The 144,179-nt window shown below is 35.9% G+C and overlaps 2 protein-coding genes and 1 pseudogene across 3 annotated transcripts; all 3 read right to left on the bottom strand.

Annotated features, from left to right (window-relative positions):
- Positions 1 to 24,690: 24,690 nt before the first annotated feature.
- Snapc1 (small nuclear RNA activating complex polypeptide 1) lies at positions 24,691 to 54,544 on the bottom strand. The gene is made up of 10 exons (XM_076848337.2): positions 54,373 to 54,544; positions 51,236 to 51,395; positions 50,941 to 51,081; positions 50,432 to 50,536; positions 47,275 to 47,433; positions 45,883 to 45,951; positions 44,848 to 44,910; positions 40,788 to 40,938; positions 28,961 to 29,059; positions 24,691 to 28,003 (listed from the first exon to the last, which is right to left on the bottom strand). The coding sequence occupies exons 1-10, from the start codon at positions 54,498 to 54,500 to the stop codon at positions 27,969 to 27,971; spliced, it is 1,110 nt and encodes a 369-aa protein (XP_076704452.2). The 5' UTR covers positions 54,501 to 54,544; the 3' UTR covers positions 24,691 to 27,968.
- A 7,788-nt stretch (positions 54,545 to 62,332) lies between these two features.
- On the bottom strand, positions 62,333 to 62,428 carry LOC143396015 (U6 spliceosomal RNA; annotated as a pseudogene).
- A 5,332-nt stretch (positions 62,429 to 67,760) lies between these two features.
- On the bottom strand, positions 67,761 to 113,293 carry Hif1a (hypoxia inducible factor 1 subunit alpha). Of its 2 annotated transcripts, none has more exons than XM_076850393.2 (15): positions 112,960 to 113,293; positions 89,579 to 89,769; positions 88,861 to 89,006; positions 88,693 to 88,777; positions 84,776 to 84,888; positions 83,932 to 84,134; positions 79,641 to 79,747; positions 78,187 to 78,334; positions 76,455 to 76,675; positions 75,513 to 75,799; positions 73,867 to 73,989; positions 73,328 to 73,746; positions 70,333 to 70,441; positions 69,747 to 69,873; positions 67,761 to 69,113 (listed from the first exon to the last, which is right to left on the bottom strand). In XM_076850393.2, exons 1-15 carry the CDS (start codon positions 112,992 to 112,994, stop codon positions 68,962 to 68,964), a joined length of 2,466 nt encoding a protein of 821 aa, XP_076706508.1. In that variant the 5' UTR covers positions 112,995 to 113,293; the 3' UTR covers positions 67,761 to 68,961. The 2 variants fall into 2 exon arrangements, with proteins under 2 accessions (XP_076706508.1, XP_076706507.1); XM_076850392.2 differs by having other exon boundaries at positions 89,579 to 89,772.
- Positions 113,294 to 144,179: the final 30,886 nt, after the last annotated feature.

The raw sequence follows: 144,179 nt of genomic DNA on the forward strand, positions 1-144,179 counted from the left end.
CAATACAGTGTTCTCAAATTTATGGTCTTAGTTAGGACCTTATATATTTCAAAAATGTAAAGACCCCAAAGCACTTTAGAATTTTGAATTTTATTTATTAATCTGTACCATATTTCAAATGTAAACTGTGATATGTTTAAAACAGAAGAACACATAAGCATACATTCTATTGACTGCAGGGTGTTATTATAGCCCCTCATGTGCCTTCTGCAAACTTTTATGTACACTTAAGAAAATGAGATTAAAAAGATAAACATAATCTTATTATTATGGAAACCGTTTTGGCCTCACAGACCATGTAAAAAGTATCAGGGACCACCAGCCTCTGGGTTCATAGGGTCCCCAAGATCCAAAGAGCCACATCTTGAGGATCACTGAAAAACAACAATGAGATCCAGGGTGGAAAGGTGCCTCAGAGCAGATAAACAGAACTTGCTGAACATTTGTGCTGTTACTGTATCTATACCACCATGCTGCTGCAACAGACAACAAAATAGAGGAAATATCACTAAAAAGTAGATCTTCCTCTCAAGGTGCATATAAATTAAATAATTAAGAGGTATGGATAAAATGAGTGATAGATAAACTGATTGAGAGAGTTGATAATAATTTCAAAAAGAAATAAAAGGATGCTTTTAATGAAATAATTTCAGTAGCCTTCCTATACATTTTTATGTAAGCTAATTTTATCGATAAAAATGAAAATTTTTGTCTCCAGGATTCTACAAGAGTAGGATAGTCTTACCTTGATTATAAGCAGCTGATGATATTGGTTATGCCTCTTACCATAGAATAGCTCTTGGGTGACAAGTATCAACCAAAAATCAGTGCTCAAAATTTCAAGACAGAGACATACAATAAAAATCAGTATTTTCCATTAAGCAAACTCTTAAAACTGGTTTCATATTCTAAACTCTAAATCAATAATTTATAAAAAGGAGAATTTATCAGTAATTCGTTGTCACTCAGAACAATATTATGAGACAGTCAGGAACTGTCCAGTTTCCAGATATCTGTCACTTTCTTAATAAGAAAATAGTCATAACTGGATTAAATCATTAATAGTATATGATGCAAGCATACAGAGCCTTAAAACTACAACTAATATCCTATCCCTATAAACTGCCTCACACATTAGCAGTGTACCTTAAAAAATCCATTTGCTTCCATAAAAAATATAAAAGAAAAATAATTTCCTTTCTGACCTAAGCAAGGATTTCAGGCTTTACTATCCCAATGTCATCTAAAATCAAGAGTCATAACTATGACTTGCTTCTAACCAACAAAACACAGCAAAGATGATGGAATCATGGAGGGCTGTGATTTAAATCATGGCCTCTAACCCTCTTATGGCTGCCTTGTGCTAGGAGATGCCTGTGCAAAAGTGCAGATCAAGATGGCCCAATTGCTATGGTGATGCCAGCACAGAGAGGGTATGTAGCATTTATCAGTCAAGGCCTTGAGTTCAGACACCAACTCTCAAAAATAGAGAATTCTGAGCAAAACAAGATGACATTAATGTCTCTCCAGTCCTTCATCCTTCAGATTGCCTGCTTTGCTGAAATTTTCCCACAAATAACCTTTTGATGAAAACTATATGATAAATGTGCCGAGCTAGCTCTTGGTCAGTCAGTCAAACTCCATCAGAGTTTGTCTCTTCTTCATCCCCCATCTCCCCCTGTCTGGTTTCTGAATTAACAGCCCAGGTATGAATCTTTGGCACTCACTTCCATGATTTTTATCATTTATGAGCTTCCTAGAAGATGACCCTGCTGACTTTGATGAAGCAAATGACCATACTGGGGAGGTTCACATAGAAAGGAATTGAGGGAGGCCACTAGCCAATAGCCAGTATAAAATTGAAGCCCTCAGTTTATCAGTCCACAAAGACCTGAATCTTACCAACCCCTTGTGGGAGTGGAAGTAGATCTCCAGTTGAACCTTCAGATGAGAACACAGTCCTTGCTGACACCCTGTTTGACACCCTGACCCCCAGAAGTCAAGACCTCAGATGTATAGAGCTATGAGATAACAAACTGTGTTGTTTTAAGCTTCTATGCACTTAGTGATTTGTTTTGCAACAAGAGATAACAAATACAGAGGAGTAAAAAAAAAATAGCACTGTAGGAAAAAACATGACTTCATTATGATTGGAATTGTTACCACTAAAATCTTAAGAATTGATTTTATTCTAATGGACCAGTTAGGAAAGACACTGCAATATACTTTTAAAAAATCTAAGGAGAAAGATGGTAGGAGATCGGGTGAAGAGTTATAGTCTCCCTCCTCCCTGTTGGAGAATCAGGAGTAAGCTGGCTGAAGGCAGCTAAGCTGCTGAGGATGCTACAAATCTTAGATTAATAAAGTCCATGTGTCTCAGCCAAAACTCCAAGAAATAGTAAAACTAAAGGAGAAATCAGATTGGCAGATACAGAGAGGTAGCACATTGAAAAGAAGAGAAATGGGGAATGTCGAGACAGGCAACAGCAGGCCCCCAACAGAGCCACAGTCTAAAAGATGGGCTACTCTCAGAAATAAAGTCAAGGTGACTGAGGTCAGGACCAGTGGGGACACCAGGCAGGCAATGTGGGCATTACTAGAAGATTAAGGTCTTTTAAAACACAATAATGGAACAACTATCAATACCCTCAAGCTTTCCAAGGTCACTGAAGGGGCAACACACCTATCCAGTGTAACACCTATCCATGAGTCACATCCAAGAGAAGGCTAGGCCACAAAGTCTAAAGAAATCACCAAATGCAAATTAGCAAAGAAATCTTCAGAATCCTCTTGGATCTTCAATAAAGAGGCAGCTGTGCTAGTCCCTCAAAAGCCTATGACTGAATTCTCCCAAGGTCACTAAATAAAAGTTAAGTGTGCACACATGTACCACAAATTCATATGCTTATGATAGATGCTGCAAACACACTTGCCCAAAACAATTAGCACTGGGGATAAAAACATCATGATTAATACTTCTATTTAAAATCTGAGTTCTGCACCTTTGGGTGATTTGTCCTAGATTCTCTTCCCTAGAGTCTTACATTTTTAACAGAACATGTGTACTTAATTTTATATTCTTCACACAGAAAAATGTCAGTGACTGGGCACCCTGTTTCTGAAGGTCAGATTGTTCTTGTGATATGAGCTATAAATTACAGAAAGCATCAGGTGAAGAGACAGACATTTATTGAATACCTATTCTGTGGAGAGCAGTGACTTGAACCATGGTTTCTGATTGCCACATGGCAGCATTTGCACTGGGAACTTCCTGTGCAAAGGTGCAGGTCAAGATGGCCCAGTTGCTATGGTGATGCCTGACTGAGGAGGCTCTGTACAATTTATCAGTAAGGAATTTGAGCTCAGGCACCAACTCCTGGGCATAAAGATTTCTGAACATAACATGATAATTCTAATGTCTTGCCAGTCCTGCATCCTTCAGATTGCCTGTTTTGCTAAAACTTTCCCACAAATAACCTTTTGATTAAATCTATATAATAAATGTGCAGAGCTAGCTCTGGGTCATTCATCTTCCATAAATGTGCAGAGCTAGCTCTGGGTCATTCATCTTCCATCAGGAGATGATGTCCCACTTGGCCCCAGCTTTTTCTCTATATATGTCTGTCTGTCTTTTCTTCATCCCCCATTGCCCCTCACCAGTTTTCTGAATTAATGGCTGTGTTCTTCGTAGCATTACTCTGTACCATCTCATTTGCTTCTTGCAATTACTCAAAATGGAATAAGCCAAAGCCAAAGCCTCACTTAAGTCAATCTACCTGATCCCATCACCCAACCACTGAGTAGTAATGCCAGACATCAAAACTCAGGCACCTCTGAAACCAAGCCTGAACTTCATTCTATCATATCACACTGTTAACCAGTCTTCTGAAATGTCTGAGCTAAGGCAATTGAATACCTAATTGAGACTGATAATAGATTATGCTTATGGTGTAATAAACAAGGGGAATTTTCATGTTAAGGTAGGTAAAATCATTGTATATCTCTTAACCTCCACTCCATTGTGAGTCAAACTATAAATGTGACTTACTGCATTTCTAAAATTAGAATCCAGAAGGATCTTTTAGTCTGGTAATAAAAGAAAATATATTCTAAAGGAATGGTATTCATCCATAAATGTAAACTACCCAAAATCAGATGTGTTACCCAAAGGACTTAAGAACAACATACAGAATTTAATTCTTGTCACATCAATGTTTATAGCAACACAATTCACAATAGCTAAACTATGGAACCAACCTAGATGACCTTCAATAGATGAATGGATAAAGAAAATGTGATGTATATATACATAATGGAATATTATTCAGAGTATTAAAAGAGCATAAAATCATGGCATTTTCAGGTAAATTGATGGAGCCGGTGAGTATAATGCTAAGTGAAATTAGCCAATCCAAAAAAAAACAAAATGCCGAATGATTTCTCTGATTTAAGGATGCCGATTCATAATATGCTGGGGGTGGGAGGATTAAATGAACTCTAGATAGGGCAAAGGGGAAAAGGGAAGAGAGTGAAAGGGAAGAGCATAGGGGCAGGAAAGATGGTGGAATGCAATGGTCATCACTACCCTAAGTACATGTGTGAAGACATGAAGGATGTGACTCCACTTTGTGTGCAACCAGAGATATGAAAAATTGTGCCCTATATGTGTAATATGAATTGTAATGTATTTCTGTTGTCACACATAACAAATTAAAATTTTTTAAAAATTAAAGAAATAAATTAAAAATATAAAAAAGTCAGGTGTGGATAATCCTTAATGAAAGACAACTGCACTTAAGAATTTTATTTGTAATATGTACTTCAGGTATCTCCCTAATACACTAGAAATACCTGTTAATGGATTTTACCATCATTTGCATCCCTTTAATCAATCCATAATCCTAAATCATGGTAATGACTAAATGATAGCCTAGTGACCTAAAACAACAAATGTCATCCAAATCTACTCCTCCCAAGAGATCTAACCCATTGCTAGGTAGACCAAATTATACATACAATTAGAAAGTCAAGTCAGTTGAGAAAAAGTTTCACCAATTCAGAGATGCCAATCAGAAAATTCATAAAGTGGAATTCTACTCAAATAGTATGAAAGTGTTTATTCTGGCATACTTCCAGAATGTTTCAATAGGATAATCCCAACTGAGTAAATCAGTCCAGAATACTGTCCCCAGACACATCTTTATGTTTTTCTCCAGAATTTAATTTTTGGTTTAAAAAAACAGGAGGAAGAATTTGGAAAACAAAACGAGAACAAGCAGCTTCTCTTTTCTTCTACACCGTTTATAATTTCCCAGGCTGAGTCAGCTTTTCAAACTTAAAGCAAGAGTATAACCCATATGTATCAAATCAATACACTTCTCAGAACACTGATTGGTAGTCAACGACACTAATAATATCTGAATTCTATCATCTCTTCTTGTAGGGTCCTTTTCTTCAGTGGGATAACAGCCTAGCAGTTATGGGGGTAAGTGTGCACAAGACATGCTGAAGAGACAGTGGTTAATATAATGTGATAAAGACACTTTCAAAATACATTCTCCAGAAAATTAGGAGGGTGCTGGAGAGAGATGCAACAAGAGTGGTGAAATGCTGACACCTCTTACAGTTGAGCAGATTCTGGTACTTCAGGGTTCATTAGACTGTTTTCTTTTGTGTCCATATGACATTTTCATAAAGCTTTGTGAATATTATCATCCCAAACCAGAATGAGGAATCTACAAATGGGGGTCCTTCAACAATATTCTTCCAAAAAGTCAACTCAATAATATTAGACCATAACGCCTAGAATACTGGCTTACATCTCAATTCTGTCATTTATAAGCATTTTTTCCTCCAAAAAAAATTTTTTTTGCAGAGGAGTTGCAAGAATAGTACAAGGAACTCCTAGATTCACCAAATGTTAACATTTGGCCACATTTTCTTTATCTCTTTTTCATATGACATACAGACGTGCATATGTCTTTTCCTAACGCATTTGAGATTTAGTTGCAGACATATGCCCCCTCATCCTGACCATACCCGTTTCCCCTAAGAAGAAAGGCATTCCCTTTCAAATTTATGAAATCTGACCTTGACACAATGCTAATGTCCAAACAGAACACATATTCAAATATCCTTGGTAGCATTTTTCACCTGATATTTCTGATATTTTCTCAAGGTTAGAACCAGGCTATACATTTTTGGTATAAGTGGTATTGTATTCACAGTGCTCCATGGATGATTATTTCTCGACTCAATACTATTGTTATGGTTATAAGGACATAAGGATATTTTCTGTGAATTATATCACTTCTTTGTGAGTAATGTCATTTTAATGTAAATTATCATTTTCTAACTTTCTTTTCTGTATATTTTACTTAGCATCATTTGTAAACTTTTTAAATAATTACTAGAAAAAATTTCAAGAATTTCAGTCCATTTTTGCTCAAATTCAAGCAATTTTCCTTCAATCAATCCATAATCCTAAATCATGGTAATGACTAAATTACAGCCTTCAGGTGATTTGTGTGCCTGTAAAAGTCTGAGACATCCTACATCCTGAATATCTCAAGCAAATATTTGGCAGTGGGTCCCCATCATTTCCTGCCGAGGTTCTACATTTGATTTTTCCCTCCTTGGCTCTCTTCCTTCCATTCTCCAGGATCAAGTACAAAGATTGCTGATGAAGTAGGGAGGATGGGGAAAAAAGAAACTTCGGGTTGTCAACTAGAAAATAGGAGGGATAGAATGGCTACTAGTGGATACTGCCTGTGGGGTAGCAACAATCCATTTGTGGATGGATCAGGCAAAAAAAAAAAAAAAAAAAAATGACACAAGATCAACCAGTAGACTAGGAACAACCATAGGCAACCAGATGTCTCCCTGGTAATACCAAATGTTCATCAGCAACAGCCCCAAGACACAACCACTCAAGAATTGCTCAAGATTTCTGAGACATAATATAGTTAGTTATTTCCAACATTGCCTAACATCCCTGACTGTTCCTGAGAATTTAATTCTTACAAGCAGACTCAAGTGATTTAAAAAACAAAGACCCATAAAAAGGAGTATTAATAATTCAACAAATGCCATAAATGGAAGAAAAAGAGAAAAATTCTTCACTACTATCTGGAAACAAAGACTTATCTGGAACACTTGCTACTAAGGAAATCATAAAGCATAGTTCAAATACCTAAGTACTACCACAACACATTACACATTGGAACAAAGTTGCTTAACACCTCATGGTGACTTACTGAAAACCACACTAAGCCTCCGGAGTTCATTTCTCTTCTGGAACCTGCCCTTAGACATCCTGCTGTCCAGACATAAAGACATTTTCTGTAGACAACATTCTTCTTTGTGAACATTATAAGTTTATAGGAAACTATTTTTTACAAAATCTCTGTGTTTGATATACACTTACAGAACACCTTCATAAAGAAAGTCCTTCTGGATTCCATCAGGAAAGGAATGGAATAGAGAATTTGAATTTGCCTGGCTTTAAGCCAATTTTTCCCTCAAGGGGAAATTTGGGGAGAGAGAAGAAAATAGAAAAAAAAAAAAGCAATCAGTTGTAGTCCTTAGGCAATACTGAACCCAGGTTTGATTTATCATAAAAAGGCCATATATACACACCGTCTGATGACAAGACTTCAGAAGAAATTATCACCTCTCTGTATACCCCTACCTACCTGTCATCTACTATTCCCTCACCTGCAGAGGTAAGAAGCACTAGGAGCACTGTAGCTTCATATCACTGGAAGCTATTAGAAATATAAACTATCAGACCATAACTCAGACTTACTGAATCAGGAATTCTCGGGGTGGGGTACAGCAAGTTCTTTTAACAAGCCCTTCAGGTGATTTGCATGCCTGTGAAAGTCTGAGACTATTTAAAAAAAATACTGATGTCCATGTATATTTTAAAGCTCTTAGGGAATATGTCTAATGTGCAGCCAGGGCTGGAAAACAAAGCTAACTTTCTTTTTATTTTATTTTTTTATTTCTCCCTGTGCTGGGGATAGAACACAGACCTCACACATGCCAGGCAACTATTCTACCACTGAGTTACTTCACCAGCCATAGAGCTAACTAAAAAAACTCTGTATCTAGAAGGAATCATAGGCTCTACACTATAGAATCACCTCTATTCTAACTATAGAAGGTTGTGGAACTTTAAACTGAAGATACATTCAAGATTTGGGGGATATTTTTAAAAATACTCGCTGAAAATACTTGCCTTCTCTTCATTTCCACAGGGACAAATGGTAAGTCTTTCCTATTACTTATAAATAAGAACAAATATTAACTATTCTCTAAACTCTGGAAATCTATCTGATTTCTAATTCCATTTCAGCTGAGAGTAAACATAATATTGGCCCCAAATCACCTCAAGAGCTAAGCTGATCAAATATCATAATTTTTTCATAAGCAAAAATTAATGGCATAAAGTTTGATTCTTTCGTAGAGTTGAACATACCATATAAGGAAGTAGAAGTAACATTTATCTCAATAAATTGAGAAAAAAGCATGGCAAATTTTTTTCTAGGATACCAAATGCATCATCTTTACCCAAAACTTAAAAAAAAAAAAAAAAAAAAAAAAAAAAACTGTCCATTGCATTCATGGAATGCATGAACTGCCTGTTTGAGTCCCTTTACCACTTATTGTTTCTAAGAAATATATGAATAAGGCCACGTTTAATTATCTACTTGTTTGTTGTGTTTTAATTAGTTAATAAAAGTTCAAATCCAAAATTTCTTTTCCTAGGAAAAAAATGCCAGACCACTCTTTCTATACATGAGCAGAACTGAGAAAAAGGGAAGCTTGGCCATATTAGCTGATTATATTGTAAAAACCTGTTATATACTTTTAAACCTGAAAGTGGAGAGAGCATGTTGGCGTCTTCACACAAGAAACATGATGGCAAATGGGGAGAGGGAGAGCAACTGCTAGGTAGGGAGAGCCCATTGTGTTACCATCACCTGAGATATGACAGCTGTCAGGGTTTTCAGTAGAGAAATTGTGGACAGTGCCATGATCCCATCGCTAGTGTATTCTGGATATAAAATACATACGTTTCAACTACAAAACCCATGCTCTTTGCACTATGTTCTTGGCTGATTAATAATTTTAAAGAAAAATAATTAACTGCAGAAATTTTGACCCTCATCTTCCCATCTCTGCTCCATCTCATGTCTCAAAACACCTTTCAAATGGTCTCTCATGCGCCCTTAAAATGTGATAGGCCTGAGCTGGGTATGGGACAGGTGTGACTCAATGGTTTTCCCCTGAACTTCCTTTGAGGCTTTACTAACACATCTAGCTTCAGCTACATCTAACTTAATCAGTTTTCATAGACGTGAACCTAACCTAAAGCATAAGCCAAAAAAGCAGTGGTTCCAAGAAGCCAAAGACAGGCCGACCAGCTCCTTCCAACACTTCCATTCTGATTTTCAACCTGAAGTCTCCGCGAGCTTCTCATTCACTGTCCATGGTAGCCAGACATGGTCTCTAGCTGGCCCTCCGCTGCCCAGAGGGGAACATAACCCTGGAGGGGTTGCGGCATTGCAAGCCATCCTGATCCCCAGAAGGCGGGTGCACAAACCCAACCCAGAACTCAAGGCGAACCTTGAACTCACAGCTCCAAAAACTCGCAGTGTCTTCGTGGCAGGGATCCCTGAAGACTGGCTCCGGGCCTGGGGGCAGTGCCCCCGAATGGCTGAGATGGCAGGCCCCGCTACCCCATGGCATCGAGTGTCCCCTCCGCCTTGGCGCCTGGCGCACGCCCTTCCACCACATCCCTCCCGCCCTCTCTAGTCCTGCCTGGGAGCAAAGGGTGATGAGCGCGGGGGCAAGGGCCCGCCGGGAGGAGAGGAGTACCCGGCTGCTGCTCCCGCGAGCCCGGCACAAAGGCAGGCGTCTGAAAGACAACTTCCCACCCTGGCCGCGGCCTCCCACGGCCTCTGAGGCCGGAACGCACTTACTGTCAGTCGCCATGGTTGGGCGAGGGGCTGCCCGGCGGCCGCCAGCGGCTGGGGTACCAGGCGCGGAGCCTGGCCGGCGCGCGCTCCTCGGCAGGCCCCGCGCGCTCGGGGGCCGCGCAGCGCACAGCCCCTCCCGCCGCGCGCCCCCGCCGCGCCGCCCCGCGCCCAGCAGCTGCCGCCTGCCACACCGCCCGCGCCCCGAGAGCCCAGCCCTGGGGGTAAAATCCGCCCAGCCCCGGCTCCAGCGGCTGGACCTACCCCTCCCAGCCTCGCAGCATCTGCCCTTCCTTTCCTTCCCTACCCCCAAAACAATGAAGGCACCAACTTGGAAAAGCTCTGGCTAGGATCGCCTCATCTGGCTACCTTTCCCACTATATTCCCCTGCTACATACTTGTTTTCTTGTCTCCGTTTTCTGCCTGGCCCATATCTTGAGCTTCTTACCAGCGGGGCTGAAATCCAAGAGTCAATGCTCAGCCCGGACTGAAAGGAGCAAAGCAGGAAACAAGTTGGGGGTGGGAGACAAGGTTCACCCAGGTGCAGGACACTAACCCTCCAGGGCAACAGAACGCTTGAAAAACCGCTCACCACCATCCTGGTAGGCTGCAAGGGTGCAGTGCTCCTCGTGTCACCCTGTGTTTTAAGTCCCAAGTGAAAATAATACCTGACACATGGTAGGCTCTCAAGATATCTAGAAGGTGGGTGAATGGTTGGCTTTATAACTGGCTACCCGCATGAATTAATGAGTGAATATATGACTGACTAACTGATTGGCTCACAAATAGTGAACCACCTGATTGTTGGATAATCATGGGCCAGAACCCAGCCCTGCCAGCTGACTAGTGTAAGAGGGCCATCTTGAAGGGGTGGGGGGGGGAGAAAGCAGACTCTGTAGTGCTTCACAGGCCATCCTGGTTCAGAAGGACTCTGAACTGAAGCTACCTGTAAAACCTGTATCCTGTACATCTTCGTGAAGGCCAAAAACCAATTTCTGATGGATTTTTAGTATATTAGGAGACATTAGTACATAAGAAGCCCCATCACCATATCCCTACACAAAGCATCAAATGGCTCAAACGCATATCCCAAAGTACATGGAGTGCTACTTATTTCTTACAAACACAATCCGCTTGATGCATTCAGAGATGGACATTCAACCCAATCTGCAAGGATCCTGGTAGGCATCATCCCAGCTCTGGGCTAGACACAGAGAAGATTCGGGGGTAAAGCAAAGTCAGAAGTAGCTGCTGTTTGACTAAGGAGACTCAGGAAGCTACCAGAGAGCTACCCAGGAGTCCTTCCTGATCAATCCACAGAGCTCAGATGAGGAAGACAATATTCTGACTAGGCTCCATAAATTCATTGCACCTGCAATGGGACTTCCATCATGTTTTAATCAGTTTTAACACAGCTAAATCTTAAGCTCACTTCTAGGTTAAGAACCAGAGAGTTCTGGGTTTTGTTTCCTGTAACCTTCTGTGGTAGGCCCCTAAAAGGCAAAAAACTTGAAATGGGCTGGAGGAAAGCATTATGTAGGATCTCAGAATTTTGAACCTATTTGAATCTCACAAAGCAAGAAATTAAAGTGGTTTAAAGGGGGACAATTGAGTTCAGGCTCATTCAAAGGATCAGTGAAACACTTGTGAAGTTTTGTTTGTTTGTTTTGGGTACTGGGGATTGAACTCAGGGTCACTTAACCACTGAGCCACATCCCCAAACCTATTTTGTATTTTATTTAGAGACAGGGTTTCACTGAGTTGCTTAGCGCCTCACTTTTTCTGAGGCTGGCTTTGAATTCATGATCCTCCTAGCCTCAGCCTCTGGAGCCTGGGATTACAGGCATGCACCACCACGCTGGGCTACTTGTGAAGCTCTTTATTCATTAATTGAAACTACTTTTCCATATTAGAAAAAGAAGAACACCTCAAGAATATATACTTAGTAATAAGTTTTCTGAATGGTTACCTATTGGATAGCAGGTTTATTCCTGTGGAACCAGATGTCACATGGGGTTAAAAAAAAAAAAAAAAGTAGATTTCAAAGAGGTGGAGGCCCCAAGTACAAATAATTCTCTAAAAAAAATTAAAAAAAAAATATATATATATATACATATATACATATGGCAGTGAAGAATGAAAGGGGAGAGAACTTTGAGAAGGAAGAACAGGATTGAAGTGAGATGGGTTGTTGGGTTTCTTTGTTTTGTTGTTTCCCCTCTAAGAAAGAGGACTGTTCAGCAAGAAAGCTATTTCTGTTCAAATATTCAAGTATACAAAAGAAAAAATTTTCACTTTTCTATAACCAAATTAACTTTCCGACTTAAGTGTCCCCGTTGCACCTATTGTTAGGAAGCTTGATTTTATTCACTTTAGGGGTTTTCTCAGGTAATTCAGTTTTCCCCTCTCCACTTTTTTTGGGGTCACATCCAAGTTTGGAGGAAAGAATAGGTAGCCTCAAGGATGATAATAGGTATCAGGCACCATCTGTTCTCACTGGAATGTAACTTTATGTCTGGACATTGGAGCCCCTCTGTCCTGGATGTTCTCAAGTTATCACTGCTCTGCCCTGTCATTTACACCAAAGTCCCTCCAGGTTTCACTTATTTTCCTTAATATTCCCACTGCTCTTGAGGAGAAATATTTTACTATTTGCCCATTCCATTCTGAGGAAACAAGGGAACTGTGAAGAAGCCTCAAGTGTTCTCTGCTTCATAAACCATGCAACCATTTCTCTCTTATTCTTCTACCATGTTGTGAAGGGGACCTCTGCATGGTTGGTCAATAAGATGTATAATATGATATAAGAAAAGAGTCCTCTTAAGTCTCAATTTCCCCAAAACTATCTGGAAGTTCCATTATCTCCCTTGTTCCTAGAAATTCCTAGGAAGAGGTATAAGATGCTTTCAGCTACCTGTATCTGCACAACAGTGGCAGAATTCATTATTATCTCACATAATAAAAAATCCAAAATTAAGTAGTCCCATAGTTGGTTTAGTATTTCAACAATGTCAGTGGGAACTCATACTCTTCCTGTCTTTCTGCACCATCTTCTTGTCAGCAGCGTATCTCCTCATGATCACAACAAGGCAGCAGTAGCACAAGACCTCATCTTTGTTTTTAAGTTTGTGTGCATTATAATTATTCATAATAGTGGGATTAATTGTTACATATTGGTACATGCACATAATTTGGTCCCTAATACTACCCCCTTCTCTCTTTTCCTCCTGCTTCTTGGTCCCCCCTTCTTTGATCTACTAGTCTATATTCTATTTTCATGAGACTCGTAAACATCCAAACCTCTTTTCCCCTCCTTTTTTCTAGCTTCCATATATGAAAGAAAACATATGACCCCTAGACTTTCTAAGTTTTATTTCAGTTAACATAATTCTCTCAGGTTTCATCCATTTTCCTGCAAATGATATAATTTCATTCTTCTATATCACATTTTCTTTCTCCACTCATCTGTTGATGGACACCTAGACTGGTTCCATAATTTAACTATTGTTGGATGCTCCCTCAATGTCTACTGTAAACACGAGTATACATGTATCACTATCATATGTTGACTTTAATTTTTTTGGATAGATACTAAGAAGTGATATAACTGGGTCATATGGTGGCTCCATTCTTAGTCTCTGAGGAACCTCCATACTGATTTTTATAGTGGTTGTGTCTGCAATCCCATCACAGTGAAATTTCACATGACAACATTCCAAAAGCATGCTGGGAGTGGGGGAAATAAGGATATCCCTCCTAGTCCTCCTCAATTTATCAAAGAAGAAAATCTTTGTAAAAGCACTCAATGACACCTACCTTCCCCTCCCGCCCCTCTCCAATGGGAAGCAAGTTTCAGCTTTGATGACACAGGGTGGATTCTGCCAGCACAGAAGTGGGTAGGAATGGCTGTTGGATGCTCCCTCAATGTCTGCCATTGTCTTCTCACAACCCAAGAGAAGCTCAACTGGTTTTGCTCCTTTATGACTGTGACAATCCCTCCATAGCTAAGGAAATCCATATCCTAAGGGACTGGAAAACAGACTCTAAAAAAAAACATCTTGTATTTCATTTCTGCAAATCTATATGGCTTGTACTTGAATCTCAGCTTTTGAAATCAAAAAGCCAAGATTTGGGGGTCTTTTGTTTCTTCAAACAACCTAAGCCCTTAAACATTAAAATCTAGTTAGACAGGAATTGCACCTGGTAAATTAAATTACATAACAAGAATTAAAAAAACATGTCAATATCAAGCTAGAATGCTAGTACACTTACACAGGGAAAAAGAAAGAGACATTGGAAAGGAAAGATCTAAAATATAAAGAAAGGTGGGAATAGGTATTGGGTAATAGTAACTAACATAGCTCACACAGGCAAGAGTTTCACGTTGGGAAAAATGAGCTGTTTTCAGGAAAGAGAATGATATGAAAAGACTTCATGGTTGGAAGAGGGAGTCTGATGGTGGTTATGGTTTGAATGTGAGGTATCCTGCAAAAGCTCAAATGTGAGACAATGCAAGGAGGTTTGAAGGAGAAATGATTGGGCTATAGCCTTAATCTAATCTGTGAATTAATCCCTTATGGGATTAACTGAGTGGTAACTGGAGCAAGATGGGGTATGGCTGGAGGAAATGGTTCATTGGGGGGCATGATTTGGGGGTATATATCTGTATCTGGCAAGTGGAGACCTCGTTCTCTGCTTCTGATCACCATGTGAGCTGCTTTCCTTCTGCCACACTCTTTTGCCATGTTTTCCTTACCTTGAGCCCCAAGGAATGGGGCCGGCTTTCTATGGACTAACGCCTGTGAACCTCTGAGCTCTCAAATAAACTTTTCCTGCTCTACAATTGTTCTGGTCAGGTCTTTTACTCACAGCAGTGAAAAAGCTGACTAAAACAGAGGGTGTACAGAAATGAGGCTGAGACCTTAGGAAACTTAGACCTTAGAACTTAGAACTCAGATTGCCTATTAAGATGAGAGAGAATGAAAAGGATCAGTAGATGAAAAGAAATTCTAGTCAATAGTGAGGGATTAGGCCCCAGGCACAGAGGATACAAGGCAACCATTTGAGAGCCAGTAATGGATTCAAATAGGACTTGAAAATTCCAAGTCACTATATCCCCAAATAGCCAGCCACAGGGCTCAAGAGGGCTTGATGGATGGGAAAAGCCACAGTGGGAATGAGGAGGGACAGGGAGAATGCTGAGGGGCCCAGAGCCTGGAGACCTTTACAAGTAGGACATGCTCAGATGATCTGGGAGAATGTTCTCTCTCAGGGCTGTATACATAATGGGAGGCAGGACAGAGGAAGAACAGGACCAAGCAATTGCATTTCGAACGTTTTCCCTAATGTTATTTGATTATTACAAGGCTCTTTTGAGTCCTTATTGGCCATAATTGTAATTTAGATGTCATCATCCATCTTGCTTGAGTTCACTTCCAGAATAAGGCACATACTCTCACATACACTGCATGGAAGTCACCATGTCAGCTCTCTTGCCTTTGACCTATGACCACATCCGGTTGACTCTGTCAACATTCTGGCTATAAACATAATATGAGAGCAAGAGAGGGTAAAGGGCTGCAGCTCAGTGGGTCTACGTCACTGTGGGAACTATTTCTGGTCAAAATAGTTATTGCCTGTCTCTTTGTTACAGTAGATGAAAATAAAGAAGTTATTTTAATAATGATTTGTGTGTGAGTTACTGAGCCTTTTATCTGCCACTGAAGCAGGAGTTTTGATTGATTGTTTTATAAAATTTATCTTTGATTTTCATTAGGTGTTTGCATTTCTTTGCAATGGTGTCTGTGTATATGTCCCAAGCCTCTGGATTCATATATTTGTATTCATATATGACATAAATTATGGCAATAAAGACATATGGGTTTTAAAAATAGCCAGAAGAAAATAAATAATATTATATTCTGGTTTAACCCTTGCAAATCACATGGGGAATGGACAGAAGTAGGACAGGACTAATCAGGTGAAATTCTAGTGTAGAAGGTGGAAGGCAGGGTCTGGGTCCTGACCCTGCAGTAACATTCCAAGATACTGCAGAGACTCTGTGGCCTAAACCCAGAAAACTAAGAATTCATGGTTGTCTGTCTCCTCATGCAGGATGCCCTTAAATGATCTATACATGTACAGATAGGACATGTCTTTAAGAGATATAAGTGGGAATTTATTTATTTATTTATTTATTTATTTTTAGAGAGAGTGAGAGAGAGAGAATTTTAACATTTATTTTTTAGTATTTGGCAGAGACAACATCTTTGTTTGTATGTGGTGTTGAGGATGGAACCTGGGCTGCACGCATGCCAGGCGAGCGCTCTACCGCTTGAGCACATCCCCAGCCCATAAGCGGGAATTTAAATGAGGAAAAGGGGGAACTAGTTTTAGGGAAGAGTCGGGAGATGAGAAAGACAAATAACAGGTCATAGTGATGTTCCTGCTGTTCAGAACTCGTATGTGTGAATAATGCATTGATTTTTTTTCCTTAATAGTGAGTTAAGTGCAGCCTTTAAAAAAATAAAATAAAAAGCACATTTTAGCAGTCATTCAAAAAATAGTCCTCATTTAAACACACACACACACACACACACACACACGCGAGCGAGCTAAGGAGGTAGTTCAGTAGTAGAACACTTGCCTAGCATGCATGAGGTCCTGGGTTTGAGTCCCAGTACACCCCCAATACACACACACACACACACACAAACACATAAAGCCATACAGTTAGAGGCTGGGGGTGTATCTCAATAGTAGAGCACTTGTCAAGCATGCTCAAAGGCCTGGGTTCAATCCCCAGCACTGAAAGAATAAAAGGGAGGGAAGCTAGGAGTACAGCCCTGTGGTAGAGGGTAGAACACTTGTCTAGCATATGTAAGGCTCCAGATTTGATCCCCAGTTCTATAAACAAAACCACCCCTCAAAAAGACCAATAATTTTAGAAATAATAGTTAAAAATCTCAAGCAAGATATTTACCCTGCGGTCAAGTATTCTTGAAGGAGGGAATATGCAGGGACAAAGAAATGCAATATAGGAGGTTTTTGCTACTTTTGAAAAGGCAAGCCTAGGCCAATTTTAACCACATATTGGCCTCAGACCACTTAGTCCAGAATCACCTCCAGAACTTGTTAGAAATGAGATTTTTAGACCTTAACAACTATATACTGGCTTGGAAGCTGGTAATAGGACTCTAAATCTGCATATTAAACATGCTCCCAGGTGTTCTAAGAGATGCTAATATTGGAAAACCTCTGGCCCTGGTAAGAGCAGTGGGTTACAGGATAACAACAGCACCTGGAATTTCAGACTTAGGAGTTCCTGTTTCAGTCTTCTCGACCATGGACAGAAACACTGAGGATTCAACTTCTAGGAAGCAAATTTAGTATTAACAGTTTTTTTTTTTTTTTTTCAATATTAAAGGCAGCCATTTAAAAATCAAAGTCCAACAGTAATTGGGCTCCAAAACTCAGTGGTCAGAGCACTGGTCTTATAAAAATGAAAGTCCATTTCGTCTTTTTTTTAAAACATATTTTTAGTTGTCAATAAACCTTTATATTATTTATATATTATTTACATACGGTGCTGAGAATCGAACCCAGGGCCTCACACATGCCAGGCAAGTGTTCTACCACTGAGCCACAACACAACCCCCCCCCCTCCCGCCCATTTTATCTTTTTATCCTTCATAAAGATAAAGGACTATATTCTGTTTTCACAATTCCATAATTAAGTCCTGTAAAATACTTGACTTAGTTCATTCAGATTGCTATAATAAAATGCCATAAACAGGGTGATTATAAACAATAGAATCCAAGAGCAATGGCCTATTCCTCCCTGTAAATTTGCATGGTAGGAATGGTGAAAGATCTCCCTGGGGTCTCTTTCACAAGGCACTAATCCCATTCATGAAGGCTCCACCCTCCCTCATGATCTAATCAGCTCAGAAGTCTCCATCTCTTAAACTATTATCTTAGCAATTAGGTTGTAACACATGAATTTGGGGGATACAAACATTCAGACCACAGCACTAATAAGAAGCTCCAAGAATTAGGGGACCACATAACTACTTTCTTTTTTCCAGGCTAAGTAATTTCAATTCTTTGGCAAAGATTGGATTTTTCTTAGCTAAAATAACAGGATACAATTTTTTCAAAGCCACATTTTATTTAAAGAATAACTCCTACTAGTTAGGGAAGGATTTATGGCTGTCAGAAAATAAAACATCTACTTTACCTCTGAGGATTTTTTCCATTTGACACAAGAGAATAGCACTGGATAAGAGTGAGGGAACATGCAAATAGGTTTTAAAACGCTAGTTTGTGATATTAATGTAAGTTAGAAAAAAAAATTGTGGCTTTCGTAACTCATTTCTTGTATCAATCTCTGTGATTCTATGTTCTAAATGTTGAAACATCTTGACCTCTTGATCTCATGTTCCACCTCTCAATGGACCATTCCATTTCTCTGTTCTTCATTATGCTTAAAAAGAACAATCAGGCTAGGAATGTGGCTTGGTGGTGGGGTATTTGCCTAGTATGCACACAAGACAATGAATTCAATCCCCAGCACCACAAAAAAATTACTGCAAAAATTATTTTCAGTGCATTTGTATGCTCACTAGAAAATATAAGAATTTCCAAGGAGAAAAAGAAAACAATGAGATGAAACCAGAGCAAGAGACAGTAAGTTGTAAACAAGAAGAGTGGAGACCAGAGAAGTAGAGCTGACCTGATTACTCCTGCAATCAAGAGACCAATCTTGGAGCTTAACCTGAGAACCCAGGACTTGAAGGTTTTCAGAAATGCCAGCACAACAGTATTCTGGGATCACCGCAGAAGCAATCATAAATTTCCTCTAAAGGAAAAACATCCCAAATGAGGCCCACAGGACTCAGTTCAAGGAAATTTGAACTCTCAATAAAAATTACTAAATTCACCAAGGACACGAATTACCAGAAGTTAAGGTTAAGAACAACAAATAAAAGATTGACCTACTGAACTTCAAAACTGAAATGGTCAGGTAGAGAATATAAACTGATTGTGCCTGAAATACTAATAATGAAGTTGAAAAACTGATCAAAGACAAGAAAACATAAAAAAAAAAATAGGTGGACATATGAAATTAAAAACCAAGTGGATGGAGCCATGTTCTAGCCCATCACCCTTCTTGGTACCAAAATTTCAGGGCCTAAGGAGACCTTCCTAAAAGACTGTAGCCACTCAGGCTACATTTCCTGTAGCCACTCAGACCATAGAAGTTGCTAGAGCTACTTTCTTCATTTTATTGAAAGTTGACATCAGAAAAAATATATAAATCTACAAAGAACAATGAGATTCTGACTTTACAGCCCTTGAGGAGTCATTCTCATTTCTCATTTTCTTCTTTGAAGCAATTAAGTCCCAATTATGGAGATCTAGAAACATTATAAAAAGATTTAGTCCTAAGTCTGTAGAGTATAGTTTGTGAACACATCACATTGGCAAATTTAAGGTATTTTTTAGAAAGAAGGGTAACAGAATTATTTACTGGTCCAACATGTATATGGGTGATTTTCTTAGCAATGTAATATTTTATTATATGTCTATGGTAACTAACATAAACAAACTGTACCTTTTGATTGGTTGGTTCATATTTAATTACAAACAGGATGTCTTTCCTAACATAGTCTCTCATAAAGGACAGGGTATTTGGTTTTTAAAAGCAACACAAAAGTCACTACAAAAGTAAATTTTATGGGCAACTAGTTAAGGTTCATAAAAAGAACACATTCAGTTAACAAAAGGCAATAAAAATTATGTGTACAGTTGGTAAAAGAGGCAATTTACTAATCATTCAATGCAAAACTAGAGATAAACCAACCATTCAAACATTTATCAACAGTAGAAGAGTTAACAGTTTATGAAACTTTAGCAAAATTCCTTTCTTTAAAATCACGTATACCACAAGCAGTTCAGGTTCAACAGCTCTGATGAGCAGTTCTTTTCTAAAAGTAGTCATCTAATGTTAGCATGGCCCAATTAATTACTACAGCAATACAGTATTTAACGTCAGCCTATGGAAAATATAATTATATAAAGGCTTTAATTAACTTTTAAAAAAATTATTTTAGCTGTAGATGGACAGAATACCTTTATTTATTTTTATGTGGTGCTGAGGATTGAACCCAGTGCCTCATGTGTGCTAGGAGAACACTCTACCACTGAGCAATAACCTCAGCTCTGCCACACACTCTTATCATGACTGCCATGATATGTCACAGAGGCACAAAACAATAGGTCCAACTGATAATGGAATGAAATGTCTAAAACTGTCAGTCAAAATAAACCTTTTTTACTTCATAAATTAGTTATCTCAGGTGTCTATTATCATGATAACAAAATCTACAGTATCTATAGTACAAATCTGTAGTATCTATACTATGATCTATGGTATAAATACATATAATATATAGAAAAATGGATAGACTAGGTAAGTAAATGAGCCACTTCGACAAAGATATTAAAAGGAACTAGGAGGAAATCTTAGAACTGAAAATTGGTATGTGTCAGAGAAATGTAAAATTATGCTCCATTTGTATCCTATGAATTGAAATTGGTATTAGTCAGCTTTTCATTGATGTGCCCAAAAGAACTGATGAGAGTAACTTAGAGGAAGAAGTTTTTTTAGGCTCATGGTTTCAAAGGTTCAGTCCATGGTTAGCCAACTTTGTTGCTCTAGTCCTGAGATGAGGCAGAACATCATGGTGGAAGAGTGTGGCAGAGGAAAGCTGCTCAGTTCATGGTAATTGTGAAACAGAGGGCGGGGGAGCCAGGGACAAGATATAATCCCTGGTGGCATGGCCCCAGTAACCTACTTCTAGCCATGCCCCACAGTTACAACTCAGGTAGTCCATTTGAATTCTTAATACAACAGATAGATTAATCTACTGATTACAGTTCCCACAATCTAATAATTTTGTCATTAAGTATTTCTGTATTGCCTCACACATAAGCTTTTGGAGGATACCTCATATCCAAAACATTACATGATTCATCTAAAATTAAAAGCTATAGGATGGGATTAACAGAGATTAAATATAGAAGAAAAGGATCATCAACTTGAAGATTTTAAACTTGAAGATAAATTATGAGAAATCATCCAATCTAGCCCTTCAATAGATGAATGGATAAAGAAAACTTTGGTATATATACACAATGGAATATTAGTCAGCATTAAAAGAGAATAAAATCATGGCATTTGAAGGTAAATGGATGGAGTTAAAGAATGTCATGCTAAGTGAAGTTAGCCAATTCCAAAAAAACAAAGGCTGAATGTTTTCTGTGACAAGTGGAGGCTGATCCATAATGGGGGGGCAGGGAACATGGGAGGAATGGAGGAACTCTGGAGAGGGAAAATGGGAGGGAAGGGAATGGCGGGGGCATGGAGGTAGGAAAGATGGTGGAATGAGATGGATATCATTACCCTAAGTACATATATGAAGACATAAATGATATGATTCTTCTTTGTGTACAACCATAGAAATGAAAAATTATGCTCCATTTGTATACTATAAATTGAAATGCATTCTGTTGTCATATATAAAAAATTAGAATAAATAAATAAATAAAATAAATCATCCAGTCTAAGGCCCAAAGAGAAAAATTATTGGGGGTGGGTGACAATCCCTGGGACAGTACTAAGAGTTAACAGACATGTAATTGCAGTCCTAGGAAGAGAACTGTGACCAGTGTAGAAAAACACATATGATACACTGGAAAGATAAAGCATAGTAAGCACATCATATCAAAATGCTAAAAAACAAAAAAACAAAAAAAAAAACTTAAAATCACCCAGAGAAGTATAGCTCATGCACCAGGCTCCAGGTTCAATATCTAACACCCCCATCCCAAAAAATAGCCATCAGAGAAAAAGGGCACATATATAGGAAACTATACACTACATGGATAAGAACTAACTTCTCATCAGAAACAATGAAGGCTTAAGACAATGAAACAATCTTTAATATGTTAGGGGGGAAAAAGCTGTCTACCTAGAATTCTAAATCCAGAAAAAAAATCATTAAAAAATGGTGAAGTAGACATTTGGAGACAAACAAAATCTGAACAAAATGGTATCTACAGAGCTGAGTTTAAAGAGATTAATAATAAAAGAATTTTTTTCAGGTTAAAAGAAAATTTTTCCAGATGAAAGCACAGGTTTGCACAAAGGAATAAAGGGAGTAAATTAGGTTATAAGTGGAGATTCTTATATATTATTAAAGAATAAGACTATATGATGGGGTTTATAATATTGAGGTACTATATGACAACATCTGAAAGGATGGAAAGAGATAAAATGTAACTATAGTTAAGGTTATAGATCCCTAACTTATTACAGATAATTTTATTAAATCACAGATGCACATTGTGATTTAATAAAAAGTAATATGGCTCCAAACTCGATGTTCTTTACCACCATGCAATGTTGCTATTTGTCAAGTGAATATTTTTGCCACTACCTGATTAAACATGAAGTTGCAATATTGACAATAAGGTATAACATCAGTATGATTTTAGTCAAATCCATGATTGCACTGAGAAATCCCTGAGATTCTAAGTTCTGTCCTGTTCACAACCTCTTCTAAGTTGCCAGAGATGGGTCCTTCCATATAATTTGTGGTACCCTGTGGTACATAGGCCACAACTTATTGTACCAGGGATATATGCCCTAGTTAAGGGAAGCCAACCATTTGACTAGACATAAGGGAGGCCAGTAGCAGAATGACCCAGTAGAATAATCTCTGCCCACCTAGGTGGCTCTGTTTGGGATTATAATGAACAGAATCAATCAGACCCTCTTTCGGGGACAGTAGAGGATAGCGGAAGTAGCAGAGCAGGAAGTAAGCAGAGAAGTTGGAGAACACATGAATAAGGTACATATTGTGACCACACAACACTGCACAACCACTTTGAAAATGAGGACACAGCTCAGTCATGTAGTTCTAGTTCTCACTAGATGATGAAATTATTTTCCAACTCTCCAAGAAGCCATGACTTTGAAGAGGCCATTTCCTTACTTGACTCTGTATTCTTACAATAAGCCTCCAACACTTAAGGTAATGTGAGTGTGCGTTTGTTCCTTGCAACCTGAAAGAGCTTGTTCAAATTTGTCTTAAAAAAATAAAAATCCAGACTTGCAATATACAGCACATTAGAATAAATAATTCAGGCATAGATAGTGCCACATAAAAAGGGATTATACAACCTGAAGTCTAGGCTTTGACATTTACTTTAATATGGGGAATAAGAAAAACGCAATGAAAATTACTACACAATTGTTCCATTTATCAAAAGATAAATGGAAATGTGAATAGTTAAGCACCCACAGAGTTCTCTCAATGCCATTTAAAAAGCAAGCATTCTTCAAATTGTACTTTAATTCAAGAATCAAGGCTAAGTGAGGAAGGCATTTAGTAAGGATGCTTATTTTTTCAGGTTCTTTATATCAAAATGAAAGTAATTTTCACCCCAGTTCATTTTTGAAGACAACACAAAGATTTTCTCTCTCTCCCTCTGTGTGTGTGTGTGTTATCTTTTCATCATAACCAAAGTAGATTTTTGGGAAGAGGATATATACTGTACCTAATGACTTGGAAAAGGAAACCGGGGTCTCTTCCAGCTGTCAATCAAACCATAGGAATTTGGTTTCTCATCAACTTGAGGATCTGTGTAAATATATATAAGCTTTCAATTATTATGACTTAAGAAAATTGCCTCAACAGTCTTGTTAAGCACTAATAATGGTTTAACTGACATCCGACTACTTTTTTAAAGCTTATATTCCAGCTGTAATTGTTTTGAAGGTTGGCATTCACATCTGCATTTTCAGTGCACCTACACCGTTCTTAATATTCCTAAATAAGCCAGCAAAATCGTTCTGTACCATTTAAAGCTTTTAATGCTATCATAATGCCTATTATAGCACTATTCTGGAAGATCTCTGAAAAAGACAGTCTTTTTGCCCAGTTATTTCATTATCTTCCCTTTGGCTCACAAATGGCACAACTGTGTCTGTCCCGGGGGACAAACTCTTTAAACTAGGAATTGTCCCTCACTGAATATATCCATTTACAGTCAGAAAACCTTTAAGGTACTAAGAGGGATGGGTTATAAACTCATATGGGATTATAGAACTCATAATAGTACTATAAAAGAAAACAAAGACAACACACTATGAATTTTCATGGAGTACTGAAATTTCCAAGAGTTTTTTTCAAGAAACTATTTTTTTTTTTTTTTAATATTGAGTCCAACCCAGGTCCTTGTGCATAGTAGGAAAGAGATCAACCACTGAGCTACATACCCAGCCCCACATATTGGGATTTCTGAAAGTACAGTGGTATATAGTTTTAAAATAAAAATTATGATGACATATACTGCCACAAACCTCTCCCCCCACAAACCCTAACTCAATAAATATTTAATGTTGAGCTGGATACAATGGCACACACCTGTAAGCTTAATGGTTCAGGAGGATAAGGTAGGAAGATCAAAAGTTCAAGGACAATTTCATCAATTAAGTGAGGCCTAAGCAACTTAGTCAGACCCTGTCTCAAATTAAAAAAAATTTAAAGGGCTGGAGATGTGGCTCAGTGGTTAAGCACTCCTAGTTCAATCACTGATACCAATAAATAAACAAATAAATAATACTGAGATCATGTACTTATGACTTAATGCACTTACTTTATTATAATCAAGTTCGTAATTTAAAAATAGCTTAATAGGTAAGCAATATTTGAATATCACCTTTTAATTTTGATAACATTGTTATATAAATGTCTTATTTACTGTTCAATAAACTCCACTTTCATTCACACTTAAAGTAAATCTATCAAGTGAATCATACCTTATCTTCAAAGTATACACAACAAAATTCTTTAGCTTAACCACTGCACTGTTGGATATACCATGTAATAACTTAACACAATTTTGTTACTCTTACCTATAGTTCTGCTAAGCTTCAAAGTGTATTCAATTGACAATCATAAAAATTGAAAATGGGGGTATGGAGTAATTTGCAAATACTATAGGAATGCAGACTGACCGTTCTTTTAGAGAAAAATTTGGCAATTAACAAAATTTTATATGTACAGTTTAACCCTGCAGATTCATCCAACAGAAATACCAATACAGTGCCGGGCATGGTGGTGCATGCCTGTAATCCCAGCAGCTTGGGAGACTGAGACAGGAGGATGGCGAGTTCAAAGCCAGCTTCAGCAAAAAATGAGGCATTAAGCAACTCAATGAGACCTGTTTCTAAATAAAATACAAAACAGGGCTGGGGATGTGGCTCAGTGGTTGAATGCCCCTGAGTTCAATCCCTGGTACCCCATCCCCCAATAAAAAAGAAAACCAATACAGGTGAAATGAGATATAAACAGGTAAATGAAACATTGTTGGAAACAGTGACAAATAAACCTGTAAATAAAGTTCACACAGCAGGCCTAAGATTTCCGTCCTTAGAAGGCCTTAGATTTCCGTCGACTTCCAAGGCTGGCCCTTGACTAGCATCTGGGATGTTGGCTGGTGAAATTGTTCCATACTCTTACATGCAGCTTTCCTTAAAAATCTAAACCCAGAGACTGAGGTTGTGGCTCAGTGATAGAGCACTTGCCTCACACGTGAGGCACTGAGTTCCGAGACTCAGCACCACATTTAAAAAAATAAACAAGTAAATAAAGGTATTGTGTCCACCTACAGCTAAAAATATTCTTTAAAAAAAAAAAAAAAAAAATATATATATATATATATAAAAACCTGGATATACACTATCATGGAAATGACGAGGCAACAATATAAGCAAAGCCACCTAGTATTAGGACTCAATAGTCTTAAACTTTCCTTACTGTTTAAGACATTTTTTAGTTTTACTACTTAAGAGTCAAAAGCACTCCTCTGGATTTCCATTTCTGTTGGCTTATATAAAAAGATAAGAAATTATAGGACTCAACTCTAGGTTTATATCCAACACATTACTTACTAACTTCATAAATGTGAGCAAAGCACATCCCATCCTAAAGTTTCTTTGTTGTACAAGTGAAATGACATCCTGTATTTTATAAGTACTACTGTAAAAGAGATTGCAACTCAGTGCATTAGCTGGACAATACTGGTAAATGACAAGAATGGGAGCCTAACTAGGAAAGGATATATTCCATGTTTGTGTAATTATATCAAAATGGATGTACATTTAAAAAATATTTATGATCAGACAAGTTCTAGCAAATAACCAGGTATAAAGTGCCCAATAGTACAACCACACTGGATGTTCCAATCTTAAGAATCCCAGAAGCTCTGCCCATGTCCAGATCATGAAAACAGCCCCAACTATTACCAGACACATCTGATGTCAGTTAAGGGAAACACCTGCTTTTAGTAACTAATATGATAACATAAATTTTTTGATTATTTTTTTTAAAGAAGAGAGAGAGAGAGAGAGAGAGAGAGAGAGAGAGAGAGAGAGAATTTTTTAATATTTATTTTTTAGTTTTCAGAGGACACAACATCTTTGTTTGTATGTGGTGCTGAGGATCGAACCCAGGCCACATGCATGCCAGGCAAGTGCTCTATCGCTTGAGCCACATCCCCAGCCCCAATAGCATGAACTTTAATAATAAACACAAGTTTTATTAGGGTCAGCATTAGTATGTTAATGCAAAAAGATTATATAATATAAGATATACATTTTCACTCCACAGAACACTCACAGATTTGGATTTATTCTTCAACCAAGACTTTAATTCCTAACTTACAATGTGGAAAACATGAAGCATAATCAACAGAAGTCAGGTTGAACCAATCACATGGTATGGAAATGATCTGCTACTGGCAGCAATCAAATATCATAGCTCAAGCAATCTCTATTTAAATGTCTGCAATAAGAAATTAAGAGTGGTCCATTCATGAAGCTATAGAAACATTTTCTGTGATTACCAAATATTCTGTACCAGAGATACATTCTGAACTTTATATGACTCCTAAAGGTTTTATTAGAAATAATACTTAAGTATTATGATTAAATAGTTTATTGACTACTCTTTATATCTATATGGACACAAATGTACATATATACCACATATACACAAACATAGATGAATGCATACACGTATTTATTAGACTAAGGAGGGCTTTAAAACAAGCACTAAAGAATATGTAATTAGGTCTGTAATCCCAGCAATTTGGGAGGCTGAGACAGGAAGATTGAGAGTTCAAAGCCAGCTTCAGTAAATTAGCAAGGAACTTAGTAACTCAGTGAGACCCACCTCTAAATAAAATATTTAAAAAGCTTGGGGATGTGGCTCAGTTGTTCAGCCCCCTGGATTCAATAATCTCCAGTACACCCCAACCAAAAAAAATTAATTGTAGAATTAGAAAATGAGTTGTGAACTTAAGTTATTAAATCACATAAGCTATTGAGCTTCATATTTTATACTGAACTTCATAAGTGTTGTGTTAAAAATAAAGCAAATAAGGCAAAATTTTTATTGAACTTAACCATACAATAGAAAAACTAGTAAATATACATCACATACAAATCTATTACCATATAATAGATACAAAATTCACTTATATGTAATAAATATTCATATTCCAATAAAAAATTCAAATAAGTTAATATTATCAGAATTGTGAGACAGTAGGCTATCACAAAAAGTTATAGGAAATGGCAATAATCTGCAAATAACAGGATTATTTCTATTATATTCTAAATGCAAGTTTTATCTCTACTTATATAGATTTTATAACAGAACATTAAAAATTAAATTTCAAAGTAAATTCCTAGTCCAACTCTTAAACTGTGATAAGATATTCCCATTTCAAAGGAATTACTGCTTCCCAGAAGAATTATTTTCAATACTGGTAGTCTTCCTGTTCACAAAATATAAACCTTTTCTTCTGTCAGAAAGCTCAAAATGTAAAACTTTACATCAGGCTCTTCATTCAGTGTTTTCTTTTCCTCTTGGGTACAGTGAACTCTAAAGACATAAAGTTAAGAAGTTAGTCAGTTCTAAAGAAAAAAACTGACACTTAAATGATAGTAATTAATAATATACACTTAAACTATATGGCCATTTAACTGGTAGAATGCAAGAATGCCCTCACAGCAGAGATGCAAAAATCTGAAGTCTGACATGCACATGAATTTTCTTCTTCAAAGTAATACTGCAGTTTAAAACTCACTGACTCCATTGAGACAGTAATATCTCAATCTCATTGAGATGCCAATCTATTGAGATAATGGATCTTAGTCATCCTAAATGCTACTTAATATTTAGTAGGTTACTTTGAAGATGTTTCATAGAGGTTTGCCCTCCCTATAATTAGCGTTGACCTAGGGTGCCATATTTGAAACATGTCTAGGCCAATGCTATGAGGGATTAAATGTCTAAGGCTTAAATTTCATTTCAATTACACCTGAAAATATAACCCAAAACACTAGCATCATACGTCTTTCTGGCTACTATAGCAGACGTCATAATCAATAGCTTTAAAGTATCACCCATCTTTAATAGAAGACAGAAAAACATGAAAATTAGGAAAGACTGTGTATTCCACCAAGGAAAAACACAAAAGGAATGGCAGGGAAAGGAAAAAAAATTAGGACAAAAAAGAAACAGTTTCCTAGAAGAGAGTGGAACGAGGATGAAAAGTACAGCAAGCCAAGAAAACTCTGTCCAGATGACAGAGCAGAGGTCTGGCACAGTTTTCTCTAACAAGATGAAACTGATGGATCCTAACAGATATCTGTGTTCATTCATTTACTATATTTCAAAGTGTCATATTAATGGAATGATTAATACTGAAATTCCTCAAGAGCCAAGACAGAAGAATCACAAGAACACACAGCCAACTGTCATGTTTTCCAAGAATTCTAAACCTTGATGATCTGTGAGCATATTTCCTTCATTAGTTTGACAAAATTTCATCTGTACCTGTTTCACTAAAATCTTCTGTCTCCTCTTCCTCTTCTGTAATTACAGGCATACTCAGACTTAAAGACTTTTCTTCCTTATGTACATTCTTCACATTACCTGTAAACATTTAGAAATATTTGGAAAAATGATTTTATATGAAAACAAAGAACATTAATCTGTAAGAAAATTGTACACAAATAATGTTATTCCAGGAACATAAATACTAGAATGGTTTCAGTTTTGGTCTGAACCCAAAACTGAAATTATAATGGTAAACAGAAATATGCATTCTAGAATACATATTTTTTAAAGAATGACCATATCCATATATATGCTTTAAAAATAGTCTATAATTCTTCCACTAAAGAGAACAGAGAAAAAGAGAAGAAACAAAATTAGCCAAAAACAGATGACTCATTTGATCTTTATCACAAACAAACATGTGCACGCATCAAAGAATTACCACATAGGTCACGTGGTAATTCTTTGATGTGTGCATCCATTTTTTGATGGGTCACATCAATTTTATTTAATTTGTTAATCACAAATTAATGTTAAAGTTGAACAGCCTTCTGTTGTTAGTTTTGCAGGTTGTGTGTGTTCAAGACTGAACCCAAGGCCTTGTGCACAATGAGCATGCATTCTACCACTGAGCTACATCCCCAGCTAGCCTTATTTATTTATTTTTGGTGGTGCTGGGGACTGAACCCAGGGCCTTGTGCATGCAAGACCAGCACTCTACCAACTGAGCTATATCCTCAGCCCCTAGCCTTATTTTTGAAGACACATTTTCTTCTTCCAATACATATGTTCTGCAAGATATATTTCTCCAGTCATAATTTACCATTGACTTTCCATTTTTTTTAAAAAAACTAGATATTTTCTACATAAACTTTTGTGCTTAAAGATTTTAACAGCCTAATTAATCAAATACTACTGTCATATCAGGTGCCATTTAACACCCAATTTTCATGTCTCTGAAGCAACCCCCAAACACATTTTTGCCAGTTGTTTTCCACAAAACCTGGACCACTTCATACATTGTTTATTAATCCATTTCGTCACAGTCTGCAGTGTCCCACTAGAATGTAAGTACCACAGGATAGATTCTGTTTTGCTTACATGATGTATTTATTATTGATGTTTGCCCAATATCACGGCATATGGAAGTACCTGGCATAGTAGGGCCTCAATAAACATTTACTGAATGAGTAAATAAGGATACAGTATGATATTTCATACTACAGATATGTTAATACCTGTTAATCCAGGAGGCAAGAAATTTAGAAACATGAGTTTAAGCTTTCCACTCTGACGCATATAAAAAGGGCTGGGTTTTAGGTTTTTTTCTAATTTTTTTTTTTTTTTAGTTGTAGGTAAACACAAAGTATCTTTATTTATTTTTATGTGGTGCTGAGGATTAAACCCAGGACCTCACACATGTGAGGCAGGCGCTTTACCACTGAGCTACAGCCCCAGCCCAGGGCTGGGATTTTAATGGGGTATAGATTTTGTGAAATGGAGACTGCTCCAAGGTAAAGTTGAGTAACCTATAGTAATATGCTTCCATTTTGTTTTTGTTTTGTACTGGGGATGGAATCCAGGGGCTCTCTGTCATTGAGCTACATCCCTAGCCCTTTTGTTTTTTATTTTGAGACAGGGTCACACTTAAGACTCCACTTAAGACCATAGGTTGCTTAAACTGCTGAGGCTGGCCTTGAACTTTCAATCCTCCTGCCTCAGCCACCCAAGTTGCTGGGATTACAGATATGCACCAACACACAGAGCTAATATGCTTCCATTTTAAAACATGATTCAAACTTAATGAAATCTCAATTTATCACTAAGTCATTAAAATAGGATTTACCCTTTATTTGAAAGTACTAAGTATTGGGGGGTTTTTGTTGTTTGTTTGTTTTGTGGTGCTAGGGATTGAAACCAAGGCCTTGTGCATACGAGTCAAGCACTCTACTAACTGAGCTATAATTTCAGCCCTGCAAGTATTAAGTATTATACAAAATGACTTTTTATTTGGTCATTAAGCTGACAGATAAATTTCTAGGAAACCTCTTTCCACAGCTTATATCTTTTTTTTAAGAATTTGAACCCATAAATTTTTTCAGTTGTTCACAAAACAATAATTAGTACTACCTGCCCAAAATTACTAATATTGTTCTTCACAATCTTTTAGCCATCTTCATTTATATTGTCAATGTTTTTAAAAATCCATATTTACCTAAAAGAATCTATCCAACAATGTCAAGGGAAGGATTTCAAGTTAAAAATGACAGCTGAGAAGCAAAGCATCACCTTGTCAGTGGAGGATTAATAAGGTTTTAGAGATCTATCTCTGTTAAATCAATCAGTGTTCTCTAAAAAACTCATAACAAATACAGTGTTTTACCTACCTAGAGGGCAGCCAGAAACCAAGAATCATACAAAACTTCAGGATGTTTACCTCAAGGTTCACCTACTCACAAGTGTATTCCTCAGACCTTTACTTAGAACTCATTACATTTATTGGATTAAAACTGAAATGAATGGTTAACCAGTTTCCTAGGCCATTAAAAGTATAGAGGCAGCAAAAAATTGCTTTATGGCTGCACACTGAGAATAAAAAGAGACCCAGTTATAGTATAGGTCACAGAAAACCATTTAATAAAAATAAGGCCTAAGTATGAAATACTGCAGCATTAAGCCATTTAGTATAAAATACATTGCCCCACATAGTTAAAATACTTCTTGATAGAATTACTGTATTATAAAACTCAGAAAAATAATATGTTCATGATAATAACCACAAACCATCAGGAGAAATTAAATTATGTTCAGGACATAGTGACCTAGAAATGAGAGCATAAAATACATTTTTGATTATTTTCCTACATACGAAAATGATAAATGAACCCTAGGAAACAAGAAATATCAAAAGAAAACAATATATTTTACAAAGGTATCAAAAATAACTTTTTAAAGTAATTAAAATTTTTTAAAATATTTTTTAAGTTGTAGACGAACACAATATCTTTATTTTTGTTTGTTTGTTTTTAGTGGTGGAGAAACCGAACCCAGGGCCTCATACATGCGAGGCAAGCGCTCTACCTTTGAGCTACAACCCTAGCTCTTAAAATTTTTAAAGTAACTTTTGACATTTAAATTATTAACCTCCAGTATCCACAAAACTAATTCCCCAGAAAGTGTCAGATAGATAGTTTTATACCATGATCAAAGCTACTCTCTGTGGAATGCAACCATCAGTTATAGATCAAATGGCTATTGGACATGCAGCTAGAATACAACTAAGAATGAACTTAATTTAAGAGAATGTCTAATTTGAGTTGCAGATCCACATATTCAATTACCTGAGAGGTAGCACAATTAACAACTCAGGTCTGGATTCAGGTAGACTCATACAAGTCTCGGTTTTGCTAGTTATTAGCCGTGTGACCCTGAACCTGTGAGAAAAATGTTAGTAGGGGGCAAGAGTTACATAATCACGGTTGTCATCATCTTTACCATCCTATCATTACTATTACTGATGTCCTCAGACAACACACATGTTACATTCTAGGAATGATGAACAAGTACAATTGAAACTGAAATAATACAAATAAATTCAATCAATATAGTAGGCACCTATTTATGTGCCAGACAGCTATTACAGGAACCAAATCTGGCAAGACAGCCTGAGGCAAATTCTCCTCAAAATGAAATGCTCATCATACTATCCATGTTTCTCCAACTTTCTCCCAACTGCTTAGGCATGCAGCATTCTTGTCTCATCCCTTTCCTTCAGCCCTCATGTTTGCTCTAACAGCTATTAGCCTCTCTGCAAATTCCTACAACCACCTGGTTAGATAGTCATTATTCCCAAACCTGAACTATTATGTCAGCCTTCTACACATTCCTTTTTTCAGCCTGTTATCTCCTACCTACCATACTACTCCCAGATTGATCTTTTTTAAGGAAAACCCCTTCTGGCTCCACTTTCTTTCAAAAGTTTTAGAAGACCCTTCAGCTACAAAATTAATTTTAAACTTCTTCATTGCACACTTAAGGCCAAGTCACAATACAATCCAACACATTTTTCCAGCATTATTAATAGTGAAGACATCTTTTTTATCCAACCAAAATGAAACCCTCACTCTATGTCCCAGGTGCTTTGTCTTTTTTTTTTCATGCTGATCCCTCTGCTTGTCTTAATCTATGCACTTTCTCTACCTTTTTAATAACTGTGAAGTACTCCTATATAGGATTGACAATAATTTTATCTACCCAAATTTTTAAATATTATACATTTGAGTTGTTTATAGTCTTTGCCATTTCAAATAATCCTACAATGAATGTCTTTATGCATTTGCCATTTGAACAGAATGAATTCCTAGAAATTGAATTTCTTAGTTAAATGGCATGCACAATGACAGATGATTTCAAATTGCTGTCTTAAAAGGATGTGCCAATTTACTCTCCCACTTAAATTCAGTAATTTTTATGTCCTCACACCTTCATTATCATGGGTATTCAGTTATCTTAAATCTTTGCTGACCTATCAAATAATATCAAAATCATGTTTTAATTTATACTTCAATGATTAACAAAATTAAATATCTGTGTTAGTCAGCTTTGTGTCATTATGACTAAAATACCTGACAAGAATAACTTAGAGGAGGGAAAGTTTATTTTAGCTCACAGTTCCAGAGGTTTAGTTTATGGTCAGCCTAGTCCAGCTCCAGGCCCAATGTGAAACAGAATATCAAGGGAGAAGTGGGTGTGGTAGAGGAGCACTGCTCCATTCATGGCAACAAGGAAGCCGAAAAAGGAGAGGTAGGAAGGAGCTGCGGGGAGGATGAACTCTTCCAGGGCAAATCCCCACTGACCTACCTCTTCTAGCCATGCCCCACCTACCTACAGTCACCACCCACTAGTCCATCCAAACTAGGATAGACTGACTATATCACAGTTCTCACAATCTAATTATTTTACCTCTGAATATTCCTGTATTAACACAGGAGCTTTTTGGAGGACATGTCATATGCAAACAATAACACTCTTCATGTATACAATTACATTTCATTTTGTTTCTGAATTGCCTATTCATGTCCTAAGCCCATTTTTCTACCGGGTCTTATTCTTATCAATTTCTAAGAGCTCTTCTAAAATTAGAAATTTTATTTATTTTTTAAATTTTTATATTTTTAGTTGTAGATAAACACAATATCTTTATTTATTTATTTTTATGTGGTGCTGAGGATCGAACCCAGTGCCTCACACATGTGAGGTAAGCACTCAACCCCTAGCCCCTAAAATTAGAAAATTAAAATTATCAAACATGCTGCAAATAGTTTTAAATATCTTTTGCTTTTTATGGAATATAAAGCTCTTCTTTTTGAAATAACTCTGAAATCAAAAACAGATTTTCCACTGGGTATGATAATGCATATCTATAATCTCTGATGTTCTGTTTCACATTGAGCCTAGAGCTGGACTAGGCTGACCATAAACTAATGCATATCTATAATCTCGGCTACTTGGGAGGCTGAAGCAAGAGGGTCACAAGCTCAAGGCCAGGCTGGGCAACTTAGCCAGACCTACTTAAAAATAAATTTAAAAGGACTGAGAGGTAGCTTAATGGTAGAGTACTTGCCCAGCACGAGCAAGGTATGGGTTTAAAAAAAAAATTTTTTTTCTACTTTAAAGAGAAACTTTGACACATTTAGATCTTTATCCAGGTATTTACCTTTCCTTTTCTTCAGAGTTTTTACAAGAGCTACAAAGCATATTAGCTGGAATACGTAAGCTACAATCAAACATCTGAATTCAGGTCACATTTAATTATACTTTCATTCTTTCTCATGGGTTAAATTCTTGCTGACACCCTAAATAAATTCAATTAAAAATTTTCAGATGTGTTACAGAATCTATATGTATGCTAATTTCAGAGTTTATAAAACCATGTTTTCAGTAACTACATTAAGCAATAAAATATGGTTAGCTGGTAAAGTAACTGATATTTCATAGATTATACCTGTCAAAGGAACTTTCATTTAAATTTCTTTCCCATCTTGCACTTGTTCCTCAGCAACAGAAAAAAAAAAAAAAGTTTTTCAGGTGTTTAAGAAGCAATTTGGGGCTGGGGATGTGGCTCAAGCGGTAGCGCGCTCGCCTGCCATGCGTGCGGCCCGGGTTTGATCCTCAGCACCACGTACAAACAGAGATGTTGTGTCCGCCGAATACTAAAAAATAAATATTAAAAAATTCTCTCTCTCTCTCTCTCTCTCCCTCTCTCATTCTCTCTTTAAAAAAAAAAAAAAAAAGAAGCAATTTGATAAGCAGCTCACATCCCTGCTGTGCTTGTACTAAGGTTCACTGCTAGTAAAAAGTGCTTATGCAGGTTTTTAAACCTAAGTATCTTTGATTTTAGGAAAAAAAAATGTTAATATACAAGAAATTCATTTTTCAAAATATAATAAAAAAAATTTTCCTTGCCTCTGGGTTTGTTTTGTTTGTTGGTCCAGGTTTATTAAAGTATCAACGTACAATATATTTCATGATTTTAACATACAGATGTAGGAGTTTAGATAACTGTAATTGTGCAACCACTACATCCATCAAAGTACAGAACACTTCCATCATTCCAACAAATTCCCTTGTGACCTATTTCCCTAGTCCCTAGCAACCACTGACCTATTTTCTGTCTTTATAGATTTACCTTTTCCAGACTGTCATACAAATAGAATTATAGAATATGTACTCTTTTGACTGGCTTCTTTCACTTAACAAATGCATACAACACTCATCCATATTGTTAAAAACAATAGTAGTCCTTGTGCTGCTGAGTAGTATTTCATTGTATAGATGGACATACCACAGTTTATTCAACTCCTAGCAGAAGGGTATTTAACCTACTTGCAGTTTTTGCCATTATGAATAAAGCCAAAGTAAACTTTTGTGAACACATTTTTGTGCAAACAAAAACATTCATTTCAACTGGGTAAATACTAAGGGATGGGTAAATATGTTTAACTTTATTAAAAATTGGCAGTTTTCTAAAGCAACTATACCATTCTGGATTCTTACAAGAATTGTGCGAAGATTCCACTTGTTTGGAACCCTCCCCAGCTATTATGATTGCTTTATGTTTTGTTTTGTAGGAATGTCATTGTGGTTTTAGTTTACATTTCCCTACTAACTAAAGATGTGGAGCATCTTTTCATGTGCTTATATGCCATACACATAAATTTTCTTTAATGAAATATTTTACAAATTTAAGTGGATAGTTATTTATTATTGAGTTTGAGAGTTCTTTATGCATTCTGGATGTAAGACTTAGGGCTGTATTTTGCAAATATCTTCTTCCAGTGACTTGCCTCTTCATTTTCTTAATGACTTATAAAGACAAGAATTTTAATTTTGAGGAAGTTATCAATATTTTCTCTTATGCCTTGTGGGTTTGTTGAGTGTGTGTTACTGGGGAATTAAACCCAGGGCCTCACATATGCTAGGCAAGTGCTCTGAGCTACATCCCCAGACCTTTTGAGACAGGATCTGGCTAAGTTGCCCAGGCTGGCCTCAAACTTGCAATCCTTCTGCCTCAGTCTCCCAGTAGCTGGGATTACAAGAATGCAACGCCATGCCCAGTTATGCCTTGTTTTTCATGTCAAATATAAAAAAACTCTTTGTCTAATCTGAGAACACAAACTTTTTTTTCTCCTATATTTTCTTCCACAAGTTATGTAATTTTGACTTTTACATTTAGGTCTATGATCCATTTTGAATTACTTTTTATATATGAGACGAGTCAAGGACTTTTTTTGGATATAGGTATAAACTATTCTATACCTCTGTTCCACTGACCTATGTGCATATATTTGTCTCAGAGGTAGTATACTATCTCACTTTCCAAAGACTTACAGTTATTTTTCAAACTGTTTTGACTGCTCTAATTCCTCTTCATTATAATATATAATTAAAAATCAGCTTGTTAATTTATACAAAATAACTATTGGAATTTTTCATAGGGATTTTATTGACTGTACAGAAAAACTGAGGATTAGCTCACATCCTAATATTGTGTCTGCAATTCATAAAGACCACAAATGTCTCCATTCAATTTAGGTCTTCTTTAATTTCATTCATCAATAATTTTGTAGTTTTCAGCATACATATTCTACACATATTTTATCACCTATATACCAAAGTAATTTGTATTTCAGATGCTATTACACTTTTTTCAAAAAATTTCAATTTTTAATGATACATTTGTTATCACAGAGAAATATTAACAAGGTTACCTTATAACCTTGCTAAATTCAATTATTCAGGGTTAGGGGTATAGCTTAGTGTTAGAACCCTTGTTTCACATGCACAAGGCCCTAGGTTCAGGCCCTAGGTTCAAGCCCCAGCACTGAAAAAATAATTAATTCACTGATTATTAGTTCTTATAGCTATTTTATAGATTTTAGGGTTTTCTATGGAAAAGTTAATTTTATTTGAAAACAAGCATAGTATTTCTTCCTTTCCAATCTGAATGGCCATAATTTTTTGTTTCTTACCTTACTACACTGGTTAGGACTTCCAGCATAATGTTTAATAGCAATACTAAAAGCAGGCATCCTTGCTTATTCTAAGAATTTTGGGGGAAAACCATTGTTTTACCAATAAGTATGATGTTATTAGCCAGAGGTTTTCAAAGAAGTCCTTAATCAGACCAAGTAAGTGTTCTTCTAGTTCTAATTCGCTCAGGGTTATCTTGTGTACGTGCTGGATTTTATCAAATATTTTGTCTACATCTCTTGAGAGGATTATATTATCGTATTTTATTTGGCTAGTGATGAATTACATTGGTTTGTATCAAACCAACCTTATATTCCTGGGATAAATGCTAGTTGCTCATAATATCATTGACCTTTTAATATATTATTGGATTCAACTTGCTAATATTTTTTCAGGACTTTTTTTTTATAGGTATGCTCATGAAGGATATTAATTTGTCTTTAGTTTTCTTGTAATGTTATTAAGCTGGAAAGTAGTCCTGCTTCTATTTTCTAAAAGGACTGATATTTTTCTTTCTTAAATACTTGCTAAAATGCCCAGTACAGCCATCTAGGAGTTTAATTTCTTTAGTAGACATAGGACTATTCAGATTTTCTGTTTCTTCTTATGTTAATTTTGGAAACAATTTTTCCATTTTATTTAGCTATCTAACTTACTGGAATAAAATTCAAAATTTTTTCTTATTAACCTTTCATCTCTCTAAGGTTTGCAGTGGTATCCCAAAATATTTTTTGTTCCTTTTTTTTCCCCCCAGCAAATTCTCTTTGCAAATTTTTTAGACATAAAATCATTCATTTGCATATCATGGAAAATTTGTAGCTTCTTTGATTCCATATTTGTTAAGGTTTGGATGTGAGGTGTCTCCCAAAAGCTCATATGTGAGATAATGCAAGAAGGTTCAGAGGAGAAATGACTGGGCTGTGAGAGTCTTAACCCAATCAGTGAATTAATCCCCTGACAGAATTTAACCCGGTGGTAACTGGAGTGGTAGGGTGTGGCTGGAGGAGGTGAGAATTAGGGCAAGGCTTTGGGGTATATATTTGTATCTGACAAGTAGAGTCTCTACTTTCTGATCACCATGTAAGCTGCTTCCCTCCACCATACTCTTACGCCACAATGCCCTGCCTCACCGAGTCCCAAGGAATGGAGCTGGCTATCTATGGACTGAGACCCTTGAAACCACGAGCCCCCAAATAAACCTTTCCTCCTCTCCAGTTGTTCTGATCAGATCTTTTAGTCACAGCAGTGAAACAGCTGACTGAAAAAATACCTTCTTTCACTCTCCTGTCTAATTAAATTGACTAGCTCTTTAAAAGCAATTGCAGATAAAACTAATACATGTTTACTAGTAAACATGAAGTGGCTTATAGTTTATCACACAAACACAAGTGTGCATATGCATGCGCACACAAACACACACTTCAAAAATTAAATAAGTGGGGCTGGGGTTATGGCTCAGTGGTAGAGTGCTTGCCTAGCATGTGTGAGGCACTGAGGCATTGGGTTCGAGCCTCAGGACCACATGAAAATAAATAAATAAGACACTGTGTCCATCTACAATTTAAAATATTTAAAAAATAAATAACTTTCTAGTTCTTTTATCTATAATAAGAGTTGATGTGCTATGATCCCCAAACCAAATCCAGCCCATCACCTCCTATGTAAATACAGTTTTATTGGAACATGAAATATTCATTTGTTTTTGAATTGTCTGTAGCTATTTTCACATTATAATGGCAGTTGAGCAGTAGTGACAGACTATATGATTTGTTACCAAGCTATAGAAACAGTTTGCTGACCTGCTGATCTAGAGATTTTTTTTGTTTTGTTTTGTTTTAAATCAAAAGTAGATGCTGGATATTATCCATTGTCCTCTTTGATAACTACTAAAATTAATCCACATTTTCCCCTTTAAAATATTTATATAATAAATTATATTAACAGATTCTAATCAATTGCAAGATGTTTGAAGTATCATGGGGAAAGTACACTACAGTAAGTTTTTTGTATCTGAGATCCTTTTCTTTTTTGAATACTAGGGATTGAACTCAGGGGCACTTGACCACTGAGGCATAGCACCAACCCTGTTTTGTATTTTATTTAGAGACAGGGTCTCACTGAGTTGCTTAGCGTATCACTATTGTTGAGGCTGGCTTTGAACTTACAATCCTCCTGCCTCAGCCTACCGAGCAGCTGGGATTACAGGCCTGTGCCACCGTGCCCAGCTCAGATCCTTTTTGATATGTGTAACTCAATAAGTGAATTTGCTCTACATATTCTCCTATGTATTTGCTAGCTTTGTGAAAAATAAAAAATTTTCTTTAGGAATATTTTAATCATTCTAAACAAACAGGGTATAGCCTCTGAATTCTCAGTGTATTTCAAGCAACTATTATAGCACTTAATCATGTCTGAAATACAGCAAAGGTATTTAAACTTTAATTCTCCCTCTACTGTCACATTATAGGAAGAAAAAAAACACATTAAAAGACTGTATATTATCTTCATATACTCCTGAAGTAGCCTGAGGTAGCTAGAAATGTGTTTGATAGCATTAAATATTTACAGTGAGCATTAAATATTTATATACATATTAATATACATTAATATTTCTAATGCTTTCACTTCCTCCCCAAGCCTGTTAATCAACTTTATGTATAATACATTTACTTATACAATTAAAAAAAATCAAACTATTAAATATATTGTTATTTAAGAACCAAACAGCAAAGGTAATTTTACAGATTCAGTATTTCAAAAGAAAAGCAGAGACAGCTTAATTAATATAACCATAGAAAAATAGTTTATGGAACGCATTATCATTAGCTTATTCTACACACAAATTTGATATACACCAAAAAAAAAAAAAATCATTAACAAAGCATGCACTGTATAATTCTTCACTGATTCTAAAACTATCTAGCTATATCACTTTGACAAGCTATTTAATCTATATGGGCCTAAATTCATCATCTATGAAAAATAAATATAACTCCTCAGGTCTCTTCAGCAACGAGATCCCAAGAATCTAAGAGGGGCTAAGGCTGAAGCTCAGCAATGAAGTGCTTGCCCAGCGTGTGTGAAGCACTGGGTTCGAGAGGTCTGCCAACAACTAAAAAATAAAATAAAATAAAAATAAAAAGAATCTAAGAGAATTAATTTATTTTTAATTTTAAATCCCATAATGTTCTCAAACAAGTTTTATCCATCTTAATAAAGAAACACAGGTATAGGGAAATTATGAATAAGACCCATTCTGTCTTGGTGAATCTTGGTAAGACTTAAGAGGTACCTTTGTTTCTGGACGACATCTTCCTTCCTGCTGACTTCAGTGTTCCTCTGGTTTTCTTTTTCTTAGTTGTTTCAGTTTGTACTTGACCAGATGCAGAATCAGAGTCAGAAGAGTCAAGTTTGACTTGACGATGCCGTCTTGACTTGGATGCCTTTAAATTTAGAAATCAAATTAACCACAATGAACTACAAAAATGAATACAACTGACAGATAATTTAGAGGAAAGGAGAAATACGTAAAGACAAGGAAAGATTTATAAGAAAGTAAAGTATTAACTATCACACTGACTTAATAATAAAATTACTTGTGCCATATACATAGTCTTTTACCTTTATCATAATGTTTCCTGCAGATATAATCATCATTTACTCACACTGGATTAAAATACAATTGTTCTGACTACTGGATTGATTAGGAAATGCAGACAGAGAGGCACATACTGTTTTAATTTTCTTTCTTTCTTTTTTTTGGTACACGGGCACTCAACCACTGAGCCACATCCCCAACCCTTTTTTATATATTATTTAGAGACAACATCTTGCTGAGTTACTTAGGATCTCCCTAAATTGCTGAGGCTGGCTTTGAACTCATGATCCTCCTACCTCTGCTTCCCAAGCTACTGGGATTACAGGCATGCGCCGTCACGCCTGGCCTGATCCTATTTCTAATAACCTATTTCTCCTTTATCGTGGGTACCACTATGAGTTTTCAGTGGATCTACTTCATGCCTGGCTCTAGGTGTGGCCTAGAGCTGCCAAAATGAGTTTCACGTCCCCATGGCCACTGTTATTTATTTGTTCAGGAATGGGCATTTGAGCTGTATAATAGATTATGTAATTCTATTTTAGAACTGCTTAACCATTCGAAAGGGAAAATTCCCTTTCTTTTGAACCTGAAGCTGGGCCCATGCAACATTAGAGCTGCCACAAATAGCATTTAGAGACAATGACAGCAATATTCAAGGTCAGAAATGGAGGCTTGGTCCTAACAATATCTTTGTAGTTTTATCAATGAATTCCCTTATTTGCTTAAGCAAAAAAGTTTCAGTTAATTGTATATGCAGTATAGATATTAACAATTCTTAAAAAGCAATCAACTCTTTACCTCAAAGGAGGGGGGGAATCCTACAACCATGCAATGACACACTTAGTAACAATCTATGGAGAATACCATTTAATTATTTAATGATGTAAAAATTTATTTGACAATGTCAGAGAGACATACATTAAACATCAGGTAGCAATAAAATATATATATATGAAAAGAGTTCTGGTTAAAAAGAATTAGAAATAATTAAATTATATTGGCCTTGGTGTCTTCAATTAATAATATTTCATACTCAACTTATTGTGTTGTATCAAATAAATAACATATAACCAATCTAGAGTCCCATTTCATTTTTACTTTATTACCTTTGACTTCTACAATTAGGAAATGATAATACTTTCCCATAAAATAAACACATTTTAGATTCATGAGAAAAATACATGAAATTAAACACATATACTTATCAATACTCCCTCTTGAAACCACACTAAAGTAACAGTAAAAGAATAAAATTGCATAAACTCACAATAACAGAGACAACAGGAAACAATATACATATTAGGGCTGGGGTTATAGTTCAGTGGTGGAGTGCTTGCCTAGCATGTGTGAGGCACTGGGTTCAATCCTCAGTAACACATAAAAATAAAATAAAACTATTAAAAAAAATACAACTATTAACAGAATAAAAATTTGAAAGATGGAAAGTGAAAAGACAGCAATAACTGACTTAACAAAATGAAGAAGGCTAAAACCTACTTGCCTGCACTGAGGAAGTTAGTAAAAATCAGCAAGCTCATCCAAATGGGTCAGAAATTGGAATCAGCAGAAATGAAACTAAAAAAATGAGTGGATGTCCTAAAAACCTAAAAGGGAATAATGTCCCATTCCCCAGCCTCCTCCCATAAAAAAGAAATAAGATTTAAGACAGAAGGTAGGGTAAAGGAAATTAATGCTTACTAGTCTATAGACTTAAGGAAATAGTATAGCTAAGGGAATAAGACCTCTGTGAAAACAGGGAGCTTGAAAGCAACTTGTATAAGGCATGAGGAGCCTTCTGGGCGACTCTCTGCAGAACCTTGAAATTTCCCACCCACCCCAAGACAAAGGAACAAAAGATTATTCTCTGGTAAAAATGACAAGACTCAAAAAACAAAAGACATATGGGGTTAAAACGTTTCCTATTAACCACTTTTGAATATGAACAGGTATCTGAGGGTCTTTGATCTTTTGGAAAAAAGCCAGTAAAATCAAAGATGGAGATCAAAATATACAAAAAAGAAATTCAAAGGAAATAGGCAACATCAAAAAACTAGATAACATCCTTAAAGAGAAAATGATACTGCATCCTGAGGTGGGGGAAATTATTTTTTAAAGTAAAAAGAGATACAGAGAATAAGAAAAATTCTTAATAATGAAAATATGTATCAATAGAAAAATCAATTTATGGTTCAGAAGATAATGTTAAAAAAATTGATAATAGAAAGAGATTGAAAATAGAAATGTTCAAGGAAAGAAAATGATGTAAAAAATATCATCAAAGAATTACAAAAGTTCCTCAGAACCCAAGATTATTAGATTGAAAGGACAGCTACCGTGAGTGACAAAGACAATGAATGCAAAAGAGCTATACCAAGTTACATCACGATGGAGCTTCCAAACTTCAGGGAGAGAAAACCCCCAAAACTTTCAGGATCAGAAATAATAAGAAGAGAACAAGCTGAAGATAGTTGCCTCTCAAGGTCATTTCCTACAGGAGCAGGAAATGATGGAACAGAAAACTGTTGGGTTATATATGTGATTGTTGAGTTATATATGAATTAAATATGAATATATCTATATATAGACTTTTAATTAAAGTAACATGTACAGCTTAAAAGTCAAATAAAAACCCAACAATCATATATGTAACCCAACAGTTTCCTGCTCCATCATTTCCTACTCCTTTAACCCAATCAACAAATGGGCCAAGGACCTGAACAGACACTTCTCAGAAGAGGATATACAATCAATCAACAAATATATGAAAAAATGTTCATCATCTCTAGCAATCAGAGAAATCCAAATCAAAACTACTCTAAGATATCATCTCACTTCAGTCAGAGTGGCAGCTATTATGAAGACACACAATAATAAGTGTTGGCAAGATTGTGGGGAAAAAGGTACTCTCATACATTGCTGGTGGGACTGCAAATTGTGCAGCTAATACGGAAAGCAGTAATGGAGATTCCTTGGAAATCTGGGAATGGAACCACCATTTGACCCAGCTATCCCTCGGACTATACCCAAAGGACTTAAAAACAGCATACTACAGGGACACAGACACATCAATGTTTATAGCAGCACAATTCACAATAGCTAAACTATGGAGCCAACCTAGATGCCCTTTAGTGGATGAATGGATAAAAAAAAATGTGGCATACATACACAATGGAATTTTACTCAGCAAGAACAGAGAATAAAATCATGGCACTTGCAGGTAAATGGATGGCGTTGGAGAAGATAATGCTAAGTGAAGTTAACCAATCCCAAAAAAACAAATGCCGAATGTTTTCTCTGATATAAGGAGGCTGACTCATAGTGGGGTAGGGAGGGGGAGCATGGGAGGAATAGATGAATTCTAGATAGGGAAGAGGAGAGGTAGGGAAAGAGAGGAGGCAGGGGATTAGCAAAGATGGTGGAATGTAATGGACATCATTAACCAAAGTACACGTATAAAGACACAAATTGGGTGTCAACCTACTTTATATACAAACAGAGATATGAGAAATTGTGGTAAATATATATGTAATAAGAATTGTAATGCAAAAAAACACAAAGTACATGTATAAAGACATGAATTGGCATGAACATACTTTATGAAAAACTGTGCTCTATATGTGTAATAAGAATTATAATGCATTCCACTATCGTGTATTTAAAAAAAATAAATTCAATTAAATAAAAAAAAGAAAAATCAAAATATAATTTTAAAAACATGCAATTTTCAAATTACTTTATTAAAGAAATAACTTACCTGAACAACAACTGAAAAGGCTTTTGATTTTATTCTTGCTAATGCTTCTGCCCTTTCACATCTCTGGAAGAAAAATAAATAACAAGGAAAAAACAAAGTTAAAACACACAAATGTTAGGTGAAACTATGAATACTCAAGTATTTTCTATCAGAAATAAGATTTAATAGCAAAGGTAGGGTAAAGGAAACTAATGCTTACTAGGCTCAATTGAGTACAAACACGTTCAATAGATAATAGACGTAGCAGATGCCATAATATCATCCTCACAGTTATTCTTCATTTCTTTCTTTTTTTTTTTTTTTGGTGGTGCTGGGGACTGAACCCAGGGCCTTGTGCATGCTAGGCAAGCACTCTACCAACTAAGCTATATCACCAGTCCTTTGTTCATTTCATTCAGGTCTCCAGGAGGATAATGTGAATAAAAGCCTTACTGACACGGCAGAGCCCTTGACAGCCATTTTTCCTCATTTGCCTATTTCAAAGATGGCTCCTTGTCTCATCTACTAAGACAGGTGAAAACTCTAGAGACAGGAAACAGCATACAGTAGCTTAGGTTCCATACTGGTTGAAAGGTTGACAAGTGACAGAAAAAAAGTAAAAGTTTTACCCTATCCCTCTTAAGGCACTTTCTTCTTTTTTTTTTAATATTAATATTTATTTTTTAGTTTTCGGCGGACACAACATCTTTGTTTGTATATGGTTCTGAGGATCGAACCTGGGCCCCACGCATGGCAAGCGGGCGCGCTACCACTTGAGCCACATCCCCAGCCCCTTAAAGGCACTTTCAACCACCATCATTACCATTAAAAACTGTTATCCTTACTACCTACTTATACCTGATGTGGCTTTATAAGATTTCTAGTAAAGAACACACTAACTTTTCATAGATAGAATCTATGATTCAGAATTTTCTGATATTATTATAATGCTGACCAAAGGCCATAATGTTCAATATATAAAATTATAGCCACACAAAAGTAAAAAAAGCTAATCAAATTGCTGCCCCATAAACAATAATATGGCAGTTGTCTGACCTCTGATTCTTGTGACTTTTCTTCCTTCTTTTCTTCTCCATCTTTATTTTTTGATTTTAAAGAAGGATCCTAAAAGAGCAAAAAAAAGTTATTTATATAAACATATAAACATATTTACAATTTAATTAGTTACAAATTAATTTTACAACAGTGAGGATCAATTACTTCACTTTTAGTGCTATTTTAATTGTATAGAACAGGCTTCATTGTGGCATATCCGTACATGCAACTAGGATGCTTATTTTTTTTTTAATTTATTTTTTAGTTTTAGGTGGACACCGTATCTTTATTTTGTTTTTACATGGTGCTGAGAATCGAACCCAGTGCCTCACGCATGCTAGGTGAGCGTGCTACCACTTGAGCCACATCCCCAGCCCCACTTGATTATTTTAATTACTAAAAAACCAAAAGATCATCTCACAGTACTGCAACATAGATCACTACCAAACTCTAAGATCACAATTAGGTTTCATAACAGTTCTAGTATTCATCAATAAAATACCTGAATACTTTATTCAACAGTAAAGTAACCAGAAATTGGTTCTATTTTTTATTTTTTCCTGGAAGTATTTATTAAAATAAAATGGAATCATAGTTTCAAAGATAAATTTGGCAAGTCTGGCACTTAGGTTTCCAGAGTAAGGTCAATGTGGAATACAGGCAAGATTAATACTGTTGAATCCGAAAAATCAAACTAAAAATTTATTGATGAGACTTGAAAATGGATAAGACACAGCAGAAAGTCACCACTCAGGTTCAGGATCTGCTACTATGTAGGAGAGTGAGACCACTTACAAATTCTGATTTATAAGTGAAGTTGGTTTTCTGGAATCTTAGGTGAAGTCTACAAATACTTACATATTGGTCACTAATTCAAAATTTTACAACAATGTTGAAATCAATACTATGCCAAACAAAACATATCTATATGTCAGATTTGGCCCAAAGGCTGTCAGTATGTAACCTCTAGAAAAATGCCAAATTACAGATTAATTTTGTTTATATTTATTTTTTAGTTGTTATTGGACACAAAACCTTTACTTTATTTATTTATTTTTATGTGGTGCTGAGGATTGAACCCAGGTCCTTGCACTACTGCTGAGCCACAACCCTAGCCCAAATTACAAAGATTAAGTCATTGTATAACAAGAATACTTATTCCTGTGTGTGTGTGTATATATATATATGTATGTGTCCATGTGTGTTTGTGTGTTGGGTATATTCCATTTGTAAGGGCAAATGATGCCACATGGCTAATGACTAACAAAACCTTAAGTAGAAACCTTCACTATACAGGAAAGTACCCACTAAACCAGGCTGCCTCTCAACATACCACCATGTCTAATATTCATGTACAATGTACAGTAAGTGATCAAACATGCAACTGCTTACCTTTCTGTCTTTATGCCACTGCTGATGCTCCAAAACTATGTTTTTAATATTATCCAAAAAATCATCCTTTATCAAGCTGAGGGCTTTATCTGGCTTGGACTTATCAGCTGAAATTATATGTTTCATGTTCTGATAATGATCATGAACATTCAGCATTTCCTAAAAGTAAAAAGATGAGTTTTTTATTTCAATTTATTTGGTGGGGGTGGGTACTGAGGATTGAACTCAGAGGGGCTTTACCACTAAGCCACATCCCCAGAACTTTTTATTTTTTATTTTGAGATAGGGTTTTACTAAGTTGCTTAAGGCCTCACTTAGATACTGAAGCTGGCCTCAAACTTGTAATCCTCTTGCCTTAGCCTCCCAAGTCACTAGAATTATACAAATGCACCATCATGCCCACCTTGAGGACAATCTTAAAGGCAAAACCAATGCAAACACACTCACTTTACAAAATGACTGTGAGTTCACAGGAAACAATAAGCTACAGGTACTATGAAAATAACATAATCACGTAAGAAAAATAGTACAACTTTATCATTAACAAAGAGACTGTTTTCCAGTGGTATGGGTTTACTGAATTCAACTCAAGGCACATTGTTATGGGGAAACATTGGGAAAAGACTAATTAGGGGAGCAAAGAATTATATTCTAACTTATAATGAAAATTATTGTAATACAACATATCATTATATATCAACCCAGAAAACCAAGATATTTTACATCATAAGTATGACACCAAGAACATATACACAGTCCTTCATTCTTGGCTAGAAATTCCTCGTAATGCACTCGCCCACCCCTTCAAAGAATTCTATCCCATTCCCTTAAGTTTCATCATTACTTGAGTAATAAGAACTAAAATAAATAAAGGGTGACTTATGTCACCATGTAAGACATCATTTATTAATCAAATCTTCCGCTTTAAGAAACTTCCAGCCAAATAGGCCTATGGGATAGGGAGACAGATAGCACACTGTAGCCAGACTTAAGACACCATATAAATCCTGGCACAGGAACTTGGCTATAAGATCAGCAGAGAATTAACACTTAACATCTGAACAGCCTATTAAGACTACTTAGACTACTCAATTCAATTAATTTCTAGTGGATTTTGGTGGAATGGACAGCTAGCTGTTCAAGAAATTGTAAACTGTTCAGTAGTGGTAAGTCCTCAGATAAGCAGGATCTGCAATAGAGCACTGTCCAGACACTAAATCTAATCTCTAAAAATTTTCAATGATGCCTCTCTACCAAAAAGAGAACATATAAATTCCATCGATTATACAAAGTACTTTTTGGGGGAGTATTAGGGATTTAACCCAGGGGTGCTTAACCACTGACCAATATCCCCAACTCTTTTTTATTTTCTATTTTGAGATAGGGTCTCACTAAGTTCCTTAGGGCCTTGCTAAGTTGCTGAGGTGGGCCTTGAACTTGCAATCCTCCTGCTTCAGCCACCCAAGTCACTGGGATTACAGGTATGCATCACCATGCCTGACTTGAAGTACTTTTATTGCATTTATTTTCTCATACTTCTTTCTCACCAAGCTGCTAGAGAGAAGGAACCTAGTTTTTTTTTAATCTTACTTCAAATGATCAGATGTTTGCTAAAAATGATGAATTTCTTTCCCCAGTTCCAGTTCAGATCAGGTCCTACTATCCAACCAACAGGCACTGTATTGATTCAGAAATGAATATGAACCTTAACTCCATTACTTCAGATATTTAGTAAACATTTACAAACATCATAGATGTAATGTGACAGGCTGATGCTCTGTGGGGAATCCAGACAAAGTAAATCAAAAATATGACCCCTCTTTTACTGCTGATTTAGGAAGACAGTGAATAAGACAGGGAAAAACAGATCCTTTATTAAGGGTCTATATCCCATATGCCAAAGTATTCAGCCATCAGCTTATCTCAGTTCTCATAGTGAGGAGAAATAAAGACAGCAATCCCAACCAGGTCTGGTGGTGTATGCCTGTAGTCCCAACAACTCAGGAGGCTGAGGCAGGAGAATCACTTAAGCCAGGATTTCAAGGCCAGCCTAGACAATATAATCAGACCTTGTCTCAAAAAACAGAAAGAAAAAAAGAAAAGGGAAAGATAGTAATCCTTATATTAATTCAGGGGAAACTAAGGCTCAAAGAGATTAAAAACCATGACCAAGGTCTCCCCTTCCAATCTCCACTGTATATGTTCTTTTGAAATTCATTGATTAGAAAAGGCTATAACCAACCCTATAATGGAATTTTATTTTAACCTCAGGCAATGCTTTTCTATTCATATAAAAGTCTGTGAGAGGCTGGGATTGTGGCTTAGTAGCACAGTGCCTGCCTCACACATATGTATGAGGCACTAGGTTCAAGCCTCAGCACCACATAAAAATAAATAAGTAAAATAAAGATATTGTGTCCATCTACAACTAAAAAAATATTTTTTTAAAAAAAGTCTAGAGTACCATTATTCATCTGTGCAAAAAGGGATTTTTTAAATTGTGTACAATTCTAATAAAATATCAAAATATATTAGATGATAAAACTACTTTAAAACCATAAGGCATATCCATAAATCCTGATTTTAAATATTTGTCAAAATAGCCTGTTTTAATGATAGGTTTTTAAATATTATAAAAAGGAATTTAGGAAATAAATTCCTATTGTTAAAAAAATTAGAGCCAGCTGAGATAGGAGAATTTCAAGTTCAAAGCCAGCCTCAGCAATGAGGTGCTGAACAACTCAGTAAGACCCTGTCTAAATAAAATACAAGATAGGAGTGGGGATGTAACTTAGTTGATTGCCCCTGAGTTCAATCCCCAGCACACAAATAGATAGACAGATAGATAGATAGAGATAAAGTTACTTTAAATTCTTGTTTTTCAATATAACAAAAAACCCAAATGGTTGTTTTAGTATATGAATCCACAGATTCTGAGTCTAACAGTATTCTACATCTTTCTCTTTCTTATGCTTCAAGACTTACAAATCCTGATACATTTAGGGTGTTCTATTTCTGATACTTTAGAGAGAGTAAGAGCATTCTATGATTGGTTAAAAGAAAATTTGTCAATATCCAGTAGATGGAGTTATAACCTCAATGTATAATCAGCAATAAAACATTTTTTTTAATTTCAAGGATATAAAATCAAATTTACCTCTAATACATCAGAAGTGATAAGTTTCATTACACGATCATCTGGATCCTTAAATTCTTCTGTAACTTCAGCTCGTTGAATTTTCTTCTTCATTCTATATGAAAGCTATACAAGAAATGTCTTCTAAAATGGATGCATTTTAAAGGATATTTTTAAAGTATTCAAATATAAACTAGCAATAAAAACTTGTCTATCAATAAGCATGAATAAAACAAAAGCAGCTCTATGTGTATATTTGTTAAATACCTATTTTCCAAAGACTACTAAACTTTTTCATTTCCTTTTATAACAATTTACTTGATACATATCATTCAGAAACATACTACATTCAAAACCTTTTGTTTGCAGGAAAAAAACATAATCAGAAAACATTTTCCTCTATTTTTAAGTAGGCTACAACTTTTGAATATTATTAATAGTCATTCCATCTTTATGGAAAGTGAGGTGCTTAATGGACAATAAAGTATAACTTCTCATTTAAAAAACAAAAGTTATTTTAGGCAACATACCAATTTAGGCATTGCTGTAAAGTGAAATGCTTTGTCTAGTCGTAACTTCCTAAAAATATAAGCTGCATCAAAATGTTGTGCATTTATCAAATCTTGCTGAAACTTTAAAACTTCATCCCAATCCTTTAGGGCAACTCTGATCTGCAATCAGAAAGAGTAAAAATTGTAATAAATTTAAGTCTTTTTTCATAAATGTATTATAATTTTAAAACACTACCATTTCTATTTAAGTCAGTTTATTATAAAAACATTGTGTCAAATTTTTGCTGTGAAAAAACAACTTACCAAGTATTACCTTTTGTTTTGGCTGACATAGCTGGGTATTATATAATCCATATAGCAGATACAAAGCACCAACTCTTATCTGGAAGGTGTATGGAGGTAAAAAATATCGCCAAGCCAAAGCTAAAGCTTCCTTTGTAAATGTGTTCTTTTCTAAATTTCTCATTTTACCACTAGGAAACATAAAGAAAATATATTATGATTTATTAAGAAAGTAAAAGATGAACAAAAACCAGAAACAGGTATATACTTAAACAATAGTTGTGACTAATTGGATGAAGATTCAAAGGCTAATCCTTTCAAGAATCAAGCACAAAGAGCTAACTTTCCGCTTGTGAGGCACACCATAAACAAAATACAGTTCCCAAAAGCACCAACTTTACTTGCCAAATTGGAGAGCAAAGAAGGGGATTCAAATTAGTACTAGAGAAACATTTAAAACATCTAATATTTAAAACAATGGTCATGTTACAAAACCAAAAACTGTGTGCAATCTAATATATCAGAGATTTGCATTTAATCTCCACTATACTTGGGAAGCCTACATGAAAAAGAGAAACAATACAGTGTAACCCACCCTACCATTCTCCAGAGCACTGCAAAGCCAATGATAGGAAAGAAGAGCAGGGATATAAGAGCAGATTTCAACTCTCAAAAGCTTTGTCCAAACATCCAACAGAGAATACATCTCTCTTAGAAATCAATGTAATAATACAGGAAATACATTTCCGTGCACCTACATGGCATAATTAATACACTATTCAAAATTGTGCCAAGTTAACCAAAATTTTTAATTTTTTTTTTTTTAAAAGCCAGCAAGTTCATTACTTTGCCAAAAATTAATGTAATATCCTTACAACTTTGGATAAAGCAATGAAGGAAGGCATATTTTAAACATATTATGGATTCTATATAAACCCTGAAACGAGGAGATTAGTGCCTAATTTTTAATACCTCAGCTAAATGTCTCAAAGTGTATTATTTAATAGACACAAGTAATTGACACAAAATGCAAATAAGGATATGTAGAAATTTTCATTCTATAACAGCAGCATAAACAAAAATTATCCATGCAGCCAGTAAGCAGAGGCTATATTATAGCTGATTAAAAGTAGGGAAGGGGTCTGGGGTTGTAGCTCAGTAGTACAGTGCTTGCCTCACACGCATGAGGCCCTGGGTTCGATCCCCAGCACCACATTAAAAATAAAAACAAATAAAAATGAAAATATTGTGTCCATCTACAACTAAAAAAAAAAATTTAAAAAAAAAGTAGGGAAGGTAATCGACTGGCTCCTCAGATATTTTTCTATTAGCTAAAAATTGGGGTAACCCTAGAAAACTTTCCCTGAAATGCCTTTTTTCCCCAAAAGTAGTACATGAAAAATCATTGATTTTAGAACCAGGCAATGCAAACACACTGCACACATGTAATCTAAGTTACTTGGGAGGCTTCAGCAAAAGATGACTAGTTGATGAGGCCAATCAGGGCAACTTAGGGAGACTTTGCTCTAAAAACAAAATAAAAAGCTCAGTAGTATGAGGCTACCATGTGAGAGGCCCTGGGTTCGGTCTCCAATACTGCAAAAACAAAAACAAAGAAAGAAACGGGGAGACATATAGGTTTCAATATCTGCTCTACCACCTTCTAACTGCAATGTGGAGGAAATTACTTCAACCTCCTTAAACCTCAATTTCTTCACCCATAAAACAAGGATAATTATATCTGCTTTCAGAGTTGTTCTATGAAGTAAGTAAATTATGCTATAAATGAATTACATTTAGTATTTTTTTAAATTAGTTCTCTTTTCATCAGCTGTATAATAAATAGGGCGTCATCCTTCATCTCCTGTAATTTACAAACTACACAGGTAGTTTACACCAACAGAGAGAAAAGAGAACGTTTATATTTTACTCAGCAAGACACAGTTAAGTCATAGGTTTCATTCATTCAATTATTTAGCCTTTTCAATATTATATGTGCTGTGCTAATGGTAACACGAAACTTATCCATTCACTGTCCTCAAAGCTCAATCTAGTGGAGGGAAAATTGAAAAGTAATAACAATGAACTTTAGTGAGCTCTTGGAAACATTTGATATTTCTTAGCTCATTTAATCCTCAGGACTACTATTGCCTCTATTTTACAAATAAGGAAGCTCAAGCAAATAACTTATCCCAAATCCCAGTTAGGGCACTCGGCATTCAAATTCACATAGCTGGGCTCTATGGTCTGTCTGCACTCTTAACATATCCTATACTGGTTCTTCATCTACACAATAAGATGTGATAATCAGTGAGATAAAATAACCAGGGGAGAGGGGCTAGAGCATGAACACCCGCTTAGTATAGAAGGGAGAAAGATATCCCCCAAGGAATTGGCAACTGGACATAAAATGGGTGAATAATAAAGGGGACAAACAAGTGGAAGTAGAGGGTAAACTCTAGGCTTAGAAAACGCCAAGGGCAATCGCTGGAACAAGATAGTGTATGGAAGGGGCTGGAAGAGGAGGCTGGAGATATAGGCAGAGGCCAGTCACCGAGAATTGCCTGCCATGTTAGAGAGAATTTGAATTTTATCCCAAAGACAACCAGTAACAAACACTGCAGAGTGGTGAGCAGGGAAGTGATGTGATCAATTTTGCACTTTAAAAAGACACTGTTGGTTGCTGCATGAAAAATTAATTCAATCGTGCAGGATTTTATCCTTGCTCGTGTGACTATTCTGTTTTTTTTAACATGGGGCTCTAGAAGAACCAGACTGGGGGAAGTCAAGATAATGGCCTGGGTCAGGGTGGAGGCGGTGCAGCTGAAGAGTTTAGAAGGAGACTAGCCAGAAACGTATATTCGAGAAGAGGCATCAAAAGGATGCAATCGAGGGGCTGGGTATGTGGCTCAAGTGGTAGCGTGCTCGCCTAGCATGTGTAAGGCACATTAAAAAAAAGATAAAGATATTGTGTCCACCTAAAACTAAAAAATAAATTAAAAAAAAAAAAAGATGCAATCGAGGCCTTATGAAACCGCCCAAAGAAAGTGCGAACACCGACGAAGGCCCAGGAGAGATGGAGACCACTTTGGGGACTGCTCTCTTAACCATTTCCACGTGCGGAGCTACAAACTGGAAGGAAGCAATTTTCAGTGGAGAAACACCCACCAGAAGATGGTCCCGAACTTCATGTTCCTCCAAAGTTCCGTGAAGTCCTCGAAGCGAACGCTGTCAGTCTCCTGGAAGCGACTGAGCAGCGCCTCACAATCGGTCTGCAGGCCCTGAGGAGTCCCCATGCCTACACAGCCCGCGTACCACGGACACACCAGCCTGCGGCGGGCGCTGCGGAAACCGGGTCATGAAACCCCGCCCCCTGCGACGTGACGCACGCGCTCTCCGTGTCGCACTATCCGGCACCTTCAGCTCCGCCTTCATCCGGGCCTATAGTAGCGTTGGTGTGCTTATTGCGCATGCATCAAGGCCTATTGGCTGAGAACTACGTTAGAGGGCCGTCTGTCCCTCTTCTTTAAAAGTAACCCTGGAGTGACAAAAGTCAACAAGCTCAACCCCACTACACCTGGGAAGAGGATTTAAAGAAGGGCGTTTACAAGGAAATGGGCTCAATTCATTTTCCCTCTCATTGTTGAGCTCCTTTATAGTCTGCCCACTTAATGTTGTGCTTAATTTGTGGCTCTCATAAACCTGGTAGTCTACAAGCACTTGAGAGGAGGAGCTCTATCTCATACCCTCTTGTAAACAGCCCTTCCAACCAACACACACACACACCATGCCACAATCTAGAACCGAATTAGAGTATCTACTTATTGTTTGACTGAATTGACTCTCTATGTACACTATACCTCTTAGCTTTTCCCAGGAGCTAGCTATAAAGTAATATTTTGTGCTTTAGAATATTTCTTTGATTGCAAGTCATGCTGTTATTCTTAGAAGTATCCTGATGTAATAGCATAGAAAGCACTGGACTTACTGGCTGTAGATGAAGGATCAACTCACTAACGTTCCTGATAATTACTCCTTTTAGATTTTTTAAATATTTTATGTAAACAGAAAACTTATGTGGTGTATAAAGTATGCATAATAGTAAAACAAATCTCTGTGCACCTTTCCTATTTAGGAACTAGAACATTATCAACACCCTCATATCAATCTTGAATTCCTCTAACCGGTTCACCTGACTTTGCCCCACCTTATTAACATCTACCCTTCACTTCGTTTCTTATTCTTTTGTATATATTTTATCACCTGTGTATGTACCTCTAAGTAATATAGTTCTTGGGAAAAGGGTATTGCAATTTATAATACATGTTCTTTGAATTGCTTTTTTTTTTTCTTTTGAAACAAAGTCTCCCTAAATTTCTTGAGGCTGGCCCTCAAACTTGCCATCCTCCTGTCTCTGCCTCCTGAGTTGCTGGAATTACAGTTGTGCACCACCCCACCCAATTCTTTGAATTGCTTTCTAAACAATATTATTTGTAATATTCATTCATGTTGTTATTCATAGCTGTAGTTCATTCATTTTTCACCTGATATTCCAATGTGTTAATATACATTTATCCACTGTAGATTTTTCTGGGCCAGGCCTGGAAGTGGTGCACAAAGGGTGGTCTGCTGATCCCTGTTGGTCTGCAAACTGTTTAATACCTCTCCATCTCAGGAAAGTATAGAAAGTGAGACTGTAAAATTTTTTTGTATTTATTTTTTAGGTTTTTTTTTTTTTAGGTGGACACAATCAATATCTTTATTTTTTCATTTTTATGTGGTGCTGAGAATCGAACCCAGTGCCTCACTCATGCTAGGCTGACAGGCTACGACTTGAGCCACATCCTCAGCCCCAAGACTGTAAAATTTTTTTTTAATAATATTTAAATTTTTTTTAGTTGTAGATGAACACACGTATCTTTTATGTTTATGTGGTGCTGAGGATTGAACCCAGTGCCTCACACAGGCAAGGCAAGGCTTTACCACTGAGCTATAGCCCAGCCCATAGACTGTAAACTTTTTATGATAAATGGCTAAAATAATACCATGTCTGTTGAATATAATAATAAAAAATGGGTTTGTATTTGGTATGACTTATGCGTGCCTGAGTACTGAGGATTGAACCCAGAGATGCTCTACCACTAAGCTATCCTACCAGCATGCTCCCCTCTTTTATATTTTATTTTTGAGACAGGGTCACAGTGAGTTGCCCAGGCTTGCCTCAAACTTGTCATCCTCCTGCTTTAACCTCCCCCAAGTAGCTGGGATTACAGGTGTGTGCCCAGCTTGGTATGATTTACGTTCCATTTTTTTCTGGAAATTTATTTTATTGTAGCAGTCCGTGATTGAATGGGTGAAAGGATGGCACATTACCATGGTTAGTTTGAGAAGTACATATATACGCCATTTCAGTCCCCATTGCATTGGCTGGAATTCAGGTCACATGGACCCAAGTAAGAGCAAATGGGGGTGAGAAATTTAGTACCTAACTGAGCAACCTCTTCCCAGTGACAGCTCCAATCTATGGAAGAGGTACACAAATCATTATTGTACTGCAGACTTTTCTGCTACAGTTTTATTCCAGAAGTCTAAAAGTATTTAAAGTTTTCACTTTTAATCTACTGTGATCTATATACAAATGATTTTTCAGTATAGTATGAACTAAGGATTCAATTCCATTTTTCCATATGTACAATATCTATATGTACACGTATTTACCATGTGTGTAATGTTCTATCACCTGTTATTGAATGGTGCATCCTTTCCCAATGCTTGAAAGTCACTTCTTTCAAATATCGAGTGTATATGGGTGACTGCAGCTAGTGCATAACTGTATGGCTCTGTATCTTTTATTAAAATACAATAACAGTAATGACCATTTCCATTACTGTTAGTAAATAGTTACTATTCTGAGCCTCCTTACCACTCTCAACTGCACCATTCGGATCACCTGTTTCCCTTCCCTGGAATCCCGTAACCATTTTACCATTTTAAAATAGTAAAGTCCAGCACAAGAAGAGGCCTCCAGTAAGCATACCAGTGTGAATCTGTTTCCGGGGGTTACTATCTACTTTCAAGGCCCCATTTAGATTGCGCTACATGAATAACATAGTCTAGATACCAGAGCTTTTTTAAAAAATTCATATTTAGGAAGGACATTTCTCTTATCTTGGTATTCTTCAGGAGGATCTCAACTATTCTTAGATTTTACTTTCAGGCAAGTTTTAAATTTGACTTGTTACATTTACCTAATAGTGCCATTAGTACATTAGTACATTATTAATGTACTAATGGCACTATTAGGGGGTTGCATTAATATATAAGTCAGTCTGGGAAGGAATAACATCTTGATCATATTGAGAATGCCTATCTGTAAACATTTCACCTTTAGAATATTTAACAAAATTTTACATCTTTTCTCTATGAACTTTTTACTTGTCTTTTGCTGGATTTTCCCTATGTACATTATGCCTTTTTGTGGTTATTGTATTTGGTATCATTTACTTCCTTACATTTTCTAATTGCTTAAATCCATTATATAAAAATACAATTGAGCCAGGCACGGTGGCTCATGCCTATAATCCCTGCGGTTCAGGAGCCTGAGACAGGAGGATTTCGAGTTCAAAACCAGCCTCATGGTGATGTGCTAAGCAACTCAGTGAGACCTTGTCTCTAAATAAAATACAAAATAGGGCTGTTCTCAGCCCTGAGTTCAATCCCCAGTAGCCACCTCCACCCCCCAAAATAATTGAACTTTACATCTTGATCTAATGTCAGTCAGCTCCTTGTTAAACTCTTGTTAATTCTAATAGCTTTTCTGAAGATTCTTAAAGATTTTCTGTGTAGATAACAGAATCTGTGAATAATAATAATAATAATTTATTTTTCTAATCCCTATTCCTTTTATTTTGGCAGTAGGGATTGAAACCAGGGACACTTTTTTTTTTTTTTTTTTTAAGACAAGATCTTTCTAATTTTCTGAGATTCTCACTAATTTTTCAAGGCTGGTCTGTAACTTGCCTTCCTCCTGCCTCATTCCTCCGGAATCACTGAGATTACAGGTGTGCGTTAAATTTTATTCCTTTTATTTCTTATTCTCCTCTTATTCCTTCTGGCTAAGACTTTATGTACTATGTCAAATATAAACATGGAAGCTTGGTTATGTGTCTGTTACAGTACTACCACACTTTTAGAGTGCTTGGTACACAGCAGGTCCTTAATGAAGAGTCTAGTGACTGAATCAGTTATTTTACTTTTCAACTCTATAGTTTCTAGCTGGGTCTTTTAAAATAATTTCTATCTATTTTTATTTGTAGTTGACAAGACATTGTCATAATACATTCCTTTTCATCTTTAAATATGAAAAGAAGATCTCCTTTGCTTCTTTGAATATATTTTTAATGACTGCTTTAAATTCTTTGTTAAATTGGCTATCTGGACCCTCCAGATAATTTCTTTCTATCTTTTTTGTCTATGAATAGAAACTTCCTGCTTTCCCCCCATGTCTCACAATTATTTTGTTAAAAACTTAACATTTTAGGTAACTTATTGTTTTAATTTTGGATATTAATGGGCTTACCCCTGTAACTTCTTTTTTGTTTGCATGTTTAGTGACTTGGCAGGACTATTTTAATGAGTTCATTTGTCTCATAACTTGGCAAATGCAAAGTTGCTCCTTAGAATTGGTAGTGGGACCATGCACACAATCACCCTGGGGTGATAGTGATTTTTACATGCTCTTTATCTTTTCTTCCTGATCTCTTCATTAAACCCTCTGCCCTGTGCATTGGTATCACACCCAGCTGTTACTCTTCTCTAATTACTAGCTAATTGCTGTATTGCTTTTGACAATGCCCTGGGGCATAAATTGCACCACAGTCTAAACCAATTAAATGTAGGAGCCTTTGCAGAGGTAATTTTGAGCTGTCTTGGGGTATGATCTATTCCCAGGGCTGCTCTTCTTAGTTGCCTATTCCCTGGCTCTCTCTGGCAAACTAGTTGGCCTGCAGATTTTATTGTTTCTCTCTCTCAGGGAGCTACCAGCCTCCTCTTACTTGCTTACTACTCAAGCATCCATTGTTTTCAAGATCTCTTTTAGAGTTGAATTTCTCCATATTCTATTCCAAATAAAGTCAGTTCTGGGGAGAGCTTCAGAGTTCTCTGTTCTTACAGGTGCCTCTCCTTCTGGGCAAAATCTCTTAGCCACTGTTTCAGAACTGAGGATACAGATGGTGGCCTTCACTCAGAGTCACTCTCCTGGTTTATGGGCAGAGCTCTGGGAGGGGGCTGTGGCTTCTGTTATTTTCAGCCCACCTACCCTGGAATGAAACTCCCATCATATGTGTGAGCTGGGGTAAGGCCAACTTGGGAATCCCATTTATCTCCAATCTCTTGGCAACGTGCAACACAGAATTCAGTCTCTGCAATTTAGAGCAAAGCAAAATAAAAAAATCCTGCAGGGTACAGTGATACACTCCTATAATGCCAAAGGGTTAGGAGGCAGAGGCAGGAGGATTGCAAGTTCAAAGCCATTCTTTGCAACTTGGTTTAGGGCTCCTCTTAGTGAGACCCTGTCTCAAAATAAAATATACTAAGGAGCTGGGGATGTGGCCCAGTAGTTAAGCGCCCTGTGTTCAATCCCTAGTACCAAGACAAAAAAAAAAAAAAAAAAAAAAATCCTGGCAAACTGCCCGCCTCCCCGCCCCGGGGAAATACTATATCCCTTTACTGGATCTTGGGGGAAAGGGCTCCACTCACCTGAGTGGAATTTCTCATGGTAAGGGCAGTGGGCAGCAAATCAAGGCTTAAGTACCATTCACCATTGCTACTTTACCAAGATTTAGTAGATTCTTTTGAATAAATGTTTCTTCATTGGCTTCAGATAATTCCGAGAACTCTAAATTATTCCTTAAACATTTTCACTAGTTATAGTTGTTTCATTGAGCAGTGTATCCATGGAACTTCTTACACTGCCAATTTGCTGAAGATGCATTTAAAGGCATTACTTTTGTCATCAAGTTGCTCACCATCCACTCACCTTAAGCAGATTATAAAATTATACTTAATATTAGTGTGATAAATACTATGAAAGAGTTAAGCACAATGCAACATGGGAACACCTAGGAGAATCTCCTAATCCAGTCCTTAAGAGAATAAGCTTTCTAAAGTAGAACTGAGTTCTGAAAAGAGGGAAACTATTAAGGATATGGAGATGAGATAGGAAGGATGCTGTAGAAATACAGAAAAAGCAAGTACAAAGACACACCAAAAAAATTAGAGAACATATTAGGAGGTTCCATCACTGGGGGAAGGGAGGCAAGAAAAAGAAGTTGGCAGTGTTTGGAACAATAGATAAGAGATCTCAAAGCCTGGACCTGTACCGGTAAATTTTCTCCCTGGATGTCTGTCTGCTAAGTGTGAGTCTTTTCAGTGAAGGATGATTCACTATCCTAAGACAGAGAATGCTGAAGAGATTTAGAGACCTATCTCCCTTGGAGCCATTTATTTACATTCCAGAATAATTAAAAAAAAAAAAAAAAAGAAAGAAAGATAAAGGCCTTCCCTTCCTCTTCCTCCCCAGAGAAAATTTGTTTACATTTCATAGCAATTTTCTCTACAGGTATTGGCAGGTGTCCCAGCCACAACATACAAACTCCAAGTCTCATAGTTGCAGTGTTCCTCTCCTGTACTGAAAAACCCTACTGCATATCCAGGTGAATATGTGGCCATCATCATGTAGCCCATGGGAACTGGCATTAATATGTTATGTGAATAATAAACGGCCTGTTTGCTGGTGTTTCTATCAGTACATATACATACATATAAATCACAAACTCCTCACAGTTTTGCAATTTGGGCCTTAATGTCAACTACACAAGCATTCAAACTCCCACCTGAAAATAATCAATAGCTACTAAATTTTAAAAATCATTGTTTCTCCTGTTAAGGAAAGTAATCATCCTTCCTATAAAGCATCACAAAGAAAGAAGAATGAATTATGTAAGAAGTAATGTCCTCTGGCACTTAGTCCCCAAGGACAATGACTATTTTATATTCATTAGACTATTCTCCTTGAGGGAATGCTAAATATAGAAATAACATCATCATAGTTTTGTTTTGAAAGATTAATTTGGCAACAATGAGATGTGGCAGGGATGGGGCAGATAAGGGGGGGAGGTAGAGGAAAACCAGGCCAAAACTGATGAGGTAGTGTGGAGAAGTGACAAATTATAAAGAACATACAGAAACAGAACCCAAAAGACTGTCACTGACTGAATATTTTGATGAAATTAAGGAAATTATTGTTATAGTTTTAGATGTTATATTGTGGTTGTCCAAAAAGAATAGGTTTTTTTAGAGATTCATATTGAATTATTTCCAAATAAAATTATATGATTTCTCTGGATTTCACTCAAAATCATGGTGGCAGGGGAGGGATGTGTGGAGGTATACGTGAAAAAAAGATCCTGCCTGAGTTAGTAATTGTAGAAGTTGGTACTGTGGGTGACACTGTGATGAGATACCAGATGTCTCAGGAATGACATATTTACTTTCCCGGCTATGTTATGTAGCAGATGGTCTTCAGCTGTTAGTTCTCTGGGAATTGCTAAGCTGAGGAAAGGTCACATCTCCTTCCGGGGGGGAAGCCTGAATCCAATGACTGGTTTGACCAGTGTAAAGGCCAGACCCTCCCAGTAGCTTGAGACAACTCTTGAGGACCAACTCCAGAGCTTCCCAAGTGGCTGGTGAAGGCAGCTACTGGGACTGTGTGTCAGCTTCCTGCCTCTCTCTCTGCCTGTTTCTAATCTTTTCTCTTTCACATGTGCTTATCCCAAAAGCATTCCCCCCAAAAATCACCTGCAGTTTTATGTCAGAGTCTACTTCTGAGGGAACCTAAATTGGAGAATTTTTGGCATTATTCCCTTTACTTTTGTGTACGTTCAAGTTCCCACAACGAAAATTTAAGCCAGGTAAAGGACTGTGCCAAACTGGATTTGGTGGGTGAGGCAGTAGTGACAATTGACCTCTACAGTTCTGGTTTCTGAGACTGAGTGGTGCCATTCATTGAGCAGGGGATGCAGGATGAGGAGCCATTTGGAAGATAGATAAGGGGTTAGTTGTTCTTTTAAAAAATATGGAACACTTCATGAATTTGTATATCATCCTTGTGCTAGTCTTCTCTGTATCATTTCAGTTTTAATCTATGTGCTGCTTAAGTAAGCACCAGGAGTTAGCTTTAGACAGGACAAATGTGAGGCACCTGAAGAAAGCAGTCTGGGCTGATGATACAGATTGTCAAGCTACAGATAGGTCAGAAAAGGAAATAGTGGTTTAAAACATCTTTTTTTTTTTCATTTTTCTTTTTGGAACCAGGGATTGAACTTAGGGCCTGGTACATGTTAGGCAAGTGCTCTTAACACTGACCTACATTCCCAGTTCAGTTTATGATGGCTTAAATGACCAATATAAATTTTATTTAGCCTTGAACTGTAGTTGCACAATTACAGTTAAATGTTCAAGTACCTCATAGAATGGCAATTAACCACTCTCGATGACCGGAACCACATTCCACAATATTTACTTATTATTATTGTTTTTGCAGTACTGGGGAGTGAACCCAAGGGCACTCTAGCACAGAGCTACTCCCCCCAGCCTTTTTTTTTTTTTTAATTTTGAGACTAGGTCTTACTAAGTCAACCTTGGACTTTGGATCCTCCTGCCTCAGCCTCCTGAGTAGCTAGGGTTAGAGGTGTTCGCCATAGTACCTGGCTACAATATTTATTATATCTTGCATTTTCTCAGCCCTAATCACTGAATAAATGAATTCCACTAGAAAAGATAGAAAATAATCCTGTTTTGCCCATTCTGTTCTCTGGTCATAATTATCTAGTCCTCATGTCACACATTAAATCCTCTTTTACCTTCGATTATGTTAATTATTCTTGTATAAGCAGAGTGGAAGGCTTTTGGAAAAAAAAAAGATGAATCAGATGGAAACCTGTGTTTCAAAGAAACTAAGTTTAATAGGGGAGATAAGACAACCATAAATTATCATACAGTTAAAAAAAAAAGAGGTGAGAGAATGAAAGATGTAGTGATAAGTAAGTTCATAAAGGTGACAAATGTTTGCCATTCAGGAGGCTCTAAGAAGCAGCATGGACTGATGCAAAGCACCTATTCAGGCCGTGCTATCTCCTAATTTTCTCTTGTAAGACTCTATTAGGCTTCCCTGTAAATATTCTACAGGAAATTAGGAGTTTATAACGGTTTATGCCACAGCTCATGTAGTATACCTATAAAAGATTTTTGTCATAGCATTATATGTAAAGCCATGTTTTAAAAATCCATCCCAAAGAGCAAATAATATTATCCCAAAATATCTGTAAAGGAATCCTGCATAATATAGTGCTTTTTAACGTCTTAATATTTCAAAGATCTCTAAAGATAGAACCGACTTTATAGAATCCTAGTCTACTTGTCAGGCTACATATGTAACAGTTCTCAGCTTTTTAAAAGACATGACCATTTTGATGAACATTACAGGTCCCACCCAGCCTGTTCTCTGTGGAGAACTGTCCATCTGTAATGATTTAAGCAAACACAGGACCAAAAGAACTATAGCACTCTCCTTAAATGATACCTGTCTAAATACATGCTATAGATCTGTTTTCATTAGCAAAGAGCATTTGAAATACCTCAACCACAATTATTTATTTATTTAATTTAATTTTTTTTTTTTTTTTTTTTTTTTAATGGTGCTGGGGATTGAACTCAGGGCCTTGTGCCTGGAAGGCAAGCAAGCTATCAACTTAGCTATATCCCCAGCCCTCAACCACGATTTTTAAAAACGGTCCTCATTTTCTATGAAATTCTATTTGAAAAACCACAATTACGTTTCCTGAAAGAAGCAGCTTAAAATATAAAATATGGTGAGCTATGGATTAGCAGAGGTGAGGATACTTTTTCTAAACAACATTAGGCTTTTTCACTTTATAATTAACAGTGGACTCAACATACCAAAACTATAGAGATTAAATTTAAGGCCCCAACTTTTTGTATGCTATAAATTCACCTAACCTTTAGCACAAAAGACCCTCAATAACTGACGCGCAGCAAAATTAAAAAACCAAGCAAAAAAAACAACCCAACAAAAAAACTCACCCCCTGGGGCAGCTACAGTTCCATACATTTATTTATTAGTCATATCTCAAAGTGCTTTATTTAAAATGAATTGAGTGTTCATGGACATTAAAGGGGGTATATTTAAACAACTCTATTTCAGATTATATGAGGACTAACTTAAAGTACAGTTCTAGCCATAGTAGAGTTAACTAAGGCCTAGAGTATTCAGAGACCTCAGAAATTTTCCTATTCAAAGGATAGATTCACATCCCAAAGCTTCCGCCTGGGAATTCGGGACGTAACTGTCAAAGGCAAGGTTGAGGGAAGGGCTCTCTCGGGTCACCGAAGACAAAGGCGGGCCGCTGCGCCCCCTCCCCGCCCGCAGATCCTCGCACATGCGCTCGCACACGTAGGCGGGAGCCGCTGGCGCAGCCGCGCCCAGCACACGCGGCCGCCGCGTGTGGACCGGAGCCCTGGGGCCCAGGGGCCGCGGCCCGGGCGGGGGCCCACGACGGGGTGTTGCGCCCGAGCACGTACCGGGGCGTGGCCGGCAGGGCGGAGGGCGGGGCTTGCGGAAGTTTCTCCGGGCGGCTAGCGTTTCGCATCCTCATCATGTAGTAGTACCGGCGGCGCCGGGAGCAGGAGCGAGCCGCGTTCCTTCCGCGTGCTTGGTGTTTTCCTCGCCGAGGTTCAGGCCACAGCCGCTCTCAGGCACCTGCCTTTCTCTCCGTCCCAGAATGGAGCCGAGAAGGAAATTAAAATAGTACACGGAGATCGGGTGTCTGGCACCATCCTGGATAAAAACCATCAATTAAAGGTAAGAATAAACATTATGTCCAAACCTCTGGAAGGTGTGAACACAACAAACTCCAGAAGGCGATGATAGTAAGGTTGTGGTCAAGTGTAGCTTGTATCCGACAGGAAATTATGTCGAATTAGATTCTACACATTGCTTTAAACGCGAAATAATATGGATAACAGGTTCAGCGCTTTTTAAAGGGAAGAAATGAGCAAAGAGGTTAGTGGCAAACTTAAAACACCCCAATAAGGTTTTTCTTCTTTACATTTTCCTTGGCTCCCGCTAGCAACATGTATGCAAAGGTTTTATCTAATCAAATTATAAAGTTAAAAAAAATATTTCGTATTCTTTGTAACTTGTTTTTGACATTGCTACATTAAAATTCTTACCTTTTAGAATGTTCGTTTCTGCAAAGCTGGTAACTAAATTTATCTTTCAAACCTCTTGGAGGTTTACATGAGGAAATCAAGATTGGAAGGGTTTTGAGGTTATACAAGCGTAAATGAAAATGAACATGTCTGTTATGCCATTAAGTCCACAGCCTTTTATAGTTCAAATGCTTTCCCACACACTACACCTTGTTTACCAGTGAGTTAATAATGTCTCTATAATCTGGAATCTGAATCTTTAGTTCAGACCCCAAACCCACTAAATAACTCTTTGAAATAATTTTATTTTACATATGTCATGCCACTCCTTTTAGGACATCCCTCAATGTCCTGGGTGACCTCAATTCCAAGTGACAAATGGCCTTCAGTTTTATACACTCCCTTTATTTTCTCCCATTTACTATTTGAACAGTTGAAAATGGGGGACAAGGATTTGTTCTACTGGAGTGACTAGTACTTTCTGCATGGTGGTTAGCACCATGGGCTTTGGAATCACTGATGGCCTGCTCAGCAGCTTTGAACATTGGGCCAACTTTCCCAAGACTTTCAAATGTACAAAGTGAGATACAAGTACTAATTCATAGGGATTTGTGAAGAGTGTGAGATAACAAGCACAATGCTTAGCACAAAGTCTAGTGTATTCAACAGATGTTAGAGTCATTTTAATCTATGAGCACTGTACCTGGCAGTGGTAGGCTTGCTCAGTAACTAGTTTCAGTTCTACACTTAACAGTAACAGATGAACAAAATATGCTAATCCCTTCTGCCACACTTTCCTCAGGATGAAAGTAATACTAAAGTCATTCATTCATTCATTGCACCAGAAAAGAGATAGGAAGCATAGACATATAGGGAGGAGAGAGGAATATAAGGATAAAATGACAGTTGGGTTATACTCTTTGGATGAAGGCATTATAAAGGAATTCCTGATGGGATACAATGCTGGGAAGGAAGTGCTAGTTGTGTTTACATATTTCTAAGCACTCCAGGTGACTTTTTTTCTGAGTAACTGAGCACTTGGTACTTTTCTTCTAGCTCACCTGTTCTTTAACTAGGCTTTCCCTCCTAAATCATTGTCCTCACAGGTCATTTTCCCAGACTTCTGGCCTGTTGTGTAGTAATCCCATTTATTTACATTTGAAAATTATGAACTTCTAGTTTTCAGCTGAAACTAATTTTCTTAATCAATAAGCATAATTCTAAAATTTTGTGATCTGGGAATATTAAGCAACTACTTTATTCTAAAGTGTCACCTCTGGTAATATTTGTTACTAAATGAGAAGTACGTTGGGTCATAGTATTTGGGGTGAATTATACCTATGTCCCCAAGGTTCTGGATTTAATATCAGTATTGTGAACTTTTGTTCCTAAATTTTCATGTAGTTGTTGTCCCATTCTAAGAACAGCTATTTGAGAGATCTATAGCTAGTTCATCTTGTTCAGGATACATACCTCAAGATAAAGAACCTAGGGCTCTGGCACAGCCCATGTAATTTATCAATATAAATAAATTTGGGGGACTAAGTGTATAGCTCAATGGTAGAGACTTGTTTTGTATTTGTGCCTGGGTTCAATCCCCAGCAACACACACATGTGTGCACTTTCTGTTACCTTTAGGTGCAGAGATTAACAGTGATTTTTGTCTCTTATTTTCATATCTTTCTATACTTATGTTTTTTTTTTTTAAAAGAAACTGTAAAAGAAATAGCTGTTTTATACAAGAAAAGCATAGCAGAAAGAAAGCTATTTATAATGTTTGTTGTATGTTTAACATTATATTCAGAAGCCCTAACCTAAATCTTTGGTCTACATTTATTACTTTTATGGCTTGAGCAAATCATTCATCATTTGCGGTCTAAACTTTTTCATCTGTTAATGGGAATAGATTAGAAATCTTTAGAGGAACCACTAACCTTTATAATAGTGTATGATTACAATGTCCATGATTTGCTTCACTCATTTCATTTATACTAAAAATATTAAAATTTTGTGTTTTACATTTTAATAGGCTCATAAATTTACAAACGGCAGGTTTCTTTTCTAAAAACATACTCTTTACAATGTAATACTATGGTTATTAGTTAACATGACATTTAGGGACACAGCATACATTAAGATAATGGCAATGAGATAAATGCAGAAGCGTACAATGTAATTTTCATAAAGTACTTAAATTGTTAGGAAACAATTTCATGAGCTGGAGATGATGCAAATACTATTTAAACATAAAAGCTAATCAAAGGGGGCCTGGTCCACAGAAGATGTTTATTTGATATAACAAAACAATACAGTTAGTGTTAGACCCAACCACAAAGAGCAAAGGAATGAAAAATTTATACAATGTACATAGAAAAAAACAAGATGTTTACTACAACAACTATATATTCCTAAAATAATGCTTCTAAATTACTCAATCATTGAAATCTATATGAAAAAAGAAGGATGTTAATAGCGACAAAGTGCATAAAACCAAACATCATATTTTGAGCAAATTAACATACTAGGCAATTTTACTAACAATGCATGATTTTTTTGTTTGTTTACAGTCTGCTCAAAATCTTTATACCAACAGAGTGGGTAGAACATTTAAGTTTAATATCAATTACACAATATTAGCATAAACTTCCACAACTACATAGGGTATTGTTTTCTTTTGAGCTGGGAAAGTAACTACAGAAACATCAGATGATTTCTCTGAACTGAGAATTTTATCCAAATAAATGCCACATACCTTCCAGATATATGCATATCTTTCTATATCATGTAAATGGCTTTACCCATTTAAATAATAAACCATACAGTATTTAAGAATCATTATTATAAGATTAACAATGTCAAGTTCCAGGTTTAACAATTTTATAGGCCAAAAAAAATTTCTTCTTAAAAACTAGTTTTATAAATGCAGGATATATTGCATGAGAAACTGCTGGTACTTTTTAAGAAAATATATTGTGCAATTGTGGCTACCATGTACTGCTGGCAAAGCATTATTGTTTATGTAAAATGTGAAAAATGAGTAAAAATGTTTCAGCTGTTTGTGATCATGATGAAAGGTTACTGCCTTCTTAAAAAAATTATATTGGCATCTTATTAAAAATAAATCAATAAGGGACAAACTCCCTAGCCAAAAATAAATAAATAAAAAGGTGCATTTTTAAATGATGCTACTACAATGCAATGGTTCAAACACCAAAGATGTGTGAAAATGTGCCGTCTGTGATCTAGCATTAGAGAACATATTAAAAAAGCATTAATGTAAATTAAGTAGAAAGGGGATCAAAATTGAACTATCTGAGTTTGTGCAGTATTGTAGCCAGGCTTCTAAAATTAGATATAGAAAATATAAATAGACTGCTTTAGGTAATGAGCCACCAGTGTCCAAAAAATTTAAAAAAAAAAAAAAGAAAAAAGAAAAAGAAACAAAAAGGAATGAAATCATGAAAAAGCTCAGTTAACTTGATCCAAAGCTCTGAGTAATTCTTCACCCTGCAGTAGGTTTCTGCTGCCTTGTATAGGAGCGTTAACTTCACAATCATAACTGGTCAGCTGTGGTAATCCACTCTCATCCATTGATTGCCCCAGCAGTCTACATGCTAAATCTAAAAAAGAAAGAAATACACAAGTATTCATTAAATTTATTAAACTTCCACTATGCATTAGGTTTTGGGGAAAACAAAACAAACTTCTGGATGGGTTTTTAGTCTTTTGGCCAAAACCACAGCAATGTAAACAAATAAATGCAGTCAAGTATTATTGGTGCTAGATCAGAAATTTTTTTTTAAATATTTATTTTTTAGTTGTAATTGGACACAATACCCTCATTTTATTTATTTTTATGTGGTGCCAAGGATTGAACCTAGGACCCTGCACATGCCAGACAAGCACTCCACCGCTGAGCCACAACCCCAGTCCCACATCAGAAATATTTACGGGAGACAATGAGGGCATAGAAAAGTGATAAATCAGTTTGGTAAAAGAATTCATAAGCTTCTTCTTCTATCAATATTGATAGCACATAAAGCTAGATACATCAGAAAGAATTACTACAGAGTGAAAGTTCCATCTTGATGTATCTACCCTAAATACAGTCAGTAGAATAAATGCTATTACACTTTACTTTTTCCATCTTGCTAAGGAATCTAAATCACTCTCACTTAGAGTAAAGCTCCTGGTAAAAAAAATTTCATTTATTATAATTGTCCTTGTGATGTTTGAGGGCAAAACAAACTAACCAGAGGGTATTAAAATAATTGTCTTTTGCTCCATTCCATTCTGTTCACTAGATTTGCATCCTTTTACACGTTTCCAAGAAAGTGATGTAGTAGTTGCACGATCATCTGGTTGCTGTAATAGTGTGCCCTAAAAAGAGTAAGTTGTTTCAAGTTTATTATGTTGAAATTTTTTTTTTTTTTACAATTAGACTTTGAAATGCATTTAAGTTTAATAGCAATATATAGGCAGGTTTCTTAAATACTGCCCTATATTATTTTTATTCTTTCTCCTAATAATAACTATGGTAAAGCCATTTGCTATTCATTATTACACAGTGGTTTTACTAATAAGGGAGAATAACACAAAGAAAATGAGATCAGAGGTGATATCTAGAGTGGAGAAATATGAGAACTTCATTTCTTACTCAGAATGTATCTGTATTGTTTAGAATTTTTACTCCAATAATGCATTCATTAACTGTATTTTTAAAAATTAGTGTGTATCAAATAAGAAAGCCCAATGTATCACTTCTTAAATTGCCTATATATAACTTGAAAGTAGCACATTAGCTAGAATATAAAAGCAACATGTTACTCTCACACTTACAATTCCTACTGCTTGAAAAAGTGAACCATCATGTTCCATTTTTCGCTTTCTCTGAGCATTCTGCAAAGCTAATATCTTTGGATTTAATTCTTCCTCAGGAACTGTATTTCTGGAAAAGAAAATGTTCTAGATAAAATATCTATCAAGCTCTTTTAAACAAAATGCATAATATGCCCTAGTTGCCAACATTAAGGAATATAATGTTGTGTACATAATGGAACTTTCCTGACTGCTAACATTTATCACTTTAAAAGCAAAAGTTAGGGATGTAACCCAGGGCCTTGTGCATAATACAAGATCACTGAGCTATACCCCTCACTCAGAAGCTCACTTTTTACAACAGAAAATTTTCCAAACCGTATGTAACCATATTTTATTTCTTAAAAAAAGAAAATTGGAGGAGGGGTGCCACACTGGGAATTGAACCCAGAGCCTCACACATTAGGCAAGTGCTTACCAACTGGACTACATCCCCAGCTCTTTTTTTAATATTTTATTTACATTTTAGTTTTCGGCAGAGACAATATCTTTGTTTGTATGTGGTGCTAAGGATCAAACCCGGGCCGCAACCATGCCAGGGGAGCTTGCTACCGCTTGAGCCACATCCCCAGCTCTTATAACCCTATTTTATAAAGTAGAACCAAACAAAACTCAGTTGACATTATTGTAGATAAAAGAGTTAGAAACTAGCCTTTTTTCCACTTAATTAAGAATACACCAATATTCTCAGGATTACTGTAATGTAAGATTGATTTCACACTTGTCTAGTGTTTCAGTTATTAAAATATTTCATATTCATTACTTCATTTTAAACTTGCTCCAGTTCTAAGGTATGTATAACAGGTATTGTCATACCCATTTTATAATTAAGAAACCTGAAGCCTTTTAGGTAACTTGGTCAGAGTCCCACTGTTAATTAGTTGCACAAATGGAAGTACACTCCAGGTCTCTAGATCCACTCTTTCCTCCATTGGCCTTCTCATTATTGTTGATTTTGCCCTTAGTATTGATTTGGTTATCAAACCAGTGCTACCTGTATGTAAAACTAATATTAAGTGGTGAAGAATTGTAATAAAGAGCCAAATATGTGGGTTACATTTATTTTGGCTTTTTTAGAACCCCTCCCTCTCATAATATATATCATAATGGCTCCTTGGTCTGTCCAGATAGTTGAGAATGCGGATAGGTAAGCAATATCACTCTAACTCCCTTTCTATATGTATTTTGTTCTGTTAAAAATTGTATAAAATCTCTAGTCTATAGACAGGCAGGTTTTAAAACTCTTATGAATATATTGTATTCATGAAACATAACAGTCATCATGTAAGTACTTAGTAGTAGTACTTTTAGTAATTTATCTTTAATTCTCACTCTAAAACTACGAATATTCTGGTTTAGTATAGCACTTTGATTTTGTAAATAATTACCTAACAAGGAGGGAGAAAAAAGCCTCCATATAAACTTGAAAGTTACAAGTGTACCCATGATTTTGGAGCTAATGTTATAGAACTAAGTGATCAGATATTAGATTTTTTTAATGTTTACTTTATTTTTAAAAAATATTTATTTTTTAGGTGTAGATGGACACAACATAATGCCTTTATTTTTATGTGGTGCTGGGGATGGAACCCGGGTCCCACCTGTGCGAGACGAGCGCTCTACCACTGAGCCACAATCCCAGCCCATACTTTATTTATTTTTATGTGGTGTTGAGGATTGAATCCAGTGCCTCACATGTTCGAGGCAAGAGCTCTGCCACTTGAACTATAACCCCAACCCCTAGATTTGGTTTTGACAACTAAAAATCCAAGGAATAGTTGATCAGAAAATTGAATATCCCATCTTCTATAGCTGATAGTATGCAGTAAACAACAGGTTATTATCATTTATATTATTATATCCATTTTATCACTCCAGCAAGCAAGAACTATCTGTCAGAAACTGAGCTAAGTATTACTATCGCTCAAATGCCCAAGACACTGACATTGCCCTAGTGGAGCTCAGGGTTGGAAGTCAGTCATTGGTATAGTAATTTGTAAACTATTTGTGAATTTAAATCTAAAGCCCCCAGATTTTTTTCCTGGCATTGTAGGTCAAGGTAGGATGCAGGACAGGGTAAGAAGGGCATACACTCTGGTTATGGTAGTTCTTTCCTATTGCTGTTGACAGCTGGTTCAGTCTAGACATAGTAAAGCAATCACTTTTCTTCTCTATACTGACTACCTAAAACCTCTTTCCTCTAATTATAGCTTTGAATTTAAAACATGTCGGGGCTGGAGATGTGGCTCAAGCAGTAGCACACTCGCCTGGCATGCGTGTGGCCCGGGTTCGAGCCTCAGCACCACATACAAAACAAAGATGTTGTGTCCGCTGAGAACTAAAAAATAAATATTAAAATTCCCTCTCCTCTCTCTCTCTTTAAAAAAAAAAAAAAATTTAAAACGTCAAATCCAATTACAAATTACATAGAGAAAAATTTTTGGTACTGGGGATTGAACCCAGGGGTGCTTTACCACTGAGCCATATCCCTAGCCCATTTTATTGTGAGACACAGTCTCTCTTAGTTGCTTGGGGCCTCCCTAAGTTGCTAAGGCTAGGCTTGAACTTGCAATACTCCCACTCTTGAATGGCTGGGATTACAGGTGTGCATCACCACACCTAGCTATAACTTAAAAATTGGATTATAGTCACATATTTGCTCAAACATTGCTTCATTCCATAGAAGCAATGCTAAAGTCACTGTAGGATTCTTGGTACAGGCCTCCCACCCCGCCTTAAAAAAAAAAAAAAATTTAACCTATAATATAGCTAATGTTGTACAAATATCCAATGAAAAGTAAGAACAACTTTTATTCAATACTAACCCAGAGCCTCATATATGCCATGCAAGTGCTCTGTTTACAAATCATGTAACATCACACATTTATAATATAATAAAAGAAATATAACTTTAATATAACAGAAGAACTATAACTTCAATGTTACATATAAATACCTTTGACTCAAAGTGACAGATACCACATTAGGGCTTCTTGGATGAGATTTTTCTGTCTGTTCTATGACTCCTTTTCCTGCTCTGTTTGGTGAGGCGGTTCGACTTTGAGTATCATTATATGATGATGTTGTGGCACTAGTAGTTTCTTTAGGTGCATTGGTGGGAGTCGAAGATGTAATCAGTATTTTAATGTCTTCCATATCATCTTTTATCACTGTTTTTAATTCATCAGTGGTGGCAGTGGTGGTATTAATAGTAGGTTCTTGAATTTGAGTCTGCTGGAATACTGAAATTGTGCTCACACTTTGAGGGCTTGAAGAACTGCTTTCTAATGGTGACAGCTGATCGAAGGAACGTAACTGGAAATCATCATCCATTGGGATATAGGGGGCCAACATCTCCAAGTCTAAATCAGTGTCCTTTAAAACAACAAATATGTGAATTTTTACAATGGTCATACCTTGTAAAAGAAAAATAAGTTTAGTCACTTTAGACTACAAATTAATTAAACTCATTACAAAATAAACAAATCCATATACCTGAGTTGAAAATGGATTCTTTGCTTCTGTGTCTTCAGCAAAAAGTTTCTCTACCAATTCCAACTTGAATACATTGACCATATCACTATCCACGTCAAAACAGTATTCACTGGGACTGTTAGGCTGTAAAAGGAATTAAATGTGTTTATGTTTCCCTGAAGAAGCCTCCATCTGTTATGCTAGCCTACAATTTCCACCTCAGACCTCCGAAAACACATAGATTGTAAAAAGTTACATGCTTGAGCTTGTACTGGAACGAATTTTGCCAATACACGTATTCCACACTATGACATCATTTGTAAAATTAAGATTAAAAGATGCACTCATCTATTATTCTAAAGAATAAAGCATACCTAACCCATAATGGTAGCTAATTGGCCAATTAAACAGATGATGTGTTCACTAGAACCTGCCTCTGTACAGAGAAGGCACACTCCTGTGGTGATCTACTTAAAAATCTTACAACTACTTTATTTTTTTTTAATTTTTTAAAATATTTTTATTTTTTAGTTATCGGCGGACACAACATTTTTGTTTGTATGTGGTGCTGAGGATCGAACCCGGGCCGCACGCATGCCAGGTGAGCGCGCTACCGCTTGAGCCACATCCCCAGCCCCTACAGCTACTTTAAGGGGTGAAGACAGAAACAAATTCTTTTACCTGCATACACCTTAATGGATATATTACCATTTTTTAAGTTCTAGGCAAGAATTTTAACCAAAAACCATAGTTGTGCATTGTAAGTATAAAATTTTACTTTCCCCCATTATAGCATTTTTTTTATTAGTTCATTTTTGTCAAAGACAAAATAATCAAACATTTTTTGTGGTACTCAACTAAGCAATCAGAGCAAAGGATATATTTTCCAAAAGACTGAGATTTCACATCTCCTACTCTTAGAATGCCAATTTTGATTAATAAGTATTTGTTGTAGGATTATTTACCACTTATTGACTTATTTGTGCCTCACATACCATTCAGATCAAAGTTGCCCTACTCCTGATCATAGTTTTAGTAAGTGGAGGTTCTTTTATTGAGTTTTAGGACTATTAATATCAAGAAATCAGATTGAAAATCACTAAATATATAATCTGTAAGACTTTGTATTTTCATGCTATACTTATCCAGAATTACAAAATAGTGATAGGGCACAGAACTTGTAAAACTCTTTCCCATTTAAACTCTGCTAAGCTTTTTGCCACTGGAGAGTTTTCTAGTTCAAAGAGGTGACAGGTATAGGCTAGAGCTACCTGGAGTACACATAAGTAGTTGTATTCTCTGTGGATATGTAAACAACCTAAGTTTTACATTCAGGTTTATACGAAGCCAGTTCTTTCTCATATTCCTGTCTCTGAGCCTAAAACGTGTTGAATTCTACATTAGGCTGATAGCTTATAAATAATTTTAGAGTGTTAAGATTAACACATAAGAGGCTGGGGATATAGTTCAGTTGGTAGAGTGCTTGCCTCACATGTACAAGGTTCTAATCCTCAGTACCACATTAAAAACAAACAAACAAAAAAAACTGCTTCTCCCCCAAAAGATTAATATATAAAGTGACATGTCCAAATTATAAGTGTAAATCAAATTAAAAAATATATACCTGAATTTTAAAATCTGAAAGTTATTCTTATCATGGCACCTACCTCAGGTGAACTCTGTCTAGTGCTTCCATCAGAAGGACTGGCTGGTTGATCTTGAATCTGGGGCATGGTAAAAGAAAGTTCCAGTGACTCTGGATTTGGCTCTAATTTTAATGCAACTTCTTGATTGAGTGCTGGGTCAGCACTACTTCGAAGTGGCTTTGGAGTTTCAGAGGCAGGTAATGGAGACATGGCCAGATTTATATTTTGTAATTTTTCACTGGATGAGGGGAACATTACATCATTATACAGTGGAACTTCTTCAAGTTGTTGGTCTTCAGTTTCTGTGTCTGAAGGGGGGAAAAAATGAGTCAACCTAAAGAATATAAAAATTTTAACCCATAGAAGGTTGTTCCTTTTTACAAGATTTGTGTAATTCACTTGGGTGACAATATGTAAACCATGTTTTTCTTAATTGGAAAGGTTACAGATATGGTATAATCATAAGTCTTGACTTATCTTTTTAGTCTACTACTGGCACCTTCTGCTAATCTATATAGGATAGACCTGCATTTCCAACCTTTCTATACATTGAATTTTAACCTGGTTTGAAATTACAATAATCTAGTTCCCATTTTCAGTGTTTACTCTTATGGTATGACTTCTTATTTATCCTTTAATTCAACTACATTGACTGCAATATGGCTCTACTAAATAGTGCAGAAAATCTGACAGCAGTATATAGAAATAGAGTAGCTAGAGAAAATTAAAACAGAAAGAAAAAATACCTTAAGGACATTTAGGAGCAAAATTCTCCAAAATACTTAAAAGCAGGAATGCAAAGAAATCATAAGAGTAAAAATATTTCAGTGAATAATTTCAAGAAGACTATTAAAAACAAAACATAAGCAGTATCCAAATGACGACTAACAAAAAATGTCAGAGTAAAGTACAGTTGAAATGGAGCGTATAGCAACAAACATAGTTTATAAACTAACTACTCACCATTGCTGCCAAAATCTAAAGATATGATTGTGTCTCCAGCAGCTGGGGCTAGCAAAGTTAAAGCATCAGGTTCCTTCTTAAGTTTATCAAAGAGGCTACTTGTATCCTCTGATTCAACTTTGGTGAAGAGCTGAGTCATTTTCATATCTGAAGACTCAACTGGTTTGAGAACACATTCGGTTTGTTGAAGGGAGAAAATCAAGTCGTGCTGAATAATACCACTGTCAAAAAAAGAGATTAGTAATTCTTAAATGATTAAATGATAACTTGAAACAATAAGGGTGACACAATACTTTTATTTATTTTTATTGTGGTGCTAAGGATCGAACCCAGTGCTTCACATATGCTAGGCAAGTACTGTACCACTGAGTTACAACCCCAGTTCACAAGAATTCTTTTTTTTTAAGATATTTTTTTAGTTGTTGATGGACCTTTATTTTATTTATTTGTATGTGGTGCTGAGAATAGAACCTAGTGCCTATAGGCAAGCGCGCTATGCGCTCTACAACTGAGCCACAACCCCAGCCCCCACAAGAATTCTTTGACACAAAATTGAAAGAAACACTGAAGGATAGTGTCACAAGTGGAAAAAATAAAAACAAATAACCAAAATCTTCCTAAGAGGAAGATCAGAGATTTTGGAGGAAGAGCTCAATCTATGGAAGCAAGGCAGTATGATAACAAGAAATGATGCCATGCAAGTAAACAGGAGTTTATCTTGGGAGTAATAAAGGGATCTTTAAAAAAAAATTGTAAAGATGTATTACTCCAAAATTCACTATTAAAAGTCTATCCTTTATGGTACATCAATAGAGCCCAAGCCCCCTTTGAGTTTGGTCCTTTCCAATTCCTGAATTACTGTTTGCTCAAATAATAAACTATTTAAAATCTTTAAAAAAGAACAGTGAGAAAATGATATCTACATAGCAAGCTCAGTCAGGTAGATGAACTAGAATGTTGTGATAATATGGAAAACAGACTAAATGGGGTAGATTCTACTGGCATAAAGCAAATACAAGATTAATTTAAGATGTCCATATAGTTACGAACTAATGAACTAAGAGAGGGGTTCAAGAATATAACAAAAGCCACATGTCACTTTATAGCCTTTTATAGCAGCCTCACCCAGACTTTCATATAGTCTTTGTTAAAATCTTTTCAGGTATTATCTTACCTACATGGATGGAATTAGGAGAAATGAGACTTCTCCAAGGTCACAGATCTAATGAGTGGCAGAGCTATGACATAAGACCAGTATTCTCCCTACACAAATAACAGCTGCCTTGAGCTGTATGTGTAGATAGTATATGCCTAGAGTTGAAAGACTAAAGCAAACTAATCCATAGATCAAGTATTTTTTTTTCAAGGTCTTATTAAAAAATAGGAGTCAAAGTGTGGATAGACAACTACTGATAGTATTCAGTGGAATCACTGTGAACTATTTGACATGAAAATCATAAATCTATAGAAAAGTGAAAATAAAATTAATATTTACAATTTCCTCTTCCTATAAAAAGTGCCCAAAGGGGCTAGGGTTGTAGCTCAGTGGTACAGCACTTGCCTAGCACATGTGAGGCAGTGGGTTCAATTCTCAGCACTACATATAAAAAAATAAAAAATAATGAAAGTCCATTGACAACAACAGCAACAACAACAAAAAACTATTTTTTTAAAAAGAGTGTCCCAAAACTTAACTACTTGGTCTCCCCAAAATGTTTCTTTGCCAGCTTACCTTACAACATAATTTACACATACAATGCATTGTGGTTGAGAGTTCTTGGTGTTATATATAACAGTTGCTTGAGTTTCTACCCAGACATATCCACCTCTTTTGGCAAGCATCCTATACTGTCCTGTGGTGACTTGTCCTTTAGTAAACACTAGGAATGAAAAAGAAAAAGAATGATACAGAGGAAATAGCTTTGAATTTTCAATCAAATGAACAGATGTTGAATGTAGATCACCGTTTTAGAAAAGGGGAGAAATGTTTACTTTAGTGGTATCAGTTGTTAACTATTTAAATTGAAGGAGAAAGCCCCAGGATAGCTGAAAACATGCCTCCCCTCCCGTCAATCTTTACTATAAATAAAACAAAAAGCCAAGAGAGAACAGTGGCTGAAATTACTTTGATTTATGTTGAAAGTGTCAGACTAGAGAATGATCACTGCTTGATATTACAAGAAAGCAGTACTACCATTTCCTTAAATTCCTGCACTAATTTCTAGACAATCAGACTTCAAAAAACTGCACTTAGCATATCTGAATATAAACTGATGCCATAATGTAGGCTTTTGGCAATTCATGCAATGTAAAATTAACTTATTTGGAAAAAAGCAGTGAATAAGGGGCTGGAGTTGTGGCTCAGCGGTAGAGCGCTTGCCTTGCATATATGAGGCACTGGGTTCCATCCTCAGCACCACATAAATAAAGATCTATTAAAAAAAAAAAAGAAAGAAAGCAGTGAATAAATCATATTGATGCTATTATGAGTATTCAGGCCCTGAATGCAGATGGACTTGGGCTCTGTAATTCAAGGCTAATCACACTTTTTAAGTGACTTTTGGGCCTTCCTAATCACATTGGGAAGTCATGTTTAGATATAGATTAAATAGGCAGGTGAGAAATTCCAAAGTTTAACTTAAGTTTGGATCTTAAATAACATTCATTTGAATAAAATTAAGAATCATCTTATTATCAAGAGTACTTATTATCACATGTACATGATGTTGAACACCTTCACATTCATTGAATAAGTATTTTCTGAATGCCTTCGGTATGCCAATCACTGATCCAATTATTTAAGTATGGATTCTGAAAAGGATGCTGTTAAATATTCTATAATATCTGGTTGTTTTAAAAGTCTTTGTGGGGCTGGGGTTATGGCTCAGCATTAGAGCACTAGCCTCAAATGTGCAAGGCCCTGGGTTTGATCCTCAGCACCACATAAAAATAAATAAAAGTTTTTTTTTTAAAAAGTCTTTGTATTTAAAATGCTAAATGTTTTATATATTACTAAATGATTCTTTTATTGGTATTCATTGTAATAAATCTCAAAGATTTAATGACCAAAATCCTTATGAAGAGGTATGTTAACAATTTAGTCTAGAAAGACCAGAAAATTAGATGTATAGACAGAGAAGATTAAATAATTAGAATATGCATGAGTTTCCCCTTTATTGTACTTACTATCGTGATGAGTTTTGGTCAGATGATCAGAGTCCAAAGCATGATAATATTCATAAATTGAGCGGCCCAAAAGTTCCTCTGGCTCATATCCCATCAATTCAGTAATTCTGTTAGTAAAAAATGTAAGTTAACAACAACAAAAAAGAACAAGGACTAATTAAAAATTATTTTTTGCTTCTCCAAAGTAACTGATGTTCATTAGCCTTATGGACAAGTGAGTTTTCAATAGTAAAGACTGCCCATTGCTTAAAATAAATTTATATCTCACCTTTAGAAATCCTATGGTTATTGGGCTGGGGTTGTGGCTCAGCTGTAGAGTGCTTGCCTAGCATGTGCAAGGTGCTGGGTTTGATCCTCAGCACCACATAAAAATAAATGAAGTAAAGGTATTGTGTAAAACTACAACTAAAAAATAAGTATATAAAAAAGAAAGAAATCCTACAGTTATTAAGTACAACATCATGCATTTCTGTAAGTCCTCTATTTGACCATTAGTTATTCCCTTCACCCAAACTTGTTACCTATTTTCATCACATTTTATTGTACCCACATTGCAAAGTATACATATATAGATATGAAATACTGCTAAATGATAAAATTTATAAAGGTAGTCGCTGACATTTATCTACAGAGTACCTACACTAAATGGGAAGTGAAGGAACAGATATTAAGAAGGCTTTAGAAGATGCTTTATTATTTAGTTTCTAAAATTAGTTATATGAACTTTTAGGAATAATTTCAGATGAAACAATGATATCAAATTGAAAATGGGTGGAAAACTAATCTAGTTATTCCATCTGGTTTCCTAGAAATTCCTTTAGAATAAAGATTAGATTTTATTCTCTGTATCCAGTTTGGAACACTTCATGAGAACCCACGTTATGAGAAAGAGAAGGCTGTGCTCTTATTAACACCATATTAAACAGAAATATTCTCTTCCAAAGCCTTTCTGGGACCAAAACATGTTTAGATTTCTCAGCCTTGATTTCAAAGGACTTTTTTACTGAGGAGCAAACAAAAATTCTATATTACACTGTGTCCAAAAACACCTAATTACAGAAAGGACACAGGCAATACAACTTTGTTATTAAGGTATAAAACTAATACTGCTCTAAGGCAAGACCTGCTATAATAGCTTGTTCAAAAGTAAATAGAGGGGCTGGGGATGTGGCTCAAGCGTAGCACACGCCTGGCGTGCGTGCGGCCCGGGTTCGATCCTCAGCACCACATACAAACAAAGATGTTGTGTACGCCAAAAACTGAAAAATAAATATTGAAATTCTCTCTTTCCTCCCTCCCTCCCTCTCTAAAAAAAAAAAAAGTAAATAGAAACCTTATTTATCAAAACCAAAGCAAACACGTGTTATTGGAGAAAAGTCAAAACAAATTTTTAAATAAACCAGCTAATTGTTGGAAGAAGGCATTTTATCTAAAGTTATTTTAATATGTGTTGTAAGAATAATTTCAAACTTAAACATTACTTTAACAACAGTTAATAATGGAGTATGCCTTCTCTGTAATGTCTGGAAATACAAGCAATTTATGATGAGTTTCTATAGGTATTTTTTAAATAAAACAAGCATGTTAAATTTAAAACATGAACAATCCCAATACTTTTCAGTTTGTATTTTGCTTTGGTCAAACTTGGTGTATTTGTTCATCACCCATCAGTTATCTTGGAGGGTGTTTATTCTATATGAATATTGTTTCATGTTTGTACGGAAAATTGTAGCTAAACATTTCATTGTCCCCAGTCTGCAAAAGAAGCACAATTCTATTGCTTTGTCTTGCTTATAGTCATTACATCATTACTTTTACATTAAAAAAAAAAAAGAAAGAAAGAAAAAGAAAAACCTTAATTATTCACAAAGATATTCCCAAACACATCAACACTAGGTGGCAGCATTACAAAAACAAATACTGTCCTTAAACTATTTATTTGTGGATCATATCCAGGACCTTTGATATACTAACCAGTGTTCTACCACTGCGCTATAACCCCAAACCTAAAAACAGTTTTAATTGCTCTTATGTATATTACACATTTAAATAAAATTCTCATGGAATTTAAATACTTTTTCACGATGCAAATCTATATACCTTTGCTCCTGGCATTGTTCTAAGTATGACTTATCTTCTGGTGCACTTATCATACAACTTGTGAAACAAGATTAAATGCAATGATGTGTATCTGTTCTAGGAATCAGAGGAACTACCTCTATCATGAGGAGAAATGGTCAGGGTGAGGGACAGCTTCTTGTGAGAGAGTTTGTATAAAAGAGAGTCAAAGAGAAGGCAAAGCCACTTTAGGAAGAAGGTACAGTACAAGCAAAGGAAAATGCTTAACAAGGTGTACATGTAGGTGTGGTTGGTTAGTGGGAGCAAGTGAAAAGAGATGATGCTGGAGAAGGCGGCAAGAGGATCACTTTGATAAGAGTCATGTATATTATTTAAAGGAAGTTTTTATTTAATCAGATGTTAGTACTTCTCAATCTGAGGTATGTTTACTACTAAGGGATGTCAAGAAGTCAAAATATAAACAGTTGATAGTTTTCCTTGAAGGTCAACTTTATTCATATAGGAAGAAACAAGATAAATTTAATTTTATAGGGGAGGAAAGATCTAGAAAGTTTGATCAAAAAGTATTTTTAATGGATAGGGGAAACCTGTGAACTAAAGCAGTTGCTCTACAAATTCACTCTAGGATTTGTTCATATTTATTTCTATTTTGTGGCATGAACATAGTAGACGTTCAAATAAATGTACTGAGTAATTACAAGTGGATTACTTTAATGTGTTAGATTTTTCTTAAAATTGGACAAATATTTTTCCATGTCTTGGCTCAAGGGTTACAGTTGCTGGAAAGAGCTTTGACCAGAAAACAATCATTTCCCTCTCTTAGATCTTTAGGCTAGATGCTTTGGTCTTAATTTCTCTGTCATGATCATCATGCTAATTTTCTGAAAGACCCAGAGATAAATGCCGCTCCTTTCTCATTTTTACTCCATTTCTTTCCCTTCTCCTCAGCTACCCCTATACTTCAAGTTAAAAAAAAATTCCTCAAAAGTAGGGTGGACATCACTATTCCATCATATATTCGTATTAACACTGCCAATAAACACCATGAAATAGTTTTTTAGCTTTTGTATTTTCATTTTCTTAAAGTTGGATAGCTATGGTGAGGTATTCCCTATTCGTACTTGACACTCAACAAACTCCTTTAGTCCTCACAGCAGCTTTTTGAGGTATGACCCTTATTTTTATAGATAAGGAATCTGAGTCTTACAACAGCTAAGTACCGGAGCTATAAGCCAGGTCTGAATGCAAGATTATGTGATTTCAAAGCAAGTGCTTTATCAACATTTCTTTGTCCAAAGGATGGGCGATTTTTGTCTACTTGTATTAAGTGCTTAAAGTTGGTTTTCTCATAAGATCTTCAAGTTAATCCCATAAAGTAGGTGTTATTAAAGATTAAGAAATTAATGTTCAAAGAAAAGAATTAGTTTGTTTAAGATCCTTTTGATATAGGCACCAGAGAATTTAGTAATCTGGCTACAGAATCAGTTTTTAACACTGTTATATAACCTTAAGTAAATAATGGGACAAGTAATAAAACCATAAAATAAATGTTATGACAGTTGTGTACAAGAACAGTATAGTTTCTTCTTAAATGCCGAAGGAAAGATGTAGAAAGTGAGAATGTGTTAGAAAGTGCAAAAATTTTTTTTTAGTGCAGAATGGGAAAGGGCAAAGGCATTAGTCATTAAAACATCCTATGGGTGGTACGTTAACAATGATGGACATTATAGGAAGAAAAGAATTGTTTTTATTTTTTTATGTTGTGTGAGAACAACAGTGGTACAGTTCAGTAACAAAAACATTTACAATACAGAGAAATTGCTAGCCAGACAGAAATATCAAGTTGGCAATTACAAAGAAGTAGTTACAGAAATAAATTTGGGAAATGGGGATAGAAAGCACAAGCAGGATTGATGGTTCTTGAAAAAGATGTAAGATGAGGCCTATCTAGTCTATAACCACAAGTTATCTTCCTTAAAACATGCTACTTTGACATTTATTTTCTCTGTTTAAATAATAAGAGTCCTTAAAGAAAATGACATCATCAAATAATTTTTGAATAGCACCTGGTAAGGTGTACATAGTAGGTTCCAGGATATATCATTCCATTAATCTTACTGAAAACACATAATATGCCATTGAGTCTTCAGTGAATATTTAAAAAACCTTAGACAAGTTAAAAATATCAAGTAATATTTTATGTCTAATTTACCTTTCATCACAATAAGAAAATTTCATATCCAGACTGTGTCGACTGAGAAAAGTCTTGCTGTCTAAAGGAATTTCAATATTTGATGGATGAGGAATGGGTTCACAAATCAATACCAGGCATGTCATTGGTGGTTTCTTGTATCCACACTGAGATTGGTTACTGTTGGTATCATATACATGAATATGGCCTGTACAGTGAAGTACCTGGGTAGGAAGAAGAAAAATAGAACATTTTTTTTTTTCTAAGTTGTAATGCTAGAGAGAATAAAAACACAGAGATAAATAGCTGAGTCTGACATGGTAAATAAGCTTTAATTAAATTTACTGTCATTAGTGGATTAAATGTATTTTTTGAAAATTAATAAAGCATGTTCCCCATGACATATTTCCTAAGTACCCTACATTACTCTCATAATAATGATAGTAATACCCTGTATAAGCCTGGTGTTTGTTTCTTCATTTAATCTGATTATTGTGGTTGCTGGCTGCTTCTGCCTTGATGACTGTGTTTCAACACTGAGCAAAGAAGCGATACAATGAGTAGAAAATTAATCTCTATCAGGATTCTAACACTGACTATTTACCAAGCCAACTGATCCAGTTAGCTTGGTACACAAATCTTAAAACACATAATTTAGTCTGTGCCTCAAGTTGTAAAATTACATTGTTTTAGGTTTTTGAGAATTATACACTCATTATTTGAAAATGCAAATAGTAAATTCAAGGAATAACTATAAATTTTCCCTCACAACTGTGAAGCTGTTTTAATTCTAGCAATGTCTAGATGTATGAATTTATTTATAAATCAAGCACATAATCGGTCCTAAGTCAAAAAAATGATTTACCTTCCATGTTGCAGACTTTATGTTCATAGTTCTTCCCCGGCTAGTCAGGGTACACTTCATTCTGAGAAAAAAGCTTCGCTGTGTGTTTTGTTCTTTACCCTTTTTCACAGGGCCTAATGAAAACATGAAATAAAGTTTTAAAACATAACAAAACATATGCATTTGTTACAATAAAAGTGAGACTCAGCATGAACATATTCATAGCCTTCCCACTCTAACATATGCGTAGAGAACTGACAGGCTCCGCTCAGTACGAGTATTTATAATACTTAAGTGATTCCCTCACTTGGCAGGAGGACGGCATATTGGGATAATAGGTAATCATTCAAGCCAGTAAATTTGGTCAAATTACAAGGAAACAGGAAAATGATATGAGTTTGCCCTATCAACATATATGCTATCAGTGCTAAGCATGCTCAAAAAAAGAACCTCAGCAAACTCTTCATATAACCAAATGTGATAGCTCAATAAGTAACAATGTATTTATAGAACTTTTAAAACAAGTTTTTTTAATGGCAAAAAAGCATTTTTACATATATTATTTTATTCTTAAATTATCCTGGAAAGCAGGCAAGAAATTATTTCTACTGTGTTACTTTGGGGAAAAAACCCAGATTGAATAACTAGGTTACAGAAATAGGGGTTTGAAATATAGCTAAGAGGTAGAGGCTTGCCTACTATGTCTGAGGCTCTGGGTTCTATACCCAGCACTGGTGGGTGGGGGTGGGGGGGATTATAGAAATAAATAAATTCAAGTCTATTTACTCCCGTTCCAAACATCACAACTAAATAATGAGATTACACTCAGGTGATTAAGCAAATAATATTTTGATTTCTTATATTCATTGGTCAGTCTGGTTCAAAACAAATACAAAAATACTCATTATTCAGAACTTGAACTATATATTGCAGGTGATACAAAGATGAATAATCAGACACATTCCTTTTCCTGAAGAAGTTAAGCATGCAGTAGCTCTCGTAAGGTCAACAACAATACAATACAGAATTAGTACTCAAGACTTTTTAAGAATGCTTTTAAGAGAAATAGATCAGAAGGTAAATTCTCATCAGGGAGAACCAAGAAGGCTTTCTCAGAAAAAGAGACATTAGAACTTCAGTAAGTAGAGATGGGTTAAAAGGGTATTACAGAAGAAGGAAGAGAATGAAAAGCACAGAAAGGAAAAATAGCACATGTTCAGGAAATAGTACACAGTACAGTGTGTCTGTAGGATAAGGTACATGTAGAAGAGTAGTCAGACAAAATTAGAAGGAAAGGTTAGGGTTATTACTATGGAGGGACTCTGATACCCAAATGAGGAGTTCAAAATATATAATTTGATAGAGTGATAGTATTGAGGGATTCAGCCAGTAGCAGTAGTAGGACTAAAAAGAAGGTTGGCAAAAAGCAAATGAAGAAGTACAATCTGTAAACACCGATGAGATAATTTTTTAAAAAAATATCTAGAAATTTAAAGGTTAGTATATTGAAGAACATTGTCAATTGGAAAAGAAACAAAAGAGTAAGTTTAAATTTAGGTATGCTTTGCTAGAAATGCTAGACTTTTAAGGAAGATGAGTTCTAGGACTGAATTTGCCTTCCCTAGAAGCATTAAGAATTGATTTTAAAATAATGCCACAAAATCATACTGGTCTTAATGATGATATAGGTGTATTATGGAGGCAGGTGATGATGGTTATGAAAGGTGCAGTAGAGATTTGTGGGTAAACTCCTCGAGGTATTTGCAGTCCTTCATAATCTAAGTTCAAATTAAACTGCTCTTTGGAAACTAAGGGCTTTGATAGGGTGAGGCAGGAGGATGGAGAGTTCACAGCCAGCCTTAGCAACTTAGCGAAGCCCTTTAAGCAATTCAGTAAGACCCTGTCTCTAAATAAAAATACAAACTAGGGCTGAGGATGTGGCTCAGTGGTTGAGTACCCCTGAGTTGAATCCCTGGTTACCAACCCCCCCACAAAAAAAGAACTATATTTTCAGCTATCTAAAAAATGAAGTCATATTTTTTACTTTATGAATTCTAAAAGTTTTTTAGAATTCAATGAATAATCGGACTATTTGTGTAAACACACTACAGGCTCTTAAGTATCATTAAAATATAATGCTTTGCAAGAGCACTCAAATAAGTGAAAATCTGCATTGCTTATTAACACATTACGATTGATTTGAAAAAATATTTGTGTGCCTGAAAAAAGTACATTTGATGCAAAACACATTTAAGTGACTAATCTGATGTCAAACAACACATTAACATGATTGCTAAATCAAAACAAGACTGCCTAGTATCCATTTATGGTCTAGTGGCAGGAAGCCCCAAGCAGTCAATATAAACCTCAAGCCTAAAAACTATTTAACTCATTGAAAACCCATTTAGGACCTTGCTTAGAGCATATTTACTTATTTTTTACACAGAATTCTAAGTTCACTTGTTCTTTACACAGAAACCTAAAAATTGTGCATTTGTTTCCCATTTTCATAGTAAAAACACAAAATGAAATTAAAAAGCAAAACAGGGCACCTATAAATGATGAAAAAAAAGCAGAAGATTGTAGTTAGAATTCAAGAATACTAAAAAAGCTCATAAGTGCTAACAAGCATGGACTGAAGCATGGACTGAAGTAGTCTCCCAGAGTTCAACCCAAGCTCTGCAATTTGCTACCCAAGTAATACTGGACAAGTTACTCAGTAACTAGGTACCCCCAGTTTCCTCAGTAAAATGGAAACCAACAGTAACTTCACAGGGTTATGAGGAACAAAGAACTTCAAGCTATAAAATGAAGATGACAGTGTCTTGGTCACTGAAGTGTCCACAGAGTATTCTCTCAATAGAGGTTAGCTATTATTATAATAAATGGGATGAAAAAGGAAACCTTAAATATTATTCAAGAAAGTACTACAAACTTGAAGTTGTTTAAAACAGAAGTGGAGAAACTTATTTAAATTAGAGGGCAGCAAAGTATAATAAATTTTCATTGTGGTAACTTTCAGTCATGAAAAGTAGAATTGATCAAATGAGTATACTTGGCTGAGGAAGGCACAAATGGGAAAAAAACTTTAATTATTAAATTTTTGTAATTCAAAAGGTACTTTTCAAAAACCTTGGAATATTTTGTTATTGTTAACAAATCACAAGAGTTAAAGTTTTATGTCTTTTTTTAATGTGTGAGCATTCATGATTACAAAACTTTGTAATTGAACTACATCAAATTATTTTTTAAAAATTCTGAGAAATCAAAGTAGTTATTGTGCTCTTAAAACTCTAAGTCAACTTTATCCTTTTTTCTTCTTGGGTCTCAAAAAAACCTGGATCTAAACTGGCACCTTAGCTTTAATAACTGTAAAATCCTGTTATCTGTCATTTTCACTTCTTATTGCCATGTTTTGTTTTATTTTAATTTATAACTTTCTTGGTCTTCATTTTAATTTAATTTATACATTTTACTATTCATGTGTATGTGTCTGTATAATTATTTAGGAAGTTAGGTCAGTTTTAAAAATAATTGTAGTCAGGTGCTATGGCACACATGTGATCTCAGCAGCTTGGGAAGCTGAGGTAGTAGGATCCCAAGTTCAAAGGAACCCTCAGCAAAAGAGAAGTACTAAGCAACTCAGTGAGATCCTGTCTCTAAATAATATACAAAATAGGGTTGGGGATATAAGTCAGTGGTCAAGGGCTCCTGAGTTCAATCACCAGTACCCCCACCCAACAAAAAAAGGTATTTCTATGAAATTCCTTAAAAAAGTAGAACAGTTTTATCAAAGAACAGTGTTAGCATTTTACTAAATGTGAAAGAACATTTTTGCCTTAGATGAGTACCAATAATGACATTTAAAAATTAGTAACATATCTGATTAAGTAAAACCTCTTGTCACATTAAATCAAACAATAGACTGTTCTTCTCACCATTTCTGTGTGTAAGCATTTCTCTCATTTCCTCATGGTCACACGGATGAGTAAAATCAAACACACTGTGTCCAGTTAGTTCAAACTGTAAACATATTTTTAAAAATTAGATCTACATCATAAAATCATAAAAACATCCAAAGGGCTTTTAATATGTGGACATTTTACCTGAGTTAATCCCATGTATTTGTTCACGTTATCAGAAATGTAAATCATGTCGCCATCATCTGTGAGCACCATAACAAAGCCATCCAGGGCTTTCAAATAAAAGCAGTTCATCTGTGCCTTCATTTCATCTTCAATATCCAGGTCACCTGAAAAGGTGTGAAGAGGAGGAAAATAATTTAAAAAGTTATGACTTAAATGATATAATGTTTAGAAGTTATTATAAAGTTTTCTCCCAGATACTTTTCTTAATATCTACAGTATCTAGGCTGGGACTGGGGCTCAGTGGTGGAGCACTTGCTTAGCACATGTGAGGCACTGGGTTCGATTCTCAGCACCACATAAATAAATGGAATGAAGTTATTGTGTCCATCTAGAACTGAAACAATACATTAAAAAAATCTACAGTACCTGCTTTTTCTGTGTATTTTAATTTTTCCCCATTGCTTTCATTTTAATACAGAACAATAAAGGCTGAGAGGACTAAGATTTTGCAAGCTGTTTTTCATAATTATTTGAAATAATACAGCCAAACCAAAAAACAAAAAGAAAGACCATATTTTAGAAGGTAGGTAAACAAGAAAAGAGAGGCAGAGGTAAATATAAATTTTATATCCAGGGGCATAAAAAAAAAAACATCAGTGATCACCTGCTAATAATAATTTCTAATTCTAATTTCTAATTTTCAGGCCTGTTATATATCCTTTTTAAAGCAACTCACCAGCATCCAGAAGTTTCCTCACACGCAAATAACTGATGGTAAGCCTCATAACAGAAGCCTTATCAAGATGTGAGCTCACGTTATGGGGAAGTGGCAACTGATGAGCAAGTTCATAAAAAACTTCAGACTCTTTGCTTCGTCGAGATCTGGCTGCATCTCTAGACTTTTCTTTTCGGCGTTCAGAACTTATCCTACTTAACAACAAAAACAACAAAAAAGAGACAAAAAATGTATATAAGCTAATATGCCTTAGCTTGAATGAAATTAATTTTACATTTTTCTTACAACAGGATTAGAAGATGCCATGTAATTAAATTTTAAGAGATTTGTCTAGTAGATTAATGCATTCTTATACAAGATGACTCTACATATTTTGGATCACTGTAAACATAAGGAACTCTCAAGACCAAGATTAAGGTTTAAACTTTGCCAAAGCAGGTGTTTCCTCTTTAGCATGTCAAATTGGAGACGTTTTTATTTTAGCTAAAAACTTCAAGAGACCTACATATCTAAGTGTGTACTTCATAGTCTTTCATATGTAGTCTAAACAAAAAGAAACCATGATTAATTCTGGAAAAACAACCTAAAGTTGTACATAAGAACTTCAGGACAGGAGTTGTTAAGTAGATACATGGATTTTTAATGTAACTTTCTTTTGACCCCAATATTGTTCTACTCTTCTACCCTATCTACCAAATGAGGAACACCAACAGTAAGCTATAGAAATTCATATTAAGCTATAATAAGCTACTTTTTCCAGGTTGCCTACTTCCTTAGCAGCCTTTTATCTATTACTGGAGTAATGGGTACAAAATAAATGAAGGAAAACAAAGTACATGTATAAAAAGCATGATTTGGTGTGAACATACTCCATACACAAAGATATGAAAATTGTATTCTATATGTGTAATAAGAATTGTAATGCATTCTGCTGTCGTGTATTTAAAAAAAATAAAATCAATAAAACAAAAAAAATGCAGGAGGATGGAGGAAAATAAACATGTGGCACAATACCAAAATTTAAAGGGATAATAGGTTGATGAAGATAATGAAGGTGTTAATATAATGATAAATCTTTAGGGAATTCTTCCAAGAATAAATTCAGCCAGATTTTCAAAAGTCAGATCACACAAATTGACTTCCTTTGCTTAACTACTTAGCTCCATCTTATTGATGGAGTTGAAGTTAAGTCTAAATCTGGTTCTTTTCTTGGCAGCTTCTTTAATGGCTATTGTTATTAAAGCCTACTATGTACAAAACACTGCCCCAAAATAGGTGCCTAATAGATTAAATAGTATCCGTATTTTACAAATGAGGAAACAGATTCTGCAGGTCAAAATCAGCAATTCTGTAGCAAATAATTTAAAAGCAGGTATTTTAAAAGCAAATCTGTTCTTTCACAATTTTCTCTTAATATAAAATGCTGCCTGTTTTAAATACTCAGCTGATCTTCTTTGCCCTTCAACTCAATCCTGTTAGTCAATTATTTACTAAATGTTGAAAACAGCCCTTGAAATTTACTGAGCATTCAGCAGTGTAACAGGCTTATTTCACTTAATCCTCCTCATAACCTATGAATGAAGTACATAATTGTCTCTACCTCAAGTCTCTCTTCCTTTTAAAAGATCTTCAAAGCTAAAAGGTACAATCATAAAACAACTTCTCAAGTAACAAGCAGTTTTCTCAGTTATGTTGTACAACATGAAAATACCTAACAGTTTTATTTTGACAATAGTGATACTATCGTTTTAAAGTTTGTGTTTATGTGACTATTATGATTTAATAAAAATGTAAACATTGATTATAGTAACTGATAAAATTTTTCAGTTCAAGCTATCATTTGTAACTAATTATCTTTATGAAGCATGGTTTTCTCAGTTCTCTACAATAAAAATTAAACCCTGAGACTCCATGAAAATGCAACAGTGTCAACAGCCTGCTACTGTTATTTTCTAGGTGCATTAGAACTGCTTCATTGTTCTCACTGACTAAATGTTTTCAAATAAATTTTAAAATAAATTGTACAATAGTTGTTTTTTTTTTCTTTTTCCCCCTAAACTCTTTGGTTAGATCCATACCAACTAAACAAATGCTGTTTCCTTCACAATTTCCCCCCTCTTCAATTGGTAGGTGAGAGAAAGTGATAGCTATGGGAAGCATTACTATCAGTTTAAGTAAAATCATCAAAAAGAGTATTGATCAACTTTAGGATAAAACTGAATATTAAATGCAATAATTGGTTCAGGTTTCAGAATCTTACAAACAACTTGAATCAAACTCACTGGCTTCCTTTTTCTGAAGTACTCAACTAATCTAAGCCACTAACAAATAACTACCCAAATGAAAGACATGGTAAAAAATTGAAATCCTTATAATAAATGTTACATGCATTTAAAAGTATCAACAATGGTGATATATGTCATATATATATATATGAATATATATATTTCACCTTTTGAAATACTTGTATAAGGTATGGCAATAATCTTCAAGGCAAATCCATTAGAAATGTGAGGTTGGTTAAAACATTTAAAGGACAACACTGTTGGTTAAAACATTTAAGCTAGTACATGTAGACTGTAAGAAAAAAAATTTTGAGCATGAGCCTGAATTTTGGAAGAAAATAGTTTCAAGAAAACAAGTAATGTGATATGAGCTGAAAAACTCTACAAGGCACCAGTCGAAACCAGGGGACCTAATAAATGACACCCCCACAGCCCTACCTCCAACCAGGTGCTCGGGATTGAACCCAGCCAAGGTCTCAAACACTTGCTAAGCATGCAGGCACTCTACCACTAAGCTACACCTCCAGCCCTATAATAAAAGGTTTAAAGGAGAAATATGTATGATGTTCTTCCCATGTGAGTGGGAGCTCTTAAAAAAAAAAAAAATTCTCTATTTTTTAAGCTAAAGCTTTCAAAGTTCTTAGAGTTTTAGCATCTGAACTGCCCAATTTCTTGTCTACTCACAGGAAGGCCCACTATATCAGTCATATACCACAGAATTACAGCACTGATCAAGAATTATTTGTCAGGGATCTGGGTCCCACAAAGATGATTCTTTAGATCACACAATAAAAGGTGTGTATACTAGAAGGAACTAAGCATATTTTCAGCATGCAAATGAATTATCAATTACATCTATGTTGTTTTGAAGTATAGATCAAAGTCCATTACTGATTTGTCTGTTAAGAGTATGGTCAAGGGGTGGGGACGTAGCCCAGTGGTAGTATTCTTGCTTAGTATGCATAAGTCCTTGGATTCAATCCCTAGTACCACAAAAAATAAAATAAAATTTAAAAAGTATTGTACATGTCAATAATTATGCCTTGAAATTTTGTATAGAAAATATATTTAGAAAAATCATTTTAAGGCCATTTTATTAAGTTTGTATGTAAAGTTTGTGAATAAACACTTGTTTTAAAAAGAATGCCTATTATTTGAGATTACTACACAAAATAACTGCAGGCATTAAGTCATCTATTTATACTACTATTACTAATTGCACCCCAAAACCCTTTAAGTATTCCTGATTATAAAGATAAGTGACTTTAAGAACTGAAGCCCAGTGGTAGTATTTTTGCTTAATATGCATAGTGCACATGCCTGTAATCCCAGCAACTGAGGAGGCTGAGGCAAGAGGATAGCGAATTCAAAGCCAGCCTCAGCAATTTAGCAAGGCAGACCTTAAGTAACTTAGTAAGACTCTGTTTAAAAAGACATGTATATTATATCTCTCTCTCTCTCTCTCTCTCTCTCTCTCTCTCTCTCTCTCTCTCTCTCTCGGGATGTAGCTTAGTGGTTAAATACCCGGGGGATCAATACCCCACCTCCCATACAAAACCATACTGAAGATAAACCATAAGCATTTAAAACATTAGCAAATGATCAGACTTATTTCTATTAAAGTTAATGTATAAAATTTTTGAAAAATATCCCTCAGTTCTACTTGATGAAAAACTCTGGCTTTGTTCAGAGTACAAGTTGGATCTTTCTATTTATTAATTTTTGCCAACCCATCTCTATTTTAATTGACCTACACTTTTTAAAGACTCAGGCTTAAGAAAAATACAAAAAAGTTTTTCATGCTGCTTCTTTAGTTGGCATTTTTGCCTGTACCTTTAATTCAAACACATACTACAATGCTTACTATGTACATGGTGGTTTTTTAAACATTTTTTACCTATTAACTTGCTTAATTCTCATTATCATCACCATGTTACAGATAAGGATCCTGGTTAAATAGCTTACCCAAGATTACACAGTTAATAAATGGTAAGATTTGATTTTAACTTGAGCAGTCTAGCTATAGTTTCTTTTGGACTATGCTGCCTCTCAAAAACTCAACTCTAATTACCAAGACATGTATTCATAAGTGTAGGCTATTATTACAAAGTTTAAAATTTGTCAACCTCACAAATCTAAAGGCATAAAGAAGTTATTGGGGTTGGCTCTGGAATTTAAAACTTGACCCTAAGCTATTCAGAGGGATTCATTACCAAGCCTTTTTTGAGGATGCTTGTAAAGCCAAAATCTTAATTGAAAGGCACCTACTGCAATGGTGATCAGTGCTCTCTGCTTCACTGTCTACCAGCTCTTCAAAGCAACCTTTAAATATGTACCAGCCAACCACTGAGGGGAGAGAACAAGAGGACTGTAATTTAATCTATGCTGTAGACTCCACTGGACTTGTATCTGTACAGAACAGCTATTTGAAAATTTTAGTTCACTATTGTTTTTTACTTGTTGATCAGTGTGGCAGTTACAACAACTTCCTTATTATGATTTTATCTGCTTTTACAAAGTTCTAACTTATATTAGACCAAACTTTAGAATAAAGGCTGAAGTCTTTTTTTTTAAACTTTTAAAATATTTTATTTTATTTATTTATTTTTTAATTAATTTTTATTGTTGGTTGTTCAAAACATTACATAGTTCTTGATATATCATATTTCACACTTTGATTCAAGTGGGACTGAAGTCTTTTTTTAATATTAAAAACATTTAGATCTACATTTTAAACTAATGCACATAATTTGCATTCTTCTAAGGGGAGATGTGCTTTCTGAAAATTTTGTTGGTTTGTTTTTTTGTTTTTATGGTACTGGGGACTGAATCCAGGGCCTTGCAAATGCTAGGTAAGGGTTCTACCATTGAGCTACATTCCTGAGACTGGTTTTTAAGTAAGAAAAGATCTGGGGTTGGGGTTATGGCTCAGTGGTAGAAAGCTTGCCTTGCATGTGTGAGGCATTGGATTCAATTTTCAGCACCACATATAAATAAAGAAAATAAAGGTCATTGACAACTAAAAAATATTAAAAAAAAAAAGAAAAGAAAGAAAAGAAAAGATCTGCCTCTAGAATTTAGTATGATCATGGCATAAATACTGAAAGGTAACGCTCAAGTTCTAATGCTGACATTTTCAGTTCCATCATTTTTCACAGGAAAACAAAATAAAGATTTACCAGTTCTTGGTTTATATTTCACAGCACATATGAAGGGATTTGAAAAACAGAATACCTCTAAACAAATTAACACACAATCACTTCTTGGTATAAAATCTCACATTTCCATAAGAGAATCCAGTTAACTGTTCTCCCTTGACTAAGCATTGTGTTGCTATTCACACAGGACTATTGACTAACCTGGCTGAATGCTCCTACTTGGGAAAACTAGATTTTTTGCATGTTTCAGGAAACATTCAATTTGGTACCAAACAGTAAGATATACAATTCTACTCTAAATTGCACATATGCATGATACTGCATATGTGCGGCAGTTACAACAACTTCCTTATTATGATTTTACCCATTTTTACAAAGTTCTAACTTATATTAGGCCAAACTAAAGAATAAAGGCTAAAGCACATATGTAGTACCATGCACCATATAGTAACAAGCAGAACAGCTCTTGGGGAACTAAGATGATCCCCTACTTAGTCTATTAGACAGCCTCCTAATGCTATATTCACAAATGCTAGTCTGGCAGCATCATAATTACTTGGAGATAGTACATATTTCAAATCTGTAGGTCCTTCCTTTATAAATTCAGATTCAGTATATATGAGGCAGAGTCCCAAAATTTGGGTTTTTAAAAATTCCCAAGATGCATGTGATACATAGTGACCTTTGGGAACCATTGAATGATCATTGTTACTAACCATGACTGCCTTCAAATCACCATCATTAATAAAAAATAAAAAATCTGATATTATATCCTGCTTAAAATCCTACCAATATGCACAAGGACAAAATCTAATTATCTTAAAAAGGAAGCACCCTTACCTAATTCCTGTGTATCTCTTCATCATTTGCCACACTGCAGTTACTCAAGAACACCCTATTTCATTCCTTTCTGGCTTGCTCACTCTACCATCTTCCTGTGGTACTCTTCTCAATACATGGCTTAGTAAATTTACACAAGAAACTTTCAAGAGTCTACTCATTTTTGTTTCTGGGGTTGTCTTTCAAAACTCACTCTCTCCCAGTTGAATTGAGCATGTCAGTTATTTGGCTATATTGTCTTCCTCAACAACCCTTATAGTTTCTTGGGGATAGGAAACTGCCTCATTCATCTTTGTGTCCTCAGCAGAGATGTGTGAAAGTCTGACTTTAACTTTGGTATTTGGCCATAATCTGGTATATGGCTTTGATTTTAGGCAAAGAAAAGCTAACTGCCCTTTATGCATTCTTTTTGGGGAATCTCTGATCTGTGCTCATCAGTGCTTTTGTGCTCCATATATTACAATCACAATTAACCAGCATAGCTATGTCAGTACTACCAACAAGGCATAATATTCGAATTTACTGTGATTACCTGGATATTGCACTTTTAAATAAAAGTAAGCATACCTGATATAAGTTTGAGTAAGAAAATCTTTCTTTCATCTCCTTGTTTCTTTGCACTTTGTAGTCTTTTTCTATAACAGCCCCCAGAATAATCCAGCAATCTGTGCTTTAAGAATTCCTCTGTGGAGCAGGTAGATGGCACATACCTGTAAATCCCCAATTACTCTACTTGGGAGGATGAAGCTGGAGGATATTAAGTTTGAGGCCAGTCTAGGCAACTTAGCTACTCTTGTCTCAAAAGATAAAAAGGTCTAGGTGGGGATAGGGAATTCAGTAGTAAAGTGCTTGCCTAGCATGAGTGAGGTCCTGTGTTCAATCCCTAGTACCACAAAACAACAACAACAACAACAAAAAAAAAACTCCAGGCACTCCTCCAGGGAATTGTGATGTAAGCTAAAGTTTGCTATCCTCCATCTTCGAGTATAAACCACACACACACACACACACACACACACACACACACACACTTTTTCTTTTATTTATCTAACATACTACCATATATTTAGTTGGGGCTCAAAGACTTGTTTAGAGGTTCAATACCAATTCCGGATCAAAACAGATTTTGTTTATAGCATAAGTTAGTAAAATAATCTAAAATGAAAAAAACATTCATTTTGCAAATAAAACTTGAACACACATTAGATACTCGGTTGATTTCTTTCTTATGCCACAGAAATTGGAGAACCACTAGGTCTTATTGCAGAAGTTTAATCAAGGAAGGCAGCAAATATTGTAAACAATGAGGAAAATTTATTTTTGACTATAGCTAAATACACATACCATGCAATACTTTGTTTAGTAAAGAGCAGTTGCTGGGAATAAGATGCTAGAGGTAAAACCATTGACAAAAACAGCAAAAATGAGTGATTTAATGAAATACAAGGCAACTTTGCCTCAAAAATATCAGTATAGTTCAAACATGATCAATTGAAGAACACGATAATTGTTCGGACCTCCACCCCACCCCTGCCGCCATTTCTCTGAAACAATTTTTTGAAAAATCACCTTTTAAGACCCTACTTAATGAATGCCACAAACATCAGAGTTAAGATATCACCATCTTTGGATGACAGCTGGGTTACTGGCTTTCCCAAATCCTATCACCTACTCTTAACTCTTTTCCCTTTGTAGTACAGGAGTGTTCCAGTATTCTTAGTAGTCTTGTTCTAGAAACCCCTCCCAGATACTAAAATCCATGGATGCTCAAGTCTCATAAAAGGGCACAGTATTTCCATGTAACTGTGTATATTCTTGTATCATTTAAATCATTTCTAGTATTGTATTGATTAGGGAATAATAACAGCAAGAAAAAAATCTGCACATATATAGTACAGTACAGATGCAATTGCTTTTTCCTGAATATTTTAGCTAAGATTAGTTGATTTTGTAGATGTGTAACCAAAAGATACAGATGGCCAACAATTGTACTTCCTCTTCAGCTTGTAAATAGTTTTGTTTCCTGTCTTACATGGTCTAAGTAAGTAATTAAGAAGGTCAGTGACATTAAACTTTGTGTATATTCAAAAGAACATGTCCTTGAAATAATTCATTTGCTTGAATAGGAAGGAGAATGTATAAGTTTATAGTAATTAAGTACCTAAAAAAAAAAAATGAAAAAAATCACATGGATTGGAACAAAAGCACATACATAGAAATCATACTAAAAAAAAAAAAAACTTTTCCATTTAGTTCTAATCCTTGACCATGATGAAGAGTCTGGAAATGGTGACACAGGAAACATTCTCCTGAAGCAAGAGTCTCTGTTTTTGACCTACATTAATCCATCCTAACCTATGTTACCAAATAAAATTTCCCAAGTAACCCTGGGATCCTGTTTCCCAGTCTTTTTCTTAGGGGGTTGGGATGGGTACCAGGGATTGAACTCAATGGAATTCAACAACTGAGCCACATTCCCAGCCCTATTTTGTATTTTATTTAGAGACAGGGTCTCAGTTGCTTAGCACCTCACTTTTGCTGAGGCTGGCTTTGAACTCAGAATCCTCCTGCCTCAGCCTCCCCAGCTGCTAGGATTACAGGCATACACCACCATGTACCTGGCCTGTTTCCTAGTCTTTAAACATGATCAGTAAATGGCAGGACTCAGATTCCACCTGAAAACATGAAGCTACATTTTAAAATATGGTCTATGCCTTTCCATAAATTAGATATGTAAATGAATACTTTTATATTAAAAGATAAAAGAAGTTTGGGAAATTTTTTCCTTGAGAAGAAAGAAAAGTGATAGCTACCTTCAGAAAAGGATGTCATAGATCTAGTGATTTATGCAACTCCAGAGAGTAATAAGTGGGAATTACAACATGGCAGGAGTTTATTCAATAATGTTAAAGCAGTATTGAAGGCACTGAGAATTTTAAAACTGTTTTCATTTTGGTGACAATGTAAAAAAAAAAAAAAAAAAAAAAGCATATTCTGGATCACCTACATCATCTCTACATACTTCTGTATTCCAGCTACAAGGCTTCATTTAAGGTTACTTATGATCAAACCTGCACCAAATGATCACTAAAAAGAATAGGGTTACATTTTTTTTAATGTAGTATATTCAGACTGAGGTCACTGGGCACATATCAAAGGTTCACAAGGATTATTTTGCTTTAGAAGACATCTAAATATTAGTCAGAATTGAGAAATACTGGAATAAAGAACTTTCTAACATTTATAGCTGCCCAAAATGAATAGAGGGCTTTCTGTATTTCTCAGAAATTCTAAAAATAGACTGGACAAATTAGTAAACGTGACTATAGATAATACTCCTATAATAGTTGATACTTAAGTGATTAAACTTATGTCTAAGTCAATATTTTACATGAACTTCAGCTTTGAAATTGCATTATACTAAAAAATTTAAAAACTGGAACATGCTCTAGACGACTCAACACAAAAAGCTGAATATTCAACTGTGGCCTGAACCATCAAAAGTGCCAAGCTCAATAAATTGGATACACAAAGATCTGTTGAATAAATAATGCACAACAATCTGTTAAAGGCTATAGTAGCCAAGGTGCTAGAGCTGTGATGAACACTTAAAGGAAAAGCAGCATTAACTATTGTTGAGTCAATGCTACTTTTTCCCTTAAATTTTTTTTCAATAAATATCTATCCTTTGCAGATTAAATTAAATTGGTGCAGGTTTGATCATAAGTAACCTTAAATATGTTTTTTGTTTCTTCTAATTAGTTATACATGACAACAGAATGCATTTTGACACATCATACATAAATGGAGTATAACTTCTCATTCTTCTGGTTGTACATGTTATAGAATCACACCACTCCTGTAATCACTTATGTACATTGGGTAATAATGTCCAATTCATTTTACTATCCTTCTTACCCTATTATCCCCTCCCCTCCCTTCACTCCCCTCTGCCTAATCCAAAATACCTTGATTTTTCCCTAGTGCTACCCCCATTGTGAACTGGAATCTGCATATCAGAGAAAACATTTGACTTTTGTTTATTTGAGATTAGCTTATTTTGCTTAGCATGATATTCTCCAGCTCCATCCATTTACCTGCAAATGCCATAATTTCATTCTTCTTAAAAGCTTAGTAATATTCCATTGTGTACATAATACCACATTTTCTTTATCCATTCATCTTGTTCTGTTTTTTCAACATAGGTTCACTGGTGGCTTGGCCCAAAGGAATAGCCTGTATTGGATTATCCCAAGGAAGGCTTGAGTGATTCCAAACAGTTTCATCAGAGTTCAAGGGAGTGAAACTCCTCTGAAAACTACTTAACAGATACTATAATAATATGAATATAGTTTCTTTATATGAAATCCTTACCTTCTCCAGGAACTGTTCTGAGTATTTCACATGGGTTAATATCTTGTTTTACCCTCATCACAATCTTATAAGAAAATTATTCTTATCATCCCAATTTATAGATGAGGAAAGTGAGACCTAGAGAGATGATGCAACTTGTGCAAGGGCACACAGTGAGAAAGTGGCACAAGTAGTACAGCCCAAGATCTGATCTTAGCTTTTACTATCTTTTTCTTAAGGAGATGAAATGAAAACACTATTCCATAGAAGAGAATTTAAGCTTCCCAAAAGTTATGGCAAGAACAATTTCAGAATGACTATGCTTGAAGAAGCTCTATAGAATATAATTTCAGGTGATATGCAAAAACCCCACAGACCATTATTAAAATAACAGCATTGATCAAGAGTCCTCTGTGTGAAGTGAAAATCTACATGACAGCCAAATAATATATAATAAGATATTAACAAGTAATCAGGAAACCCCAATCACATAGTTAACAATAGTCCAGGCAGGGTAAATTGGTATTCTTCCAGGAAACTGATACAAGCACACTAGAAGACAAAGGGAGTTTCTTTTCATTTTTTTTTTTAAATCATAAACTGTATGGGTACAGATGTAGAGAAGCCACTTACTATCTTTCATTCCATAGAGATATTATTTTGTATTGCCTGTCAGCAATACAAAGATGCTAGCTAGCATGCAGAGAGCAAAGATATATAAGCAAAGTAATATTTAAGACAAAGGCAGGGATCTGAGAACATCATTTAGAATTCTGTATTTAACTGTTTCTTATAGCAAAGTTAGGCTGTGTGAGCCAGTAACTGCATTTCCCCGCTTTAAAGTATTCTGAGTTGTGCTTTGTTACTTACAATAAAAAGAATCCTAATATACTTACCAAGCTTCCATTTTGAAATTCAAAAAGAACATTAATGATAGAGTTCAAGATGATACTCAAGTACTACTAGAGCATGTACAATAGTTCAAACTTTCCAGAAGATAAACAAGCAATAGTAGTGAAAGCTTTAAAATTTACACAATTTTTAACCCAGTGACTTTATTTTTTAGAATTAAGAAATAACCATCAACTATATGCTATTCATCATAAAACTGTTAATAAGGGAAATATTAGATTCAATTTATGTCCCAAAAAGGGGAATGATAGGACATTTACATAATGCAATATCATTCAGCCTTTAAAACTACTACAAAGCTGGGCACGGTGGTGACACAGACTAATCCCAGCAACTCAGGAGACTGACACAGGAGGATCACAAGTTAAGAGGCCAGCCTGGTCAACTCAGCCAGACCCTGTCTCAAAAAATAAAAAGGACTGGGAATGTAGCTCAGTGGTAAAGTACACCAGGTTCAATCCCCAGTGTGGTAAACAAACAAAAAATTTTATAATATATAATGGCAATATAATAGTACTTAAATGCTCACTACATATAGTAAGTCAAACATTTTTAGATAACCCTTCAACAATTCCACGTAAATTATTTCCTTAGTCATATTCTTTATTTCTTGAACAAACTGCAGAAATCTGAGAAAAATAGTAAAAAACAGAGTCTTAGAAAGAATCTGTCATTGTGATGTATTCATAATATCTTTTCCTACTTTGAGACCAGACTTAAATATAAAGGTAATAATGGGTAAATAGATTATATTCAATATCTAAAGACTACTAAGAGCCATATAGTATACTAACCACATACACTATTATCTAATTTAATCCTCATCACAATCCTACAAAATTCTAAGAATCTTTTCATGCTTTTTAGACTGGAAAAAAATTAGATGTATTTTTTTTTTAAAAGCAGAGTTAACAGAGGCTGAGATTGTGGCTCAGTGGTAGAGCACTTGCCTAGTATATGTGAGGCACCGGGTTCAATTCTTAGCACTGCATATAAATAAACAAGTTAAAAGTCCATTGACAACTAAAAAATATTTTTTAAAAAACACAATAAATAACCCTAAGCCCACAGTTATTGAAACACACATATATGTATATGTAGAAATAAGATAGAAATAGTCACCAAAATACGGACAACACTCTTTTCTAGGTAGTGAAATTATAGGTAATTATATTTCTTTCTGAATTCCTGTCATTCTCAAGTTTTTTCCATCCACCAAAAACTTTCAAAGTACATTAAATGTTTTAAAAAATAGGTTAGCCAAATCAAATTATTTTTAATATATCCAGGGAATTCCTATTCAAATGCCATTATAAAACAATAAGAATAATCAATCAATTCCAAACTTTGTAGCAGGTTTTATTAAAACAGAATACACCTGTACCTAACATCAAAAGATTTCTTTTAAAATTAGTTTTAGTATCACAGTATGGCAAGAATGATAATAGATATGACAAGGTTTAACTGCCTGAAATACTTTTTTTTTTTTAAAGAAAGAGTGAGAAAGAGTGAGAAGGAGGGAGAGAGAGAGAATTTTAATATTTATTGTTTTAGTATTTGGCGGACACAACATCTTTGTTTGTATGTGGTGCTGAGGATGGAACCCAGGCCGTACGCATGCCAGGCGAGAGCGCTACCGCTTGAGCCACATCCCCAGCCCCCTGAAATACTTTATGAATAAAATCATGAAGCAAATGATGTTATCCATGGAAAAAGAGTGATGCTATGTCTGCTATAAGCATGGGAGAAGACAGTGGTGTCATGCCTATTCTTATTCATATCTTTCACTAGGGTTTAAGTATATTTTGTGAAGAAAGTAGAAAGTAATGGAATTTTCATACCTATATCAAGGAAAGTCAAAGGAGAATTATTCTTTAACTTTTTAATCAATCATATCTCAGAAAAGACAACTGAATAAAAAGGAGAAGATACAGGTGAAGTGAAACACGAAGAAAAATTAAGGTGAAGCAAGAAAAGGCTAGGACATAGGAGTGAAATGGCTGAAAGAACAGATGGGTCAGTCTGGACAAGACAGCTTAAAGGTTGTGAGAAACACTTTGTAGGCCTGATATAAATATCCTGTGGTTCATTCCAAGAATCCTGGAGAGGATGTGGGCTCACTGACTTTGCATGGGAATATCAAAACAGAAAAAAACAAATGAAAAATTGTTGAGGATACACTTCTTCATCACCAAACTTAAGATACCTATATCATAGATCTGAAAAATAATTGTGCTCTTCACGGCATTCAATACAAGATTTATGTTATGGTATGTATTTAACAGATTTTTAAGACTCAGGGATTTTTGAGCTTATTACCATCTTGGATTACATCTACCAACTAATTTACAATCATTGTCAGTAATAAATTTGATCTCTAGCTAGAGATCATTGTTTATGCTTCAAATTATAACTACAACATTATATAACTGTTAAGCCTTGGAAACTCGGGCTGGGGTTGTAGCTTAGTGGTAGAGCACTCACCTAGCATGTGCAAGGCCTTGGATTCGATCCTTGGCACCACATAAAAATAAATAAATAAAATAAAGGTATTGTGTCCAACTACAACTAAAAAATAAATTTATATTAAAAAAACACTTCGAAACTCAAAATCATAGACACTAAATGATGTTCATTTGCACTACTAAAAACCACTCAACTGGCCAGGCACAGTGGCACCTGCCTGTAATCCCAGACAGTCAGAAGGCTGAGACAGGAGGATAATGAGTTCAAAGCCAACCTCAGCAATGATGAGCACTAGCAACTCAGTGAGGCTCTGTCTCTAAATAAAAGACAAAATAGGGCTGGGGAAGTAGCTCAGTTCAATCCCCAGTAACCCCCCACCCACCCAAAAAAGCACTCAAATGTTCTTCAAAAAGATATTCTCAAAACTGCCAAATATTGATTTAGAAAGGGGGAGATTTGGTGGATCAAAATACTGACTATTAATAACTGTCTTAACAAAAACTTTTTTGCAGTGCTGGTGATCTAACACAGGGCCTCAAGCATATTAGAGGATCACTCTCCCACTGAGCTACATCCCCAATCCCAAAATTCTTAAAGGCTATATAAACTTCAGAATAATGCTGATGATGTTAGCCTCTATTACATAGTTCTTAGGAGAATTTTAATTTAAAACTTCTCATTCTTTGGCAAGCCAGTCTTGATATCCTATGATTATTAACATTCACAACCAAATGCCTTATAAGATTAAAGAATCATTAGGCAGTCATCCAAAATTAGCTATCAAAAGCCTTAATATTTAAATTTAAAGTCTTTGCATTCCTGATTATGAACTAAGATCTTCACAGCAATTTTACTAACACAAATTTTAAAAACAGTGTCTAATACAAGGTTAATAATACCAAAGGAACCAGTGGCAAACACCATCATACAAATATTGACTAAGCATTATTTTAAACACTTTACTTTTGCTAACTTTAAGACAGTTATAGATAAAAAAAAACTAAGACACAGAGACGTTATATAATACAGAGAAGGTAGGCCAAAACTAGCTAGAAACAGAACTAGGTTCAAATGCAGTCATTTTACTGACACCAGTGCTTTTAGTCATGAAGCCTCTGTATGCCTCTAAGCTTCAGTGGATCAAACTGATATTGGAAAACTTTTAAAATGCAAAAAATACTCATAAAAAGTGAGAAAGGATATAAAAGTATATCAAATAGTATAATTTTAGCTAATGAAAACATGCACACTAAAAAAATGGAATATGGGAAAAGTTAACTGGTTATCACTAAGTGATAGAATTAAAAGCATATTTTTTTCTGTATTTACATTTATATTTTCCCAATGTTTTGTTGTGATTTTGAATAGATAAAATTATACATACATACACACACGCACGCGCACACACACACACATTCCCAGCTATGTTCACTGTGCCTTGCTCATAATGGCAATACATTCGAAACATACTGCCAGAAACAGACACCTATAATTCCAGATTCCAGAGGCTGAGGCAAAAGAATTACAAGTTTGAAGCCATCTTCAACTTGGCAAGATTCTGTCTCAAAATAAAAGATAAAGAGGACTGGGAATGTAGTTCTGTGGTAGAGAGCCCCTGAATTAGATAGATTAGATCCCAAATGTTCATCAATTGGGATTGACTATACAAATTATGATATATCCACACTAAGAGATGTTCAGCTATAAAGAGAAAAAGTAATTATTATACTAGCAACAAAAGGCAGCCAAGACATAATGTTAAAGGAAAAATGATAAATGAAAAATGTAAAACACTTGAGCTAGACAGAACAAATTATGTTCCAAATTATGTATAATAAATTCTATAAATGAAAGGATCTACTAGAGACATACTAAATTATTAAGAATAATTCTTTGATCAAGGCAGTAGTGGTGACTGTGGTGGTAGTGGTGAAGGGGACTTTTAATTTTTACTCTATATGTATTTATAGTTAAATACTTTTTACAATGAGAACAGATACATGTATCATTTGTATAATTTTTAAAAAGAAAAACTTTTTGTATTAATAGGGCAATGTTAAACTATTTTTATAACACTACAAACAAGGGTATGTGTACATTCACTCATGTGTGAACAATATTCTCTAAGAAGGGCTGCACTGCAGTCAGGTTATATGAAACATAAAGGCTAAACCTGAAGTGTATCTAAATTCTCTATGAGATTCTGGAATTTTATCATTTTACTATAATAGAACTGAACCAGATACCTTCCTTAAGGTTGTAAACAGGGCACAAGAACTATTAATTCAAACTCTCTGACACTAAGGTTGTACTTAAACAATCTGCTCCATTATGATTCTTGCAGTAGATTATGCATTTTTTGAAGAACATTTCCATTATAGTCATGTTATATTACCAGCACCAAGCACCTGTAGAACAATAGCTATCATTTATATTTCATTTATTACATGTTATATAATTGTTTTAAGGATATACACACAGTCACTCTTAACATAACTTCAAAGAAGGATACTGAGTTACTTTCAAGGCAACCAAGTACATGTTACATAGCTATATTTATTAAGGAAATATGTTCTCCAGCCTGGTTCTAATAAGTACTGAAAATATCAAATGGATGACAAAAAATTAAAATTCAAGCTGTGTGCAGATGGCACATGCCTGTAATCCCAGCAGCTCAGGAGGTTAAAGCAGGAGGAACAAGAGTTTACAGCTAGCTCCAGCGACTTGGCGAGGCTCTAAGCAACTCAGTGAGACCTTGTCTCTAAATAAAATACAAAAAAGAGCTGGGGATGTGGCTCAGTGGTTAAGTGCCCCTGGGTTCAGTCTTAGGTACCAAAAACAAACAAACAAAACTTAAAATTCAAGATTGAAGACTGTTCTAAAGTAGCAGACAGATTCTCGAACCTGAGAAAAATTCCTATGAAAAGGTAGATACAGAGCAAAAGGTAATGAATACTTTAAAAGAAAAAAAAAAAGCATCCTTCAAAAATATTTTTGTGCATTCTTTGTTTATCCATTTATTCATTTGTTCATTCAAATACTAAGAGTTCACTGTGTGCCAGTATTCCCTTTTATATCACAAATTTCAAATTTCAGTCTATTTGGGATTTTGCCCATGGAAACATGTATCTGATTTTATTGTGGAAAAAGGGATCAATTTAAAGAAATTTGCTTTGCATTTAAATCTACAAGAAAAGATTCAAAAGTACAGAAATATATTCCAACCCTTAAAGACTTTAAGTTTTTTACTTTAAACCTTACATTTAATTTTACTATAGTGTTTTCCACTTGGAAAAATATATTCTCACAGACTATTAGAAAAATGGAGGAAAGAGAGAACATGTGTAACTGAGTAAAGACTACTGTATTGATAGACATTTTCATATTAATATGCCTAAACACATTGTTACTTTTAAAACAACTAAGTGAAGAAAGAGTAACTTATGTTCCATCACTGAATTTTCCCATTTACAAGACAATACATTTCCAAAATCATATCCTGAATTAATCTTTATGCTTAATATTATGATCTAATGAAACTTAAAAATGAAGAAAAACTCATATAATGATTGTTGAAATTACCAGAACTAAAAGATAACATCTGAGGATAATTTGTAAAAATGTTGCTTAAATTTGTCTTAAATATTTGAAAACAAAGTTACTAAGTAAATGGACTTTATCCACAAAAGAACAATAGGTGTACATCATGCACTACTTTATACAATGTAATTTTTCTGAAAAAGTCCTGGTTGATCAAACCTAAGTCACCAGAAAAATTTAATTCCTACTATAGAGGTGCTTAATATCGTTTCTGTTAAAGTTTTCACTGGCAAGCATTTTTTTAAAGTTATCGTCAAGTTTGCTGATTATTAACAAACCCTAAAAACACAATGATTTCAATATATCCATCAGGATAAACAAAACAAAACATAATAAATGAACCAACAAAACCCCTGCAACCACACACCCCAAAAATCAGAAAATAAGTGCTGGGGATGATATGGAAAAACAGAAACCCTTGTGCACTATCACAATATAAACTGGTGCAACTGCTTAAAAATATTAAAAATAGAGTCGTTATATGGTCCAGCAACCTCACCAGAAATATATCCAAAAGAATTGAAAATAGGACCTCGGGAGCTGGGATTGTAGCTCAGTAGTAGAGCAATTGCCTAACACATGAGAGGCACTGGGTTCAATTCTCAACATCACATACAAATAAATAAAATAAAGGTTCATCAACAACAGCAAAACAAATTTAAAAAGAAATAGAACCTTAAAGAGATATTTACACACTCACAGCTCATAACATCACAATAGCCAAGAAGTAAAAACAACCCAAATATTTGGTAATGAATAAACCATATGGTACATATAAATGAAGCATAATTCAGTCTTTAAAAGGGGATATTATGACACATGCTACAAGGATAAACCTTGAGGACTGTCCTAAGTGTAATATGCCAATCACAAAAAGATATAAATTGTATGAGGTATCTAGAATAGTCAAATCTGCAGAAACAGAAAGTGGCTGCCAGGGACTCCAAGGAGGAGGAAAATGGAAGTTGTTCCATGTGTATAAACAATTTGTTTAACAAGATGCAAACGTTTTGGAGATTGATCATACAACAATGTGAATATACTTAATCCTATTGATTGTACACTTAGTAATGATTAGGATGAGAAATTTTGCACTAATGTGTTTTTAATTTAAAAAAAGCAACACCATCACTTCAAGAGCTATAGCAGGGGAACTCATGGGTTAATCACTTAACTTTTATTTTTATTTACTTATTTATTTGTATACGGGGTATTAAGCTCAGTGTACACTACCATTCAAGCTACACAACCCACTACCTCTTTTTTTTTTTCTCCTCCCCATTTTTGAGCCAAGTTTCAGAGGCTGACCTCTAATTTGAGATCCTCCTGCCTCAGCCTTCCAAGTAGCTGTGATTTCAGGCATGTACAACCATACCAGGTTTGTGTTTAATAAGTTATAAATTTTATATATTAAAATCTTCTAAAAGAATTATTTCTGGCAAATAGCTGTGGCTTATTAACTTTGATTGCAGAAAACATCAATATCAAACTCAATGCACAAATAGTTATTTTATTTTTTTTTTTTTTAAAGAATGGTTGATTTAGGGTTGGTAAAATGCTTAGCTCATTTGGTAGAATACTTGCCTGGCATGCACAAGGCCCTGGGTGCAATCCCCAGCACCACAAAAAGGAAAAAAGAAAAAAAAAGAAGAAGAAGAAGAAGAATGGTTGATTTACTCATCAACCTTATTGAACTCCAATTATTTTATGTTTTGTAGTGCTAGGGGTGGAACCTGGGGCCTCCTGCACGCCAGGCAAGCACTTTCCACTGAACCACACACCCACCACAAATAGTTATTTTGATCTTTGAAGAGACAGAGGTGTATAAATTATTTTTTAAATTCCAAAAACAGTGGTTAATTTAAACATTCTTACTATACTTTTACCAAAAATACTGATCAACAAGAATACCGGCTTGTCTTACTTTCAAATTCTTTGTAATCCTACAGAACAAATCACAAAACACATACATCACAAGCCACAGAAGGTTGGGTAAAATCCCCCAACTGAATAACTAGTCCTAAAGTGAAAAGAAACAAACTTTCTTCCTGTAAATTAAAATTAATTTCTTGACAGGAAACCAATCCAAAGACACATTTAATAATAAATTATTTGCACCTAGTTGAGAAACAGACTGTTTCAAAAATCTTAATTAAGAAAGGGACAGGGTATTTCAAGTATCTACTTTATTAAAAATTGCATTTAAGGGGAGACATTTATGTAAAAGCACAGTAATTTATAACTTTAATCTTGAACATCCATGCATGGAAACATTTTACTCCACCACCAAGGATCATAAACTATTTTGAGTTCTTAAAATAAAAGAAAGATCAGAGACTAACCCATCTTAACCTCCTACACATCATTCTTGACATATGACAACAGAACATAACCACAAAATCTAAACTGAGCCCAGACACCATTAGAGTCACAAAGACAATGGAAGTTAACAGGTAGAAAGACTGGACCTTCTCTAAACTGCACAAGGTGCTTTGCAGTGGATAACAGGAATGAAGCGCAACATTAAAACGACTGGATAGTTCGATAAACACATACCAGTAGAAGAGGGCACCAATATAGATTTCATACAAACTAAGCCACAAAAATCAAATAAAAAATATAAACTTGAAGCCTTGCCTTGAGAAGGAAGTCAATGGTCTTAACTCTGGAGAAATTAAAAAACAATGGACAGTTTTTCTACCATCTAGGTGCTTCACTGGCAGTATTTTGTCACATCATCTTTAACAAAAATTAATATTTATAAAATTATCTAAACTTTGACATCAGAACAAAAAATGCTTTAAGTTAATATCAGTTCTAAAACTGTAACACCTTGCACATATCTTGATGAAATAAACAGCATGACTAGTATATGTCATGCTGTAAATGTCTGACTCTATTAGTTCAGAGTAAATTCAAAGAAGCCCATTTTTTGGAGAAAACATTGGTGTTAAGAGGACGCCTAGAATAGATCAGATGCTCAGGAAAAAGAACTGATGCTAGATACCAACATGGCCCAGGGATGTACTGCTTTAACAAGAATCCAATGTTAGCTTTTTCATTGTTAAGAGCTATAGAAAAGATGAAGACAGAAAAGAAACTAAAAGAAATATTTGAAATGTTCTGCAAAAATAAGTTTTAAGTGTTGTTGAAGTGAAAAGTAGAACATTAATAGGTATCACTTATTTCTATTCCAGGCATTGTCATACTAAGTGCTTAAAATAAATTACTTCATTTGATCTTCACAATAACTGCTAAAACAGTTATCATCATCATCATCATTTCAAAAGGAGGAAACATGTTTCAGAAGTATTCACTAACATGCCCAAACTCACAAGTGGGAAAGGCTGGGATGCTTAACTAGAGGTATCTGTCTCCATATCCTAAGGTCTAAACCACCAGACATGCAGATTCTTCAAACAAAAGGAAAATCAAAGTGAAATTGTAACAAGAAAAAAGTTTACTAACAAATGAAAAAGCTTCTCAACTTTTGATGGATAAAGTTAAAAAAGGAAATTCAGAAATGGCTATTCTCAGAGATTTTACTTTAATGATCCAATAACTATTTGTTTTGGAAAACTCTGAGAGAGTTTGGCCTGAAGCCTGAAACAGAACAATGAACCTCTTGACATTCCTTTGAAATCTAAAAATCTATAAGCATGTGCTATTAAATAAGTGCAGCCCCAACATGAAATGCTCCATGTTAAATCTAGTACATATTCTCTATTCTGATTTCTTTCAATTTCCCCAGGTTTTGAGTTTTCTGAGCCTTCTTTAAAACACAAAATTGTTTTCCCATCCCAACTTTGATAACTAATTTAAATAGGGTAAGTGGCAAGAAGAAATTCCCCACCCCTCAATTTCTTATCTTTCAAAAAACCTTAGTTACAAAAGGACAGCTTTAATAAGCAGCATCTAAAGGTTGAGAGTAATCATCACCACATACTGTTACTGTTTTTTTAGTTACATTAGGGACTTCTATATTAAGACATATAATCCCATCTGGTCATCTGATCTGAGGTTGCTAAATTTTCAAATGAGAAATTTTAAAATAACAGACGAGTCTGAGGAAAATCTGAAAAAACTAATTTAGAACTGGGGCTGATGCACAGCAGCTAATTCATTCATTCATTCCTTTCAAGCCTGTTCTTAATATTCTTAACTGATGAATGGCAAAGAAATGAATACAATATTGCATATAAAAAGGGAAATGACTGGTGTATAACAATGCATTGTGCTAAAAGGAACTCAGCATATACTAAGGAGAATTGCCACTACATAGAAGTAATCTGCCTTTGGTTTACAATACAGCAGTCTCGTCATTTCATCAAAAGCATTGTAATCACTTCTGCGATATTAACTGCAATTCTGGTAACTTGAATTACATCTAGAACTGTTTGTTCACTTTTTAATTTTCTAAGGGTTTTCTTTGGTGTGCATAAAATGATAACTTGAAACCTTCATTGAATAAGGACCAAGACATGCAATCTACAAAACAGCAAGAATATAAACAAGTTTATCTTCTGCTGATACTGATAAGAGAAGTTAATCTCTCCCAGAAGAGTGGAAGGACTTAACAGTAAAGCCAGTGTACTAACCACAACTCTCACTATAAATCTTGAATTCCTTAAAATGATTTCCTCAAGGTTAAAATTCTTAAGTAGACAAAACTGTGTGTAAGGGGCGGGGGATCGCTCTTAATACCACTAACTGGAAGCACAATTCTTAATCCTTCTGTAATGTGCTCCTTAGACTCAAACCTCATTAAGTTCTACAGAATGATTACTTACTTAGGATGTGTATTGAAGATATATACTTCAGTTTCAGGAAAAACAAGACAGTCGTAAAAAAAAAAAATTACGACATTTTACTTCTGTATTTCGTTTGCTCTAATCATATACTATTTTTTCAATCTCATTAAAATTGTTTGCTTAAGTTTAAACATTTTCACTACAATATTTTCAAGAATGAATGAGGCTTATATTCATTTATAATATCTGAACTCTCGTGACAGGTGATACAAATGTTAAGTATCCAATTGTGGAGTTATGTTTAAAATGTTGCTATTTTCCCAAATTCCCCTCCCTTACTGTGACTGAGACTAGGCAAGTTCTTCAACGCAATTAAAACAAAACGAAACAAAACCTGCACGTGCAAACTAAAAAGTTAGCATCTTAAAGCCATCGCAATAAATCCCTAATGCACAAAGGCAAAGACACCCTCCGCGGCTGGACTAGATCGTCGGCGACCACGCGAACCCCTCGGTCGGGAACCAAGGCCCCGACCCCACAGGGAAGCCTACGCCGGCGCGCAGGGTCCGCCCCGGGGCCGAGTTTTCAATGGAACTGGAGAGGATGGGGGCGGGAAGGAGCGGAAGCTCGGGGTGCAAACGGCGACCGAGCCACGGCTCATTTCTCTTCCCGGGGTTTTCAGGCTAGGTAAAGTCCCCTCCGGACGGGGCACAGAGCAAGCTGGGTTTCGGAGGCGGCAGGGTGGGCGGCGCAAGGCCCCCGCGGCCGGGAGTGGGGGCAAGCAGAGCTCGGACCCCAGCCCCTGAAAAGCACTTTCCAGGCGTCTCCCACCCCCCACGACAAGATGGCGACGTGGACAGCGGGGGAGCCCGGCCCGCGAGGTTGGGGGAAAGAGAGGGGAGGGGAGAAGCAGAAACAAAAAGGCCTGCCCCCCAGGAACGCCGAGGCGGGCCGGGGAGCCCAGGGCGGCCCGTGGCGCCAGCGGAGAAGGCGGCCGGCCGAGAGAAGGGGCTTACTTTTTCTTGTCGTTCGCGCCTCCGGCGCCCTCCATGGTGAATCGGTCCCCGCGATGCCTTCACGGCCGGCGGCCCCCAGGCTCGCTCCGGCCTAAGCACTGACTCCCTCCACACGCGGAGAGAAAAGAAGCGCAAGTCCAGAGGTGGGGGGGCGCGAGGCGGGAAACCCCTCGTGAGACCAGAGGTGGGAGGAGCAGGCGGCAATCACAGGGATCCAGGTCCGGCTCAGCCTCTCCTCCTGCTGCTTGTCAAGGCCTGGCCCAACGCGCTGGCCGAAACAGCGACGAAGACGGTCCTCGCGTCCCCTCAGACGAGGCGGCTCTGTGCACTGAGGAGCTGAGGCAGCGGCAGGGGGCGGGCAAGGGCGGAGGCGCGCTCGGGCGCGCGGGGAGGGGAGCGGAGGCCGAGGAGCGCGCCCGCCCGCCGAGCCCGGCGCGCGCTCCCGCAGGCCCGCCTCACCTGAGGGGGAGGCGGGTTCTCCGAGAGCCAATGGCTAGCGGTGCAGGCGGCCAGTTCCCACCCCAGCCCACGTTGCCCTCAGCCAATCAGGAGGCGGTCAGCTGAGGCACAGCTGGGACGCTCTGCCCCGTTCACGTGCTTGTCTGTGTGCAGCTGGGAAGGAGAGAGAAAGGGGTTAGAGGTGCGGCTGAGCCGGAGTCTGGGGACTCTGTGCCTTCTTCTAGGGAAAACAGTGGTTGGCTTTGGGAGGCGCTGCTGAGAAGGGATTCGGTTGCCAAGTCCCAAGCCTGCATCACATTTTCCTGCTCTCAGTGCGGTAATATAAGCTTCCCGCTCTCTTTCTCAGCGCCAATGCTGGACAGAATTGCCCGCCCAGCTCTTCTGAATTTCCAATTGAAAAAAAAAAAAAAAAAGCAGACTTTGTGTCGTGGCAGCAAGCCTTCTGGTGTCTTTGCACAGATGTGTTATGGGGGAGTAATTCCTTGCTAAGATACCCAAGCGCGGGCCTGTGTCAACCAGCTCACTCTGCTGTAGAACACTGGGGAATTCCTGAAGTCCATTAAGTTTTTCTGTAATGAAGATTGATTACTGAGCAAATACAAATTAAAATATAAAACAAACAAATGCCTCTTGCTCTAAATCCCTCTAAAATAAAGTTACAGGTTTCCCTTAAAATCTTAAACTATTCCCTTAAAATCTGAAACTATTTTGAACATTTACAAATAAATGGTTTTAGCCTAATAAATTTACAACATAAAATTGAATTTCAGGGAAATAGTTTAGATAGACTTTTATTTTGTATTCTTGTCCCTCTTAAAAGAGCCAAAGATAATCTTTAATGCATTCGAAAAGAGGGAAGACTATGTTAAGTTTGAGACTTGCCTCTTTGAATTAAGTTAATTGTGTAGAGGACAGAGGGGAAAGGGACTACCCAACCAGTTTACTTGATAAGGGGGTATTGCCTGTTTGCTAACATGCCTTCACAAGATACTGAACAAAACTTAATAATTTTTTGGAATCATACATTTTAGGATTGTCAGTCTTTTTACTTTTTTAAAAATGTATTGTTTCCACAAAGAAGCACTGTACATATAACTTTGCTTGACACTAGATTAGTTTACTTCTCATCTTTATTAGTGTATTATTATAATCTAACTTTGGGTTGTATATTAATGTGGCTACCTGTAGTGGATTTAAATTACATTCCCATATAAAAACAATGGCCTATGTAACATTCAACTCTGATAAGACAACAACCAATCCATATAGCACTGCTTTTTAACTGGTCAGAAGACCTATAAAGATGTTTACAGAGTGATCTTACTTGTATTTTTGTTTTTAAAACTCTAACACCAAATGACATACATTCTTCAAAGGAACCCTTGGAAATTTCTGAAAAGTGGCAAGGACCAAAAATTATTACTTGTGTTTTGTTTTTAATAAATTATAGAAAGAATAACTCCATGTATTGGGAACATTTTAGTGTAATATTCTGAAAATGTGATATTAAGAACAATAGCTGGGGGGGGGTGGCAGTAGAACCCTCACCTAGCACTTGGGAGGACTGGGTTTGATCCTCAGCACCACATAAAATAAATGAATAAAATAAAGGTATTGTGTCCAACTACAACTAAAAAATAAATATTTTTTAAAAAGAACAATGGCTCCAGAATCCAGAGTGAGCTTGAATACAGTCTCTGATATTAGCATATCATTTAAATTCTCCCTGCCTCTGTTTACTCATTTGTAAAATGGGAAAATAATATTTATGCTACAGAATTAGGTATGATTAAATGTGATAATATATATAAAGCACTTAGAACAACATGTGACACAGAGGAAACAATCAATAAATGTAGGTGGTCTCATTTTCATTATTCTTATTATCCCCAAATTTGTGCCTCAGGTAGCAGTGATCACTTGGGCTTCTGCTACATTTAGTCAGTTTTAATTATTCAAGAACGCAGATTCACATATATTATCTGTTTTCATTGGAAGTGCTCAGGGAGTTCCCATCTTCAGATATGAATATAGTTGCAGAGATCTTTAGTCATTTCCCTTCTCTTAATATTTGTAAGCAAAAATCTCTGGCCAATGTAATATATAATGTTTGTGACATCAAAAAATGAGCATATTGTAATAGCAAAAATAAATCACTTAAAATTTTTGTCATCCTTTCAAAAGTTTTAGCAGAATGATAATTCAATCAAAACATTTTTTGAATATTAAACTTACTCTAAAGTTCAATTTTCCTTTCCAAAAATGTATAAAGTATAATATTTTATATAATTACAGATATGAACATGGAAAGCAGTTTAATTCAACAAGTAGTTTTTATATTATTTAAAGGAGCCACCATTGTATTGTCTTAAGCAACTAATAAAAAAATAATAATAAAATAAAAATAAAGGAGCCAAATAGTAGCCTCCCATTCAATTCATCTTATAATAATCTTAAAAAGCAAAACTTCTTATAACATTTTAAATCATCTCTTCGCAACTATCTATTAATAAATGTACATAGATTATTACTATTACTATATAAGTATATCTTGATGAACAGTGTTATTTAATCACTTTTAATCTTTGTAAATGTTCAAGGTTCATTCCAACTCACTTTGCAGAACTTTCTAAGTAGTCTACAGGCTTACTGGCAAATGACTCCATTGACCTTTCACCCATATTTACTAAGAATTGGACAGTGATTCAGAAGGAGGCAACACTTTAATTTTGGATTACTACCAAGAACTGTGGCGCATTGAGTCTTTTAAAAGTGCACTATGTTAGATGTGCACAATTTAAAGCATATTAAACTGTATAAGAGGACCTAGTGTTCAATAAGTGATTCTTGGCTTCTTATTATTGCTCTTATTTTCACCACTTTCTTCAACCTATTCATAACATGAACAACTACCAAAAAAAAAGTGTACTATTTGGAAAGAAAGTACTTAGAAAATAGTAGGCACTAAAATTTTTATCCTTTCAAGAATCAAAATAAATATATATAAATATGTATAAAATTTGTCTGAGTGTATGGAGATTATGAATAGACTGGAAATTTGACACTAGCACTTTTCAATTATAATAAGCATCCCCACCATGAATTTGCAAAGGAATGCCCAGGGATTTCCAGTTTCTAATTCTACATGCAAAGAGGCTGGATACTGTCAGTCCCATCCTCACAACAAGGAATAAAACTAAATGCACAGAATATCTACAACTCTTCTTAGATCCACCAGAGAATTGGGGAAGCTGTTACCCTGAAAAATGAAGAGACAAACTGGCAGATACTAGAGGATCACAGTTTGCTGGGAGTACAAGCCAGTGTCACAACTAGAGCCAATAACTGTAGAAACACTTTAACCTGTAATTGAGGAATTGCTGGAGGCTCCATGTGGACTATGGAGAATTAAAAACTTCAAATGGATTCGGCCTAAAGGCCCTCAACACATTTTACCAATTATTTATTTATTTATATTTTTACTTTCCTGAATTTACCTCTAGGAGCATCCAATTCCTTTTGTAAGGATCTGAGAAGAATCTTGTTTTTGACAAGGAAAAGGGGAAAGCCCTTTTAAAATACCTGCCCCCCACCCCCTACCCCCTTCTGTCTTCTCAACAAGATCTGCCCTCAAGGGAAACTATTTATCAGAGCCTAGCAACTTTGGGGTTTACCAAAGCCTAACCAATCTAAAGAAAGGTAATGATCCAACTCCAGCCAGTTCTAGCCTTCTTTCTTTTTCTTTTCCATCTTCTGCTTTCTAACAGAGATCTAATCACAGAACGCTACTGCTGCCCCCACCTGACCACCACATTAGATGAGCTCCTGTATATTAACCCAACATTACAGCTAAAAGAACTCATGCCGCAGGCACTATTTTAAGAGCCTTAGAGCATTCAAAGACAACATGGGAAACAAAAACAAGGACACTCAGGAATATTTAGTCTGCCCAGAAAACAGTTAATAGCCTACTCCTAGTCTGATAAAGATGAAGCCTCCTAATAAAGACCTATTCACTATGTTCCTCTTTTTTTAAAAAAGATCTACCCATGTACCGTTCCCATTTTTTATATTTATTTTTTAGTTGTATACAATACCTTTATTTTGTTTATTTATTTTTATATGGTGCTGAAGATCGAACCCAAGGCCTCCCACATGCTAGATGAGTACTCTACCGCTGAGCCACAATCCCAGCCCCACTGTGTTCCTCTTACCTGATACTACATGTCTGGCTTTCAACAAGAAACAGTAAAAGATGAAAAAATAGATTTTCCCATTTACAAGACAGTATATTTTCAAAATCATATCTTAAAATGATCTTTAATATTATGACCCAATGAAATTTTAAAGAAATATTCATAACAACAGTTGAAATCACCAGAAGAACTAAAAGACAACATCTTGAGGATAGTTTTTTAAATATATAAAAATGTCATTTCAATTTCTGTCCTAAATTTTTGAAACCAAAGTTACTAAGTAAATAGGACTTTTAAAAAAATATTTGTTTAGTTGTAGATAAACACACAGTATCTTTACTTACTTTTATGTGGTGCTGAGGATCCAATGCAGTGCCCCTCATATGCAAGGCAAGTACTTTACCACTGAGCTACAGCCCTAGCCCCAAATGGGACTTTATCAACAATAGAACAATAGAGGTATACACCATGTATTACACTACGTAATTTTTCTGAAAAAGGAATGGTAGACCAAATCTTTCTAATTCACCAGAAAAATTTAATTCACATTTTAGAGGTGCTTAACATCATTTCTGTTAAAACTTCCATTGGCAAACATTTTTAGTCACTTCAATTTTGTTGATTATTAACAAACCCTAAAAACACAATCACTTCAATGTATCCATCAGGATGACTATTGCCAAAAACAAAACAAAGCATAGCAAATGAACTCACATAAACCCTGCACACACCCAAAATTTCAGAAATATGTGCTTGGGAGGATATGAGAAACAGAGACCCTTATACAGTATTAGTGGGAATATAAAATGGTACAAATGCCTTAAAATTAGAGTTTTTATTTGATCCAGCAACCTCATTTCCAACAACTTCACCAGTAACCAGTCTGAAGAGCAAATCAAACACTAGAACCAGAATCAGAGAGTTAAGAATTATAAGACCATGAATTTAAAACAACCAATTAATATACCAAGGACTCTAATGAAAAAAGTGGACAGCATACAAGACCAGATGGGTACTGTAAGCACAGACACAAAAGCTCTAAGAAAGAATAAAAAGGAAGTGCTAGAAATAAGAAACAACAGAACAGAAATAAAGAATTCCTTTAATGGACTCATGAACAGACAGGACACAGCTCATGAAAGAATGAGTGAGCTTGAAGACACGTCAATGCAAACTTCCAAAACTGAAATGCAAATAAATAAATAGTGAAAAATAACAGAATACTCAAGAACTGTGGGTGTCGGACAGTGGCAAAAAGGGCAACCTAACTATGATGGGAATATCAGAGGAGAAAAGAGAAAAAGAAATACTTGAAGAAACAATGATTGAAATTTTCCCAAAATTAATGAAAAATACCAAACCACAATTCCAAAAATCTCAGAGAAACCAACCAGGATGAATACCAAAGAATCTACACAGAGGCACAGTGTGTTGTTCAAACTGTGGAAAAATTAAAGACAGAAAATCTTGAAAGAAGGGGGACAGAAACAGGAGAGTATTAGAGGAAACATCTTATGGAGAAGGAAGGATAAGAATTGCTTCAAACTGCTTTTCCGAAACTATGCAAGCAGGAAGAGAGTGGAATTAAATAGTTAAAATATTGGACAAACCCCTCACCAATCTAAAATTCTGTATTCAGTGAAATTATCCTCTAAAAGAGTAACAGTATCCTCACTTATTCAAAAGGAAGTCTGGAAGACTTAGACAAATAAATCAGAAGAAATTTATTACCAAAAGACCTGCCTTATGAGAAATGTTAAAAGAGTCTTTACAGAGAAAAAAAACCACAATATTGATCAGAAACTTGAAACTTGAAGAAAGAAAAGACATTATAGCAGGAACACATTATGGGTAAATAAAACATTTAATTTGTTTACTCTTAATTATTCAAACATGCAGCAATTTATTTAGAAAAATAATAGTAAAAATGCAATATGGATTCTAGCTTATGGACATCAGTGTTGAAAAGGACAGAAGGGAGGAACTGGAAAAACTATTGCAAGGTACTTGCACAACCAGTGAGGCAATATAAGATTTAAAATTGGACTTGAATTAGTCATAAAGCTATATTACAAACTCCAGGCAAATAATGAAAAAATTTATGGTATAATGGGTATGTTAAAAGAAGTGAAATAAATGTAGAATACACAGATAAAACCAAGGAAACAGAAAAAGAGTAGGATACGAAAAAGAATTGAAGGACAAGGGCAGCAAAGAAAATTCCAAAGAATTGACAAAAAAAAAAAAAAAAGAAAGAAAGAAAGAAAGAAGAAAAGAAAAATTCCCTAAACAAGCCACTATAGCAAGGTTATAGGATATAAGGTTAAAATAGATAGGTAAGTCATCTCTTTCCCATACACAGCAATTAACAATTGGAATTTGAGTTAAAAACACAATATAATTAACACCAAAGCAGTGGATGTGGGGGAGAGAAATCTAATAAAATGTGTATGAGGACTATATTAGGGAAATTACAAAAATTAGCTCAAAAAGAAATTAAAGGTAATCTAAATAAAGGGAAAGCTATTTCACATTCATGGGTAGGAAAATACAGTATTATTAAGATGCCATTCTTCCCTGCAATTGATCTACAGATTCAGTGCTATCCAAATAAAAACCCAAGCTGCTAACTCTGTGGGAATCAATCAATGAACATATTGATTCCAAAGTTTATATGGAAAGGCAAAAACCAGACCAGTTAATATGGAAAAGAACAAAACCAGAGGACTGACGTCACTGAACAACAAGACCGAACATAAAACTACAGTAATGAAGACACTGCGATATTGGCAAAGGAACAGGCCAGAACCCAAAAGCAGACCCATGCAATTTAATGGAGAAAGAATAGACATTTCAACAAGTGGTGCTGGATCAACAGGACACTTACATGCAAAAGAAAAAAAATAAGGAGGAAGAGGAGGAGGAGGAGGAGGGGAATTATTATTCAGACTCTGACCTTATTACACATCTTACAAAAATTAGCTCAAAATGGTTCCTAGACCTAGATGTAAAATGTCATGTTATAAAATTTCTGGAAAATAAGACAAGATAAATTCCAGGTAACCTTGCTGTTTGACAATGCATTTAAAAAAATTTTCCCCCTGAAAACTACATTGCTGAGAAAACAAAAAAACAAGCCACATATTGGGATAAAACATTTGTAAAATATATTTCTGATAAATGACTTGTATCCGAGACATACAAAGAAGTCATACACTACAAAAATGGGAAGTTCAACTTCATGTATGTACAATATGTCAAAATACATTCTCCTGTCATATATAACTAAAAAGAACAAATAAAAAATAAAAATTTTAAAAAACCTAAAGAATTCTTAAAACTCAACATTAAGGAAATAATCTGATAAAAAGGCGGGCATAAGATTTGAACAAACTTTACTAAAGAAGATGTATAGATGACAAACATAACTATAAAAGCAGGTCAACATCACATGTCATTAGGGAATTACAGATTTAAGCAAAAATGAAATACCGTTAAAGTGAAAAAACTCTGAAACAAAGATAACACCATGTGTCAGTGAGGATGTGGAGCAATAGGAACTCTCAATCATTGCTGATCAGAATATAAAATGGTACAGTTATTTTGGAAGACACTTTGTCAGTTTATTGCAAAGCTAAACATAGTTTTACCATCTGATACAGTAATTGTGCTCCTGGGTGTTGAAAGATTACATGCACAAAAATGTTTATGGAAGCTTTATTCATATTTACTAAAATTTGTAAGCAACCAAAATTCATTAGTAGGTAATTGGATAAACAAACTAATTCATCTGAACAATGATATATTACTCAGCAATAAAAAGAAATGAGCTATCAAATCACCTAAAGACATGAATGAATTTTTAAAATATATATATATTTTTTAAGGGCTGAGCAGTAGAGTGCTCATCTAGCACGTGTGAGGCCCTGGGTTCGATCCTCAGCACCATATAAAAATAAATAAATAAAATAAAGGTATTGTGTCCAACTATTTCTAAAAAATAAATATTCAGAAAAATATTTTTTAAGTTGTCAATAGATCTTTATTTATTTATAAGCCATACTGCAAATTGAACCCTGTGCTTCACACATGCTCTACCACTGAGTTACAACCCCAGTCCAGGACATGAATGAATCGTGAATGCATGTTCCTGATTGAAGAAAGCCAATCTGAAAGGTTGCATGTTGTATGATTCCAACCATATGACATTCCGGAGAGGGCTAAACTATGGAGATAGTGAAAGATAAGCAGTTGCCAGGAATGGAGGGGGAGAAAGGAGGGGTGCATAGGTGGAGCATAGGGGATGTTTAGGGCAGAGTCACTATTCTGTTTGATACTCCAGTGGTGGACAAATAGCCCATAACAAAATACACTACACAAGAGTGAAGTCCGTGGGCTGTAGCTAATCAGTTGTAACAAATGTACCAAACTATTTCTAGATGTTGATAATAGTGAATTTAAGGATGCAGGAGGAAAAAGGGGTTCATAAAAACTACTTTCTGTTCAAATTTTCTGGAAGCTTAAGAAATAGCCCATTAATTGAAAGGAAAAAAGAGAGAAAGAAATAACCTTCCAAAGTCAGGTTTTCAAATCTTTCTGAATAAAGCAATAGTCACAAATTTGTAGGATATATTTCTTTAGAAAGGAAAGTGATATTTAGGTATTTTTCAACATCAAAATCAGTTGGAAAATTCTCAAAAGGCACAGCTCTGTAAGATTTTCCATTTGTAGAAACGAAAGACATAAGGGAAAAGGGAATAGAATCTCATCTTTGAAAATTAATGGTAATACTCCCTCCCAACACATACACCTATACAATTTTAACATCTTTCTTCACCATAAAATTAATTTTAAATGATTAAAACCACCAACCTCAATAGCTAAAGAGTAGCTAGCTTGGCTGTAGAAGGGTGAGTTCACTAATAAGTAGATGGAAGATGTTTAAGAATCTACTTCCCCTACTTTCCAGACCACAACAATATGTTGGCTTTTTTAGAAGATATCATTATTATCATTTTTTAATTCAATATATATTGAGTATCCATTCTGCTATGGGAGAAACATAATATTATTTTAATCTGTGGGTTTGTGTGCTATTGTAAAGTGTGAGCTCCTCATGGGCAGGAACAGTTTTAATCTCAGCAATCCAGTAATCTGGGATTGATACCCTGCACATGAGAACAAGAATTTCTTTAGTGACTGATAGAATACATTCTAAGTTCTGTGCTATTTATTTTAGATTTTCTTTTTCATTTAGGAATGATGAAAGTTATATAAAGTGGGAGTTGTGGTGAACACATTTGTTATCAGTAAGTTAATAGTGGAAAGGGACAAAAATACCAAGCAGAAAGCTAGGAAGCAGTGGAAACAGAATTATAGACTATGGCACTCCGTCATGCTACTCAAACTATGATAAATGTGTGTAGGCAATGGTCCCAGCTATGAAAGGTGGGGTCATGGAGAAAAAATAGTTCATCTTCCTGGAGTGCCAATGTTAGAACAAGTTAAAATGGAATAATATAACTGCATGTGTATATGTTATTGCATTTGGTTAACAACATTTCAAATCAAGCAAATGAGCAGATATAGAAAAGTTCTCCTGACCTCCATTGCCTCTTCCTTCTCTTCAGAGGAACCTGTTATGATCAATTACATTGGGTCCTCAAACAATGCAGGGGTTAGGGTCTCTATACCCACCTCCCCCAGTTGAAATTTTCTGTAGAAAATTTATTCCCCCCAAGATTAACTACTAATAACCTGTTGACCAATAACATGAATAATAGATTAACATATTTTTGTATATTATATGTATTACACATGGTGAAAACGCTGAAGAACAAAGAGAGATCACATTTTACTGCAATATATAATTTACTGGAGAAATGATGTACTCATGCAGAAATGATTAGCCTCTTTGGGTATTTTAAGTGAACACTCACACCTGGGCTCACTGCAATAGCAACTAGAGGTGGCACGAAAGGATTACAGTAGTATAGTAGGAGCTACAGTTGATTTTTATGCAGTTATGCTCTTATACTGTATCTTTACATTTGTTTTCTGTTTCCCTCCCCTGCAAATGGAGCCATACAGTCTGTAATTGTTTATCACATAAATGTTAACAAATATGAAGTTTTAATAATAGATTTGTACCTACTTTATGGCAGCAAATTATAAACTAGAACTTACCTACATACCTACATATATTTTATGCATTCATGACATACCTTTTTATTAATTTTTTCAATATTTCCTGGCTATGAGACTTGAGAGTGTTTTCAAAGTGTCACAAATCTAGAAAAAAAAAAAATCTGCATGTAGTCAGGCCAGCACAGTTCAAACCTGTGTTGTTCAAGGGTCAACTATGTTTGTTCATCAGTCTAGAGAGATTCAATGACTATACCAAAAGAAATGTGTTTCCTGTCCTTTCCTTTATGTACAAAAGACACAATAGTACAGTAGTATACCCTTTGTCTACCAGCTGAATTTATTAAGTGTGATAATATTATTGGAGGTTATCTCTTATAAGTTCATATATACACATAATATTTTAAATGTCTTATGATAAAATGAGCACATGTATGATGAAGCAGACTGCAAACCCACAAGAATTTTTAAGTTAATGTTACACCTTAATAGTTATGAACAAGGATTGTTTAAATTTGATTGCAAATAAAATTAAGCACCTCTAGGCAGCTTAAACAAGAGAGACAATTTACAGTTGAAAAGACAAACTTTTACAGAAAGGCCAACTTTGATATTATAGTTTGCTTTGGGCAAACTACATTATATCAATTTCCTTATCTGTTTGTAAAAGCTATTAACCTTAAATGAATTACAAATAGGGAAAATTTCTTTCTACCTAGTTAAAAAATTAGGTTCCCTCCTTTCCTTTATCCATACTATCTGTAAAGTGACTACTCTGATTTTACGTATTACATCATTTTTTTAAACCATAAGAACGCTGTCTCTTCATTGTAAATGACTACAATTTCAAAATCTAGCTCAAACCAGCTTAGATTTATCTGTCTTTTATGAACGTGAAAAACAAAAAGTATACTATCCATTTAAGAATTATGTAATGTAGTGTGAGTTTTAAGAATTCACCTGCTGTGCTAGACCCGCTCGGCTGCCCCTTGTCTGGCTCCGGCCTCCCAGGCACAGTCAGGTCTGTGGTTTTCCTACTTGGAGGACATAATGTTTTCCAAACTAGCGCATCTGCAGGCTGTTGCCGTGCTTCACCGTGGAGTTCATTCTTCAGTGGCTTCTGCCACATCTGTTGCAACTAAAAAGACAGTCCAAGGACCTCCATCCTCAGATTATATTTTTGAACGGGAATCTAAATATGGTGCACACAATTACCACCCTTTACCTGTCGCCCTGGAGAAAGGGAAAGGTATTTATGTGTGGGATGTAGAAGGAAGAAAATATTTTGACTTCCTGAGTGCTTACAGTGCTGTCAACCAAGGGCACTGTCACCCCAAGATCGTGAATGCTCTGAAGAGTCAGGCGGAACGTACTTGGTGAATATGAGGAGTATGTTACCAAACTGTTCAATTACCACAAAGTTCTACCCATGACATTAGGATGATTAATGTTAAACATATGTAAAAAACTAGTTTGAAGTAAACTTCATATTGGCCAACACCAGAGTATTCTACGGATATCATCATTTCTAATTAAGAATTCATTCCTAAATTATGTTTTAAGTCCTTGATGGTAATTTGTAAAAATATTGCTTGTTTTAAATATTTCTTTAAATTTAAAATAAAGCTTTTATTTCCAAAAAAAAAAAAAAAAAATTCACCTGCTATGGGCTGGGGTTATAGCTCAATGGTAGAGCACTTGTCTAGTATGTGTGAGGCACTGTGTTCAAGAAATAAATAAATTAAAAATAAAGGTCCATTAACAACTAAAATAAATTTTTTTAAAAAATTTATCTGCTAGAAATTTAACATATTATGGCTGTGACACAAATTTGTGTTATAAAATTATTCTTTATTTGAGGCAAAATTCAAATATGTCCATGTCTCTAAATGAGAAGCAACTTAAAGTTCTATATACAGTCTGCTGAACTTCTGGCTCAAAACTGCTAAAGAAGAAGCTCTTGCTGGGTAGTGAAACTTCCAGGATTTCTATACATTTCTACCCAATTTGTTTCAATGCTACAAAGAAAATGTATTTATTTATTTTCATAGTATAGCATAAGCAGTTGGGTAATGCAGCATAGGTAAGAAAATCTCAAACTAAATCTTTAGACAGAAGTTCTTACTTTTATATAATAGTATGTAACGTAATCATTCTCTCCAAAACAACCGTGGTTTCTTTTTTTTCTTTTCTTTTTTTAACACAATACCTTTATTTTTCATTTATTTATTTTTATGTGGTGCTGAGGATCAAACCCAGGGCCTTGCACATGCTAGGCGAGCGCTCTACTACTGAGCCACAACCCCAGCCCCAACAACTGTGATTTCTATCAGAAGAAAAACAGTAACCAAACATCAGACCTGCCAGTGAGCAAGAAATTTATATACTTTCCTCTAGATATTAATTTCCACTATAAGTTGTACTGTTTTTATCTGGGGATTTAAAAAATAACCATTTAAGTGGAAAACTGTAACAGAAAAATTAAAGTAGAAACAAATGGGGGATCTTACACTTCTTAATATTTATCTTAACTTTGCTTTTTTTTTCCATGTGCCCTAAGTCATTGACAATTCATATTTTCCAAATTTTGGGTGGATAATGTTTTCCCTTTGATTTTTTTTCATGGGCAATGCAGAAACATTAGCCGTTTGGCTCCTATATTGGAAAACTTATAAAGTTTCCTTTGGTTAAGTATGTCAGAACTTGCCTGTAAAGAACCAGAGTCAGTCACAAGAAGTTGATTAATTTTATACCTGGACTTGCAAAGACAGGTTAGCTTCTCTCTTGTGAAAGTGTAAATTAAACAGTAGCACCAAGTAAGCCAAAGCTTCACAGGATTATCTTATTATCAAGGATCATAATATTAAACATGTACTATGTGCCAAATTTTGGATGAATCTTGGGAATTATAAGCATTCTTCATCTTTACCTTAACTAATACCTTCTAAGTGCTGACTACCTCCACATTGCACCTTTTGCCCACTCTTTTGGGGTCATAAGGGACAAAAGAAAGATCATCCAGGGGCTGGGGTTGTGGCTCAGCAGTAGGGTGGTTGCCTAGCATGTGCAAGGCCCTGGGTTTGATCCTCAGCACCACATATAAATAAAATAAAGGTATTGTGTCCAACTATGACTAAGAAAATAAGTAAATATTATTTTTTAAAAAAAGATCATCCAGTGTGTTCCTAAAAGTTTTTGTCTTTGACAGAAAAAGTCTGGATCCTTGAGTTGACCTTTCCACATCCCTCACGTGACCAGGCAGCAGACCATCTCTTATTCTTGTTGCATGGGAATTCTCCAAGTCCCATTTCACATCTTATTAGCAAGATCTCTGGTAACTAGGTTCAGGGACAAGAGTTTGCTTCAAGGTCTCATTGATATTGGCACTTCATTGATACTTTCTGTTGGATCAAAGACAAATTCCAGAGCTTTGCTATGCTGGGATCTGTAGGAGGAAATAGCTGAGAAAAAGTATGCAGTAAGAATATAGGACAGTTTCCTAAAACACTATAATACTGGTATAGTAGTAGATGCATAAATGTATGTATACCTCAAAACACATCAAACTCACATAAAGTGAAAAATATTGTATATCAATTATACCTCTTCTAAGTTGATTAGAAATGATACTATAAAAGTCTTCTCCACTTTTGCTATCCCACTATTATAATTTTTTTCCTTTCTTTGGTATGATCCCTACCAGGCTACATTTCAACTATCAGTTGATTGATCACCCAGATTTTTGTCTACATCATAGTCTTTAACTATCCATCTTAGTTCTCTCTATGGCCCATTGACTCCTGGATCTCAGCTCCCCTTTTCAGAGTTTTATGGGTCTCGTTCCCAGAGGAATATGTATAGCCGAGTATCAGCAGGTAAGAAGGAGGAAAATAAAATAGAGAATAAAATAGCTGAATGAATCACTGCTCCAAAATTTGGAGGCAGAATGAAATGACCAGACACAGATGTTAAAAGCTTGTTCCATCCTCCTTTCTGCTCAGCCAAGGGCTGCTCCATGTTTAGAGAATGAATGCCACTGAGTTACCAGCAAAACACTTGTGTCATTGAGCATGAGGCAGACACCTGAGACATACAGGTGGTTTTCCTATAGTATGTGGGCCTCTGTAGATAAAATACTCTTAAATTGCTTAAGAATGTGAAAAATGGCTCTGGGAAACATGAAGCTTGAATATTACTTCAGGAAGGAGAAGAAATATTCCAATAAGGTCTTCCAGTTAAAGAAATACACTGCCAAAAAGAACACTAGTTGTGTATCCCATTAGCTTCAAAGAATAGATTACTTTTAGCATACATATAGTACTTTCATGTCTAGTATTTCAGTAGAATATAAGTTCTATTATGTTATTTGTCTGTCTAGTTAATTTTTTTTATCTTCAGTATCTCAAAAAGTGCCCATTACAGAAAAGGAGCTTGACAAATAAATATCATTTTGTTGCTTTTTAAAAAAACTGGGCTTCATGAATACTGATATACAGAAACTCTGGAAAGGAGGAATTATGTGAATAACTATTACATAACTTACTTGGAGGCCTAAAGCATATGCATCTTGGAAAACTGTGCTGTGTGGAATAATCTCTGAAACAGGAGAAGTCATGTCCTTGAAAACTCTCTTCTAGGTGTGATGAAATGAGTGATACATATGGACCAAGATCTGGAGTTCCTGTTCATCCTGTACCATTTGCTCCATTCTGTACAATCTGTACCATCACCACAATCTAGATGATCCTTCCTCCTTTGAATCTCAGTTTCCTCATCTGAAAAATATAGGATTTGGACTAGATGACCTCTAAGTCCTTTCTGATGAACTCCTTTAAAATAATTTTTCTCACACAGTCCTTAGAAGACTAAGACTTAGAAACACACAGTGAATGTCATAACTAGATAACTATATTCAGGGTCTCATTTGTAAAACATAACAAAAATAAGAATCATTCACATGTGAATAGAACATTTAATATTCTCAAAGCACTTTTACATCTATCACTCTGTTTGATTTTCAAAACTACCTTGCAAAACTAGTTAATATAGTGCACTAAGAACTAGGTTCAGAGTATGAGATCACATGGAATACTAGTGACAAATACTAAAAACCATATCTCCAGGATATCTGTTTTAGTTTTTTTCCCCTTGTAAACACACACACACACACACACACACACACACACACACCCTAGGGGTACTCTACCTCTGGACTACATCCCCAGCCCTTTTTATTTTATTTTGGTACAGGATCTCTCTAAGTTGCCCAGGCTGACCTTACTTGGAATCCTTCTACCTCAGTCTCCTGAGTAGTTGGGATTACGGGCGTATGCCACCACACCTGGCCTAAATATATATGTCTTTTTTTTTTTTTAAGTTGCCCAATTATCATGAGACTATAATAGGGCTCTAATTTGGCCAAACCTGAAGTTCTACTGCAGCTATGGACAGATTTAGACAAATTCCTTTAAACCTAATTTTATTTGCATCTATTCCATTTGATTTGATTTATGCAGATGCTGATCAGGTTTCTGGGAAAATAACTAGAATTATATTAATTATTGAATCTCAGTCATATCTAGGCACCCATAGATTCTGAAGAATCCAAAAGCAGCAAATCATAATAAAAGGACCGTTGAATCTCAAAGGCAATTTTTCCAATAGGGGAAAGTCCTGGCATGAATTGAATTTAGAAGTAAAAGTTAAGGGACTGAAGCAAATAGTTCTGCATTTGGGGCTTTTGTTTTAAAATACATTAAGGTTTAAAGAAAGGTTGCTGTGCAACCCCTAAGTAGGGTCATTTAAAGGGGAGAAAACTTTTCCTTCTCACTTTGGTTTGGTGTTGTTGAACTGTTACAGTGTTGCGAAAGTTGAGAACATGGGTAGGCAAGCATTTGTATCTGGTGTGGGGCATCCATGAAACAGTATCAAGTAATAGCATTTAAACAGGTCTCCAGCTGGCATTTAACTGCAGCAGAGACTCAGCATGGCAGATTCCAGACACAAGAAAATGAATGACTTAGACCAATTAATTAATGCATGTGAGACATTCCTCTGAGATTCTCAGAAATATTTTGGGAATTGGAGTTCCTGCCTAAACAGGTGGGGACTTCTAGCAAAATGTCATTTGGGGTTACAAAACAATGAGTACTGTTTTCTGGATTGGGGTGCTTTAGCCATGCTACTCTAGCATGTTTTCTGATTAGATGTTTGAATATTTAGATTATGTGAATAATATCTGAATTATTCTCAATGAGTGATCCATTGATTACAGCTTACTTCTGTATACATGATATCATTTTCTCATTAAATTGCTTTAAAATAGTTCCAGTTCTCTATTGAAGGCTGCTGATATTCATTTTTATCAAAATTACTTTTGCTGGAAGTTAAAATGGTATTTCATCAAATGTATGAAAAATGAAAATCATAAACTGTATTTTATGTTGGCAAATCTTTTTCTTAAATGTATGTCTCCTTCACTTTTTGAAAAAAAAATGAATTATCATATCAAGAAGGCTTACAAATCTTGTTGACAATTTTCTACAGAAAATCATTTGATTTCTGTATGGAGAAAAAGCATCATATACTGTTTCTTATCAACACAAAATTTCTTAAAAGGCCATCATATTTGCCATGTGATTTTATTTTATTTATAGTTATAATGCAAAAGAGATAAAGGCTGGGATAACATTTTTCTGCAACTTGTCAATATTAATACACATTACAATTTATTGCAAGAACTTTAAGATACAGTATATTTAGGTTAGCTGTGTCTTTTAACTATGGAATTTTACTTCATTAGAAGCCCATGACACCTAATATAAATAAGAAATACTTAGGTTTCATCAAACTGGAATTTAAAGCAGAAAAATAGATATTATAATATAGTTTCTAAAGAATTTACAAATTTTCTTTCTTGAAATTTGCAATTACTATTTTGCAATTTCAATAGTGATAAATCAAAAATCTATAAGTAATTATGCAACTCAAAAGATGGGCCTGTGAGTCATCAGATAACATTGGAAAGAGTTCATTGGCTCATTAAAAATGAAGAATTTGCTGGGTGCAATGGCACATGCCTGAAACTAATTCTTTAGAAACAAACAGTTGCCATTAGAAGGATTTTGTTGTCCATGACTATTTACTTAATCTGAATGGATATTTTTCCCTTCAATACCAGGGAATGAACCCAGAAGCATTCTACCACTGAGCTATATCTTCAGCCCTTTTATTTTTTATTTTGAGATAGTCTTTTTAACTTTCTGAGATTGATCTTGAAGTTGTGATCCTCCTGCTTCAGCCTCCTGAGTCACTAGGATTGCAGGCATATGCCATGGCACCTGGCAAATTTTTCATTTTTAATGAAACAGTGAACTGCATTTTTAAAAAGTATTTATTTATTCTAATTTGTTATACATGACAACAGAATGCATTTCAATTCATAGTACACATATAGAGCACATTTTTTCATTTCTCGGGTTGTACACAATGTAAAGTCACACCATTTGTGTCTTCATACATGTACTTAGGGTAATGATGTCCATCTCATTCCACCATCTTTCCTACCCCATGCCCCCTCTCTTCCCCTCCCTCCCCTTTGCCCTATCTAAAGTTCCTCCATTCCTCCCATTCCCTGCCCGCCCCCCACCCATTATGGATCAGCATTCACATATCAAAGAAAACATTCAGCCTTTGGTTTTTTGGGATTGGCTTACTTTGCTTAGCATGATATTCTCCAACTCCATCCATTTAACTGCAAATGCCATGATTTTATTCTCTTTTAATGCTGATTAATATTCCATAGTGTATATATATATATATATATATATATATATATATATATATATATATATATATATACCACAGTTTCTTTATCCATCTATCTACTGAAGGGCATCTAGGTTGGTTCCACAATTTAGCTATTATGAACTGTGCTGCTATAAACATTGATATGGCTGCATCACTGAAGTATGCTGTTTTTAAGTCCTTTGGGTATAGACCAAGATGTGGATACTGGGTCAAATGGTGGTTCCATTCCAAGCTATTCAAGGAATCTCCATACTGTTGGCCACATTGGTTGCACTAATTTGCAGTCCTACCAGCAATGTATGAGTGTGCCTTTTCCCCCACATCCTTGCCAACACTTATTGTTGTTTGTATTCTTAACAGCTGCCATTCTGACTGGAGTGAGATGAAATCTTAGAGTAGTTTTGATTTGCATTTTTCTGATTGCTAGAGATATTGAACTTTTTTTTTTCATATATTTGTTGATCAATTGTATATCATCTTCTGAGAAGTGTCTGTTCAGTTTCTTAACCCATTTATTGATTGGATTATTTGGTTATTTTTTTTTTGGAGTTCAGGTTTTTGAGTTCTTTATATATTCTCAAGATTAGTGCTCTATCTGATGTGTGTGTGGTAAAAATTTGCTCCCATTTTGTAGACTCTTTCTTCACCTCACTGATTATTTCTTTTGCTGAGAAGAAGCTTTTCAGTTTGAATCCATCCCATTTATTGATTCTTGATTTTATTTCTTGTGCTAGAGGAGAACTGTTAAGGAAGTCAGAGCCTAATCTGACATGATGAAGATTTGGGCATACTTTTTCTTCTATTAGGCACAGGGTCTCTGGTCTAATAAATGAATTCAGCAAAGAAGCTGGATATAAAATCAACACCATAAATCAAAGGCATATCTGTACCTCAGTGACAAATCCTCTGAAATAGAAACTAGGAAAACTACCCCATTTCCAACAGCCTCAAAAATAAAATAAAATACTTGGAAATCAACTTAATGAAAGAGGTAAAAGACCTCTATGATGAAAACTACAGAATGCTAAAGAAAGAAATTAAAGAAGACCTTAGAAGATGCAAAGATCTCCCTTGTTCTTGGATAGACAAAATTAATATTGTCAAAATGACCATACTACCAAAAACACTATACGGATTTCATGCAATTCCAATCAAAATCCCAATGACATTCCTTGTAGAAATAGAAAAAGCAATCATGAAATTCATCTGGAAAAATAAGAGACCCAGAATAGTCAAAGCATTCCTTAGCAAGAAGAGTGATGCAGGTGGCATCAGTATACCAGACCTTAAACTATACTATAGAGCAATAGTAACAAAAATGGCATGGTATTGGCACCAAAATAGGCTTATAGACCAATGGTAGAGAATAGAGGACTCAGAGACAATCCAACAGAAATATAGTTATCTCATACTAGACAAAGGTGCCAAAAACGTACATTGGAGAAAAGATACCCTCTTCAACAGATGGTGCTGGGAAAACTGGAAATCCATATGCAGCAAAATGAAATTAAGACCCTATCTCTCACCATGCACAAAACTCAACTCAAAGTGAACTGCTTTTTAATGTTGTTCGATGACTTACAGACACATCTTTGAATTGCATCATTGATTTTAAAACAACACTGGATTTTGATTCATAACTTGAAATTATGGAGTCTACATTTATATCACAGTGTCAGCAACTATATGAATATGACCAAATTTTGCAATGATTTCTGAAATTTTCTAAGACTATCATCATTTGTGTGTTCTTCTTAACTAGTGAAGTAGCAGGGTTACAAGGCTTAAAATTCTGTGTGAGATTCTTGAAACATTTTTTACATATTCATACCTTATCAGGATATTTCCCTCTCAAAAGATCCATAAGTCATAATGGTTTAATGGCCTAATTCAGAAAAGAACTATTAAAATATAAGACACAGACTGTTCTTCAGTTAAATAGAATTTTAATAAACCATAGGGTAATATTCACTAAGACATTTTCAACAGTATTTTTTTAGCACTTGACATAACTAATGATGGGTTAAATGACCATTTTGGGCTTAAATAACATAAAAACTATTTTTAGTATTGTCAAAATCCAAGTCACACACAAAAACACAGAATATTAAACACAGACAACTGTACATGATAGCCAAAGGCAACTGCTCACTATATAACTCCAATATAGAACAGTGATCAAGGGGAAGCCTGCCAATCACAGTCATCTATTTGTCATAGTTTTCTAAAACTGATCTTATGTATTTTTGTGTATTTTTCATGAGGTTAATGTCAATATTGTTCATGTGATGTCCAAGAAAATCTAGTAAGAGACATAAAATACTAATACTAATAAGGAAATATATATTTATCAGAATGGGCTGTGCTTTAGAAAATCACAAACCATTACAGTACTTCAGAGCCTTTTTTTTCCCACCCAAGAGTTTATTTTTTTCCCTTTTGTGGGCAATATTACTATCATTCAAAATGCATGTATTAGAGATATTGGTGGTGAAAAAAAGTCATTGGAGTTTATGGCAAGTCCTGAAAGGAAAACCACAACATAGACTTCTGGGAGTTCTGGCACAAGGCCACACTTTCTGTTGCAAAGAACTACAAGCCACCCAGAAGCAGGTCTGCAGACTATTGGGTCATATTAAAGACAGAGCATCTGATCTTGAGTCATCACCCATTAAGTAGTCATGTAGCTGGTGCTGCCCATGAGCTGGATTCTTCTACATACCCTATGTTTCAGCAAAGGAGTGCAGCTATGGAACATGACCTTGGTCCACTGGTTCTATCATATATCATATCATCCATTCACCTAACAGGGTGGTCGAATAGCATCTTAAAGATTCATTTGAGGTTCCATCTGACAATACCATCTCCCAAAACAATGTTATATGTATTCCTGGTAGAAAAAATACAAGGGTTTTGGAATCAAGGAATATAAATGTCCCCCCCCACACACACCTTTTTTTTTTTATCATCACTTCCAGTGACCCACCTCAGAAATCTACACTATCCATTCTTGCTTTGAGTTTTGTGGGTCTGGAGACCATTCCTGCTTCCCAAGGCATAATAAAGATTTCACTGCATTTTAAGCTTCAGGTACCACCTAGTCACTTTGGGCTTCATTTGCTAAGTGACTAAGTAAGTGAGAAAAATACTCACTATCCTGACAAGAATAATTGCCTGTCATCGTGAGGAGGAGGCAGGGCTATTGCTTCATAGTGGGAACAGGGAAGAATGTGTTTTGTGATCCACAGGGGACTGTCTTGGTTTTTCCACGCACTTCGGTTATAGGTAAATGGACACCATCAATAGCCACCACCTGAGGAGGGCAATGGTAACTGGAGGCCCAGATTCCTCAGGGATGAGGGTCTGAGTTATCCTACCAGGCCAGTTTCCTAGACCAAAAGAGGTGTTAAATAAAAGTAGATGGTGGAGGATAATGAGTATCTGCTATGACCCTAAAATCAGTTGCAGCAGCAGAGGTTATATTTCATTCCACAAAATTTTCTAAGTTGCCCAGAAACTAGGAGGTTTCAAAAAAAAAAACTTATGGAAAAGTTAATCCTAGAAGTATCAAACATGTCAGAAACAAGTGGGCCTGTGATGTGCAGGATAGACTTCAGTGGATTCCATGGTGCTCCAGCCAGCCTTCTATAGGGATGGCATATAGCTACTATGCACTAGCTACTGAGAATACCAACTTATAAGGTGCAACTGTGTCTTTCTGGACATTGCCCTCCACTAGGAAATTATCTTGCCAGATTCTGTACTCCCTCTCAAGAGTGGCCTGCAACCAATGCTTAGCTGATGTGTAGGTGCAATGGCACGCTCTCTCAGTTTGTGAGAGATCAGAGGGATCAAACTGGATCCAGAGCTTCCTGATGGATTAGTTGAAGTCTCAGTCGCAAATGCATTTTGTTCTGGCTTTCCCTCTCCCCAGTTGTTGGAGGCCATATATAAAATTATTGAGGGAAGGAAGGGAATAATGGTCACTAGAGACAGAAAAGGGCAAGGGAGAGGGGGCACAAAGAGAAACTAAGAGGGACTTTTTAGGAAGTTGGAAGGACATTGAAGGGAGAGAGGAGGGGACAGAGAGTAGAAGAAGGGTATTTGAACACAATTATGCCCGATGCATGCATGTATGGAAAATCACAGTGAATCCCATCAATTTTTACAATCAGTATGTATCAATCATTGTAATTTTTAAAAAAATAAGCATTGGTTATTATGATTGTAAGAAAAGCATTTTTGTTAAAGTCTCATAAAAAATGAGATCTTCCTACACTTTTAGTAGTCTGAAGGTATAGTCATCATAAATACTTAATTTCTAAATTTAAGTCTTATAGGTTTTCCCTTTTTTTTCAATAAAATGAGTTTTTCAACTTTTTATCTTATAGTTACCCATAACAAAGAAACAAATTTATTGAAAAGACTGTCTTAAGCTCAATCTTACTTCAGCTCTATTATGTTATTTGGAAAGAAGATTATTGAAGGTCATATGCCCAGGGATAGATTCTGAGCCCAGGGGAATTTTGTGGCATGCTAAGTAGAAGCTGTGTTAATTCAAGAATTTTTTTTAAATATATATATATTTTTAGTTGTAGTTGGACACAATACATTTATTTTATTTTTTTATGTGGTACTGAGGATCAAACCCAGGGCCTTGCATGGGCTAGGTGAGTGCTCTACCGCTGAGCCACAACCCCAGTCCTCAAGACATTTTTTGAATACCCCTTGAGAACACATCTTCAATAGTACTGCTCTGGGACCCAACTTTCCATCACATGGTATAGGTGTACTAACCGCCCTCCCCCACACCACTATATTAATCATAAGAATCGAGAGCCATCTGATGATGATTCAACTACCTTGGTTTACAGATGAGCATTTAAAAGCTTAGGCTGGTGAGACACAAGAAAAAACATATATTTGGTCTCTTCCCTGGATCTTGGCACAGAGCTCCCTTATAATTTCCTGAGTGATTAGGGTATTAGATATATCTTTTATTCTAATATTTGGTCTTTGACTCCAGCTTTGGACATGGAATTATTAATTTCTTGGAATTTTCTGGATGACAGGAGGATCTTCTATGCTACTAAAGTGACTCTTGGATGGGGCTTGGTCACCAAAAATACCAAGTCATCCCTAGAAATGTGGAATTTTCAGCACCACCTCTGCCTTATCCTCCAAGAATGAGAGAAGCTAAAGATTGGGCTTATAATTGATCATGTTGATGTGATTAAGCCTCCATAAAGTCCCCCAAACTATGGAATCCACAGAGCTTCCAGATCCGTGAACACATCCACATCCTGGGAGGATTGGCCCCCATACATGGGGACAGAAGCTCTGGCACGGGGCACTTCTGAACTTTCCCTTAAGTTTCTCTGCATCAAGTAGTTTATTTGTATTATTTAAAATATCCTTTGTAATAAACAGGAAATAGTAAATAAACTATTTTCCTGGGTTCTGTGAGCTACTCCAGCAAGTTATCGAACCTGAGGAGGGAGTCAAAGGAACATCTATTTGTGGCCCAGTCAGACAGAAGCTGACACAACCTGGGGGCCTATTATTTGTGATTAAAGTAGGGGGCAGTCCTGTGAGACGAACCCCTAAACCTGTGGCATCTTATGCTTCTTCCAGGTAGATAATGTCAGAATAGAGTTAAATTGTAGGACACCCAGCTGCCCAAAGTTGGTTGGTACAGGAGAAACCCCACACAATTTGGTCTCAGGAGTGTTCTGTGTTAAGTGTGAGTACAGTGAAGAAAGACAGCTGGTGTTTTTCCTATATGTCTGTTGTTATAAGTGGTGCTGAGAATATGATAAGAGAAAACCACTTTTTTTTTCCTATTATAGAGGAGGTTATCTGCTTATAGTGAAAGTCTTAACAGTCAGCCAGAAGCTTCTACAACCAACACTTCCTCTCTTCCTTCTACACTTCTTCAAGCAGATTATACTGTAATTATGGTCGGTATTTATAAAAATACAGGTGGTCCCTGACTTATATTGGCTTGACTTAGAATTTCTCAACTTTCCAACTGTGAGAAAGTAATGTACATTCAGTAGGAACCATACTTTGAATTTTGAATTTGTATCTTTCCCTGATATTGAAATGTGGTACAATCTTCTCAGTTGGTCACACAATCACAAGAAGAAAAAAGTCGATGCTCTCCAGAGAACTATGCTACGAAGTATAATGTTTGGGAGGTTAGGTGTATGAAATGTGTTTGGGACACATGATGTTTTCAATATTTGGTGGGGTTATCAGGATATAACCTCATCACAAAATGAGGAATATCTGTAATCCTTAGGCAATGAAATTTGAAGATTAAATTATGTTGTATATAGTTCAGTACAACATCAATTGTATTTTACCCTATGTTTCTCTAATTCATAAAAATTGGTAAACATTTACAGTATATATACAAATGGTTAGCCAATTGCTGTTTGGGCTGTCCTTTCCCCATCCCTATCAGTAATTGTCCTCGCCAACATTTCACAAATAGATGCACTTGGACAAGACCTCACTTGACTTTCTGTATTCCCCTTGACAAACTTACCTGCATCTACTCCCATCCTATCTCTTTCTAGGAAGAGATGTCTCTCCTGTAAGCAGCTAATCTCTGCTCTTGCATTTGGATTTCATCACCTCCTTTTTCTTCAGGGATCTGGAACTATCACTTCTCTCCTTTCTCACCTTTATCATCAACCTCCACTCTGATTATTTCCCCCTTTTTAGTTCAAATAGGCTCAAATGCTGCTCACCTTAAACATAGACTTTTAGTTGTTCAGTTTCCTTGAGCTGTCACTTTTTTTGGAGGGCGAGGTACTACCAGGAATTGAACTCAGGGGCACTAGACCACTGAGCCACATCCCCAGCCCTATTTTGTATTTTATTTAGAGAAAGGGTCTGACTGAGTTGCTTAGTACCTCACTTTTGCTGAAGCTGGCTTTGAACTCACGATCCTCCTGCCTCAGTCTCCTAAGTTGCTGGGATTAGAGGCATGCACCACCTCACCTGGCTCAGATATTGTCCTTCTTTACAACCAAGTTTTCTTAGAGGAATTACCTTCACTTTTCCATTTGCTGATCATTACTTATTCCCACTATCTTCTATTCTCATCACTTCAGGAAACTTCCTTTACTTGGGTTTAAAATACTCCATTCAATAGATGTTTAGAATTCTCATCTCATTCCACTCTGTGGAATCTGGCATCAATCATTAACTTCTTCCTCCTTCTTGAAACACCTCTCTTAATTTCTAGGATACCACTATCCTTGGCTGGTTTTCCATCTCTCTCTTGAGTTGCTTTTTCATTTTCTTCCTTGTTTTGGTTACTTCATATTCCATCTTCAGTCTCTTCTCATTTTTTCCCCTCAATATTTTGTTATAAAAAAATAACAAAGATCAGGGGCTGGGATTATGGCTCAGCGGTAGAGCGCTTGCCTAGCACAGGTGGGACCTGGGGTTGATCCTCAGCACCACATAAAAATAAAGGCATTGTGTTGTATCCATCTACACCTAAAAAAAATAAATAAATAACAAAGATCAGAGCTGGGGTTGTGGCTTGGAAGTACAGCGCTAGCCTAGCATGTATGAGGCACTGGGTTTGATCCCCAGCACCACATAAAAATAAAAACAAATAAAATAAAGGTATTGTGTCCATCTACAACTAAACAAACAAACAAAAACAAAGTTCAAAGTTGGAAGATTTGTTCAACAAACATAAATTTGCCCTTTTCTAACTTTACCCAATCAGTCCCAAGGACACTCTTGTCCCACATATCCAGTTTAGACCATTTCTGAGTTCAGTCCTGTCTAGTCCAAACGGATATTTCTACCTTGATGGCCCAGAGAACTCTCAAACCCATAGTGACATTGAACTCATCATTCTAGATTAACCTTTATTTTTCTCTTTACCTTATCAAGTCCTACCAATTCTAATTCTTGAGTATGTTTTCACAGAGTCCAAGTTCAGGCCCTGATCATTTTTTGTCTCAGCTGCTCTTCATTCAGCCAGCCTTACTATACTGCTGCCAGAGGGCCGTTTGTAAATGCAAGTGTGCACATTTCAAGCACTTATTTAAGGGCTGGGGAAATAGCTCATTGGTAGGGTGCCTTCCTTGTGCAAGACCCTGGGTTCAATCCCCAGCACTACAAAAAAATTCCTTGTTTAATATCTTTATCTTTCACTATCCGTCCTCTGAAACTTTATGAACCAGGCTCCATTAACCAAAGTTCCTGGAAAATTCCTGAGTTCATCATGCTAGCTCTCTCTTCATTGCATGTTTTTCTGACCTTTAAACCTAATTGCTCTCCTAACTACCCAAAATGTTTCCAAGTTGTCCTTCAAAGTCTAGTTTAGGTACTGACTTCTAAGATAAGACACACACACACACACACACACACACACACACACACACACACATCTCCTTTCTATTGTTTTGCTATTCCTAGGCCTGGGTGAGATGTGTTTCACAAAATACTTTCCTATAGCACCTTGGACTTATTAGCCAATTAACTGATTTATTTAATAAATATATCCAGCACTGGCAATCTAACCGTGAGTACAATAAAACTCCTGCCCTCAAGAAATTTACACATGACCTGGGGAGTTAGACAGTAAATGGAACAATTATAATAAAATGTAGTTACCTCATGAAAGAAGCATGGGGAAGGTGTTCTGGAGATACAAGTCCAAACTTGAAGAGTAGGGGATGGCTGTTTGGAGGAAGATTCATCTAAGATATGAGGGAAGAATGGGACTAAGCTAGGAGCCAGGAATGGGTACAAGAGAGAGTGGCTGGGAAGGCTAAGGAGTGAGAGGATATGGTTCATGCTGTGAGTAGTGACCACTTGGCTCCTTCAGAGTAGTGAATGTCCCCCATGCTTGTCTCATACCTGACACAGAGTAGGCACTTGATGAACACTTACTGAATGAGAGAATTAATGAATGAGCAAATGAACAAGGCTGAAGAAGAAGGGGCCGGTTTAGAAGGGCCTCATATGAAAAGGAGTTTAGATTTTTTTTTTTTCCTGAGGACTCAACATAGGTACTCCATGGAAGAAAGACATTAAGCAAGAATTTGATGCAATTAGATTTGTGCTTTATAAAGATCACCTTGGGTAAAATGAAGGAAGGAGAGTAGGCAGTAAGTGTGGTATAGGAGATCAGCTAAGAAACTGATATTGTGAACAACAACAGAGGTTAAGGTGACTCAAAAGAAGGATGTGTGGTTGGGATAGAGAGCAGCAGACTGTTTAGAGAAAGTAAGGAGACAGAGGTCACAGAACTTGGTGGTTGACTGTCAGATGAGGATGGAAGTTGGGTGTGGTAATCCCAGTGATTCAGAAAGATCATTAGTTTGAGGCCTTAGCAAGGCCCAAAGCAACTTAGCGAGACCCTGTCTCAAAAATAAAAAAAAATAAAATAAAAAGGATTGGGTCATGGTTCAGTGGTAAAGTGCCCATGGGTTCAATCCCCAGTACCAAAAAGAAAAAGAAAAAAAAAATAGAATGAGGATGGAAGGAAATCAAGGGTGATATCCAAATTTCTGACTTGAGCATACGTTGGCAGCAATCTGTAGGGTAGGCAACAGGCAGATGAAGAGGTTCCTGGGGATCAGAGTAGGCTCTGTGAGAAGTTCAGTTTTGAAAGTTGGGAGTGATTTGAGGCTGTACTTGTTCCAGGCTTGCTTGTTCATATTTTCTTTGTTCTTTTCTTCCTCCTTGTGTGTTACTTGGAGCTACCTCGCTGACTCTAATTCCCAGGCCTCCATGTTGATAAGATTTTGGCATACTTTGGGCAATGAGAGGCACTGATGAGGGATTAGAGGACTAGAGGACAGGAAAAGCCAGATATTACTCCTTCCCTTTCTACCTCAGGCAGTGTCTGCAGCGGATGTCTCTTTTCTGTAGCCCCAGCTCCCTCAGGATAGACTGGCTCCAGCCTCCTCCAGTAACCCTGTGTCTTGTGTTCTAATGACACAGCTGCTTTCCTTTGTCCTTCCATGCCGAGGGTGACAGTGGCTTCCTGCTGCAGCTATAATCAGGACTCCTTCCAAGTCTCCCTTGTGGCTTCTCATCTTTTTTCTCCGCTGTGCAGTATTTAATTCTGTTTTGAATGTTCAGACTTCTTTTAGTTTTTCTGAAGAACATCCAAGTGGAAATATCCAAAGAGCAGCTGAGTATGTTGAAGAAAGTCACACTCTCAGTATTGGGCTGAGAGTTATCCAGACAGTGAACTGAAGCACTTGTCACAGCACTTGCTCCCCCAGAAGGCAACTGTCTCCTCCTGTGTGTCTTGTGCTGGCCTGAGAGATCTCTGAGTATAGAAACTTGTCTCTGTCTACTTTCCCAGGGTCCTCAGTTCCTGATACACAGTAGGTGCCCAATACTGTTTATTCAATGAAGAACTCAATGAATTAACCCTAAACATTATATTTAGGTAATACTAATTGTTGGATACATTTTTACAATAAAATGGAGCTCAGAGAACCTGGGGAGTGCCCAATCGGAATCACTTAATATTCATTAACTTACATAGTTTTATTATCTACAAGTCTGTCAGCAGGCAAAGAAATGGACAGCAGTAAGTTGTCCCAGTTGTTAAGTTGTTTATCAAGTAGATAAGAAGAATTAGAAATCATTGCCGTTGTGTATACATCTGTATATATGAAGTGCATTGCTAAAGGAACTGAAGATAGCAGGTTTGTTTAAGTGGGTTAAACATTCCCCTGACTCCCTTAATCTTGGATAAACAGTGAATTTCCCTGGCAATGATCTGCAGATGTAGCCTCAGCCAAGGTCCTTATTACCAACTTTGAGCTGTGGCTGAGTAAAGCAGATGCTGTGAACAGGCATCATGAAGCACAAATGTTGGCTGTTCTTAGCCCAAAGGAGAAGACAGGTCTGACCCTATGAGTTATGGATGCTGTGCTTCTCTTACCAGGGAGACGGCCCTGCTGGGCTCCAGGGGCTCCACAGAATTTGTGGTGCAGAGGGAAGCAACACGGCCAGTGACAGCTTCAGTTTGTTCTGTCTGCTCATGGTTGAAAACCCACTAGAGGGCTGGGGATGTGGCTCAAGTGGTAACGCGCTCACCTGGCACACGCGGGGCGCTGGGTTCGATCCTCAGCACCACATACAAATAAAATAAAGATGTTGTGTCCACTGAAAAACTAAAAAATAAATATTAAAAACTTCTCTCTCTCTCTCTCTTTCGAAAAAAGAAAAAGAAAGAAAGAAAGAAAGAAAGAAAGAAAGAAAGAAAGAAAGAAAGAAAGAAAACCCATCAGAAGCACTTCCTCTTGTATCCTGCAGCAAGAAATGGAAGCAGGGACAACAGATTGAGAGATAAAGAGAGAGAGAGTGAGACTATACAAAATAGAATCCAAGCATCATCAAGGTTGCTTACAATAAAAAATATATATGTATATACATATATATTATATTTATATATATTTATGAGATAATTTATATATATATGATAATTGGCAAAATGGACAGCAGCATTTATAACATTAAAGTGAGACTATATCACTGAATGAATGAAAAAAGAATTCTTCTGTGAGACACTTGTCCAAAACCTAAGAGAGAGTTTGTTTTGGAGATTAGGGTAGTTAAAAATAACTTTTAACTCTGAAACAAAGAAAAAAACAAGGTCAAGAACCTCATTCTATGTCACTCAGAACACACACGTGCATATCATATGTTGAACATTGCTTTTGAAAAGGCTTAGAAAATTGTTTTCTTTAACTTGGTTCTGATATATTTTTTTTCCACAATATTTAGTATTTTAGTTGTAGTTGGACACAATACCTTTATTTTATTTATTTTTATGTGGTGCTGAGGATTGAACCAGCGTCTCGCACATGCTAAGCGAGTGCTATCCTGCTAAGCCACAACCCCAACCCCTTATTTATTTATTTTTATGTGGTGCTGAGGATCGAACCCAGGGCCTCACAAGTGCTAGGCGAGCACTCTACCTACCTACCTAGAGCTACAACCCTAGTCCTGGTTCTGATACTGTTAATTATGTGTTTTCTTTCTTGTGGTAATTGACTGGGGTTAAAGTATTTTGCATTCTTGCTTTGCATCTCAGCCTTGGAGAAAATGAAAGGGGAAGGAGTTAGGTTCCCTTTTCCCCTGCTGTTGTGCCTGCTTCCTGTTTCAGAAAAATTAAAACAAGGTGTGAACACCCACTTTCTTTTGAACATTATTCTTTCCTATATTTTGGGGTAGGGCAGGATGTACATTTGTAGGGGTTAGAGGATGGCCTCTATCAGAAAATTTCCTATGTAGATTTCCTATATATATACTGGTGGGGAACAGTGAAAATTACTTGTATAATGGACATCACACACACATACACACACACCAGTGCATTTGATTTTTTAACAAGGATCAACACATATAAACAGAACTACTCTGATTCATCTCATGGGAAAACCATGAGGCAAAAATGAAATTATTGATGTGAAAGTGTTTGGTCAACTCTGAAGTTCTTTACAAGTTCAAGGTCTTAATCACTGGAACTTTCTTAGACTCTGTCATCTGTAGCATCATTCAAAGGCAGAAATATCTGCCACTTTCCCTTATTTGGGAGGTGGGGGCGGG

The sequence above is a fragment of the Callospermophilus lateralis genome, chromosome 3, assembly GCF_048772815.1.
Source record: "Callospermophilus lateralis isolate mCalLat2 chromosome 3, mCalLat2.hap1, whole genome shotgun sequence".
Lineage (NCBI taxonomy): Eukaryota > Metazoa > Chordata > Mammalia > Rodentia > Sciuridae > Callospermophilus > Callospermophilus lateralis.

What these genes read in the sequence shown, in the direction of transcription:
- Hif1a (XM_076850392.2), bottom strand. Translation starts at nt 112,994, where the DNA reads ATGGAGGGCGCCGGAGGCGCGAACGACAAGAAAAA. An exon ending in GAGGAAACTTCTGGATGCTG is followed by an intron (nt 89,007 to 89,578) that starts GTGAGTTGCTTT and finishes ACACCTTTTCAG; the next exon opens with GTGACCTGGATATTGAAGAT. An exon ending in TTTTTCAAGCAGTAGGAATT is followed by an intron (nt 69,874 to 70,332) that starts GTAAGTGTGAGA and finishes TACTCTTTTTAG; the next exon opens with GGCACACTATTACAGCAACC.
- Snapc1 (XM_076848337.2), bottom strand. Translation starts at nt 54,500, where the DNA reads ATGGGGACTCCTCAGGGCCTGCAGACCGATTGTGAGGCGCTGCTCAGT. An exon ending in GATGTCGTCCAGAAACAAAG is followed by an intron (nt 29,060 to 40,787) that starts GTACCTCTTAAG and finishes AAATGTTTACAG; the next exon opens with GTAATGTGAAGAATGTACAT. An exon ending in AGAAGATTTTAGTGAAACAG is followed by an intron (nt 28,004 to 28,960) that starts GTACAGATGAAA and finishes TTATGTCTTTAG; the next exon opens with AGTTCACTGTACCCAAGAGG.